Source organism: Microtus pennsylvanicus, chromosome 18 (genome assembly GCF_037038515.1).
Source record: "Microtus pennsylvanicus isolate mMicPen1 chromosome 18, mMicPen1.hap1, whole genome shotgun sequence".
Classification (NCBI taxonomy): domain Eukaryota; kingdom Metazoa; phylum Chordata; class Mammalia; order Rodentia; family Cricetidae; genus Microtus; species Microtus pennsylvanicus.
The window spans coordinates 5868713-6012891 of record NC_134596.1 but is presented as its reverse complement, the minus strand read 5'-3'; the positions used below and the strand labels follow the sequence as shown (position 1 = coordinate 6012891).

The following is a 144179-nucleotide window of genomic DNA, read 5'->3' as shown; positions in this document are numbered from 1 at the left end:
TCCCATGGTGGTCGCTGGTTCGGGCCTACTCCACTGGCATTTGCTCTCCTGGGCCTGCTCCAGCAGAGGTCGCTGACTCGGGCCTACTCCCACAGAGATCACTGGCTCAAGCCTGCTCCTGCGGAGGTCAGTGGCTTGTGCCTGGTCCCATGGAGGTTGCTGCCTTGGGTCTGCTCTTGCAGAGGTCATTGGCTTGGGTCTGCTCCTGCAGGTGTCCCAGACTCGGGCCTGTTCCCACAGAGGTTGCTGCTCTGGGCCTGGTCCCATGAAGGTCACTGGCTCTGGGCCTGGTCCCATGGAGGTGCTGGTTCTGGCCTGGTGCAGAGGAGGTTGCTGGTTTGAGTCTGATCTTGTCGAGATCACTGGCTCAGGCCTGTACTGGTGGAGATCACTGGCTCTGGCCTGCTCCCACGGAAGTCACTGGCTCAGGCCTGTTCCAGCAGAGGTTGCTGGCTCCTCTCTTTCTTTCTTTCTTTCTTTCTTTCTTTCTTTCTTTCTTTCTTTCTTTCTTTCTTTCTTTCTTTCTTTCTTTCTTCTTAAAAACTCTGGACTTATTAGTATATTAAATTAGCTCATTCTTCCCGTGAAAAATTGAGAATTTATAAGGGAACAAATAGGTTCGCTTTAATTCCTCCAGATTTAAGTAATTCATTATTAATATTTGATGTGTTTTTCTCTGTATCTAGTATTAGAAATAAAGATGCATGATACACATGATAAATCACATAAATATATATGTAGAACAAAAGTCCTAATTTATATCCAATACACAGTAAACATGTTACTGCCCCTATTTATTTACATGTTTACTTTTATTTTTCTGTATTAATATATGCTAATATTAGCAGAGCATATTTGTTTTTTTTTCCTACCCCTTTGTCTACTTTAGATACAAAATGTGACTTTTTTATGTTTTGTCTTCATGTACATATGTATAATACATGAGTACAGTACCCACTGAGGCCGGAAGAGGGCAGCTGGATCTCTTGGAATTGGAGTTATAGATGATTATGAGCTACCATTTAGATGCTGGAAACTGAACCCTGTGTTTCTGGAAATCAACCAGTGCTCTTAACCTCTGACCCATCTTGTCAGCACAGTTTCCAAATTTTGACATTACAAGTGACGTAATAAAATTACTTTTGTAGAAAAAGTATGGGTTTGCACCACCGTTTCTGTCTTCAATTTTGAGATCTTTAAATAAAATAAAATATCAGGACCTATTTTTTTTTAGTTCTATAGAATCCAACTTTAGAGTTCAGAAAGTAGGACCAGTTTTATTAGGTATTGCCAAGGATATTAAAACTCTCATTTGCTTTGCTCTAAAGCTCTAAGTTTTCAATGCCAAGGGAAATATATAAATCAAAAGAAAAAGACATGCAAATTTGTTAAGAATAAAATCTCCTTGGGAGTTGGAAAGATGGCACAGGAGTTAAGAGCACTGACTACTCTTCCACAGGACCCAGGTTCAATTCCCAGCAGCACTAGGAAATCTGACGCCCTCTTATGGCCTCAGTGAGCACTGCATGCATGTGGTATACATCCATAATGCAGGCATAACACCCATACATATAAAGTAATTAATTAAAAAAATCAAACTGTCTGGTGAGGTAGGTACTATCATTTATTAAAAATAGAAGAATATTTAAAACTCCTGAGTATCAAAATGTGGGTAGCTAACAAAAGCTGCCAAAAAATGTCAACCAAGAGCAAAATAGACCCCTGATAATACTAACTAACCTGAAAACCCAAGGACCATGACGATTCTAAATCACTCAGACTGTTTCTCCCTCCTTCAAAGCTCCTCAATGAAATACGTAGACTCTGCAGGTCAGGTTATCAACCATCATTGATTATTTCTGCTTTAGTGTAACCAGAACATATACTAATCAACAGAGCAAGCTGCGTGAAATGAATCATTTAGAAATGCTGGGGAAATAGGAAATCATGTTCAGCGGATCTGTGTGAGTTCTCCCAGTCCCTGGGATATTACCCTTGTAACAAGCCATGGCTTTGCTATGAAAATTCTCCTTTGTGTGCTTGAGAAGAGCTAGAACATATCAATAATTAGCATAAACACATGCCAAACATTCTCTTTCAACAGCTTGTCAAGAAACTTGCTATGAAAAAGCCCTCACAGAGCTTTCAATATACTCGGAAGTTTTATCAAAGGATAGAATTTATGGATTAATGTTCTATGGTAATTGCTTTTATTACAGTATTGAGGACTTTTCTCTGTCCTAAACTTTACCAAGTCCAAGAAAACTGGCAGAAAATACTCTTCTGGATTTGGAAAAATCTGATTTTGATGAAGGGAATCCCATCTCTGAGAAGGAGTATATAATATCTATCCTACATATTACAAGTAATTAAAAGTACATACCATAATACTGACTTAACTTTAAAAATAAAGAGTGCACCTTACTGAGATATGTTCTTCGAGTGTATCTAGTATTGAAGAAGGGCGCTCCCAAGATCAGTGTCTGGAAACCAAGACTGCCTATGCTTCTTCTAGCTCCATATGGCAAAGATAACATACCCACAACAAAGGAGTTATGATGCCCAAAATTCCTAATGCCTGAGAAACTTGGTTACAATGCTAACGATGGCCTAGAGTGGGTGAATTCTGTAAACATCACTGAAGCTCTTGTTTCTTCCCATAAGTTATTTCCCATCTTGGTAGTTATTTCCCATCTTTCCCAAGACAGTTGATTTTCGCTCGTTATGGTTCACTTATTGGGTCTGGAACAAATTTGATTTTGCTGGGGGAACAAAAATGACCATAATAATACTTGGAAGAGACACTGGCTAATGACAAATGACGTAGGTTTATGTTAATCTCACTGCACAAGAATAAGATTTTTGAGCCAAATTTGACACAACCTTTAATTAAATATTGGCCAGGATGTTGGACTCTGGCAACATCTATTCCCAGGTCCCCAGAAAATGAAAAGGAGTCACATTTTGCAGAGAGTTACAAAGACAACCCATAAGGCCACCGTATTTCCCATCAGGTCCAACCAGGGACAAGCATATCCTGATACACTTACTCTATACCATCCCCTAACACCCACACCCAATCAGGAATAAGCATACACCCTGATGTATTTTCTGCCCGCATACCTCCCTCAAAGATGTGATCAAGCCCATACAGTGCAGTTGGGTGAAACAAACTTATTTAGGGGAGTGAAAACAGGTCATCTGTTAGCTCCCATGAACAATAGCCTCCAGCATTTCAGGAAGTACTTGTCCTTGGGCAAGGTGCTTATAAGCTAGAGGAAATTTTGCTTTATGGATCTCTTAGGCACAGTAATTAAAGCATAATTTGGCTTTCACATTTATTACTGTATTGCTGTATTGTTAGTTATATAGGTATTTTTCCTATCATTTAAGGCATCATTTGAATATGAGTCAGAAGATATCTCAGTCAGAACCTCATGTTACCAACCACACCTCTTACACTTGTTTCATGAGGACAGATCCAGGAGGAATATAGCCAGTGCCCTTACAGAAAAAAAAAAAAAAAAAAAAAAAACGTAGCTTTCCTACCATCGGAGGACAAAGACGAAAGGTGATATCTGTGAATCAGAAGGTCAGCCCACCCCAGATACCAACTCTAGCAACCTGGCCTTCAATTTCCCAGGCTGTAGAACTGCAAGAATGTATTTTTTGTAAAAACACTCACTTTATGCTGATTTACCACAGTGGTCTGACTTCAGGTGTCTGACACTCAACACTGAGGCACAAGGACGAAGGAATTCCAATAAACTGATAAACCTGGGTACACTTGAAACAGAAATCGGGGAGTTTCTTCTGCTCATCTATAGAGTATGACACAGAAATTTGTACTTAAAGTCTGGCAAACCCTGTCATTTGTAATTGTGACACACTCTCTCATTCTATCTTCTGGAAACATGTAGAATAATCCAGATGTCTTCTGTACATGCAATTGCTCTAACATATTTTCATCCACTTTTCTTCTTTGGCAGGTACTAAAGGGTGAAGGATGTAGTCTGTCCTTCTTCTTTCCCTGAGAGCCAGGCTCTTAAAAGTGCCATTCTGAGAAAGCCTGGAGGGAATGTTGTTTGGAACTTTTCAAGGTCACTGAGTTCAGCTGTGGTGCTGAGGACTAGGAGGATGAGATCCTCCACCTTGTCATCTCCCAGACTCCATCTTACACACCGTAGTCTTGATGAGTCACCAAAAATCAGCATTCCACGCTGCCCTCATGTTTCAGAAGGTGAGAACTGCCAAGGTCCTTCTAAGACTAAGATTATCAAATTTAGATTTTTCTCCATGGAGCACAACACAGACTTTATCTCCCATTTATTTCATTTTCTTTCTGTCCATAAAAGTACTTCAAAGTGTGGGAGGCCGTTCAGAGCTTGGTGTGTAAAGTGTTAATCATGAGCTGGCTGCCAAGCTCTGGCTCGTGAGTTACGGACGTTTGTTCCCAGTGCTGTCAGAGATGAGCAGTGTGATCTTGGAGAGAAAGTTAATTAATTTTCCCAAGTGCGTTAGCTTAGCTGAGTATTGATATAAAAGAAAGAACGCTATCAAATGAATTTCTGTGGTTTTTGAAGGGACTTTATTGAAGAAATTTAGAAGTCTAAAGATCACAGCAAAATGGTTTCAGTTATTCCCAATTCACCGTGTCAATAATCCTCAGTCATTAAATCTAAGGGATCTTGAATTTCCCTTTTGTAATATAAATCCAATACACTGAATTTATAAGTCAGAGGTGAACGGTGGCTCAGTAGAATGCAGTGCACTGTCTTCTAAGCCCCAGGCTCGATGCTTTGTTCTCTGTCTGCATTTGCTCGTTGGGCCTTTCAGTCCCAATCTTGTACTTCATCTGCTTTGCCAAGCTCTCCCCTCCTGTGTCATCATCGTGCTGAATTAGGCAGGAACTGAGTAATTATTTAGTTTCCGCTATGTACTAAGAAACCTGCAGATGTTGTTCAAAGCCTTGCTACAGTGTCTGACATGTTTTAAATGTTCAGCGAACCTGTGCCAAATGAATGCTTTCGTGAGCGAGTTTCACGTGATTTCCCGGTGATTATTACGTCACCGACAGCACCAGCTGTTGCTGAGACGTTCTGCTAATTTGGAGCAACGAACAGGATTTTCTTGTGTGGAGGGGGTGGAGAATGGCCCTGCCACATGGGTGCAGTAGCCCCTGGAGGCCAGAAGAGGCCTGTAGATCCCCTGGAGATGGAGTTCCAGGCAGTCCTGAGCTTCCCAGAGTGGGTGCTGGGACACAAACATGAGTACTCTGGAAGACTATTAGTGCCCTTACCCACCACACCATCCCTACAGCACTAAGATCAGTTTCCTCCTAACTGTCTCTTATTTTCTTAGCTTGGAAACTGGTGAAAAACATTTGATAGGATGAGATCATCTTTTTAAAAAAAAATATGGTTTCAATTAAAGAAATTTGTATAGCTTTTTATATCCACCTCCAGCTGAGCATATAGCCCAAACACTATAAATTCTAGATATCTGAAAGAGACAAAATATAGAGAGGGGATCTGAGACAGGTAGGCTGCTCTTCAAGTCCTTCATACCTTGCCATTTTCATCGTGGTCATTATCACCACCACCACCACTACCACCCAGGCCCAGAATCACAACACTGCGCTCACAAAGGCAATACTTATGAGGTCTAAACAGCTAAAAGAAGCAGAACAGGACAGGTCACTCCCACGCCATATCCAGCCTCCCCAGCGAGTCAGATCTCCAATGCCTTTCTCTAGAATCTAGCCTCCTGATTCTCTGACCCTTCCCCTCCACACACCCTTCCAAATCTTCCATACCCAGTCTGGGTCTCACATCCAGTGTCCAGACCTAGTCTGGCTGCTCTGCATCTGTGCAGTAACCCACCTGCAGGAATCTGCCAGAACCCAGAGATCCCTTCCACACTGTATCCACCCTCTCCACCGAGTCAAACCTATACCCACACTCACACACACACAGGAAAGTGGGGGGAGGGGGCTCAAGGGGGAAGGGAAAAGGAATTCTAAAAAGCCTTTAAAAATAAATTGCTATGAATTGGCTTATTAGCAGCAAGAACTCATGTTCAGAGGGCTGTAAATATGAGAGCTCACTGCCAAGGCAGTCCTCAGTATCTAGGAGCTCCTTTTCCCTGCTGTGTGTGAAGAGCTTACTTGGTGGAAACAAAGATTTAGGGCTCTTTTTCTCTCTCCTAGAAGCACCCCTAGTACACTTGTGAGGGCTCTGTCTCGTAACTTCTTCCACACTTCTCTCTTAATACTGTCACAGGATGGTAAGAGTGCCAGAAAGTGCTCTAAAAATTGTGTGTTGATATGGAGGGCCCCAGGAAGGGAAAATATTTAAGATCTCCTAGGTGAACTGGAAGTAGGGGTAGAAGGGAGGGGATGGGAACATGAGGGTCCAGATGGCCAAGTTGGGCGAGTGACAAAGAGGCAAACAATGAAAGAGATATCTTGATAGAGGGAGTCAGTATGGGGTTAGGGAGAACCCTAGTGCTAGGGAAATGCCCAGGAAATCACAAGGATGACCCCAGCTAAGAATCTAAGCAATAGTGGACAGTGTTCTGGGACTGGCCTTCCTCTATATCAGATTAGTGACTACCCTAATTGTCATCATAGAATCTAGATCCAGAAACTGATGGAAGCAGATGCAGTGATCCACACCCAAGCATTGGGCTGAGCGCTTTGAGTTCAGTTGAAGAGAGGGAGGAGGGATCATATGAGCAAGAGCAGTCAGTTCATGACTGGGAAAACCACAGAGACAGCTGACCTGAGCTAGTGGAAGCTCACGAACTCTGGACTGACAGCTGGGGAACCTGCATGGGCCTGAACTAGGCACTCTGAATGTGGTGACAGTTATGTGGCTTCATCTGTTGGAGAGACCCCTAGTGGAACCAGGACTTGTCTGGGTGCACGAATTGGCTGTTTGGAGCCCATTCCCTATAGTGGGATACCTTTCTCAGTCTTGATACAGTGGGGAGGGGAATGGTCCTGCCTCAACTTAGTATACCAGACTTTGTTGACTCCCCAAGGGAGGCCTTACCCCCGCCCCCAGGAGTGGATAGGTGGTGGGATGGGGGCAGAGGTGAGGAGGTAGGAGAAGATTCTGGAGGAAGGGGGAACTGGCATTGGTATGTAAAATAGAAAAAATAAATAAATAAAAAGAGAATTGTGTGTTGCTTTGTTTTTGTTGTGGCTAAATCTTGAAAATCTATTCCTATAGTTGTGAGTCACGCAGTCTGTGGGTTCCCCCTGCTGGCTCATTGACTGTTAGAAGCTTGAACGGCTTACAACCATCTGCTAAATTTCAGTTCTAGAGAGAAAAAGGACACCAGAGGGGATCTTTAGCCTGGAAACCTCCAGTCCCTAAGGGAATGTGGAGGTGGGACAAGCAGTGAGGCATAGTCCCCTGGTCTGCATGCCACACACTTGGAGATTGGTTACTAATGTTTAATATTTCTGGTTTTATAGCAAAGGATGCTGAGAATGAACAGTTATCACTCCGTGGTCCAGCTGTGCTTGTCTGTCTCAGATGGCGCTCAGTCTCAGGAGGTACAATCACCAGTTTACCTGTTCAGCAGCCTCGTGCACCAGTTCTATAGTATACCTGCTTCACCTCTGGATTCCACTGGATGTTTGAGTCTTGGGTTTCTGTTTCAAATCACATTCTCCAAAGTCCACAATGGTTTATTCCGTATCTCATACTACATCTGGTTCCGAGTGCAGATGTATTGTTATTTTGGTGCAAAAGAGAAAATGTACCTGATGGCGGATGCCATGGAAACTCCCGTACAGGACTGCCTATAAAGACACATCTCATGTTGCTTAACGTTCAAATGTATAAAAGTACATTAAAGAAACTGCTTATAATAATAAGACTAATAAACGAAAGCACCTTGCAAGGCTGCTTCACTTTTGAATCCATGTCTGGAGCTGCATCAGGAGAGAACAGAGATTGGTATCTCATAGGGAAATGGCAGAACAAAAAAAGTGTACTGCCTGGGAATGGGATGAAAAGAATAGTTGGGGTCATTTAATCTCATTGAGACCTGACCACTGTAGGTTGGAGTGCAGGAACCCCAAACTTCCTTCACACCAAGATTCAGTGAAAAGCAAAGCCTCGTTCAGTGTGTTATTCGGTGCTATTGAGAAACCTGACGCTGCTGCCATCCGGCTCCTTGATAAGAGAGATCACAGGCACCTGGGAGCTCACAAAGTATTAGTTACGTTTATGCTGCTTGGATATTTGGCATGAAGCAAAGCTCCATTATGGGGATGGGAAATGTCTAAAAACGTAAAATAATAGTATCTGAGAACTCTGCATGATTTTCCTTTCCAAGTTCAGGTCCTTCCCTTCATCTGTCAATCCAGAAAAACCCTCTTTCCTCTATCTTATTGACCTGGCCCTTCTTCTGTGACAAGATTATATGGACTGGCACACTGTGAAGACCTCTGCCTGGTGAGGATTCCTGGGTCTAAACCATGATTCACACTGGGAGGTTGAGACAGAAGTATCAAGAGTTCAAAGCTAGTGTCTACTACATAAGGAGCTCCAGGTCAGTCCTCTTTGAAAAACAACAATAAGAATAAAAATAAATAATAAAAAAACAATGACAAGGCCCGGTACCTCCTCTCTCTTCCTATCCCATCCAGCTTACATCCAGATCCCCCCACCCTCTGTTTCTCTTCCCCCTCCCTTCCCTGGTGGCAGAGAGCCTCCCTGCTCTGCCTGCCTGGGCGCTGGGACTGAACCCGAAGGTGAGTGCAAAGGGGAAGGTGGTAGCTCCTTTGTCTCCATAACCTGCCTGCAGCAAGCAGGGTGGGCCTTTGTTTGGAAGCTAACCAAGCAGCAAGGAGATCGGAACTGGACTCCAGGAGAAACATCACGGGGGAGTGACATCACTTGGAAGGTACATCAGTTGGCAAGAAGACCTGATCCTGTAAAAGAAGATCCATAGGAGAATATTGGAAGGAAGAGATGGGGAGACGCCAATGCAAGAATTCACCCAACAATCTGAAGAACAACACGAAACCACCAGAAGCCAGCGACCTCACAACAGGAGGACATGAACACCTTAATCATGAAGAAGGAGAAAAAACTGACTTCATGACAGTGATTGACACCCTTAAACAGCATATAAAAAACGCCCTTATAGAAATGGATGAGAAGTATAACAGAAAGTTCGAGGAATTGAGTAAATCAGTGAATGATACCCTAGGAAAGCAAGGAAAAACAATCAAGCAGATAATGGAAACAGTTCATGATTTGAAAAATGAAATGGAGGCAAAGAAGAAAACACAAACAGAGGGCCGGCTGGACATGGAAAATCTAGGTAAACGAATAGAGACTACAGAAACAAGCATAACCAGCAGAATACAAGAGATAGAAGAAAGAATCTCAGAGTCTGAGGATAACATAGAGAAAATAAACGCACTGATCAAAGAAAACAGCAAGTCCAACAAACTCTCATCACAAAACATTCAGGAAATATGGGACACAATAAAAAGACCAAACCTAAGAATAATTGGAGTAGAAGAAGGAGAAGAAGTGCAGCTCAACGGTCCAGAAAATATACTTAACAAAATTATAGAAGAAAACTTTCCCAACCTGAAGAAGGATGTACCTATGAAGGTTCAAGAGGCATACAGAACCCCAAATAGGCTGGATCAAAAAAAAACATCCCCTCGCCATATAATAATCAAAACACAAAATATACAGAATAAAGAAAGAATATTAAGAGCCGCAAAGGAAAAAGGCCAACTTACTTATAAAGGTAAACCTATCAGACTTACACCTGACTTCTCTATGGAAACCATGAAAGCCAGAAGGTCCTGGATAGATGTACTGCAAAAACTAAGAGACCATGGATGCAAGCCCAGACTACTATATCCAGCCAAGCTTTCGTTCACCATAAATGGAGAAAACAAAATTTTCCAGGATAAAAACAAATTTAAGCAATACGTAGCCACAAATCCAGCCTTACAGAAAATAATAGAAGGAAAATCACTAACCAAGGAGTCCAACAAAGACCTCAATAACTCAGACATCTAGAGACCCTTCACCAGCGCAACTCAAAGAAGGGAAACACACAAACCCTACTACTTAAAAAGTGACCGGAGTTAACAACCACTGGTCATTAATATCACTTAATGTCAATGGACTCAACTCACCTATAAAAAGGCACAGGCTAAGAGACTGGATACGAAAACAGGATCCAACATTCTGCTGTCTACAAGAAACACACCTCAACCACAAAGACAGGCACCTACTCAGAGTAAAGGGCTGGGAAAAGGCTTATCAAGCAAATGGACCTAAGAAACAAGCAGGTGTGGCCATACTAATTTCTAACAAAGTTGACTTCAAACTTAAATCAATCAAAAGAGATGGAGAGGGACATTTTATACTCATAACAGGAAAAATTCATCAGGAAGAAATCTCAATCCTGAATATCTATGCCCCTAATATAAAAGCACCCACGTATGTAAAAGAAACATTGCTAAAATTCAAGGCAGCCATCAAACCGCACACATTAATAGTAGGAGACTTCAACACTCCTCTTTCACCAATGGACAGGTCAATCAGACAGAAACCTAACAGAGAAATTAGAGAATTAATGGAGGTAATGAAGCAAATGGACTTAACAGACATCTATAGAATATTCCACCCAAATAGGAAAGAATATACCTTTTTCTCTGCAGCTCATGGAACCTTCTCGAAAATTGACCACATACTTGGTAACAAAGCTAACTTACACAGCTACAAAAAAATATTACTAACCACCTGTGTCTTATCAGACCACCATGGATTAAAGTTAGAATTCAACAACAATGCTACCCCCAGAAAGCCTACAAACTCATGGAAACTGAACAGTCAACTACTGAACCATACCTGGATTAAGGAGGAAATAAAGAAAGAAATTAAAGTCTTCCTTGAATTCAATGAAAATAAAGAAACAACATACTCGAACTTATGGGACACTATGAAAGCAGTCCTGAGAGGAAAGTTCATAGCACTAAGTGCCCACTTAAAGAAAACAGAGAAAGCACATATTGGAGACTTAACAGCCCACCTGAAAGCTCTAGAAAAAAAAGAAGCAGACTCACCTAGGAGGAGTAGAAGACTGGAAATAATCAAACTGAGGGCTGAAATCAACAAAATAGAAACACAAAAAACAATCCAAAGAATCAATGAATCAAGAAGCTGGTTCCTGGAAAAAATCAACAAGATTGACAAACCCCTATCCAAACTAATCAAACGGCAGAGAGAAAATTTGCAAATTAATAAGATCAGAAATGAAAAGGGGGACATAACCACAAACACAGAGGAAATTCAGAGAGTCATTAGATCTTACTACAAAAGCTTGTATGCCACTAAACTGGAAAATGTAAAAGAAATGGACACTTTCTTAGATAAATACAATTTACCAAAATTAAATCAGGACCAGGTGAACAAGCTAAACAGACCTGTCAGTCGCGAAGAACTAGAAGCTGTTATCAAAAACCTCCCTACCAAAAAAAGCCCAGGGCCAGATGGTTTCAATGCGGAATTCTACCAGAACTTCCAAGAAGACCTAATACCTATACTCCTCAATGTATTCCACAATATAGAAACAGAAGGGTCATTACCAAATTCCTTTTATGAAGCTACAGTTACTCTGATACCAAAACCACACAAAGACTCAACCAGGAAAGAGAATTACAGGCCGATCTCACTCATGAATATCGACGCAAAAATCCTCAACAAAATACTGGCAAACCGAATCCAAGAACACATCCGAAAAATTATCCATTATGATCAAGTAGGCTTCATTCCTGAGATGCAGGGCTGGTTCAACATACGAAAATCTATCAATGTAATCCATCATATAAATAAACTGAAAGAAAAAAACCATATGATCATTTCATTAGATGCTGAAAAAGCATTTGACAAAATTCAACATCCATTTATGTTAAAAGTCTTGGAGAGATTAGGGATACAAGGGTCATACCTAAATATAATAAAAGCTATATACAGCAAGCCGACAGCTAACATCAAATTAAATGGAGAGAAACTCAAAGCCATCCCGCTTAACTCAGGAACGCGACAAGGCTGCCCACTTTCGCCATACCTCTTCAATATAGTGCTGGAAGTTCTAGCAATAGCAATAAGACAGCATAATGGGATCAAGGGGATTCGAATTGGAAATGAAGAAGTTAAACTTTCGTTATTCGCAGATGATATGATAGTGTACATAAGCGACCCCCAAAATTCCGCCAAAGAACTTTTACAGCTGATAAACAGCTTTAGTAATGTGGCAGGATACAAGATCAACTCCAAAAAATCAGTCGCCCTCCTATACTCAAAGGATATGGAAGCAGAGAGGGAAATCAGAGAAGCTTCTCCATTCACGATAGCCACAAACAGCATAAAATATCTTGGGGTAAATCTAACCAAGGAAGTGAAAGATCTATTTGACAAGAACTTTAAGGCATTGAAGAAAGAAATTGAAGAGGATACCAAAAAATGGATGGACATCCCTTGCTCTTGGATTGGGAGGATTAACATAGTAAAAATGGCAATTCTACCAAAGGCAATTTATAGATTCAATGCAATCCCCATCAAGATCCCATCAAAATTCTTCACAGATCTGGAGAGGACAATAATCAACTTTATATGGAAAAACAAAAAACCCAGGATAGCCAAAACAATCCTATACAATAAAGGATCTTCTGGAGGCATTACCATCCCTGACTTCAAACTCTATTACAGAGCTACAGTAATGAAAACAGGGTGGTACTGGCATAAAAACAGAGAAGTCGACCAATGGAATCGTATAGAAGACCCGGACTTTATCCCACAAACCTATGAACACCTCATTTTCGATAAAGGAGCTAAAAGTTTACATTGGAAGAAAGAAAGCATCTTCAACAAATGGTGCTGGCACAACTGGATGTCAACCTGTAGAAGAATGAAAATAGACCCATATCTATCACCGTGCACAAAACTCAAGTCCAAATGGATTAAAGACCTCAATATCAGCCCGAAAACACTGAACCTGATAGAAGAGAAAGTGGGCAATACCCTACAACAGATGGGCACAGGCGATCGCTTCTTAGGTATAACCCCAGAAGCACAGACATTAAGGGCAACATTGAATAAATGGGACCTACTAAAACTGAGAAGCTTCTGTAAAGCAAAGGACACTGTCACTAAGACACAAAGGCAACCTACTGACTGGGAGAAGATCTTCACCAACCCCGCAACAGACAAAGGTCTGATCTCCAAAATATATAGAGAACTCAAGAAACTAGACTTTAAAATGCTAATTAACCCAATTAAAAAATGGGGCGCTGAACTGAACAGAGAATTCTCAACAGAAGAAGTTCAAATGACCAAAAGACACTTAAGGTCATGCTCAACCTCCTTAGCGATCAGGGAAATGCAAATCAAAACAACTTTGAGATATCATCTTACACCTGTAAGATTGGCTAAAGTCAAAAACACCAAGGATAGCCTTTGCTGGAGAGGCTGTGGAGGAAGGGGTACCCTCATCCATTGCTGGTGGGAATGCAATCTTGTGCAACCACTGTGGAAGTCAGTGTTTCGGTTTCTCCGGAAATTCGGGATCAACCTACCCCTGGACCCAGCAATACCACTCTTGGGAATTTACCCAAGAGATGCTCTATCACATGTCAAAAGCATTTGTTCAACTATGTTCATAGCAGTATTATTTGTAATAGCCAGAACCTGGAAACAACCTAGATGCCCTTCAATGGAAGAATGGATGAAGAAAGTATGGAATATATACACACTAGAGTACTACGTTGCGGTAAAAAACAATGACTTCTCGAATTTTGCATGCAAATGGATGGAAATAGAAAACACTATCCTGAGTGAGGTATCCCAGGCCCAAAAAGACGAACATGGGATGTACTCACTCATAATTGGTTTCTAGCCATAAATAGGGTTCACGGAGTCTACAATAGGTGAATCTAAAGAAGCTAAGTAAGAAGGTGATCCCAAGGAAAAACATATAGTTATCCTCTTGGATAAGGGAAGTAGACAAAATTGCCGGGGGGAAAAGTGGGATCTTGGGGGTGGGGTGGGATGGGGGTTAGGGGAGATGGGGAGAGAAAAGGTAGAAGGGAAGGAGGGTGGACTTGGGGAAACAGGAGGATCGGGATAAAGGAAGGTTGGATAGGGGAGCACGGAACCACAATTCTTAGTTAAGGGACCCACTTTAGGGTGGGCAGGAGACTTGACCCTAGAGGGGCTCCCAGGTGCCCAAGCTGAGGTCCCCAGTTAGTTCCCTGGGCAGCTGAGGATAGGGAACCTGAAATGACCCTACCCTAGAGCAATACTGACGAATATATTGCATACCATCCTAGAACTTGCATCTGGCGATGGATGGAGATAGAGACAGAGACCCACACTGGAGCACTGGACTGAGCTCCCAAGGTCCCAATGAGGAGCAGAAGGAGTGAGAACATGAGCAAAGATGTCGGGACCACGAGGAGTGCACCCACCCACTGAGACAGTGGAGATGATCTACTGGGAGCTCACCAAGGCCAGCTGGACTGTTACCAGAAAAAGCATGGGATAAAACTGGACTCTCGGAACATGGCGAACAATGAGGGCTGATGAGACGCCAAGGACAATGGCACGCGGTTTTGATCCTATGCAATGTGCTGGCTTGGTGGGAGCCTAGCCAGTCTGGATGTTCACCTTCCTAGATATGGATGGAGGGGGGAGGACCTAGGACGTACCACAGGGCAGGGAACCCTGACAGCTCTTTGGACTGGAAAGGGAGGGGGAGAGGAGTGGGGAGAAGGGGAGAGGGGTGGGAGGAGGGGGAGAAGAGTGGGAGGAGGGGGAGGGAAATGGGAGGCTGGTGGGAGGAGGTGGAAATTTGTTTTTTTTTCTTTTCTTTATCCTCCTTTTATCAATAAAAAAATTAAAAAAAAAAAAAAAAAAAAAAAAACAATGACAAAAGCAAACTGTGACTCGGCCACTGAGGAGCTCTTGGGTTAGCTCCTAATGCTGGTAAAACATCATTTTGAAAAACATGAAAATGTGTTATTTCTCTTTGGTGACTACTATATCATAATATATTTATGCTTGTGCATGAAATCACTTGAGTGTGTTTTCCATGTACAATATTTTAAATGACAAACGAAAACCGTGGCAAGCCCGGCTCATGTACAAGTATTAAGTACAACTCAACTGTGAGCAAAGCTATGCTTCGAGATTTGCCTTTGCGTGAGGAGGATCTTGCACACTGACCTCCTGTTTTTTTGAAAAAGCCAGTGAACTAAAACCTAAAAGTTGAAACCATGCAATGAATAACCAACATCATAGGTTAGCTGGCTGGCCTGAGCCAATGACACAGACACCAGGCAGTTGGTGTCCGAGGGAAACAGCTGCTTAGGTCACATTTGCTTGAAAGACCACACAAGTCCCCAGGGCTCAACACACCATGTGTGTCCCACAGGATGAGTGTGCTCCAGGTGTGAAGGGATCATGAGTGTCTTCTTACATTGATATTCATGCCCTGGTCCTTTTGAACAATGCAGAATTCATCTAAGGATATTCTATAGGATGTTACGTGGCTCTTTAAAGAGAAACAAAGGAGATGGGGGAGGGTGCCCATAGTTATTTGGAGTCTATTGAATGAAATAAAAGTATGGCAAAAGCGATTCTTCCAAGGCTTTTACCCTCTTGATGTGCAATGTATTCTGTGAATTTACAAAAGATGGCAGCTGCGTTTGTACTTAATGAGATTTGGTGGCATGTACTAAGGTCATTCAGAACTGTATTAGGGCAATTTTGATTACTGTGGCACTGAGAACCTTCCTTTGCATTTCAAGGTCAGACACCATGAATGATAACTGCCTTCAAGTAGGTAGAGCAACCCCACCTAGCGAGAATGGCGGTCACTGCTAACAGCCTCTCCTTGGTATCAGAGCAGACCAACACTTCCCAGAGAGATGGGACTAGTGTGCGTTTGATGTAGACAGTAAGCTTGATCTAGAGAGACAGTTCAAAATTACAGATGATGCCTGGACTTTCAGAAGATCAGGGATTGGCTCTCAGAATTCACATTAGGCGACCCACAACCACCTGCAACTCCAGCTCCATGGGATCCATCAACTCTTCTGCCCTCCATGGGGACCAGCACTCATGTACAGATGCACACAAGTAAATACATGAAGAGAAAAAAATAGGTAAATCATAAAAGGAAAGCAAACTTGCACTAACCAGCACCCCTCCATGTGCGCATTTCTCTTTACCGGGAGCTCAGTGATGACTACATTATTCCAATATCTGTAATGAAGTTGGGGAAGTGGAAGAAATATACTCAGACTGAGTCAGATGACCACGTTCACCTTCATGGCTTAGAGCCATTTCCTCAAATACTAAAATAAACGTGTAATCAAAGTCCTATCTTAAAGGGCAAAGCCCTTGTGTGGCTTCTGTCCACCCACTGGGAGTGGAGCCCGGATTCTGACCAAGGAAGGAACATACAAGTACATAGAGACTGAAATAAACCTGAGTCTTCTACATGGCCACACAGACGGGGTGAGCCCTATCTGTCATCCCAGCTTTTGGAGGTAAAAGCAGGAGGATCCCTGGTTAACCATCATTTCTCTCTCTCTCTCTCTCTCTCTCTCTCTCTCTCTCTCTCTCTCTCTCTCTCTCTCTCTCTCTTCCAAAACAGGGTTTCCCTGATTGTGCTGAAACTCACTCTGTAGACAAGGCTGACCTTGAACTCACAGAGATCCATCTGGCTCGAATTGTTTGCAATTTAAAAAAAAAATTAAATCAAACTCAGAGGAGGCCTACCCCTTTCTGAACAGAACCAAAGGAGTAGAATGCAGAGGAATAAGGCGGGAAGGTGGGAGAAAGGGAGGGAGCCGGGGGAGCTGCTGCCAGGATGTAAAATAAATGAATCACATGGACAAAATGTAAAAAGATTAAATCAAAATATTAAAAATCAAAAACCCATCCAACTAGCTCTGCCATTATCTCTACCTCCATACTGTGAAGTCCACGCTCCACATTTTCACACAGGTTTTCTTATACTGTCAACGTCTCTGGCTTTCACCCATGTTTACTGCCTTGTATACAGGCCATGATCAGGACTTCATCGCTCAATACAGGAAAGGAGGGAAAGACAAGAGCGTTGAAGCCATATTCTGCAGACCTTTTCCCCCAGGAAGCGCTCCTGAACCCCTTACAAAGCCAGCTGAGTCACCTTGGGGGAAGCTGTTGGAGTCTCAGTCTCCTCTCTGAAATAGAACTCCTAAAAATACCTCCCTCATGGACTACAGATGACATGAGATCCGCTACTGCTGGCCCTGGCATATTACTCAGTGTTTGGTGGTGGTGGAAGCTTCTGTCCCCATTATTAATAGTAACCAGGGCAGGGATTCTGAACGTTACACCAAGACTCCAGAAAGAAAACTCCGTTAAATTAGCTCTACACTTGGCTTAGATTCAGAATGCAGGTCTACATCAAAAACAAGCCAATGAAATAAAGCAGGATAAAAATCAATAAACCAGCTTTAGACCCAATTACTGTTCCCCGAAAGGACAACCAAAAAATACAAAAAAATAAATAAAACCTTACCAGAGACCCAATGCTCCCTTCACCTTGGTATAGATAGGGAGAGTATCAGATTCCCATGGGCACTTGCTCTAAGCCATGCTTCTCACACCCCCTGAATCCTTAGACATAAAGATGCCAATATTGTTTCCTTCTCACCTTAACACAGCGAGGTCTGCAGAGGTTGTCTTATAGGTGTTTACCCACTTAGACAGCAGGAGAAAAAAGAATTCTGTCTCTTTACTGCCTACACACTGCCCAGCCCTTCTCTTGGGTTTGGTTGTTTCTTTTTTTTTTGTTTTTGTTTTTGTTTTTGTTTTTTCAAGACAGGGTTTCTCTGTGGCTTTGGAGCCTGTCCTGGAACTAGCTCTGTAGACCAGGCTGGTCTCGAACTCACAGAGATCCGCCTGCCTCTGCCTCCCGAGTGCTGGGATTAAAGGCATGCGCCACCATCGCCCTGTGGGTTTGGTTGTTTCTTAAGGCATTTTCAGAAGCCAGAGTTTAGATGCTTACAGTCCCAGGAGTCACACATCTCTTGCCATTATGCTGAGGAAAACCTGCCCCTGACTCTCACTGCCCACATCCACTCTGCTTGTCTCTAGGTAAGCTGAAGTCTTCCTTCTTATTTTCCTCTATGGATTTTTTTTTCTCATTACACCCAGAACCCAAGTGACTCCTCTCTCTGTCTCCTTGAGAGACAGAGGATTTCATCTTCAAAACTTTCCAGAATGTGAAGAGACACATAGAGATCCTGGAGGACATCAGGGAATAGCAAGCCAAGCAAGTGCTTACGCTTCTGTCAGCAGATTTTCTGACGTCCTTGTTCTACCACTGTTAAAAAGGTGAAAAGGGCAGTTAGGGAGGTGTTGGGCCCAGACAGAATCCTTCAGTTGTTAGTCTGAGGTGAACTGGAATCACCTGAGCCATGGTGGAGAATTATATCAGATTGACTTGGTTGAGAAGTACCACCCACTATGAAGAGATCATTCCCTGACTGGGATCCTAGATTGGATAAATAAAGAAGCATGCTGAACACTGGAGTCAACCTTTCTTTGCTTCTGGGTCATGGGCATTACGTAAACAACTGCTTCAGGCTTCTGCCATGTTGACTTCCCTGCCAGGATAGACTGTATCCTTGAACTATGAATCAAAATAAGACCTTTCTCCCTTATGTTTCCTTTGTTGGGGTGTTTTACTGGGGCAACAAAAACCAACACGAAGATACTCATTTTACTACAAATACATAACTCCCTGCTTTTAATCTCTGAATTCTTTGATAGGGTTTCTAGCTGATAAAGGTCTTCATGCTATCTCATCGTTAGCCTTGTTCTTGATGCATCCTTTTGAAGGCTTATCCATCCTAGATCCTCAAGACTTGTGAGAGGAATATGCGGTGATGTAACCAGTTTCTCAGCAAAGTCTAGGATGAAAACAATCACAAGTCACAATAAAACAGGAGCAGAGATAGGATCCAAACTCTAATGTCGTTATGAACATTAAATGAGAAGTCTGATGTTAATGTTAGCATTGTGCCTAAGGGTCCATAAGGGTTTACTCTCAGCATATGACAAAATCTTCTCTTGATAGTAACCATGCAGTTTCTCCCTCCAGTAATGAATTTGTTTGTCTGTTTGAGACATGGTTTCTCTGTAGAAAGGTCCCAACTATCCTGGAACTTGCTTCGTAGACCAGGCTGAGCTCAAACTCATAGAGATCTGACTGATTTTGCCACCCCAGTGCTGGAATTAAGGGTCTGTGCTACCACTGGTCAGTTTCCAATAAAGAATTTGAACCTCCCCAAAACATCCTTCTCCCCATGACAGTATGCACTAAAAGTTCTTAATAGAAAAATATATTAGTTTATCTGTCTACTTTGGTTCCAGTTGGTATGAATTTAAAATGAAATTAATACAGAGAAATTCCTATTAACTTAAAACTGTTTCTATTTAAGATTTATTTTATTAATTTTGCTTGTTTATCTGTGTGTGGATATGTGCACTTGAGTTCAGGTATCTGGATAGATCAGACGATGACATTGGATTGCCGGGAGCAAAGACCTGTACGTGGTTATTGCCATCTTAGTCACAAATTAAGTAAAATATTTACCTGTGTCACCTCTGTAAGGCAAGTTCCAGGCCTAGGGTACTACCCTTATCTCCCTGTGAATTAAGAGTGCTCCAGAAGTAATTAGCATTTCCCCCTGTAAATATTTACAGACCCTCGGCATCTCCTAATCTCTTCCTATCAGCCAGGGAGTCTCCAGACCTGACATTCCAGCATCCTACCATTCTCCCTGCCATTTTGCTATATAATGCTCCTGAGAAAAAAATAAAGTCAGCAGCTTGACCAGAACGCAGACTTGCTGTCCATTTCTCGTGTCTTTTGCCCCCTTTCATTCCTCTTCCTTCAAGGTTTGTGCTGTGCTCCCATCCATGGCCCACTGGTCAGGACAGAAAATGGAGATAAAGTCACTTTGTGCCACCCAACATGGGTGCTGGGAACTGATGGATATTCAGAAAGAGCATCAAGTGCTTTAAACTCTGAGCCATCTCTCTCTGGCTTCAAGGAGGGCTTCTTAGCCAAGTATTGCAATTTATTCTTTCTTTTGTCTTACTTGACTTGTGTATTCAAAATAAACAAAAGACCTCAAAAGGAAAGGGTGCTTACAAAGCTCTGCTTTCTGAGTGTCTGTTAGCCTGACTCAGGAAAAAAGTCAACACACTCAGACTTATATAGTTTCTGTTTCCGAAATGATCCTGTATAAATGGAATAATATTGAGCTGTACATATACAGTGGTTCTAAGAAACACGTTTTTACTAAAATTTAGACTCAGAAGACTATACTCTCCAGTACATTAAATCTAAGTAGGTAACTGACTGCTTGAGTGTCTTTGAATACACATATACCCTCACGGAGCTATAGATGTTCAACTGCTATTAAACTCCAAGTGAAACACTGCATAAAACTTAATGATATTATTAAATGGTTATTGTCAATACAATAATAATAACAAGACATTCCTTGGAACACTCAGTTGCTACTAAAAGCCATAGCAAGAAGCTCCAAAAGAACCACAAATTCAAGATGAAGTTCTGATTCCCTAAACATTATGAGCCAAAAATAAACAGGGCAACAGAAGGAACGAGTTAGAGCCTCTCACAGCACTCCAGTCATTCCTAATTCTGAGATGATTACAGGAAAGAAATGTTTTGAAAGTTGTCCTGGCCAAGACAGCAGGCAGAGGGCTGCATTTTGCCCTGTTTAAGACAGAGTCTCATTCTATTGTCCAGTACCAGACTCACTATGTAGCCTAGCCTGGCCTTAAACTCATAGGAATCTTCCTGCCTCAGCATCCTGAGTGCTTGGATGACAGCTATGAGCCAGCATGCTTGACTTAGAAGTTGGTTGTGTTCCACAACTAGTATCAGCAATAGAGCAGAGTGGGGGTAAGTCCTTCCACTCAGCTCCACTGAGACAGAGTACATTTGGTTTAAGGAGTGGGATGATAGCATCAAAGGCCTTCATGACTAATCCATATTGCTTAAAATAATTACTTATGCTTGATTCTTCTTACATGGGCTGGCTTTACAACTTAGAGAATAAAACAGCTACTGGAGTGTAACATTAAGGGTTCTGTAACATGAGGAGCCTGCTTGTTGGTGGGGTTTTTGTCCAGCCTGGTACCCCACAACTGTTTAGCCCCAAAGAAAATAACACATAGATCTCCATAAATTTTAAGCTGATTAGCCCATTAGCTCTAGCCTCTCATTGGCTAACTCTCACATCTTGATTAACCCATTTTTCTGATCTATTTAGCCACGTGGCTCAGTACCTTTTTCAGTGGGGCAGATCACATCCTGTTGCTTCGGTGGTCTGGGCAGGACTGGGAGGAATCAGCTTCCTCCTTCCCAGAACTCTCCTGTACTCATTGTATAATTTCTACTTCCTGTCTGCTTTTCTCGCCTATACTTCCTGCCTGGCCAATAGGCGTTTATTTAAAACATGACTGACAGAATACAGACAATTCTCCCGCACCACTAGAGTAAGACATCTACCCTCCTGCAAACACTGGCAGATGGAGTGGCATCTCACTTGGTACCATCCAGCAAAAGGGAAACTTCCCCATCTTGAGAGAGGTATTGTTTTGGTCACAAAAGCAGGAGGCAAATTTTTAGATTTACCTCCCAAAGGGATAGGAAATGATTTAGGATTGCAACTTTTCTAAAATAAATAATAGCAGCGAAGGGAAGTGGCAGTCTAGCATCAATCAAATTGAGCAGATTTGACGACTTTGATCACAAGACAATGGGCCATGCTAGTCAGAGTCTGTTCTTTGGCAACCCCCCCCCACACACACACACATAAAGACCTCGTAGGGATGATGTCAGAAAGCTACATCACAGAGACAACAATATCTGAGCATGCCCGAAGGATGACTAATGTCCCAGGAAAGCCTCAGACATGTCCTCACATCCTGCACTTAGGTTTAAGAAATGAACACACAGCCGGGCGGTGGTGGCGCACACCTTTAATCCCAGCACTCGGGAAGCAGAGGCAGGCAGATCTCTGTGAGTTCGAGACCAGCCTGGTCTACAGAGCTAGTTCCAGGACAGGCTCCAAAGCCACAGAGAAACCCTGTCTCGAAAAACCAAAAAAAAAAAAAAAAAGAAAAAAAAAGAAATGAACACACATTTTCAAGGATAAAAATTTTGACCTAATTTCACCTCAAAAATAAGTGCTTGGAGTCTGCTGCAGACTGGGAGGTTTATCTGGAGATCTTAGTTTTATTGTGTTACTTATATTTTACTGCATGGCTGAAAAGATTTTCTGTGAGTAAACATGCACTTGTTTGTAATATACAATGTACTTTTGTCTAAATGTATCTTTGGGATAGTAAATCAAGTTTAAGTATCTAAGGCATATTGACAATTTTTTTTGTTTGTTTTTAGAAACAGGGTTTCTCTGTAACTTTGGAGCCTGTCCTGGAACTAGCTCTTGTAGACCAGGCTGGCCTCGAACTCACAGAGATCCACCTGCCTCCGCCTCCCAATTGCTGGGATTAGCATGAACCACCTTGGTAGCATCAACTGTCAAGGCATTTAGCATGAATAACAAGTTTTCCAAATGCTTAGGCTCGGTAACCTGGTAAAAAGCTAGGCCCTGATCTGGACAGGCCCTATGTATACACGCGTGTGTGTACATATGTGTATGTGTTGTTATGCCCACATCACAAGTCACCCAAAGACCATTGAGAGTCTGAGTTCATATGCAAATACAAAGAGCCTTTACTGAATGCTCGAGCTGGGGCTCTCATCTGTTCTGACACAGCCGTTGAGAATTCTTGAGCTCAGCTATGGCAGGGTTTTTAAGGAGTAAAGGATGAGGGGGGCAGAGGAATTCTGGGTCCATATGGGGGTTGAACTCTTGATTGGGCAGGAGTGGGGCAACAGAAGTCTTGTCAAACAGGGATTGGTACTGGAATTGCTGCAAGGAAATTGGCAACCTATATACAAGTTATGTAAGCTATTTTTTAATGTTCTGGAGTATCTTGTTTGTCTCAATTTTGATTGGTCCCCCTACAGGGTGCAGTGTGTGATTTTTGCTGGATATTGTAAGGGTGAGGCCTAGTCCCACCATTGTTAATCTGCAATCTGTCATGGTTGCACTAATGTTCAGTTGGATCTCATTTTGTATGTGTGTAGGTGTTACAGCTGTTCTGGGTTGTCAATTTGACTACATTTGGGATGAACTAAAACGCAAATGTCTGGGTACACCTGTGAGTGGTTTTTCTTAATGAAAACATTTGCAATGGGAAGACCTATTTTTAATCTAGATCTTTTGAGGTACAAGAGCCACCTTTAAGCTGGGTCACATCTCTTGCTGGCAGCCTATATAAAGACATGGAAGAAAGAAGCATTTGTTCTTTTCCTGTTCACCATCACTCTCAGTGGTAACTCTATTCCTTCCCTGGCACCAGAGCCTAAATCTTTGGGATTCTAGCCTATACTGAAGACCAACTGAGACATCCAGCCTCATGGACTGAACAACTACTAGGTTCTTGGACCACACCTATAGTTGTGGCTCCTTCAACCACATTGACACATATAAATCTTTATATAGACTCATTTTGTCGATTCTATTCTTGTAGAGAACCCTATTACAGTGTTTGTATGTACATATGTATGCACATTTATGAATGCATGTACATATCTCTACACACGTGTATTTTCTACATGTGTTTCTGTATGTATATATGTGTGTATATGTATGTTTGTACATTTGTGAATGTATTTATAGTGTATATGTACATGTGCACTTTCCATATATGTATGTCTCTCTGTATGTACATATGTGTTTTGTTTGTTTGATGAGACAGGGTGTCACTTTGTAGGCCAGACTGGTTCCCAAATCACTTCTTAGTTCAAGTTGGTCCTTCCGTCTCTGCTCTCAGATGCTGGGATTGAGGAACAAGACACCACATTTAGCCTAAATTTCTTTTTTATTAAACTTTTTAATTTATTTGACATACCAACCACAATTTCCCCTCCCTCTTTTTTTCTCATTTCCCCCACCTCCCACCTATCTCCCCATCCACACTCCCTCCATTTAACAAGGTTACCCAAATTTCTCAATACTACTGCAGCAAATATACTGTAGAGCTAAAGTAGAGGAAACTCTAGTCATTTTTATATTTAAGCCATGTTTACTGATAAGGCCAGTGTCATTAATAGAATAGACTGCATATGTAAAGCAGAAGCAGCAAGGAATAGAGAAGATTACTTCACCACTTTTGCCATTTTCCTTCCCAGCTTTGGGACCCATGGTCTCACAGAGTAATGTAAAATCCTGTGTAGAGCTGTGTCTGTTCTGCCCTTCCTTCCTGTTATATGGGAGCATTTTCATTTTGTGTGCGCAGGTCTCAGAGAAAGACTGTGTGAGCATCTACCTCTTTCAACACCCCCCCCCCCACACACACACACACAACTCCAGGAAGGGCCAGTAGATCTCCAGATGTCACTGCCTCACTGCATTTCGTGGTTTCATAGCCTCTGATGTCCCTTTTTTGTCTTTTCTAAATACTTTCAAAGGTTCACCAATTAGATGACTGGCTATATTTGTGTTAGCGTACTCAATTATGTTAGGAATAGATCCAGGGAATTTCCAAATGCAATTAGTTACGGTGAGTCGGGCAGGAGGACATTGTGCTGACTATTTGGAACAAATGTAAAATATTATTTCCATGGTTGCCTTTTTTATTGTGATTTGGCTCAGCTACACTATATGTTGGGGGGAAAGCAAATAGAATTAGAGTGAGTTAGTCAAGGAAAACAGAAAGGTCACCCAATACGTTAGGTAACACACCGTGTACAGATGGGAAGACTGAAGCCCATGTTAGAACACGTGAAGTCATTCAAAGACTCTGTGATGGCAAACGCAGGTCTTTAGGATTAGAAGGAAGGATGAGAAGTCAGTAGGAGCAGGGAAATGCCCCGGAAGTAATACAGTACCCATGGAACTCCACACCTCTGCTACACCAGTAAGAGATGAGATTTGCAGGTGAAAGCAGGCGGGGTTCGTTTCCTGACTCTGTAAATGAAGGTCGTTCTCCAACCCTGTAACTGTGTCCAGGCAAATTTCATTCCTCATTTGAAAAATGGGAATTCCAGATAACTTTTAAATTCCTCCCCTGAATTCAGTGTCCTGCCGGTTCTTCAACTTTCTGTGACAAATTTGCCAATATTTGAGCCCAAGATAAAAATTTTATAGATAAAATTCACCTGCACCAAGAAATCCTAAGGTGAAAACAGCTCGGAACAAAACTCATTGTGATTGTCTCTTTGTAAACACCAGAGGGCACTAAATACTGAAGAAAATGGCAGAAATTTGGCAGATCTCTGGAGAGGTATTAAAGACAAAGAAAGTATAGAGACCTCAGAGGAACCCATCTGTATGCAGTATCTGTGCTGCTTCAACACGGAGCGCGAGCGGGGGTTGCAATGTGAAGAAACACGCTATTGCGCGAATGTGATGAGAATTAAACTGAGAACTGAGATCTTCTCTTAAAGGGACTGAGAAATCTGCATCTGGATTGTGAATAACCACCTCCTCCCCTCTCCTCCCCTTCCTGTCACTGAGCCTTTATCTCTGTCTCTGGCTATAGTTCATCCCCCCCCCCTCCCCCCCCCCCCGTCACCCTCACAGTCACCATAGCGAAGGGAGGAAACTGTAGGTGCTCCTAAACCACTAACACCCAGAATATGTGTTAAAAAAAAATTACTGCTATTACTAGAAGCCGTGCAATGCAGAGCCAGACAAATATAGATTTATAGCATTAAATGTATGTAACATTAGATCAGGTCCATAACAAAATGGAAATAAAAAAAAAAACAAAATGCATGGTGCTGGGGTGAAAAGATTTGCTTTAGAAAGAAAACTGGTCTCTGGGAGCTATCTTTAAAAAGGGAAGGAAAAGGGATGCCATAAAGTTAGAAGGGTGGGGTGGATCTGGGAGGATTTAAGGGGAAAAATGGGGGTTGAATATAAACAAAACATATGAATGTCTCAGAGGATAAAATATTAAAGTAGAAGAATTTCTCTTTATATCTGCATGTAATATACATGTAAAATGATTATAAAGATTTTCTTAAAACTTAATAAAACTAGCTGGTCACTTGACACAGAGGCAGACAGATTTCTGTGAGTTCAAGGCCAGCCTGGTCTACAAAACTAGTACAAAAATAGCCAGGGCTGTTGCATAGAGAAACACTATCAAGAGAAAGAGAGAGGGAGGGAGGAAGAAAAGAAGGAAGGGAGGGAGGGAAGGAGGGAGGGAAGAAAGAAGGGAGGGAGAAAGGGAAGAAAAAGAAAGCGCTATGTATAATTCTTCTATCTACTGACAGCTTGATTATATCAATAATAGCAAAAGAAAAAAGGAAAAAAACCCTTGTGTTCTCTTTCTCCCCTTTTAGTCTTTGTATACTAGTAACAGGATATGCCTCTGTATTCTTCTTCTAGTGGATAGATTGATGCCACTTCTTATTTTAAGCCTCTGTCCCCATTGTATTCTTGACATGCCCTGCTAGTTTTTAGTTTCCCTTTGGGCACATCCTTACACGACAGTACCTAAAATGTTCCACACTCATTTTGTATTCTTCCTCCTTCTGAGAAACTGGAACCTTCCAGGTCAACACTGCAGGGGTTCCCCTCGCTTTCCATTTCCTATGTGCCCAACCGCTATGCTGAAAGTGGAAACTCTGTTTTTTACACCATCAGCATCTTTCAGAATCCCACACACCAGCAGCTCAGGGGCCTTTCATTGTCCCTTCTGGCCTTAGAACATGGGGGATTGAAGAATAACGCCAGATTTTCTTTTATTTAAGCACATATATGTTTAAAATCATTAGAAAAAGCTAGTAGTTTGGTAAATACTTTTATTTTCTTCAAATTTTACTGAAAGTTTTTTGTACAAAAATAGTTATTTTTGATTCTAGTTGGCTTAATAGAAAAAGCTAAATTGAAGATCTTTATGTGCTTACTAGTGTATTTTAATGTGACTCCAAATTAGAAATGTTTTCTTTCCCTGCCTTGATCCTTTGCAATGCTTAAAATTTAAGAGCTTTTGTAATAGCATTTATTTGTTTATTTTGTATATATGTCTGTGTTTATAGAGGGGGAGGTGCACTTTCCTTTTACCATGTGGATCTGAGGCCTTGAACTCAGGCCATTGGCTAGACAGCAAGCACTTTTACTGGCTGAGCCATCTCGCTGGCCTTAATTTTTTGAAAACTGAAGAAAACCTGTAGTTCAATGTATAAAATAAATATCCATGGCTCACTGATACAAATGAAATATGGAATGAATGAATCAGAAGCAAGAGACAATTTTTTCCAGAAGAATTCTGAATAATTTATATAGTTCCTTAGGAGTGAGAAAGCCCTGGGTATCTGAGAATGCTTGTCAGGGCTCTGACAAGTATTCAAGAGAAGAAAAAAGATAAAAATGGTTTAAAAAAATTTAATTTTTTCTTCGTAATCCAGAAAAGTAGTTGACTGGAAAGAGCAAATGCCTGGCTGAGTAATTGCCAAGGGACATACTCTGACCTGTGTTCAGTTAAAAGCATCACCTCAGCCCCTAACATTCTTATCCAAAAGAAGTCTGGAATGTTTGGTTGGAAGCTTCACCCCAAGCCCTGACATTCATTTTGGAATGTTTGAGTGTAAAGTTCCATTTCAAGCCCCCTCCCCTGGGAGTTGCCTCAATCCAAATTCCACCTCTGAGAAAGCTGCCAAACAGTGACCCCTCCCCAGAGAGGGTCAAGACCACTCCCACAGGCTATTTAAACCCAAGAACCAGTCTTTCTGGTTTTTCTCCCCACCCCTCACCCCCTCTGTGGCCTGGAGGACGACCCAGGAGGGCTGGCGACCATTAAACTTGGGCTTTTCCTAATTCAGTCTGATTTGGTCTGACTTGGATTATTGCATCGGTGGAGAGGCTGATCTGGCCGGGAAAACTTTACAACAGGAATCATCAGTTTTTCGCTCTTGGTCATGTACCCAGGCTGAGATGGATCTGCCAGCAGTGTCTGTCTTCAGTGAAGCGGAGAGCAATGACTTAACAGTAGAAGCCCTGATTGTAAAAACTCGCTCTTCGTTGTCTTTGGACATGACTTTCTTAAGACAGGGCTGGGTTAGAGTCCTGCCCTCTCCACGTCAAATGAATAAATAATTAAGCAGGGTGGGCTCCTGTTCTCTGGGAGAGACCATTCCAGCAAAGAAGAATTTGCTTACAGAAACTAAATCAAAAATTTCATTAGCAACTGTCTCCTTAAAGCGTGAAATTACAAAACACAGCACACTTAAAGTTTGCCCAACATTTGGAGAAATCAAATGCATTCCTGCCACTTGAGATGCCCCTGGTAAACGCTGTGTTACCACTGGCTGGAGCACAAACATGATTTATTTAGGGTAGATAAATCCCAGACATGACCACCGGGTCACCGAAACTCTTTAACTTCACTCGATATCATTTACTGAAATTGCACATAAATTATAAACCTTGATGATGGGATGTTTTTATTTAGACATATTTCATAAATATTCTGATCAATTTCCTTATACATAAAATATGTTTCCATTAGCTTGAAGCTCTTACATTTTATTCAAATTTGTTTTTGAAACTCAAGTTTCAAAAGCAGCTTTAGGATTTTAATAGCAAGTATATTTGGGGGAGCCTGAGTTGTCTGACAGCTTATTTGAATCCTTGCTTGAGGTCATCCTTTGATGGGTGTCTACTGTTTCTTGACTACATTGCCACAGCACTAACATCCACTTGAATACTGAGTTAAACACTCTGATCAACATGAGAGTTTATCGGATATTAAGAATAGGTTCCAATATTATAAACAATGTTTGTATTGTCATTTTTATGTGTCATGTACATAATTTTTAAGTTTGGAAACCGTTGCATTTGTACCATGGATTGTAGAAGTATGACATGCTAATAAAATCAATCTCCTTGCAAAAAATTACAGGTTTAGTAGTAACATGTTACAGCATCTCCTGAGTAATAACAAGTACAACGGAGTGAAGACACTCTACGTTTTATTTATTTTTTAAGGTTTTTCAAAATCTTATACGTATGCAAGTATGTGTATGTACACATGTGTGCAGGGTGCCTCAAAAGACCAAGATGGGGCTCTAGACCTCTGGGAACTGGAGGTACAGATGGTTGTGAGCCACCTGCCATGAATGATGGGGCCTGAACTCAGTTCCTCTTCATGACTGGCAAGAGCTCCTAACCACCCACTGGACTGTCTATCCGCCCAGATAAGTAAAGAACAGTGAAATGACCTTGTGCGGGATGAATTGTTTTATGTTGTGGATAACAGAGGTGCCACTAAGAAAGGTTAAGAGCCGCAAAGGCATACAGCTAAAACGTGAATGGGCTAGTGTTTGTAAGTGGCTCCATTGAGCCAACCAGTGATTAAACCCCCATTAGAAAGCTCTGCTTGGGACAAAGAAAATCAACTAGCAGGGATAGGACAGCATCGTGGAAGCAGGGTGAATCTGGGGTGGTTCCCAAATTCTTCATTGAGGCCCCAAACTAGATTAAATCATGTCCAATAAATCATGGAGTGGGGCATTTTAAGAGAAATAACAAAAATGCAGTCTAGATATAACTTAAAAATACTCCACAGAATCAGAACTGGCTGCCTTGTTTCGACTTTGAGGAGTGATGTGGAGAAGGCCTGTACCTTCAGGCTCTCCAGGATCTTGTTCTGCATAGTTATTTTTTCTCTTTTCAGAATCAGATTCCTAAATGTTTTTAGACGATGCACTGGCCACTTTAGCCTGGATTTCTCCAGTCATGGAGCCTGCAATGAGAAACACTACAAGAAGACTGCTCAGGGAAATGAGAGTCGGGAAGAGCCAGACAGAAGCAGAGAGGGAGCTGATGGGAGAGCATGCTGTCTGCCCACAAAGTCGCTGGCTGTTCTGGACCTCCCAGGGGTCTCCAGTGCTGTTGATTGTGCCAAGCTCCCTTTGTTCCCACACTGCAGGCGCAGCCTGTAACTCCTATCACAGCTACCAAGAAGTTGTTCTTGGTTACACCACGTTCAGTTTCCTGTCTTAAGATGATGGGGATCTCTTTCCTGAAATACATTTTTTTTAGGGGCTGGGGTTTGGAGCCAATGCAATGGCTAGTCATTATTAGAGAGAAATTTTCCATTGCATTCTAAAATGTTAACACGGAGGCTCAGTGGGCCAGCTGATGGGGGCACTGGTGTATAATGAGTTCCACAGTGTGGGGGTCACTGAGTCTCGCCTTTGTGCAGCCAAATGACAGCTGTCCTCTTCACCAACCCAGCCCATTGTTCTTCAGTTGTTGGTGATGGATGGGACTAAAGGAGGATCTTCCTTGGTGCCCGAAGCTGCCTTTGGAGGTCACATCGTGTATGGATCCAGTCCCTCCCTCCTTTGTTGCTATCATGACCTCCTTTCCAGCCCTATATCCTAATCTTCATTGTTAAGTTTATATCCTGGTTAATGGAAATCCACCTCTGCTGATTCAATAAGGCCATAAAATTGAGTTAATAAATCCAGGTTGATTCTGAGCACAGCATTCCTGGGTAGTCCCAGAGGAAGTTGAGGAAACCACCAGGGGAAACCACAAGGTGGAGGCTTTTACTGCCCTCTGGAGTGGAACTGCCTATGGTGGCCTTGTTCAGGATGAAGTCTAGACTGAGACAACTCTGAAGGAGAGGGCTTGGGGTGGGTGGAGCCTCCTCCTGAATGTTCTAAACTCTTTGGATACATGGATTCCAGGGGCTGAGGTGAGGCTTCCACCTAAACATTCCAGACTCTTTGGATATATAGATGTGAGGGGTTGGGGTGAAGCTTTCACCTAAACATCCCAGACTCTGCGTACATGGGCATCTGTTCGTGTCTGACTGTTTCCTGCAGTCATAGGATGATGTGGGGAGTGGGAGAGTTGGAAGTCAGTGGGCTCATGCTCAGCGCAATGTTGGGTGGAGGAGCATCAGCTTAACTGCCATCCTGGAGACCTTAGACATCTGTTTCTTGAGAGAGCTGAGAATGCAGGTTGCTAGGAGAAAAAAAAATAGGTTGCTATCATTAGCCCTATGAACAGGGCTAGCCATGGGAAGGGTGACTCACTGCCAGAAAGAACAGGACAGAGACGTGCCCTGGTTGTACAGACAAGGTAAGGGTGAATGAACAGGACATGAGAGCAGATGTGCCTTTTAAAACCGGATTCCTGAGATTCCATCTTACACCTGTAAGAATGTCCAAGATCAAAAACACTGATAACAACTTATGCTGGAGAGGTTGTGGAGTAAAGGGAACACTCCTACATTGCTGCAAAGAATGCAAGCTGGTATAGCCCCTTTGGATGTCAGTGTGGCAATCTCTCAGAAAATTAGGAAACAACCTTCCTCAAGACCCAGTAATACCACTTTTGGGTATATATCCAAAGGATACTCAATCATGCCACAAGTACATGTGCTCAACTATGTTTGTAGCAGGATTGTTTGTCATAGCCAGAACCTGGAAACAACCTAAAGGCCCCTTTACCGAAGAATGGATAAGGAAAATGTGGTACATTTACACAATGGAGTACTACACAGTAGAAAAAAATATGACATCTTGAATTTTGCAGGAAAATGGATGGAGCTAAAAAACATCATTCTGAGTAAGGTAACCCAGACCCAGAAAGACAATTATCACAGGTACTCAGTAATAAGTAGTTTTAAAATATAAAACAAAGAAAATCTGCCAACAAATCACAATCCAAGAGAACCTAGACAACAATGAATACCCTAAGAGAGACATACATAGCTTTTAATCTACATGGAAAATAGAAAAAGACAAGATTCCCTGAGTTAATTGGAAGCATGGGAACCTTGGAATATGGTTGAAAAGGAGGGGAGAGGCAGGGAGGGGAGCAGAGAAAAATGTAGAGCTCAATAAAAATCAATTTAAAAAAGATAGTTGTATGCAAAAAATATTTTTTAAAAACAAATTCCAATTGCTAGGTAGGTGCCCATTTGAGTCTGGAGAGGTGGTACCAATGGTGAAGTCCCAGGAGATGGTGCAGGTACTGGCATATCCGGGAAATCCTTTGCTGTTTTTCCTTGGCTTTGACCACACGTGTGACCTGTAAGATAAGCTCAAAAATGGGCAGAGTCAAAATAGGCCCTGGAGACTTAGTTTTCACCAGACCAGATTTCTTGATACAGCAGCAGAACTTCTCCCAGGAATCTGCAGGTGTCTGTAAGAAACCTGGAACAGATTTGCATTTGTTTGGCATCAAAGCAAAAGGCTATGGCATCAGATTAAAAGCTATGAATGTTTTAGGAGACAATTAAGGAAATTTTAAAACTCTGAACGTCTGAAGTTACATCTGAAACCTGGCTGTCCTGGACTATGAAGCCTATGAAAGAGGCACACCTGTCTGTAGTTTTAGCAGGAAACTTAACTAATAAACCAATGAGCTACCAGTATCTGAAGTCATTAAATGCCATCAGAGAGATCTGGAAGGAATAAGTAAATGAGAGGAAGTGAGACAGTTTTCAGCCACCCAGGTAATCCCAAGTCTCTCCATGGTCTTTGGCCAACACCAGTCTTTGAAGCCTTTAGCTGCTAAGCCCAGGAGGTCTGACGCTCATCAGTAGGAATACCACCTCCAGAAAGTCATGGGGCAGGTGGCAACCAGGCCTTTAGGGCTTGCTCCACCAGAATTCCCACTGAACAAATAACCTTAACACCGTCTCACTGGGGACAAGCTGGTGGAACTTTCCAAGAAGCTGTCTTTACTTGGTTTCAATTGGGATGTGACAAGCTGGTTCAAGTTCCAGCTATGTATCCTTTGCTATGATGACAAATACCTGTAGGTTCAAAGAAAGCCTTTCTCCTCTAAGTTACTTTATGTCAGGATATTTTATCTGAAATGAAACTAGGATTAATGACAGCTTCATAGTGTAAAGGTTAATCCTGAGTGACATGTCTGGATTTAGAACCACCTAGGAGACACATCTTTGGGCTCTTTGATAGCATTGTTGCCAAAAAAAGATAAATGTGCTGTCTAAGGGGAGGTCAATGAGTCAGAACCACACAGTTCTGTCATAATTATGATTACAGGATGTTATGTTTCAAACCCTGGACAAATGGCTGAGGTGGCTATTTAACACATCAAAGCAGACCAGCATCCCTCAGTCCCCACCTGTTACAGGGTATGACTCTCATATCCCACCCTAGACCCTGAACTCTCTGGCCCAGGGCCTGGGCTGCCCTTCCACCAGAGATTCTTCCCTATATAATCCAGATATTTTGGTTATACGACTCCTGGCTGCTGCACCTGACTCCCATCTTCTCCTTTATCTCCCTTCCTCCTCTCCCTGAATGGCCCAGCCCAGTCCTCTTGTGTCCTCTCTGGATTCTCCCAGATGTCCCTATCTGAACCTACACTGTCCCTTTTATCTATAATAAACTTCCTCCTCCGCCATACCAAGGAGCAATCATGTCCTTTCTTTTTCTTTGTATTTACTTTATTATTTTTCATTCATAGGCAAGCACATCTTTTGCTCACTTATACACATCCACTCCTCAAATACAACTGCTAAATACATAAAGGACAGAATTGTTCAAAGCCTTGAATCTCTTGGTCATGCATGACATCTTCTGTGAAGCTCAGCGGGAGAAAATCTGAACCGTGTACAGAAGCCGAGAGCACAGCCCTGCAGCAAAATCCTAGCCATCTCGGAATCTCTAAAAGGTGATTCTCCATTTCAGAACATCCCTAGAACAGAGGAACACACAGCAACCATGTGACCAAGCCACACAAAGTTTTCTTTGGTCCATTGTTTCCTTTTTTTTTTTTTTTTGGTCCATTGTTTCTTAATTCTTAAATCACCCCAATCTATCCCTAGATGTTGTTATGTCCGCTGCTCGGGTGTCTGACCACGTCACCCGACAACAGTAATTCTTATCTCCTAGTTACTGCGGGGCTGCCAGGCCCAATTCAGAGCAATTTGTTCCCTGGGAATTCCCCTGCTTCATTTTCAGTAAGAGGCAGGTAAACATTCTTCCCAGAGTGCTCAGTGAAGTGCTCCCCGCATCATCTAGACTGTGAAAGATGTTCCCATATTTCCATTTCCCCCATCACACGCATCGTGAGTGCACAGTTGGCTTACAGTTAGTGCTAGTTAGCTTATACCTGTTCAACTCTGAAGGAAGAGACGGACTCAAACTTAGCCCCTGTGTCTGACCTTCTCCCGACTGTAAAAATGCCCTTGGCTCAGCTTGAAGGAAGTGTCCGTTAAAGAATCAATGTCCAAGTTGCAGTAGATACCTAGCCAAGAGTCTTCTGGAACGTTGGAGAAGACGTCACAAAAGGAGTGAGCTGCTTTAAGGGAAGTGATTCTTTTTCTCTCCCGACAGAAAATAAGCCCCGATTGTGAAGAACATTTTGCGGTAGCCTGTCTCCAGGGGAACCAGGGCTACGAGTAGGCCAGGCTGAGGCCGCCCACCAGAGAGGCTGTGAGAAGAGTTGGAGATGGTGAACTGTGGGTACCTGCCCTGAGTGGGTGGACCGACTAAAACAGGAAACTCTACGCCCGTATGGAGGAAGGACAGGAGCCAGAAGACTCCCAGGAGCCCGCCAGGGCTGGGGTATCCAGGGAAGCTGGTAGGGTAGAGGGGCGAGGAGTCCCAGAAGATGTAGATGTTGTGAGGGCTCCTGAGGAGGCAAGACAGGTGGAGGTGCCTGAAACCGCCACGAATTTAAACTTGTTGAGGGTCCCTCAGAGGGCAAGAAGGGTGGGAAGTCCTGGAGTCTCCAGGGATGTAAGCATGGTGAGGGGCTCAGATAAGGACCAGGTGGAAATCTTGGAGGAGGGAGGAATAAGGATGGAGATGCTGAGAGTCCAGGAGACAGAAACTGGGGAGGAATCTGGACTGTCCGGAGAGATCAGCGAATTGGTGGTCTCTAAAAGCAAGGTGCCAGGAAGGTCCAAAGGGAAGAGGAGGAGTCGCCAGCATGAACTGGAGGAGCAAGTGGATGGGCAACAGAATCAAGAAAGCCATTTAGGCCAGACTAGCCAGGATCGGGAGGACTTCTTAGATCCCAACTTGGAAGGGACAGTGCCTTGCTATGGCTCCCGGACAATAAAACACAAGGGCTTAGCTGACAGTCTGATGGGTCGCCGCCACCGCAAGAGTCTGGCCAAGTACCGCCTGGAGAGGAAGCCCAGTGTGAGGAGCGGCTCTGGATCTTTGGCTCAGGGCCGCTTGTCCCTGGCACCTCGATCGTTCCTGGCTCCTGGATCGTCCCTGACTCCTGGATCGTCCCTGACTCCTGGATCGTCCCTGACTCCTGGATCGTCCCTGTCTGCTGGATTGTCCCTGGCTCCTGGATCGTCCCTGGCTCCCAGATCGTCCCTGGCTCCCAGGGTGCCCCCGGTTCCCAGGGTGTCCCTAGTGCCTCGGGTGTCTCTGGCGCCCCGGGTGTCCCTGGGTCTGGACTCAAATCGTTCTAGCTCCTTGAGGAGAGAGAGCTCCACTTGGTATCAAGAGCCACAGCTGGAATACCGGCGGCCCACCATTCGCTTCAGCCTCCGCCCCAAGACATCTCGCCGCCTGTCGCAGCGGTCAGCCACCGCCTGCGTCTCGCTCATCAGTGCCTTCAACGAGCTGGCAAAGATGGGTGACCCGGACCTGTTGGAGATGGTGGAGGAGGAAGGTAGGACCGCAGGCTAGTGCTGAACAGGCGTGTGAAATTTCTCCGCGAGCGGTTTCTGGGGAACGTTCGCAGCGTGGTAAGCCCTGCCCTGTGCCTTTCCTGCCAGGTGGAGGGTGACATTCTGTGCCCCGCGATGGACCCGAATCCACCTGTGCACCTGGCACCTGCAACCTGTGACTCCCTAGGATATCCGGGCATCTGTCTAGGACCCCTCTGACATCGAGTGATTGGCGTGTTGTAGTGTCCTGGGCCAGGGTTTTCCAAGAATATAGTTTGCACAGTCGGTGACGCTTCTGTAACGAACTTGCCCTGATGTTTTCCTGTCAGCTCTCTGCAGACCCTTCAGACAGGTTTTGAGACAGTGATTACAGGATGGACTTACCTAAGGTTCTAACAGCTCTTGGGAACACTATGGTGTGTGTGTGTGTGTGTGTGTGTGTGTGTGTGTGTGTGTGTGTGTGTTACACCGCTTTAAATGAAGCCTTATTTATGTTGAAAACACTAGCTTACACTGGCCTATATTTTGTCGATTTATAGTCTAGTTACATTTTTCCTAAACATAGTTTTCCTTCTGGAACAACTAAGTCTCGGTTCTCTTAGTAATTCGGGAGCTTTTATTTTTATTGTCTTCTTTTTTCCAGTATTTTGGACATACAAGGTGTTCTGGTATTGGAAGAGGAGAAGATAAAATCTCTCACTCTGTAGCCAAGGCAGACTTCGAACTCATGGCAGAACTCCAGTTGCAGACTGAGTGCTGAGGCAGGAGCTCCTGGCTCTATTAAAATAAAATGATTAGAAGATACACGTGTAGTCTTCCTATTTGGTCTTAGCAAGACCAAGAATATGGCTGTTGTCTCTCCCATACCTGTTATTTTTCTTTTTGAAACAGAGTCTCACTGTGTAGACTAGGCTAGCCTCAAACACACAGAGATCTGCCTGCCTCTGCCTCCCGAGAACTGGGATTCAAGGCATGGAGCACCATTGCCTGCCTTATATCTTGGTGTGTTTCTAAAGTTCAGTCACATAGTACACCGTTCCTTGTATTTGGCAAGCGGTATTCCATTGTGAAGGAATGCCACACCCATTCCTTCATCAAATCCTGGGCAGAAAGTTAATTTCCCTCTTTATGCTACGGTGAACATACAGCGATGAACATTCGTTTCTAAGTTATTGTTCAAACATTATTTCTCATTTTTCTTGCATCTATCTCAGAAGGTCCATGGAACATGCAGTCACTCTCTATTGACTAACTTAAGCCATGGCCACAGTTTTTTAAGGGTCTACATAGTTTTTTTTTAAATCCCACCAGTGGCTTCTATTTCTTTTTTGAATGAAAAAATATGAAACAAAAAGTATATACACTGTGATAGTTTCTGGGCAATAAAGAAAAATATTACCTTGCAGTCACATGGAGATGAACTATTTCATTTTTCAGTCGTGTGCAGGTCCATGTGATTTAGTCTTAGGGTAAGCCTACTTACCAGAAGCTGTGGGGCTAGCAACCCTTTGTCATGAGAACAAATGTAGCTTCTGTCTCTCCAAGGAGTTTCAGAACATTCCTGAGGCTCATCTCTTTTCATTGCAAATGGCGTGGTGGAGTATCTTTCCTTATATAATCTCAGCTATCTCTCTTATTTGAGTGAACATGGGAGAAAATTATATTAATGGGAAGCTTGGCATCTGAATCCTGACCATATGTCTGGACCTGGCAGCAAGACACTCAAGAGAGCAGGGTCTTGGCAGCCCAGTTCCTCAGACAACTCCTGTTTTTTTCAGGTGTAAAATGAGAAAGTCCCATGCTTTGCTTTATTGGTCTGGAAGCCCATTTGTTATAGTTGCTTCTCTGTTGCTGTGAAGGGACGTCACGACTAAGGCAATTTATAAAAGAAAATGTTTATTGGGAATCACAGTTCCAGATGGTTAGAGTCCATGACCATCATGGCAGAGAACATGACAGCAAACACGACATTGGAGTACTGGTCCACAGGCATAATGCAGAGAGAGGGAGGGAGGGGGGAGAATGAAATGGAAGTGATGTGATCTTTTGAAACCTCAGCGTTCACCCCTAATGACATACTGCCTCCAACAAGGCACACCTCCCTATCCCTCCCAAACAGGTCCATGTGCAGAACTCAAATATGTCAGCCTACAGGGGTCATTCTTATTCAAACTACCAGACTTTTTTGTATGCTTTGGTGACTGCTATTGACAAGTTATAACTGGAAAAAGTAGATTGAAGTTTAGCATTGAAAATGAAAGTTTAAAAGCTGGATGTAAAGTCATATCATTATAGCTATATTAAGCAGTGTATCTAATAAAACCACCTACCCCTTAGCTATGAGGTTATTTAAGTTCCCTTGCAGTTGTTAGTTGTTCTCAATAGGAACACACTAAGAAATCTGCTGTGAAGTGATTTCAAAAGCCTGAGTGGTAGAGCTTCTTCTTGCACATCAGGACACAGTATGAGCTTGGGAACACTAACCCATCTGTGGTCTGATATTTACCAAAACACTGCTCATGGTGCCACGTGGTTATACTTTATTTTGTGCTGCTGGTAAGCACGTAACATGAGATGATCTCTTGGCAAACACATGGGCTATTTTGAGCTCTGCTTTTGCAAGAGAATGTGTTCATGGTAAGGTGCCTTCCATGGAAACCGGTCATCCAGTCTGTGCTGGGTTTTCTCTGTAGTGTATAAATGCTGACTCTCCTCAGTGGTCAGTACCACCCTTCACAACTCTGCTTTCTTGCCTACATACAGCAAGTTTCCAGGGCTGGAGGGATCTCAAAGTGCTCACGTAGAACTGGCTCCAAATTTGACCTCCTCAGGACCCTTGGTTTTTAACATTCAAAAAAAAAATTACTTTTAAGTGTTTTAAATTTTGTTTATTTTATTTTATATGTATGAGAGTTTTACCTGTGTGTATGTGTACTACATGGATACATGGTGCCCTCAGAAACAGGAAGAGGGCATTATATCCCCTGGGACTGGAGTTACAGATGGTTGTGAACAGCCATGCAAATGCTGGGAAGGGAAACTGATCCTCTCTACAAGAGCAATATGTGTTCTAAACTGCTGAGTCATCTCCTCAGCCCTTATTTTTTATCTTTGTGTGTCTCTGTGTCTGCTGTGTGATGCTGGTGCCTGTAGAAGCCAGAAGAGAGCCTTGGGTTCCTTGGAGCTAGAATAACAGACATTTATGAGCTGCAAGATATAGGTGCTGGGAGCAGAGCCTTGGTCCTCTGGAAGAACTCTGCTTATTCTGGACCTCTGAGCTCTCATTTCAGCCCTAGGCCTCATGCTTGGTATGTGTGTCTGAGTCATGAATATTTGTACGTGGGATAGCAAGCGATCTGTGTGTGTCTGTCTGTCTAATATAGGAGGAAAAAGAATCTAACCTCCTCAAATACTGCTGCTCAGTAGATTCAACACACAGAAAAAAGAATTCATGAAGTGGTTTGGGGCAAGGCTAGGGAGGAGAATGTCTGAGCTGCCACAGTGTGAAGTATCAGCTGGGCAGAGCCAGTGCAGAGAGTTTACTCCAGGGAAGGGAAGCAGGGGATTAAAGGGTACAGAGTGTGGGGAGGGTAGCAGGGACCTTGGAAGACTTAGAGCAACCCTTGTCAGAATCTTCAAATCCATCTTGTCCAGTTCAGATGAGAGTTTGAAAGTGAAAGTGTCTCTCCTGCCTAATTTTATGTCAAACAGAGCAAAGGAGGCAGGTAAAGGAGGGTTTTCTGTTTAGAATCTTCAGCTTTTCCTTCATAAAAATGGAGCCATAAAGTGCTCTGTGCACCTTGGTTAAGGACTGCTTTGTGATAACTCTGTGATGCGATCCTATTTGGGGATTGCATTGCTCCTTGGTGTAATTGTGATAGCTTGTCTTCCACCTCTGTGAGTTGGTGTCCCCTCCTACCATAACTTGAGATATAAATACATATCTCTGAGAGTCTTGATCCTAACTTCTTTGTCATAGGCCTGTTAATTAATTTTTGTTGCTTTAATGAAGTGTCTGACAATGATGGTATGTCAGGAGCAGAGTAGTATTTAGTTCACGCATTTAGAGCTGAGCGATTGACATATGTAGAGCTTGAGGGATTTCTGGCTATGCCTCATATCACAATGACTGATACTGCAGGAGCAAATGCAAGAGAACAATTTACAGTGTGACTAGGCTCTTGATGGCTCAGCAGGTAAGAGCATTGCCTGCTCTTCCAAAGGTCCCGAGTTCAATTCCCAGCAACCACATGGTAACTCACTACTATCTGTAATGAGATCTGGTGTCTTCTTGAGGAAGAGACTTGGTCAGTTGTCCTCATAAATTAGGACCATGAAACCCAAATATGGACAAATTTAACAGAACCACCATATATAGGCTGCCCATGCATGCTTTGCCAGGGTACAAATTTTCTTTTTCTATTTCAGGTTCTTGCCTTCCCTTCTCAATATTGTCACACTGGAAGCCAGACCTCTGGCATGTGAAACTCTGGGGGACACACTCAAACCATATCCAAAGGCATGTAAGAGTGATCAGTCTTCCCTTCGCTCACAAGTAAACTGAGAACTGTTTGGGGCATTATTGAATCCCAAGCTATATATTGAGGCATATTCACTGGGAAAGCCCTTGATGTTTGGGTTTTATGTTATATACTTTTCAAAGGATGTTTTATTTCTGTTTTTCTCTTTCACAAGAAAAAGTCCACACTCAGTGGTGCAGTCATTTTTGCTTAAGGTTCATGTTGTGCTTTTAAGTGTTAACACCTTTCTGTTTGTTTTTTTTATTGTTTTTACTGAGCTATATATTTTTCCCACTCCCCTTCCTTCCTCCCCTTTTCCTCTTGGCCTCCCACTCCCACCATGCTCCCACTTAAGAGAAAAAAGGCAAGATCTGATGAGTTATTGGACGTATTAACATCTTAAGAATGCCTCCTGCAACACAAAGATATGAATATAAAAATAATTACAAGAACTTTATTCTGAAACCTAAGCCAAATAATGTACAGAACTCCAGAAAAATGAATTTGGAATATAACATATCCTAATAATTGCAACAATATCAACAAGGATCTTCTATACACCAAGCACACACATCAGGTCACACACCTTACAAGGTGGAAGTCATTGTGACATTGATGTGTCGGCTGAAAGGGAAGCTATGGATGCTGTGTTGTTTGCCATGATGCATTGTACCCACCTGTGTAGGGAACATAGCCTGAGGAACAAACGGGAGCCTGGAAGCGCAGCTAATACTGAACCCTGTTATCTTTCTATATTGCCCATGCTTTAGTGCGGCATGATTAATAAAAACTCACAGACAGATATTGGGGTTCAACCCAAAGACCAGAAAAGCAAAGCAGCCAGCCACTGGCTCTTCCCTTGATCTCAGTCTGAAAGGGGTGACCCTTCCTTCAGGAAACTTCAAAGTGAGACTAGGATTGAGAGTTGTTTCCCCATATTTTATAACCCTCTCTAGTTATGGGTTTAAAGGCATGCGCCACTAACACCTGGTATCTATGGTAAGCTAATGAGGCAACTGGGATTAAAGGTGTGTGGCTGTTTTACTTTTCTGATCTTCAGGCAAGCATTAGTTATTAAAATACAAATGAAATGCCATGCCACTACATTTCCCCTCTTTGTCTAAAATAAAATAGAAGGCTATAACTAAGGAAAACCATATACAATAAGTACAATAACTATATACAATATATACAGGCCATAAATGCATCAATAATGTCTAGTCCATTTGCATTTGACAAATTCAGAGAAAATGCTCCATATCTATCCTATCTTGGTGAGTCCAAAGTCTTGTACCATAACTTGCTTTCTGCATCCGGTAAATAAAAAAAAAACATAGCTATCTAGTCTTAACTCCCTCAGAGACTCAAGAAGGAAATAATATTAATTGAGTATGCAGGAAGTGCAAGCAAGTGACTTCCAAAAAATGTGAGTAAAAACAGAAACAGTAGTCTTCCTATACAGTCACCCAAAGTTCGTCTGTAATGTTGAGACACCCATCCTCAGTCTACAAGCCTAGCATGTCTGACAGCATGTCTGTGAAGCATGATATTCTGAAGGGCTGTCCTGCTTTGTCTTGACAAATGTTTGGCAGTCACTTTCTTTTATGTCCTGCTTCACTAATAGGACAGCATAGTGTTAATAGTCAAAGCAGTGCATTTTCTTGCCCAGTGGCTTACTTTTGCCATAAAAATAATAAATTCTATGTGGAGTTTCTTTTTTAATATTTATTTATTTATTATGTATACAATATTCTATCTGTGTGTATGCCTGCTGGCCAGAAGAGGGCACCAGACCTCATTACAGATGGTTGTGAGCCACCATGTGGTTGCTGGGAACTGAACTCATGACCTTTGGAAGAGCAGGCAATGCTCTTAACCACTGAGCCATCTCTCCAGCCCCATGTGGAGTTTCTTTGATGCCCATTGTATTCTGTGAAGTAGATTGGTGCTTCCAGAAATGGACATGTCTCATTGTCATGAAAAAGAGCCTATGCTATTGAAACATCTTAAATACCTTATTCTGTAGATCTTTAAAGTGTTTGAATATGACTACAGAGTTGGTAATAATAATTTTCAAGGACTAGAAATTTGCCTTACATTGTTAAATGAGCTGTATCCTTGAACAAGATTAGAAATGAATGTACCATATGTTTTAACAAAATTAATATCAAATTTGTATCAATATTCAAAATTTGTATATAATATACAAAAGTCCAATTCAATGTAAAACATTTAAAATTAGTAGTTGCTTTTTAAAATTACATTCAATAATCTACCTTTTTATTTTATCATATCTGTATGCTCTCTTTTTCTTTTCAGAGTAGATTCAATAATCTATCCTTTTATCCTATCATATCTATAATATCTATAAACCATTGAATGATCAAAAACCATCCACCCTACCTCTTGTGAATATGGGCATTGTATTCTTAAATTTACTTCCTGCTGACTGGGGGCAACAGTATCTTTAGGAGATCTTGAAAGAAAAATTTGGGTTAATTGTCAAGACCTGGGAGTGGTGCCTATATCATTTTTTGTCCAGTCTATGTGTAATGGAAAACTTCAGGACTTGTCCCATGTCCTGGCTAGAGTAGTATTTGAAACTAAATCAACTCTTCTAGCCACCTCAAAATTGTTCTGAATTGTTCATAGTCCAAAACTAATCTTTAAGTGGTGTTATCACCTGAATGGCATCGTATGAACCACGTAGAATCCTTGCTGTGTGGCACCATCTTCTTTCCAGAGACTTCAAAGATTAGTGTAAAAAATTTTATTATTCACTGTAAAAAAGTTAAACATTATACATATAAAAACAGAAAGTTTAAATTTAAGTAGACATTGAAAGAAAGGTACCATAGAGAAGAAAGTAGGTATAGAAAGAAATCGAATTTTGGAAAACTGTTTTGATAATAACCTTAGTCCCAAAATTTTTATTTTTCTTTGGTTCCACACCAGATGACTCTCCTGATATGAGACAGAAACTCTGAGTTTTTTTATTTAACAACATGCTTTGATTTATAGAAGTACTGAGCCGCAGACCAACTCCAAAACCAGCTTTGATTTTTAAGTCAGTTGGGGCTACTATTATATTGAAAAGTAAGGAGATATTTATGTTTGGGAGTGAGATTTTACCCTGCGGAGAAGATTGGTATCATAAACCAAATTTTTCTTTATTTGGTGATTCTTTATGGATAGCTATCTTTTTTTCTTTAGGCATCTATATGTCTCAGGTCTCTTGACCTCTCAAAGATGGATATTTTCTATTTTCCTGAAAGACAAGAACAGAATCCTGCCCCAACCATTGTGAGGTTTCCTTACAACTTGTAGAATTGTCATCTCAGTGAGTGACCTGTCATTTCTCTGTATCAAGAGGTTTGTCCTTTTCAAATTGAATATTGATAATTTTGATGGTATTTATAGCTTCTCTTCTCCTGTAGAAAAAGGAGTGAAATCCTTTCTTCAACATAGTACATCTAGTTTCCTTCTGAGGTCAAAACATCCTTAAAGTACACCAGCTATTTAATACAGAAGTTTTTTCTATTGTCCAGTGTCTCTGCAGTTGTTGTTCCTTTTTCTCATTGACATTAAAAAAATTCAAAGTTGCAACCAATTTCTAGGGGTGTTTATCATCCCTTTGTGTTTGTTCAACATATCCTTTGTAGTTCAATTTAATCTTTCTATAACTGCCTTACCTGTAGGATTGTGTGGTATACCTGTATATGTTTTATATAGTAATATAATGTCTTAGAGACATATGCTGAAACATTGTCTTCTTCATTTGTCATTCTTACCCATGATTGCCATAACTTCTAATAAATGTATGATTACCAAATCAGCCTTTTCTGAATGCAAGGCAGTTGTCCATTAAAAACCTGAATAGGCATCAATGGTGTTATATACATATTTTAGTGTTTTAAATTCTACAAAATGGAACATACCCATCTGCCAGATTTCATTCCTTTGCATACCCTTTGCACCCATATTCCTGCAGGTAGTGGTGTTTGGTTGTACAATGAAAAAGTAGAAGATTTTCTAATGTTCTCCTTGGCTTGTTGTATGTATTTTAAAAGTCCTTTTAAAACATTTGCTATTGACATGATGTTTTTTATGAAATCCTGAGGGTTTCATCACATTTCCTGTCAATAATTGGTTTTTATATTACCTTATGCTAGAGGATCTGGCAGACTCATATGAGATGTGTGTTATGTACCTGAATAAGCAATAAAGTCAATTCTGTATCATTGGGTATAAATTCAGTGGTTTCAATATGCAAAACAACTCATTCTGCATATTGTGAATCAGTAACTATGTTGAGAGGGTCTTTAAAATCCCTTAGTACCTTGAAAATAGCATATAATTCTGACTTTTGGATAGAATCATAAGGACTATTTTCCACTTCACTTAAATTTTCCGATTTGCGACCTACCTTTCCTGATTTATTTGTATCAGTATAGATGTGAAGTCTCCAGTTATTGGTGTTTCCCATACAATGTGAGGCAAGATCCAATTAGTTCTCTTTATAAATCTAGTTCTCTCACTTTTGGAGCAGTTGTTGAGCTTTCCAAGAAAATTACTATAAGCTCTTTGCCAGTGTCCACTGACTTCCAATAATTTGTTAATTTCATCACTCGTAAAAGATACTAAAAATTTATGCTGTGTCTATACCTACTAATTTACAACATAATTTGTCTTTCTTTTTCTTATCTTTTCTAGGTTTAAGAGCCAAAGAAATAGACTATGTTTTCCAAAGGAGTGAGGTAAGTCAGTGTATTAACTTTATTATATGCAAAATACAAAGATTATGTCAAGGTTAGCACCTCAGATGTATAACTGCTTTGGACCCCACTTATCCTCACCTATAATTCTCTGACTTGATCATCTTTTAATGTGAGGCAGATCTCACACCTCATTCACTATTTAAACTTAACATTAGGTTGGTGTTCTCACTTAAGAAAACCAACCATTTGCAAATAGTTTCACTGTCAGAAAGTTGCTTGATTTAAGAGTCACACAAGTTCTAGAATTCATTTTAAAACTCAATTTTTAAATGGAGCGGAGCAAGATATTTTTGTATTGGAAAAGTCTCATTTGAATTCATATTGAGGTTTCCTGTGCAATAAGTTCAGATGTGCTGGGGTTTGATCTGCAAGACAATAACTTTAAACAAAACACTATAGGGACGTGTAATGCTGGTTTTTGTGTGACCATCGTTGTTGGGATGGAACATATTCTTACTGAGGGCTATCTGGTTCAAGTGACTCAAGAGTTAAGAAAACACTTTTATCTAAAACAATAAAATCAAATACAGTTGCTCTCTGTATCTGCAAGTCCCAGCCTTGCGTAGTCAATCAACTAAGCCTTGAAGGGAGGAAAAGTTAGATTGTCCCGTGACAGCATGTTGTGTACCCGAAACACACATGATGGAGTAATGAGGCGATTTGTGAGTCCTCTGAATGAATAAGACCACATTTGTTACTTGTAAAAGTATGTGACATCCATCAACTTAACAGTGCTCTTCTATTTTGTACCAGTTTACTTAATTGGTTAGTGGCTGGGCACTGGGAAGGAGGGCACATGACAATGAAAGCTGTGCCACTGTTGAGGAACCGTAGGCTTGACCATAGTAAGGATTCTTCTTAGACATAACAAATCCAGGTTACAGGAGCCAATGAAATACACAGCCAAGAGGTTAAAAATGAAGGAAGGAACTCTACCAGTTTATGTTTCAAGTTGGAGACATAATTGCCAGTTTGGGGTCAAATCTGAAAAAAACTGACCTTTATTCTAAGGTGTGAGATAGTCAAGTTCCTGTGAGGACATTACCAGGACCATGTGGTTTGCTTCAGCCATTTCATATGTAAAACAACTGCTTTTTCTGTATGTTCATAGAATGCAGATGTTTTAAGGTTCTGGGGTCAAACAAGGACAAACTAAGTTCCTTTACTGTCTTCATAGTGTAAATGTAGTTCTACCATTTATTTATATTTATTTTTCTGTTTTTTAAGTTTCTGTTGTGTGTGTGGGTTTGTGATACACACATGTATTCAGGTGTCCCTGGAAGGCCAGAAGATGTAGGAGTTACATGTGTTGCTAAGAACCAAATCCAGGCACTCCAAAAGAGTAGCAATTACTCTTAACTTCTGAGACATCACTCTGTCTCTTTGTGGTTAGTTTGTAGAGACTGCCATTTCAGAACTGTTTGATGTGTTAGTTTTATTTGTTATTTTGTTACAGTTTTGCAGTCACCAGTATGATTTGTGTTGGCTGAAGTAGTTTGAATATACCTATGCTCAACCTGTCTTCCTCTTAGCTAAGAAGACAGAGAGACTATTGTTCCTTGCAATCTACTGTGTAAATTCTACAACGCGCAGTATATTCCCGAAAGCTCCTGAAGTGCCCTTAATCCGCATTCACTGTTTTTCAAAACTGATTTGCCCAGAACCAAGCAGTTGGATGTGATGCTGGAGAGAGAGAGAGAGAGAGAGAGAGAGAGAGAGAGAGAGAGAGAGAGAGAGAGAGAGAGAGAGACAGGAGAGAGAGAAGAGAGAGAAAACTGAATATCCAATGTGAATATGGACTTATGGTCTTATGGTCTTCAGGTCACCTCTGGTAACTGGGGCCACTTCTGATCCTATCCCTGAAAATTCAGAAGTGGACAGGTGAGACCTCAGGAGCCAAATCTGTGGTGTGTGCACCACTGAGTAACAGGTGAATTGGAAAGCCATGTCCAAGAAAGCAGACACACTTCGGTTGCATGTGGCTTGAGTGTATCATATATGCACAGGGATTTGTCTTGCATTGTACACTGTTTTAAAGCATGATGTGTCCTCTTCAAAGCTACAAATTTTCAATAACTTCAAACCAATGACAAGAAACATGAAACATCCAGTCGGTGATGCATGTTCCCTGTTGGTCCTGCTCAGAATCCTAAAAATTCCACAGCTTCTGGTTATTTTACTGTGGGGTAGAAGGTTTTAAGCCTTTCACCTGTTGCAAATTGTCTCAGGACTTAGTAGAGCTTCCTCTACAATGTTTCTCTTCCTTCCTCCGTTCTTTCCATCTTTTTTTCTTTCCAAACTTACACAGATATGTGTACAGATACATACACACACGGACATGTACGCACACATACTTGCAACTTCATATACCGTTTCAGATGGAGAAATTGAGTTCAGGTTTCAGGGTGTGGTATTTCTGCAGAGAGAACCTCACTGTTCTTGCTTTGGAAACTTAAATGTTACAGTTTTTTACTCAGGCCATTCTTAACAACTCTGTATCTCCCTCTCTCCCCCTCCCTCCCTCCCTCTCTCACTTTTTGCTATTAACAGAGCCTGGCCTCCAGGGATACCAGCTTCCTCATCAGTGATGAGCCACAGCCATTGGTAAGCAACGGCCCGTGGTTCCTTTCTTGGGTGGGCAGACATAGATGTCCTTCTGTGTCCTGACCTGGGCATACTAGCATGCCAATCTCAGGTCCTTATGTGTGGTGTCTGAGAATGTATGACTTTCAGAAAATTATTTTTTAAGAAAAAGATTATAGCGGACATGGTAAGAAGAGCGGCACATAGGGAACATTAGTTTACACTTTTAATAAGTTTGGCTGTTGCAGAAACTTTGTGAAAACCACTCTGTGTTTATGGGGCAGGTCTTGGAATTGAACCCCCAGCCTTCTTACTCCACTACAGTATGCTTAGCTATAAATTAATGCCTAAGAATAATCATAATTTAAACTTCAAAAATTAAACTTAGATCCAACTCAGAAGTTATTGAACTTAAAATTTGATTAAGTTTGCTGAGTAAATAAGGATGCTCTTTGGGAAGACGGGAAATGGAGTTCAGGTGTCCTCGGTTTTCCCTGGCATTGTCTTTGAGGGTCCTTGCTTGTGCTTAGTAGCTCTGTCTCCTCTGCACCTTCTGGTTGAGACAACTTTAAGTGCTTCCTTGCACCTAGTAACCTCCACAGTTGATGCTGTCCTTTGACTTTGTAGAGCGCACCTCAGCTGGAGCATTCCTAATGTGTTTCTCATGATTCAAACTGGAGGTGGAGAAAGTAAAAAGTCTCATCAGCTTTGCATCACGTCCTGGGCACACTGGGACATTTTAGCCTTGATTATTTGGCTTAAAGTGGGTTTGCTCAGGTTTCTCCACTCCCATGTTTCTGTATGTTTCTCTTCTTATGTACCACACTAGTCTCTGTGTCAGTATGCACATGAGTGCTAAGGGTTGTGCTTTATCTTAAAAGTATTTGATAGTAATAACTGTTTGGTTGGTTTTTCTTTTGCTGTCACTAACAGTGCCAAAACTTGAACCCAGGACCATCTAGACAAACATTCTACCATTAAATCACATTTCCTTTCCCTGGACTTCTTCTGTGGCCTTTCCTTCCCCCCTCCTTCCTCCATCAGCATCACATCATAGATATTTATTTTATATCTTGTGTTATAAGCTCAATAATATTTTATTTCATTGCATTAGAGAGCATTTTAGTGAAATTGGTATAACTTGGACACACTCCATGATTGTGTTCTGTTTTATTCTTTGTGTTTTCTTCATTTTTGATACTACAAGATATGCAGGTTCATCTTGTACATTTCTAGCCTTAATCTGAGAATGAATCGCTGCTCCAGGGAACTTTTGTTCTCTTTACAACCAGTCAGTACGAAGTGCATCTGTCAGCCAAGATCTTCTTAGACGTGTTCAAAGTAGGATGCTTTGAGGAGCAGTTGTATAGATTGTCGTAGTTCAGGAGATTACCAACATACACAGGTATAGCAACCACGGACCCAGTGCAGCCCACGGGACCAGGGAACAGAGAGAAATGGACTGTTTCCGGAACCCAGAAGGGGAAAATCAAGTAATAAGACACTCTTGAATTCAAATATAGGACAGTGAGGAGAAAAGAAGCCTGGCTTGTGGCTGGAGTATCATTGGGCTATTTTTCTAAAATGAATGTATTTTTTTTAATTTATGTTTCTCTTCTTTTTTCATTAATGACCTGTACCTTTAGTGTTCTCTTTAAGAAATAGGGGTAGGGCTGGCAGTTCTGTGATGTGTATGATGCTTAAGGGGAGGAAGGATACAGCCGAACAGTCACCACCAGAAATGGAGAGTTTACCAGCTTCCCTGTAGCACAGCAATGGTGGGCAAGATGCGAGAGAAACTCATGAACACAGGCTCTCTGAGGGGCAGCGTCTATGCAGGCGTTAGGAGTGTTTTGGTGTCATGATGATTTGGAATAACTAATTCTGGGCTTGTTGTAGTTACCCATGCCTGGTGTCAAGGCAGAGCAGGTCTCGCTAAGCCAGAACCATCTCAACAACAACACCTGCTCCAGCCTGACACCCATACTGTGAAGCCAGGGTTAGCTATGATAAACTCTTTCCACGTAGGTGGTGGCTGTACTTTCAGGAAGTAAACCCTTCATCTTAGGGAACAGCAGTCTTGCTCCAGGGCTGGAATGTCTCGCCATAGCTGCTCACCACAGAGCACAGCTTTATTGATGGGTGCCTGTGTGTTGAAGCCCAAAAGGATTTGTGCTGACTCTCCAATGGTTGCTCCACAGCCTCAGAAGCGATTCAATTTGTTCCTGAGGAGGCGTCTGATGGTAAAACAGTGCTGGCTGCTGATGCCTGTACCTGAGTGTCTGCAGTAACAGCCTGGATGCTTTCTGAATACTGAGTTAAATTCCATGAATGCTGTACACACGGGGGGGGGGGGGACTTGATCACTGATTCCCAGTTATCAAGCAGTTGGCATTTAATCATGGTAATCCTCAAGTCTTTTCTGTTTGATGAGCCCACTTCCTAAAAGCATACATGCAAACACACTTACACACACACTGTAAATAACTTCAAAGGCTCAGGAGTCATCAGGATTATAAATGATAGGAAGCTAGATCCTAACTGTGTATTGCTTTGTAGTAACTGGGCATCTTTAAGGACAAGTATACACACAAATATATACACTAAAGTGTGTTCTTCATGTCCTGTTTTCAGTAAAATAAAAGCATGATGTATTTTAATGACATAGACTTGTCTGTAAAAAAAAAAATTGAGTGGACTTTTTTTCTGCTCCATTTAGCTCTTAATCAGTTTTTTTAAGAATCTTAAGACTTAGGGCTGGAGAAATGACTCCGTGTTTACGAGAACTGGCTGCTTTTGCAGAAGTCCAGGGTTGAACCTCAGCAACCATCATGGCTCCCAATCATCTGTAACTCCAGACCTACGGGAATCCTATGGCTAGCCTTCTGAGAACTATAAACTCTTCTAAAAACAAGAATGATTTCCCCAAGGTTCTACTGTGCAAATCCTGGTTGCCACAAAACAAAAGATGGATGTTATTTTGCTTTCTGAGTTTGTCTTTGATTATATGTGGACTAAACTATGCTTCTCTTGGCTTCCACACATTTTGGCGAACTTTATCAAATATGTTCATTTTGCAGTGATATGCAACAATGGCAGTGAGTGTTTCATTTACTTTCTCCTTTTTAAAACTCACTTGAGGTAGAGGAACTTTTTTTTTCCCCTCAGGTTTTCCTTTCCTTTATGAAAGGGGAGGGGCTCTGGGTCTTCTTCTAGAGACAGGCAGATAAGTCAAGCCTTTGAATTAAATTTTTTCTGACACTTGGTCTGTTCTCCTTAGATGTTTTTGTGTGTTTGTTCCACCACTCTTATCCTCATATGCCTTAAGTGCCTCTTCCTCCTCCACCACAGGCACCAGTGACCCATAGGCAAATAGAATTACTGTGTTCACAGACCTCAGATCAAGCCCAAGACTTCTGCCCCTTTTATGAGAAATCTCAGCTGAGCTGAAAAGTGTGGACCAGCACAAGGCCTGTAGAAAGGTGCTCAGGAGTTAGCAGATGTACCTGCTAAAAAAAAAAAAATCAAGGGATCTAGCTCTCATTTACCAGTTCCAGGAAGCAACTGGGAGACCTCCCACCAACCTTTGCATGATGCTGAGCCTCTCACAAGGGACTGTGGCTCTAAAGTACATAGTATTGAACCTTTCCCATGAATGGTGAGGAAGAAAATCAAATGTGAAATCTTTTTTTTGCCCCTGAAATGCTCAGTGCTGTTTTTGTTTGTTGTTTTCTTTTGCTATCACAAAAGGGAAGGAATTCATGAGCTGCACGTCATATAAAAGGTGAACATGTAATTTTGATTATTTGAGAAAATTCATGAAATCCTAAAGAAAGACAGGTTGTGGCTCACTTTAAGACACTGATGACAGACATCTGTAGGACTTAGCCATGATGATGCTGCTTGCCCACTCCCTGCTTCTGATTCTTAACTGCACCTTGGTTTTTGACTGCGCCCTGAAAGAAATGTGTAATAATGCCAGACTTAGTAGACTAGTTGGTGTGGTGTTCAATTAAAACCACACATTTCTGTCTGAGTATGTATTTTGCTGTCTGTGTATGAGTATATTCATCTTATATTTTGGTCAACTTGCAGCATTTTTGTGAAAGCATGTGGTTAATGTGCTTTGCATGAACTTAAAACATTTCAGCCTTTCCTGAGTATGTATCATCTAAGCCTCTCTGTGAAATTTTATGTTATAAAAGGAACCTAATTTCTGTCATGTTTTGGTTTGCTTGCTGTGTTGAGTATGGAAAAAAAAAGTGGTGGCCAAGTTGCAATGATTTTTCTTCATGTTTTTGCCTTCTGAAAATACACAATAATGTAAAATCATGTTAATTATGTCTTCTACAGTTTCAAAGAAGCGAACAAAGCAAAGATTCAATCTTCTTCAATGATGGAGTTAGGCAGATCGACTTTGTCCTTTCTTATGTGGAAGATGCGAAGAAAGATGCAGAGCTTAAGGCAGTAAGTGCTTATCTGGGAGAAGCAGAAAAGAAAGATGAATATTCTAAGACAGAACTGACTGAGAATCTACTGAGGATACAGCGTTTATCAGTTAACATTTACTTCCTGAATATTTTGGACTTGATAACTGAGTTAACTTCTTTCTTCTCCCCCGTCTTCTTCTTTCTTCTTCTCTTCCCCTCCCTTATTCTCCCACTTCTCTTTCTATGTGACTGACATCAATTTCATGCACCTTGCTTTAGATATTAAGTGTGACCCCACAAATAGAGGTTTTATCTCTGAATCTGTACAGTGGTTCTCAACCTTCCTAATGCTGCAATCCTTTAATAAAGTCCCTCATGTTGTGGTGATCCCCAACCATAAAATTATTACATTGCTGCTTCATAACTGATATTTGCTACTGTTATGAATCATAATGTAATTATCTGATACACAGGATAGCTGATATGTGACTCCCAAAAAGTTAGAAACCATAGGTTAAGAACCACTGATCTACATACTCATAAGCACACACACATACACACACACACACACACACACACATAGGTATACACACACATATATTAATCAGGTTCTAGTGTTAATCAGGTTCTAGTCCTCTTGTGAGTTTTCTATTCATAACTATTAGCCTAATAATGTCATCTATCTGCTTTTGGTTTCAGGGAAGTAACATAATTTTCCTAGAGAAGCTGGCTCTTCTCTAGCTGTAGAACTAATGCCTTACAGGGTGAACTGTTGACAGAGGTTTCTGTCCTGCTCAATTCCACAGCCAGTCTGGCTTCCTCTGTCATGACTGCTGATGGACTCTTTCCTCTTCCCAGGATTCTCCTGTTCTCATTGCTCCATCTAAACTTCCTGCCTGGTCACCCCCCCCCTATACTTTCTGCCTAGCTACTGGCCAATCAGCATTTTATTAAATTACTACAAGTGACAAGTCTTTACATAGTACAAGACCGTAGTATAAGTCCCACAGCGGTGAACCTCTTGCATAGTTTAGACTTGCATCTCACATGATGACTGTACATTTGAGAAATGGTTAAAACTGCTTCTGTTTTTCACTTCATAATTTTGGACTAACTATTTATCTTCCATATTATTTGATTTTTTTCAACTTTAAAATGATAAGTCTAGTCTCTCACTATTTAGAGTAAATTAAATAGTACATTAAAAAAACTGAACATAAGAACATATTGAGGGCTATTTCCTCGATGGTAGCAGGAAATATTCCCTGAAGTTCAATTTTCATTATTGCTATCTACTTCAGAACCAATAATCTTATGTTAAGGAAGAACAAAAAGAATAAATGGTTGATTATGTTTAATAAATCAAATCATTTGATGTATCCAAAGGATCTTATACTTGTGATACAATTGTGGTAATTTCCTTGGTATAAAGATTGTTTTTACTGTCTTTTAGTGATTCTGCTAATGTCCAGTGAAATGTCTTTCTGGTTCTTGATTAAATTTTAATGATTCATTCAGGGAAATAAAAGTCAGAATCAGTAAATAAATTTAAAAAAGAACCATTGATCTACTATCTTCTTCTAATATTCAGTTTTCATCTTCAAAGTGTGTATATATTTGATATAATAAAAAGATAGCTTTTGTGTTGAGCTCTAACCCTGGTTCTACCACTATTGCTTCCTGAGTTTATTATTTTTGCTTTAATGCCTCTAAGACAGCAAGGTAGGTTCACAACACCAAGTATGTTGTCTTATTCCTTGTCCCATCCCCTATGTGCTCAAAATGCTGTTAGGGTTTGATGAGTGCTCCATAATTGAAATGATGAATAAGAGACTTGATGTCCATGTATAAGGATTTATATGTGTGGACATATTATAGACATAGATGTGCAGGTATTTATTTAAATGCTGAAACATTACACAGGTAATAACTTGAAAATGGAGTGGCATCCCCAGAACCTGAATTTACTTAGCTTTGCATCTTTCTACCCTGTCTGAGGAACCGTCTACTAATGCCTCTGAGATCCATAGACAACAGCCATCTTTGTATCTTTTTATATTTTCTATGGATGATCCCTTCACACCTGACAACTTTCTTGAGAATCTCTGTTTCTCATGGTCATCTTCTTTTCCAATAGGGACAGTACAGGCTGAGAGCCTTGTTGACTTTCTTCTTCCTCTTTTCTTCCTAAAATTTCCAAGTTTTGAATCTCAGAAAATTGACTTTATTTCCTGTTGCCAGGGAGTGGGCCCACTTGTTTGTCCCAGCCGCCTGCCTTGCATAGCCCCCAAAATAACCACACAGAAACTGTATTAATTAAATTACTGTTTGGCCCATTAGTTCTAGCCTCTTATTGGCTAACTCTCACATCTTGATTTAACCCAATTCTATTAATTTGTATTTTGCCATTTGGCTGTGGTTTACCAGCAAGATTCTAACTGGCGTCTGTCTCAGGCAGAGAATCCATGGCTTCTCTGACTCTGCTTTCTTCCTCCCAGAATTCAGTTCCATTTTTTCCACCTACCTAAGTTCTGCCCCTATCAGGCCAAGGCAGTTTCTTAATTCATTAACCAATACAAGCAGCATATAGAAAGAAGGACTTCCTATAATATTTCCCCTTTTCTGTTTAAACAAAAAGGAAGGCTTTAACTTTAATATAGTAAAATTACATATAACAAAACAGGTAGCAAATAAGAATTATAGTTACAATATTTATATCTACTTTATCTTTTACCATAACTAAGTAAAGCTATATTATTACTATTTATTTTTCAGTTCCATCAAAGACTCTAGAAGGATATAATATTACCTAAGTAAACAGGAAGTACATTTTAAGTACTCCTAAAATTCTAGAATTGACAGAGACATCTCGCTGCCTGGACAGTCACCCAAAGTTCTTCTGTACCATTGGGACATCCATCTTTAGCCCACAGGCCCATAATATCCAGCAGACCTTTTCATGAAGCAGGAAAATTCAAAGACAGTTCAGTCACTTCTGTATCCTGCAGAATGTCTCACAGAGTCTTTCATTAGGTGAAGGATCATCTCACCTTTAGGCAAGTTCAGCAGTCATTTCTCTGCATGTCGTGCATGTCCAATGAAGCAGTCCAGGCAAGAGCAGTTTCTTGCCCAAATGGCTAAGAAGCCTCTTCAATGCCCATGTTCCTCTCAAAGTAGCTTGGTGCTTCCAGGAGCAGATGCTTCTCACTGTCATGAAAAGTTCTAAGTTCTTAAAGGTTTTAAATGCCATATTCCGAAGATCTCTGAAAGGTTTGAAGAATACCTAACTGAAATATATGTCTATACATCTAGAAAATATAACTAACATATTACAAGCTTGACTATTATAGATGAATATCCATTAGCCTATATTTCTCAATTATACATTACATTTTTTAAGTGAACTACACAATTACAACACCTCAATCAAGAGCAGAAATATACATATAATAAGATTGACCATAAATTTGTATCAATAAACCAAGATCTATACCAATGCAAATTATTTATATCTATATCATATCCCCTTTAAATGCAAAAGAACATTTATAAACAATATTTGGGAATATGGGCATAGTTTTTTCTCTCCAAACTGCTTCTTGCTGTATGGGTGCACTGTTAATCTGGACTTTCGTGGTGTATCCTGTGTGCCAGGTTCATCTCAGTCAGCAATTGGGTGAAGAAATTTTTTGAGGGTGTTTATGACAACCTTTCAGGAGGCCTTGGTCTATGAAACCATATTTGCCTGTAGGCAATCTACAGTTTTTCATCCTCTGTGAAAACAAAAGAAGAACCTCTTTTCCCAAGCAACATGTTCTTAGACCTAAATTCTGAAGTCAAGATACCTTTATAATATACATGCTGGTTTAGCTAAGCAGCCCATACAATGAAATATCTCTGTACTTAGTTCCTTCACAGTTGAAATATTCAAAGATAACAAAATATACATAATCCAGATTCTCTGTGAATTTTCCATTTTTATGTGGCATATATTTTTTACTTCTTTTAATCTATGAATGTCTATAATCTGTCCCTTTAAAGACTTTACTCCCTTTTTTAACATTACTTTATGACTCTCTATACTCTTTTTCTTCTTTCTCCCAAGGCTGTGTACATTTATCGAATACTGTGACCCATTTAAAGGTCTTTTATGTCTAAATCAGTCCTATTGTGAATCTGTAATTCTTTACTGTCCAGGGGCACTTCTTAAAATGCTAAGTGCTTCTTAAAAACTTAAGTTGCGCCATTAGTAGGGGTAATATGGTACTACAGCAAAAACCTGTGTCTAACTCATTTTTTTGCTTTTGTTTTGTTGTTGTTGTTGTTGTTTTTCTAGAATTCCTTTTTAAGCTTTCTCAGGTTTTATGTGGATATAGTTGACCACGTTGGAGTTCCAATTGTAAGGAGAATGAATACAGATTCTGTGTGATTATTTCATGTGTAAGCTAGCCAGGCGGCCGGGAGAGGCAAGTGGGCCCTCTCCCTTACAACATTTTCCTTATCCACCCCAGGCTCCTGGCTATTTCTGCCACTGTTTTCTCTGCCTCACTGCCATTCTCTCATCCAACACTCCTTTCTAATGACCCATGAATATAACACATGCATGAATGTGTATTTTGTCATTTGTCATTTCTGTTATTAAATGTCTTTTACCAACACTCTTAGCTTTTATTTAACCACCATTCTCCAAAATTATATCACTGTAAGTGATTGTAACTCTGTAAGTTTGTTCCATTTGCTTTTTTTTAAAACCCACCTCCCAATTATTCATGCTCATAAACTTTTTCATCACTATTATATTGCCGTGGTTTTCTTCCTTCCTCCTTTGAAACACAATAAATAAAAAATAAGGGTCAGAATTTGGGATTCAACCTGAAGATCTGAAAAGCAAAACAACCATCCACTAGCTCTCACCTTGACCTTAAATAGCAATCTTGCCACCAGGAATCTCAGAATAAGACTGTATGTTAAGAACTGTTTTCTCCCATTTTATAAGCTTTTCTAGGGCTTGGATTAAAGGCATGCACCACTGGGATTAAAAGCATGCATCAGCGAATTACTATGACAACTATGTGGCTACTGGGATTAAAGGTGTGCATGTCATTGTGGCTACTAGGATTAAAGTTATGTGTTACCATAACCTGGTCTGTAAGGCTATCCAGTAGGACTGTTTTACTCTCAGATCTTTAAGCAGTCTTTATTTATTAAAATACAACTGAAATACCAGTACATTTCCCCTTTTTGTCTAAAATAAAAAAGAAGAATATAACTAATATCAGAAAACTATATACAATAAGTACCATGACTATGTACTATATATAGACAATAAATACATCAACAATATCTAGTCCATTTGCATTTGACAAATTCAGAGAAAATATTTTGTATCTATTCTATCTTGGTAAGTCCAAAGTCTTATACCTAATTTACTTTCTATCATAACTTGCTTTCTGTGTCTGGTAAGCTATAACTATAGCTGTCTAATCTTTAACTCCCTTAAAGACCCAAGAAGGAACTAATATTAACTCAGTAAGCGACCTGGTGATCCTCTGTATTTCCTCCATGTCTGCTGTTATATCCCCCTTTTCATTTATGATTCTGTTAATTTGGATATTCTCTTGCTGCCTTTTGGTTAGTTTGGATAAAGGTTTGTCTATTTTGTTGATTTTCTTGAAAAACCAACTCTTTGTCTCATTGATTCTTTGTATTGTTTTCTTTGTTTCTATTTTGTTGATTTCAGCTCTCAATTTGATTATTTCCTGCCATCTAGGTCTCTTAGGCATGTCTGCTTCTTTTTGTTCTAAAGTTTTTAAATGTTTTATTAATTCACTAGTGTGGGATTTTTCCAGCTTCTTTATGTAGGCGTTTAGTGCTATGAACTTTCCTCTTAACACTGCTTTCATAGTGTCTCATAAATTTGGTTATGTTGTATGGTCATTTTCATTGAATTTTAGGAAGCCTTATTTTCCCCCTTTATTTCTTCCTTGATCCATTGATGATTCAGGTGAGTATTGTTTAATTTCCACATATTTGTAGGTTTTCTGGAATTATTATTGTTGTTGACTTCTGGTTTTTGTCCATGGTGATCTGATAAGATACATTAGGTTATTTTAATTTTTTTGGATTTATTGAGGTTTGTTTTGTTATTGTATATGTGGTTGATTATTGAGAAGATTCTATGAGGTGCTAAGAAAAAGGTATGTTCTTTTCTGTTTGGATGAAATATTTTATATATGTCTGTTAAGTCCATTTGAGTCATAACATTTGTTAGTTCTCTTATTTCTCTGTTCATTTTTCGTCTGATTGACCTGTCCAGTGGTAAGAGGGGAGTGTTGAAGTCTCCCACTATTAGTGTGGGGGGGTTAAAGTATGATTTAAGCTTTAGAAGTGTTTCTTTTACATACATGTGTGCCCTTTTATTTCGAGCATAGATGTTCAGTATTGAAATTTTGTCTTGATAAATTTTTCCTGTGACTGATATGAAATGATCTTCTTTGTCTCTTTTGACTGATTTTAGCTTGAAGTCTATTTTGTTAGATATCAAGATAGCTACACCCACTTGTTTCTTAGGTCCATTTGATTGGTACAGTTTTTTCCAACCCTTTACTCGAGATGATGTCTGTCCTTGATGTTTAGATGTGTTTCTTGTATGCAGGACAAGGATGGATTCTGTGCATTTCTAAGGTAAATTCAGTCTATTTACATTAAGGGATATTAATGACCAGTGATTGCTACCTCCTGTTAATTTAGTTTTCATTGTCGGTGATGTTAATTTGTGTGTTTTTGTTTTCTTTGGGATTTTCTGCTTTGTGACCATCAGTTGTCTGTGTTTTTGTTGGTGTAGCCATCTTCCTTGGGTTGGAGTTTTCCTTCTAGTATTTTGTGTAGGGCTGGGTTTGTGACTAAGTATTGGTGAAACCTAGATTTGTCATGGAATATCTTGTTTTGTTTTTCTATGGTGATTAACAGTTTTGCTGGGTATAGTAGTCTGGGCTGGTGTTGGTGGTCTCAATGTCTGCATAATGCTTGACCATGACATTCTGACTTTTATTGTCTCCAAAGAGAAGCCAAGTGTAATTCTGATAGGTCTACCTTTATATGTTACTTGGAATTTTTCCTTTGCAGCTCTTAATATTCTTTCTTTACTCTGTATGTTTTGTGTTTTGATTATTATGGGCAAGAGAACTTTTTTTTTTTTTGATCCAGTCTATTTGGTGTTCTGTAAGCTCTCTTGTATCTTCATAGGCATATCTTTCTTTAGGTTGGGAAAGTTTTCTTCTATGATTTCATTAAATATATTTTCTGTGCTTTTGAGTTGAAATTTTTTTCTATACGTATTATTCTTAGATTTGGCCTTTTTATAGTATCCCATATTTTCTGAATATTTTGGTTTGAGCTTTTCTTAGATTTAATGTTTTCTTTAACTGATGAGTCTGTTTCCTCTATTGTATCTTCTGTGCTTCAGATTCTCTCTTCCATCTCTTATATTCTGCTGTTCATACTTTTGTTTGTGGTTCCTGATCATTTTTTCATGATTTCTGTTTCTTTTATTCCTTCGGCTTGTGTTTTCTTTATTGTCTCTATTTCAGTTTTCAAGTCTTGAATAGTTTCTTTCATATGTTTGATTTATTTTTCTTGGTTTTCTTTAAGTGGTTTGCTGCTGTCTTCCAATTTTTTGTTTGTCTTTTCCTCCATTTCTTTAAGGAAATTTTTCACTTCCTCTTTAAGAGTTTCAATCATTCTCTTGAAGTTATTTTTTAGGTCCTTTTCTTCTGCTTCATCTATATTTGGTTGTTCATTTCTTTCTGTTTTAGGGTCTTTAGGTTTTACTGGTGTTGTTTTGCTCTTTGTGGTGTTACATGTGTTCTTACCTTTTCTACTCATCTTTTCCTCTAATAGGTGTGGTTGGAGCTTTCTGAGATTCTGTTGAATAATATTCTAGGTGCCAGTGGTTACTTCCCTGTACCTGTTCTAGTGGAGATCACTGACTCTGGATCAGGTCATTGGCTAAATCCTGGTCTGCCAGTGTCCCAGGACTCCTAAGTTGGCATTTTCAAAAGCCAGAAATTCAATAAGAACTCCTCTATCTTCCTATTCTATAGCCTTAGTTAATCTTTGTAAAAAGTCACTAAAGGGTTCTCTTTGGCCTTCTTTAACCCTAGTATATATTCAATTCTTTTTCTTAGTTCTTGAATACTGCCCCAAGAATTTACCTCTTTGACATAGATAAAGGATGTGCTCATCATAAAGAGCTTGATCCTGCAAATAAGCATAAGTGCTCTTATCAAGAATTTGATCTTGGGAAGCCTCAAATCCTTTGTTCTTCTCTGGTGTTCTAAAATTTTTGCCTTTTCTCTCCATTAGCGTCTCCACAGCAGTTGTGGCCCATCTTCTAGGATTGCTGATACCAATCATGTGTGATAGCCTTATTGCTGGAAACCCACATTTTCACCGTCTCCATAACAAATGGTGAATGCAAGTCATAAGATACTAGTGCTTGTTTAATTTCCTTTAGATCATTCATACCTATAGGTTTCCATTCACATTCTCTGAATGCTTTAGGGTATTTAATGCTGGATGGTTTTTTAGAGGTGATTACAGGATAAGTAGCTAAAACCCTTGGTATGTCATCTCTGACTCTGACAGGTAATAGTGATGTTAAATCCTGCCCTTTTACCTCCACCTCCCTTTATCAGTTCTGATAATTTCCTCAATCGTTTCAAATCTTTTTACCACTGATTTGTAAAGCATTAATCTCTTGACCTGTGAATATATCTAATGATTTAAATGACTCACATAATCTCTGGGCCTCATTCTACATGTATGATTTCAAAATATAAAATTTTTCCAATAATGATAACTTCTCATCCTTGGATAGTACTTGGATGGTGTGCAGAATACCTTCCTGAAGAGATACTCTATCTGCTAACTTAACATAACTTTTTAACAGATTTTGATTGTCAAATTCAAAACTATGAATTCTTTCAGATAATTTTTCAGCACTCTTTATCATGGCTTGAACTTTTCTGGAAAATTATTAATATCCTTTTCAATGGTATTAATTTTTTAGCTAACTTTTGATTTTTGATGGTATACATACTGTCAGCTAGCTGGTTATTATTAGTCCATAAAGACTGTATCATTTTCAAAAGTACTTCATTCTTGGCTTTGTTATGATAAAATTTTTAAAGGATATAATATGAAAAACAAAGGTAAGTCACATTATTAAGTAAATGGATGCATCAGAAAAACAATATAAGCCCTGCAGAATATCATCTATGATATAATGGAAACATTATTAAATTCCTTGATGGTAATATTTTCTACAATTATATAACTTCCAGATTTATTTATTGATTGATTTATTAATAAAATGAACCTATGTTTGTTAGGAGATCTCAGTAAATTGTTTTCTGGGAATATAAACCAGAAGCTGTTCAAGTCACAGCATAGCGGGGGGCGGGGGAGTGTGCAAGATCCTAGGAAATTGCCAAGTCACTATGCAGCAGGTCTCCCAAAGGGGTAGCTCTGCTCTGGCAGGGTTTTGGCAGAAAAAATACTTATTAGGTAAAATCATCCCAAGTGGATAGGGATGGGAAACCTTTGGACATGACCCTTTTGAGCCAGTTTTAGTAGGCATGGAGTTGGAATCCACATGAGTTCCAAATGAAGCACAATTAATAAAAGCTCAGGGTCAGAAACTGGAGTTCAACCTGAAGATCTGAAAAGCAAAACAGCCAGCCACTGGCTCTTACCTCAAACTCTGTCTTAAATGGCTATCCTGCCTCTCAGAATCTCAGAATGAGACTGTGTGTTGAGAGCTGTCTCTTCCCATTTTATAATCTTTTCTAGGGCAGGGATTAAAGGCATGCACCACAGGGAATAAAGCCATACACCACCAGATTTCTATGACAACTAGTGTGGCTACTGGGATTAAGGTGTGTGCTATTGTGGCTACTGGAATTAAAGGTGCATGTTATTGTGGCTACTAGGATTAAAGGTGTGTGTTACTATAACCTGGTCTGTAAGGCTGACCAGTGGGACTGTTTTACTGTCAGATCTTCAAGCAGTCTTTATTTATTAAAATATAATTGAAATGCCATTTCCTCTTCCTGCATCCACCCATCCACTTGTCCATCCATCCCTCTCTTACTTCCTTCTTTCCTTTTGTAAACCTTCTTTAGCAATTGTTGGTTATGGGATGTGTGACATTCTCGTATTTGCCTATAACATGTTTTGATCATGCTCACCCATCTGTTTCTTTCTCCCTCTTCCACATCTTTATGTCCCCCTTTCACTCTCACACCCTCTTCACACCATGACAATACTTGTTTGGTTAGTCCAGCCTTCTTCCCTTAACACCATAATCTCCAGTTTCTGATGTATTCATGACACAATTTCCTTCTTCTCCATTATGTATATATCATTTGTCCTGGTCCACTCACTCCTCTGTTGTTGTAGTCAGTGTTGTGTTGCTGTGAAAAGACACCACGACCACAACAACTCCTATACAGGAAAGCTTTTAATTGGGGCTTTCTTACAGTTTCAGAGGTTTAGTCCATTATCATCATAGCAGGGAGCGTGGTAGCATGCAGGCTGAATGGTGCTGAAGGAGTAGCTGAGAGTTCTACATCTGGATCCACAGGCACGAAGAAGAGAGAGAGAGGGAGAGCTACTGGGCCTGGCTTAGGCTCTCAAAGTCATAAAAGCCTCAGGAAGTGACACATACCCTTTAAGAAGGCCACCTAATTCTTCTAAATAGTGCTACACCCTGATGACTAAGCACTCATATGAGTCTGTGGAGGCCATTATTATTCAAAGCAACACATCTGTTGATGAGCACCCAGGCTGGCTCACTCCATAATTTAGCTTATGTGATACAGCTGCAGTAGATGAGGTTCTGAAAGCATCTTTATAGTAACTGCTCCTTACCCCTCTTATCTTCATCCAGCTTAAGTCTGATAGTCAAAAATTGTTATCATTCTCATATACATGTCTCTATATCCCTTCCTTACATATTATTACTTATTTGCCAAAAAAATCTGTAAATAAAACCTTTAGTGTAGTACATGCAAAGGTCCATGTACCCCAACCTCAAAGTCCATCTCCACATGTAAAGCAATAGCCAAATCTCAGTTCTTGTCTTGCTTAACTAGTGTATTACTAAACATTTTCTAGAGTAGCAGAACTGATAGAATGAGTCTCTCTCTCTCTCTCTCTATATATATATATATATATATATATATATATATATATATATATATATGAATGATAGAGTTGGATCAGTAGTTAAGAGCATGTACTGCCCTTGCAAAGGACATGACTTCAGTTCCCAGCACACATGTGGGTCAGCTCACAAGTGCCTATCACTCCAGTCCCAGGACATTGATGCCCTCTTCAGGCCTCCACAGCCATGGTACTTACATGTACAAATACATACACAGAAACACAACATAATTTTTTAAAGATATAATGTTATTTTATAAATTAACTCCAGAATATGTATATAAAAATTGAATTACATAAAAATTAGACACATGCTTTCATCCATTGTTTTTTTAAGATCTATAAGAAGAAACCTCTCACAGTTAAAATTTTTCCTCACCTAAAATTTTCATTTTATTTTTCACACATTTTTTCTTATGTAAATTGCTGCCCTTGTGCATCTTCTATTTCTCATCAAATCATTATTTTGTAACAATAAACATAATTAGATTGGTTGACATATTTTTCTCCTTGGCCATAATATTCTAAGATATAATTTTACGTTGAGTATTGATTAACATTACAGCTATGTGTATTTATGATTAAATGAGCACATATTTGATAGAACATCACTGATATTATACAAAATATAATCAGAAAAATTTTAATGTAAGTAGCATGGATAACATAAATGCATTGATTGACGAGGTATAGGGACTAATTGTTTTCTTCATTTATGCATGAATAAGATCATTCCTAGAATCACAGAGTTCCGGTCCAATTATGTTCTTTGTTCTTATACATCTTGGTGCAAAGTAAGGTGATTTGGATCAATAGAATGGAATTGCTGAATTATAGATTTCTCAAAACCCCTGAGTTTTGTGCAAGTAATTTTAAAAGGTGGATTGAGAGGTAGCTCAGTAGTTAAGGGCATTAGAAGCTCTTGTAGAAACATGTATGTGTGGTTCCCAGCATATACTTGGAGGCTCAGTACTGTCCATATCACCAGTCCTAGGAGCCCATATGTCCCCCTTTGTCCTCTGTGGGCACTCCACAAATATGGTGCACAGGCATAGATGCAGGCAAGATACACATATCAAGGTTTATGTTGGGGTTAAGTCCCACTAAAACTCTCACGATTCAAAAAGATTTGCTCAGTCAGGCAAAAACCTGACTAATTAGGACTGAGCATAAACAAATTAAGTAACATAAATCTATTCATCATATCCCGTGTCTTCTTTCTATGTTCTCTCTAATCACACTGTTTCTTGTTCCTTGCTGCTGCTGTTGTTCTTGCTGTTCTTGCTGCTCTTCCCCCTCACTTGAGGTTTCCAGTTTATATGACCCACACAGGCATTAAGGATGGTATCAACATGCACTTTAGAATCATAAATAAAAAAATAGATAGAACCTGAAAAAGAAGCACTCCAAAAAAAAATGACACCGTTCAGGAAGAGCCAGCATCCAAGGGGAAATACCTGACATTCCAAACCATTAGACAAGATCGGTAGACATTTCTGAACCTTGGACTCCTCTCCCCTCACCCCAATCTCTATTGGGATAACCAGCTTTGGTAACATCCAGACCTGTTTGTCAGTAAGAGCTGGAAGGCTGTCTTCCTATCATTTAAAAATCCCTGTGTGGTTTATTAGCAAAGGTAATTGTGGGGGACTGACTTTAAGTAGATTTGACTATTAGACCCAAGAGTGGATGTTATCACTCTAAGGCCCCACGGGACAGTCATTCCCTTGCCCATAGAGGAGGGAACTACATTGCTGAGGTATTTTGGGAATGAATTCCATTTTGAAGGGGAGAAGATGCATAGCTTCACAAGGTTTCTGTAAAATTGACAGTGACTATCCAAAAAACAAGTGTTCCTGAAGTTCTACAAGTCAGGTCCCCCACAAGTTGTACACTGTGGGTCTGTCTAAGAATCTGTCAGCTGGACACATACTGTATAGCACCTCTTGCTCCAACATATACACATAAAATAAAAATTAAGAGAATTTTTAAGAAATTTAGAACTATTTCATTAATTACAAAGCAGTAAAATGTAAAATAATGTTTAATGACCTGGAACTCACTCTTATTTCTGCCATCCATTCTGTTGAACTCTTAGGGTAGGTGACTGTCTAAGTTACAAAAGCCATTGTCTTTGCAACTGGAGATATAGTCACTCTGTTAGTGCTGAATGCAGCATTTTAAATTATTCTCCATTCCTACTGGATTTTTTAATTATGTTATATATTGAAGAAATATATTTAAGTCAAGATAGTTGAGCGGGGATGGTTTCTAGACTTAGGCCCCTTCACATTAACACTGGAAGCAGAAAGGAAGCAGAGATTCTTTATTGTGTCTGCCAGAACTTCAATGTAAAGGAACCTACTGATCATAAATGACTCAATACATCCTAGTGAAGCCTTTCAAAGTTCAGTTTTCTGAACTGTTCACAATGAAGGCTGGAAGAGGATTTGTTCAGCAAGGCTTTGTCTAAATCTTACAGTAATTATTTACAAGCCATGATTTGTGGTGAATCTTAACCTTTTTTCTCTAAGTGAAAGTCCTCTTGCTAGTCACGATCAAAAACCACGATGAGATTATGGCCTGCTGTGTCATGTAGAGGGATGCTATAAAATAGTCCCACACTACCTCAGAATTGAGTATAATAAAGGGTCCTTTATTTAGGGGCAGATTCACAGATTCACAGATCCCTGCATGAGCAGGGAACAGGAACTGAATCCAGAAGTTGAGAAAGGGAGGCCTCACAAGCTTTACATTTATATTTATAGTAAAAAGAGGCCATGCCCAAGTAGACTGGTATCTTAAAGGCTATTGACTGAAGGAGTTCTCACAGCACCCCCCCTTTTGTCTAAATAAGAGAGTTCTAAGCCTAATACAAAATTATATACAATAAAAACAAGTATCAAGCATAAAATTAGAATTACAACCAGCATAAACAATAGCAAGCAAGAAACATATTCTTAATGTTTCAATAATTGTCCTATCCTAAGGAGTCTAAGTCTTGTATTAGAAATGGCTTGACTAAGTCATGAGAGAAAATAACTACAAGTATCTAGTCTTCAACCCCATTGAAGACCTGAGAAGGGAAATAATATTACTTGAGTAAACAGGAAGTTAATCAAGCACCTTCCAAAATATGCAATAAATGACAGAGACAACTGACTACCTGGGCAATCACCCACACTCTCATTTGCAATGTTGGAGCAACCAACTTTGGTTAAGGCCTAGAGTAACTGACTGACCATTTTCAGAGGCAGGAAAGTTTTCAAAACCATCTTCCCCTGTCTTGGCAAGGTTTGGTATTCTTTTTTCTTGTATCTTGCTTGTTCTGCACAGACATTGTGCATTTTGTCAGAGGTCAAGGCATGGGCAGTTCTTTGCCCAAAGGCCAATTTTGCCAAGAAGAAAACAAGCTCAAAGTGGAGTGTCTTCAGTGCTCAACATTCTCTCAGGAATAGATGGGTGCTGCCAGGAGCAATTGTGTCTGGCTCCAGATGTAGATGGATGCTATAAAGTATTCCTAGCTGAGAATTGATATAATAAAGGTTTCTTTATTTAAGGGTAGATACACAGATCACAGTTCTCTGCACAAGAGGGTAAGAGGAACCAAATCCAGTAGCCAAGAGAGAGGCTGTGCAAGCTTTACTTCTATATTTATAGTACAAGAGACCACGCCCAAGTAGGCTGATATCTTAAAGGCTATTGGCTGAAAGAGTTACCACAGCAGTGGCATTAGAATTATTTGTTTGAAGATCACTGATCTTTGTAATGTTGAGCCTGTACCAGCTAGGAGCCTGTGTGTCTCTGTCTCCAAGTTTCTCATACTGTCAAATCACTCAGTGAAAGTTTGTGTGTATCATCAAATGTGAATCTGTGAACCTTAGAGATTGTTCCTATTTTGTATTTCCAGAGTTTTGTCAATCATGCTATAGGTCAAAATCAGCCCATGACCTGAAGTCAGGAATGCTTTGTAGTGTATTTTTACATACAACCATGGAAGGTTCTAGAACCCTCTGGAAGCACAGCCTTGAGTCTGCCTAGCCCTTAATAAGATGTCACCAAGGTTAGCTAGGCATGTCAGCTAGCATAGAGTGCTAGCCTGTCCCTGAGCACTAACACAGAGAGTTGCCCTAGGACTGCCAACAAACACAAAGGGTTGGCCTGGCATTGTCAGCTCCCACAGAGCATCAGGCTGGCACTGTCCACTAAGGCAGAGTATCTGCAGCACCGTTTCATTTATTTCTGCCATAGGAAAGAAGACGCGAGTTTGAACTAAATCTCAGGAAAACGGGTCTTGAGTTGGAAATTGAAGATAAAATGGTAACTATATTTGATAAATTATCCAAGGATTTTATTTTAAGTGGGTTTTTCTCCTATTCATGTATTTGGCTAGATAGAGAGTGGGTTTGGAGCAATACATAAATCTTTTGGCTACAGAAATATGCATGGAGACAAGACATCCTGCATTTTCACAGGTCTGTAGTCAGTAAGGTGACGTTTCAGTGAAGCTTCTTAAAATGTGCAGGAGCATAGGAAGTCGAAGAAAGGCCAATCTGTAAAGTGCTTGCCATAAAATTTCACCCAGAAACCATATAAAACTCTGGATATGATAATATGTTCTTATAATGCCAACTGTGGTAAACAAGTGGGCCCCTGGGACATAGTGTTCATCGAGTCTACCCTCATTGGTGAGCCCCAGTCCCAGTGAAAGACCATCTCAGAGCAAACAAGCAAACAAGGTGGATGACTCCTATGGAGGTACACACAAGACTGACTCCAGTCACACACATCCACACACTACATATGCAATATCAGACACGCGTGCATGCACGCGCACGTGCACACACACATACACACGTGTCTTCCACTAAGGGTATAGAAAGATGAAGCACTTTGTTTACATAGCTGTTTTACCTTGATGCTGCCTGTCACATTGCACACTGGGCCTGGCTGTCTTGCAGGATAGCCACTATTTAACCCATGGTACTCTGTTCATGAATAGGTAACATTATTTCATTCTGTAACTGTATTCATGTTTATTATCGCTTCTCTACAATTACCTTTAAAGTTGTGTTTAAGCCCTACTTAAGATCACATTCTCTCTGTGACTCTTCTGAAATCCTCCAACTTTGTTTTCATTTTCTAACTATTATTTCTCATCAGTTTTTACTGATACAATCAATGAATGTGTGTAGTACAACACAATATATAACTTACTTTCCTTTGTAGTGGACCTTCAGGTCGGGTCTATGAAGGAACTATGGAAGAAGAGTGGGAATATCTAACAGCATGCATATAATATAATGTAATGTAGTACAATGTAATATAATATAATATAATAAATTCTAATAACCTCACTGATTATCGAAACAAAATCCTGAGATGACGCTCATCAAAAACCATTATAGTGTCTAGAATTATATATATGTATATATCACTGTGAATCAGTCTAGTGCTGAGTGAACTAGACACACTAAAGTATATTATAGATGATATTGAGTATATTTATGCTAGTATAGCCATAAACCTGAAGTATATTTCAAACAAAATTCTCTCTCAGTCTCCATGTGTCTTTGTAGCACCCCTCCTTGTGGCATGCATATATACACATGTATATAATGTATGTGTGTTAATTTCTATGTTAGTACATGTCTTAGTTTCTTTTCTTTCACTATGATAAGATACCATGGCCAAGGAAACTTATAAAACAAAGTTTTTGGGGGAGCAATGATTTCAGAGGTTTAGAATATGTGATGGAGAAGCACTTTGTAGAGGCAGGAACAGTTGAGAGATTCCATCTTGATCCATGACAGGAGGAAGAGAATAAGACACTGGACCTGAAGTATGCATTTGAAACTTCAAGGTTCTCTTTCAGTGACACACTTCCTCCAACAAATCCACACCTTCTCATCCTTCTCAAATAATTCCACTAGCTAGGGACAAAGCACTCAAACGTATGAACCTATGGAAGCTATAGGTTCCATATAGGTTCAAACCACCATAGTACGCACACACACATAAACATCTTAGAGGAATCTCATTTCTTAAAAGTTTTGCTTAAAAATTGATTAAATTGAAAATTTATTTTATCATTGAGAATTTGAGATTTGCTTTCTTTTATCTTTAAATTTCTTTCACTCTGTCTCTTTTTTATGCAGAACTCTGAAGATGGAAAAACCTATTTTGTGAAGATCCACGCCCCATGGGAGGTCCTAGTCACTTATGCTGAAGTGCTGGGAATCAAGATGCCTATTAAGTTGAGTGACATCCCACGACCAAAGTACACACCTCTGAGGTACATGCTTGGGCCTGTGAAGCTCCCAGCCACTGTGAAGTACCCTCACCCTGAGTATTTCACTGCCCAGTTCAGCAGACATCGCCAGGAGCTCTTCCTCATTGAAGACGAGGCCACTTTCTTTCCATCTTCAGCGAGAAACAGAATTGTAAGTGGTGAAGGCTTTGGACACCTCTCTCCATGTGTGCTGTGTAAGACTCTGTTCTTACAGGATTGTGCAGGCTCAAAGCTAAGCACTCAGAGTTTTACTAGGCATGGCAAATATAACCATCTCATAGGATTATGCAGGGATGGAGTCTGTTAGATCCAGTTTTAACTTGTTAAAATCCCTATTCCTCAAATATTATTTAAGAGCAGGTGATTGATAGTAGATACAATAGTATAGGAGGAATAACATAACTCCAGAACAGCCTATCACTGAGAGCCCAAGGGTTTGTGCATTATATCATCATTGTAAATTGATTCCGTGATCTTAAATTGGATTTTATAAATTTAACATCAGAATATCGATCAGTTTAATTCAGTTTAAATATTTTAATTTCTTTATATATAGAAAGGCTTCAAGGAGCCTCGGACATTTTCCCCCCAATTAAATCATTTTCAGGCTTGTCAACAATATTTCTTCTCCGTCCGTAGTCCTAGGTCTTGTACATTGCTGACTGGAAGCCCCAGACACCACTGTTTCCTTGTGTTGGGTTGAGATCATACATTTCTTATGTTACCCTGAAACTTAAGTGAATTCATCTGCAAACAGCTTTGAACAACACTTAACAGACAGCAACTGCTCAGTGGGAAAGAGCTCTCATTCTCATTAGACATCTGATTTCAGAAGAACAAAGACCATGTTGGTCTTGCCTTTGTATTTTGTGTGTGTGTGTCTGTGTGTGTATGTGCGTGTGCACACATGTGTGTGATTTAATTATACCATCTGATTCCCAGCCACTACAGACCTATTTGCCCTTGAGACCCACACATTCTCTGCTTATAAGTAGAAGATATGGCACATTCAATTTTCTTACTAGTTTTTTTTAAAAAAAAATATTTATTTACTATGTGTACAATATTCTGTCTGTGTGTATGTCTTCAGGCCAGAAGGGGGCACCAGACCTCATTACAGATGGTTGTGAGCCACCATGTGGTTGCTGGGAATTGAACTCAGGACCTTTGGAAGAGCAGGCAATGCTCTTAACCACTAAGCCATCTCTCCAGCCCTCTTACTAGTTCTTAACCCATTATTTTTATTTAAATTTACAGAGATATCAAACAGATGTAGCTACTAAAATTTTGGTACGATGCAAACTGAATATGAATTGGGAAAGAATATTTTTATTTTCCCAGCAGAATTAAAATATACAAAGGCCTACACGTCAAACCATCACCTTTCAGGGAATAGGGAGGCGCTGCTGTTGTATCAGAAAACTTCTTTTCAAGCCGTAATGTTGCTGTTTCCTAAATAAGTAACTTCTCTGGAAGCAGAGGTTCTGTGCTGGAATGAAAATGTAGTCAGTAACTTGTTCTCTATTGTTCTAATTATAGTCTGATAATGACTGAGGATGCTACTAATTGCTGAGTGCCAGCCTAATGTATACAAAGTGCTAGATTTAGGCTTTATCCCACCTTCCACAAAGATGGACCAGGAGACTGTTCAGCGCAGGAAGGTTGCTGCTATTCCTTCACCTTATCCTTTGCTACTCATTGTCGCTTGTAAACCTTGCCAGCGAGTTTTGTAAGTGGGAGTATAGGCTCCCTTCCTTCTATAGCACAGAAACACCATGCTCACGGTTTAAAAGGCTGATGTAGAAAGAGTCCCTTCCTTCCTGTCCCACTCAGCTTTTTAATCTGTGTATGGACACAATGAATAAATCTCTGGAGCATCGTATTAGGACAGACCCTCATATTTGAAAGCATCTTCCCAAACACCACAGTAAGAAATTATATATGCATGCATATGACACACATATGTAATGTTAAATTGAGAGTCCCCATGACGCATATGTGTGTGCACACCATCGTAATAGAAAAAGTATGGAATTTTTGATATAGATTTAGCCACTTGTATAGGTGGGAAAGCTTACACAGTTAACATGAGTTCTGAATTGAATCTCTGCCTAATGCATCTGCATTGAAAGAGAAACCGATAAGAAATTTTCTGTCACTTTGGTCATAAGGACAGACCTGACTTTCAGAGCACACTAAAGGGAGGGCACCAGCTTCCTGTCCATCTGTGGTGGACACATTCCATTGCTATAGTACATGCATGTGCCACTTGGCTGAGATTCAGTGACACCATGTTTTCTGAATATTGGTGGAACCCTGCCTTGAGATGCTCTAGAAACAACACTTCCCCAACTGGACATAACACTTTTATTTCTCCATGTGTCTATGTGACTGTTAGAATCCTTCCTGAATATCACAAATAGACCATTGTGGAGTGGACTTGCTGGGCCTGGTATTTCACACCTGGAATACAGGCCCTTCAAAGGCTGAAGCAGGAAGACCACCATTAAGTGTGGGACCAGCCTGGACTATGCAGTGAGCTCCAGCCAGTTCTGAGAAATAAAGTTAAGACCCTATCTCAAAACAAATAAGCAAATAAATAAATCCATGAAGATAATAATCATGCACACATACAAAAGCTGAAGAGGTAGATAATGTTGGATATATTTTGACTATTCCCTTAACCAGCATTCCCCTTCATCTCTCTGGCACTCCCTACGATCCCTTCTCCCTGAGACAAAACACCATGAAAATTGGTCCAGGCATACAATGTCACATTGACCTCTGTGTGATCAAGTTAAAGTTCCTTAGTTTGAATCAAAAGCCAGGAGTGAGAAAACTTCATAAGACAGATTTGTGAAATGCTGAGGACGGCCAGCTGCTCGGCCACCTGTGCCAGTCAGTCAAATCTTGGACACCAAGGAGACATTCCTGAAGGAAATTGAAAGTGTATTGCAGTTGACAGACATCCAGTAAGACAGCTTTTTCAGCCTTGTGGCTGAACCTTTTGGGGTGTGGATAGATCAAACCTTTAAGCCAACATTACCTTACATCAAACCTAATGTGGGTTTAGACCCTACCCTCAGTCTGTGAAGCCAGGGCGATGTGAAGAAACTGCTGCAGAAGACCTTGACAACTGTGAAGATGGTTTCTGGGGGTTTACACGAAGACTCTATCTCCTGCGCACCTGGGTGCACAGCAGAAGTCACAAAGAAGGGGCTACAGCTTGCCGTCTACAAGATCTGGGTCAGGGAACTGGTGACAGGGGCTGTGCCCTTAGCAGATTCTCAGTGCAGATGCAGAAGTGTCCTGTCAGACCCGCGGGGTCCTCTTTCCCCCAGGCCTGTTGGCCACCATGTGGAGAGGGGAAAGAAGCAGATTGAGCAGCAGAAATCTTTGGTGGCCCTTGAGCACGAATAGAGACATTCCTCTGGGAGACATATTTCTGTGTATCAGCTCAACTTTATTCCAGATTTAAGGAATATATAGGACTGGGGAGCCTGGGAACAAACTTACTTTGCATTAAGTGGCATCTCCTAACACAGGCTTTGCATGTGACTGTAGGGTCCTATAGCGAGCTCCTAGTGCAAGTCTTCTTAGTCGGGGTCTGTGCCCAGTGTCAAGATAAGGATGACTCAGGCATCTGACTTAGAGACAGCTTTAAGTTAAGGTCAGTCTTTCAGGCCCACATACATTTTCCAGATAAGGCTGGGTGGAGAACAGGAAGCTTTACTGGAGAGAAAGAGTTCCGTGCTATGGAGCTGATGAGTAATCTGCCAGGCCACAGGGAGGCTGTGACCTCAACCAGCCAGCAGTGTCCTATAACACCAGAAGATGCCCTCTAGGACTTCCCTGTAGGAGTGGAGAGGCTCACTTCAGAGCCTCAAAGGGCAGGATGATGCTTTTGCTAGGGGTCCAGGCAGTGGATAACTTTAAATTGAAACCCATGCTCACATGGCATTGTGAAAATTCTAGTGCATATTAGAATTAGAGCATCTATCTCCCTCTGTATCCTATAACAGGACAACGAAGCCCAGGGGGCAGCACATCTGCCTAAACTGAACATGCTAACCCACAGATGGAGTGCACTTTGCAGGAAGCAACTTCTATTGTTACTTCAGGAAGCACACAGCTCCCTGGCACTCAAACTAAAAAGCATAATGGCTTCTCTCCATGCTGCAAATATGACCTCCACTCTCCAGCCCATGGATCACTGGTTTCGGGTCCTTTGATGCAGCAAATGTGTTCGTGTTTTGTACGGCTCTGACTGAGAGAGATAGTGACCGTTATGATGAAATGAAAATCTTCTAGAAATGATTCACGATCCTAGATGTCATTAAAATATTCACAACTCATTGGAGGAGATCAAATATGAAAACTATGAAGAGCTTGCAAGGAGTTGATTTCAATATGAATGAAGGGCACAAGATTTCAGGGGCAAAAGAAGCTGCAGATGTAAGCTGCAGGTGAGCCAGAACTAGGTGGAGCTTGAAGACAGGTCTAATAAGGTCACCAGGAGTTTTAGGGTAAAAGCCCCACCATCTAGGCTCTAGGTGTCTCAAGGACTGAGCTTGACCGACAGTCCCATTATGATAAACAACATAACATCTGGCAAAGGCGCCATCTATATCATCAGAGTGATAGGCTGAAGAAATACTGAAACCAACCTGGCCACGTCTCAATTTAGTCCCCTATTTCTCCAAGTGAACTATTAATAATGGCACTTGAAACACCGATTCTAGTAAAAACTTATGGCATGGGAGTGTCTCAGAGGTATTTGATACAAGAGAAGAAAATTAAATGATGATTCATGCACCCTTGGCCCCAAACAAGGCAATGGGGTATTGTCAGAACCCAGGAATAAAACTCCTGCCAATGGGCTGGAGAGATGGCTCAGTGGTTAAGAGCATCGCCTGCTTTTCCAAAGGTCCGGAGTTCAATTCCCAGCAACCACATGGTGGCTCATAACCATCTGTAATGAGGTCTGGTGCCCTCTTCTGGCCTTCAGGCATACACACAGAAAGAATATTGTATACATAATAAATAAATAAATATTTAAAAAAAAAAACTCCTGCCCATTCCATCTAGCGCCTCAATCTATGGCCTCTCACAGTCCGTGAAGAAAAGCATTTTTCTGTAGTCAGGGCCTGTGTCCATTCAGAGTAGACACTGAGCACTTGCGATTGTCAAAGTGTGAAAAGTTTGAAGTTCCGCAAGGTGCTGAAGTGTCTTCACATTTAACTTAGGTTTACTGTCTTAGTCCCTGCATTTTTACCTCAAATATTCAACCTATTGAAGTCCCTGCATACTTGTGTGCTGTAGGTGAAATTCATCTACTGACTTCTTCTGGTACCTACCTGGCAGGTTTACTATATTCTGTCACGATGCCCTTTTGGAGTTGAAGAGGGGAAGAAAAAGATTGGAATTGAAAGATTACTAAACTCCAGCACTTACTTATCTGCCTACCCACTCCACGATGTGAGTATCAGCCACCTTCACAATTCAGAGCCCATTTCCTATCTCAGTCACAGCCTGCCTTCCCGAGGGATCGAACAATAGTCCAACATTTTTCCTTTTTTTTTCTTTCTTTCTTTTTTTTTTTTTTTACAAACTCCTAGGCAAAGGGAAAACACCCAGACTCCCTGCTTCCAACCTGAGGAGTGTACTCGCGGGGCTAAAGTGCATTCAATGCCTTATTACGCTGGCATTTCTAATGAAAAGTACTTTTAATGATTATTTGTATTTGCACACAGTATTTTCTTTAGAATCCATTCTTGAATTCTTATATATTTGGGTGACACATTACTCAGAAAGTTCTATCCTGTCTTTACTCATAGATTTTGAATATTTTAATGAGTAAATGCACCCATGTTTATCCATCCAATAGAGAAGTGGATTCAATCACAGGGAAAGTATTTTGCTGGCTATTATTTTCACACCACCATGAATCCAAGTTCAGAGGTCAGGACCGCCTAGAAAAGAAGCAGATGTTTAGTGCATTCCTAGGAATTCCTCTAGTGCCAGGTTTTTTGCTAGACCCACAGTGGCTCCCTCAATCAAAACATCTCCAAGATCCTCTCTACCTCTCCTCCCACCCAAATCCACACTCTCTCTCTCTCTCTCTCTCTCTCTCTCTCTCTCTCTCTCTCTCTCTCTCTCTCTCATTAGGAGTGATTTTTGAAGGCCTGCAGCCAAACTTTTCCACATGACTTAAACTGCAACCAGTCGTTCAACAGTATGAAACATGACTTTAAATTGGTTCTGCAAGGATGACTGTGATCTGATTCCTGTAGACTGCAGCAGCAATTTCATAGAAGCATTTTCCCCTTTTAACACACCTATGGTCCTTTAACATAAAGGAGGGAAACTGTCCGCCCTCCTATTATGCCTCCCACCCCAAGATGTCCATAGTCTTCCAGAGAAAAACAGTGTGGGGGTTCCAGTCAAGAGACCAATATGTGCTATACTTAGGAAGATCTGTGCTATACTTAGAAAGATATATGCTATACTTAGGAAGATCCTGTTAGAGTAGTGCACATATTGCCAGGCATTTTTGATAATGTTTACTTACAAAGGCGATTATGCTTTGAAGACTTTGAGGATTTTATTTACCTGTAGGACATTGATTTTTTTTTTTTAGCCCATTGCCCTGTTATAAATCCAGTACCTGCTGTGGTCCCAGGATATTTTAAGCTGTGCGTCCAGCCTTTCAGCACAGCTTCCCTTGCTCATTGGAAATCAGTGGCACTGAGCTGTCTTTAGGAGGAGCTGGACTTCACCATCTTTGACATCTGTCAACTTTGAAGTGCTGGGCTTTCTCTCGTGTGCTTTTTAGAGAGGTGATTTACACCAGCCCCAAACACCACCTTTGGGACACCGTCTTCAAGTTTCACTTGCTAAAAGTCAGTGGTATTACCTACAGAACAACAAAGTTCTTGAATTTGTAGGGTATAAAATGTCACTTTTTTTCTCTTAGCTTTTTTTTCCCATTTATTTATTTATTAAAGATTTCTGTCTCTTCCCGGCCACTTCCTCCCATTTCCCTCCCCCTCCCCCAATCAAGTTCCCCTCCCTTGTCAGCCCATAGAGCTATCAGGGTTCCCTGCCCTGTGGGAAGTCCAAGAAACCCCCACCACCATCCAGGTCTAGTAAGGTGAACATCCAAACTGCCTAGGCTCCCCCAAAGCCAGTACATGCAGTAGGATCAAAAACCCATTGCGATTGTTCTTGAGTTCTCAGTACTCCTCACTACTACCCAGCTTCAAGTTTAACACAAGTGAAGGTTGATGATAAAAAGTGACATATGAGGACTACTGAGAACTCAAAATGTCACTTTTTGTCATCAACCTTCACTTGTGTTAAACTTGAAGCTGGGTACTCATGCACACTCTGCTCAGTCATTCTCTTCTCCGCAGTTCTCATGTCCACGTGATGCTCTAACAGTGTATCAGCTGTTGTGTAAATGGCACTTCATTTCCTGGGCCAGATTAATAAATAAATCACCCTGACTGTGGTTTCTTAGGAAAATGTTAGCAAATGACTCTATACGACTGGAGTAAGAATTAGAAGTCAATCAGCAAAAGATGCTGTCAGTTTTGTCCACCTGTCCAGAGAGGCTCCCTCCCCACCAGCTGGGTCTCTCATGTTCTCCTCTTACACTCTCCTTGACTGTGCACAGGGCCAGTACTGGAAGCCATCCAGGACTCCTCACATCAATGAGAGGTACACCCTTCACCAGAACTGGGCTCGGTTTTCCTACTTTTACAAGGAGCAGCCTTTAGATTTGATTCGGTAAGTCATTGTGCGTCATGACCACAGGAGACCTTGCTCAGTGCCCTTGCTACCCACTGTGTTTCCCAGCCCCTCTCTTTACTATTGATTGTTCATTTGGAAGAAGATACTTGTTGCCACCATCTAGGAAGGATTCAGCATGACTATTAAGGGTCAGGACCTACCTAGCTTTTAGCTAAGCTGTAATCAGTCTAGTTCCTGCCTTGTACAAGCAGCTCCCACTTGGTCGTGGTACTGAAATGCTGTGTGGTGCATCTTGTAATGTGGCAATGATGCTTTATTTTCCTTTGAAAATGTAATATGATATGTCTACATTTTAGTTTAAGTATATATACAAAGTTCGTTTTCTTCCCTCGTAGAAGAACTTAGAATACAGGAGAAACTGGTTTGTGAGTTTGGATGTGTTCATCTCAGAGATCTGTAAAGATATTGGTTCTATAATCTCAATCTTTTTGACATGGTTGCAATCAATGCAAATAGGTGACAGAATCAAAGGATATATGTGGATTTTTTTTAATTATTTTTTATTTTTTCTGTGTATCTGGAATTGTTTCCAAACAGGAACGATAATAAAAATGAAAGCTCATGAATAGACTTACGTATGATAACGATTTGATTTTCAGCAAAGGGAACTAAGAAGTCCAATGTGAGAAGAGGCAGTGTAAGAGTAAATGACCCTGGTGCAGGTGATGAACACACAAGATGACAACAAAAATGCACCCATGAATGTGGGCAGGGGCTGTAAAATTGGGATGGAAATCAGAAAGGAAAGTTAATGGTACACATATGAGATTGCCAAAGAACGAACAAACAAAATGGATGAAAAGTAAGATGAGGAACATGGTTGCAGCCTAGTGTTAAAACGCTTGCTTAGTATGAAAATTACACATGCTCAAAGGTTTAGTTGTTAGCCTGTGTTTTTAAATTTATTAATCAAGTGCACAGTTTAGTAAAAAACCGCTTTTTATGCATCTTCATTTTATAAACAATAAATTCTCATTCGATCCCATTTAGGAAATAACTCAACAATTTCCTACATTGAGACTATTTTAATAAAAAGTATAGGTCTACAGGCCTTTTAGGAGTTTAATATCAAGAAATAGTATTCTTGAAATTTGAAAGGGAGATGAAAGTGGTCATTTTAAATTAGTCACAAAGGTCAACAAAGTAACTAACCATGACCTGATTTGAATAAAGTCCCACTCAGTGAGAGGGACCCCATGCTCAACACTATCTAAATGGCCAAGAGCCTGAGATTAGGTAGGCTGGGAACCTAGGGGAAAACTAACTACTACTACTGTTCTGCTAAAGGAACACAGCAATAAAAATGACTCCTAATGGCATCTGCTGAACTCATAGACCAGTGTCTTACTTGGCCATCATCAGGGAAGCTCCCTCCTGCAACAGACGGGAACAAATTCAGAGACTCACAACTGCACAATGTGAGAAACCTTGAAACACTCAGTCCAAAATAGAGTGTCTCCCTCAAATCCCTCCCCTCAGGACTCAAGGAACTCTGAAGAGGCAAAGAGATTGTAGAAACCAGAGTGGGTAGTGAACACCAAGAAAACATGGTCTTCTAAACACAAAAGAACACGTATGAATTCAGAGACTATGGCAACCTACAGAAGGCCTGCACAGGGCTGCCCCAGATAAGGTGCAAGAGTTGACATGGGACACAAGTCCCCATCCCTAACCTAGAACTTATATCCAATTGTATCAATTATATCACAAAAAATAGTTTCTTTTAAAAGAATTTCACTGGGTTTACAAACCATACTTAAGGGAAGGCCCCAGGCTTGGCAGTAAGTGGCCAACACAGAAAAAAAAATCATCTCTACAGTGTTTTGCGAGGGTTTCGGTCGTGCAATGTTTTGACAATGTTTTACTGTTAGATTATTTATTTTTACTGTACAGGTCTTTTGTTGATAAGTTATGGTTTCTGAATTTGTTTTTATGAATATTCTGTATGTGCGTCAATGTCTACAGGTGTCTCTTATGCTTTTCCTTTGGCTTTTTTTTTTCCTGTCTGTTTTTTGCTATTCTGGATTGTTTTTACTTTATCTTATTATTATTTAGATACCTGTTTGTATTCTGAGAGAGAGAGAGAGAGAGAGAGAGAGAGAGAGAGAGAGAGAGAGAGAGAACACGGAAAGGTGTGTATTTGGGTCTGTAGGTAGCTAAGGAAGATCTGGAAGGAGTTGGGAGAAGAGAACCATAATCAAAATATACTATATGGAAAAAATTCTATTTCCAATAAAGAAAAAAAGAGATTCCATAAAAGAAAAATAAGACAAAATCCAGGTTTTCAAGATATCCAGTTTCTTCATAAATTCCTAAGAATTCTTGTGTTTGTAGCAACTGTATCTCCTAAGATGGATTCTGTGAAGTTTAGGGAAAAAATATAAAAATATAGGTACCAAAAATTAGAATGTAGAAAGAAAGACATATAAAGTTGTAATCCTAAAAACAAGAACAAACTACCAACAGCCTTCTCAGCAGATTAAGGATCAATTATCAGCAAAGGATTATTTCATTTTATAACTGGCTGTTTTGTTTACAAGAAAAAAGCATCCCATGTCTCCAGCTGTGGTCTCAGCTAGCTGACAAGCTTTGGTGCCCCACAGAGTCTTTATACTTTTCTTTTTTCTGGAATGAAGCTTCCTGGTTTACTAGACTTTGGTGGTCTGTCCCCATCTATGCATGACCCCGTGGACCCAGCATTCTGCAAACATTAATAATGTGAAAGCAAAGCAAATAGAATATATTCAAAAATAAAACACTTAGGAGTGAACCTGGTTCCTTCGAGGGAATAGGTAGGAACCAGAAATCTCAGTTGGGCCAGGCATGAGTCTATAGTATACCATTACATGGACGACATTTTGTTATCCGATTCAAACATGGATACCTTGAACAGACTGTTTGAAGAAATAAAGATACTTTTACCTAAATGGGGATTGCAAATCACTCCTGAAAAGATTCAGAAGGGAGGTTCTGTTAATTGTTTAGGTTATAAAATAGGTTTGCAAAAAATTAAGACACAAAAGGCACAAATTAGGAGAGATCGCCTACGGACTCTTAATGACTTTCAAAGACTGTTAGGAGACATTTCCAGTCTACGACCAGCTATTGGGATAACACCTGATCTAATAATTCATTTGAACAAAACCTTGGATGGTGATAAAGATTTAAACAGTCCCAAAGAATTAACAGCTGAAGCAGAAAAGGAACTGACAATGATTGAGGAAAAATTACAACAGGCACATGTGGACAGGGTGAATCCAAGTATTCTTGTCATACACCATCAAAATTTTCTCCTACAGGAATTTTAATGCAGAGAGATGATATTATTTTGGAATGGACCTTTTTACCACATAAACCAAGTAAGAAACTGGAAACTTATGTGGAAAAAGTCTCTGAGTTAATTATAAAATCCTTAGTCATTAGAGAAATGCAAATCAAAACAACTCCATCTTATACCTGTAAGAATGGCCAAGATCAAAAACACTGATGAAAACTTATGCTGGAGAGGTTGTAGGGAAAAGGGAACACTTCTGCATTGTTGGTGGGAATGTAAGCTGGTACAACCCCTTTGGATGTCAGTGTGGAAATTTCTCAGAGAATTAGGAAACAACCTTCCTCAAGACCCAGTAATACCACTTTTGGGTATATATCCAAAGGATGCTAAATTGTGCCACAGAGACATGTGCTCAACTATGTTTATAGCAGTTTGTTTGTCATAGCCAGAACCTGGAAACAACCTAAATGCCCCTCAACAAAGAATGGATAAGGAAAATGTGGTATGTTTATACAATGGAGTACTACACAGCAGAAAAATAATAACAGCTTGAATTTTTCAGGAAAATAGATAGAGCTAGAAAATATTATTTAGAGCGAGGTAACCCAGACACAGAAAGACAATTATCAGATGTACTCACTCATGGGTGGTTTTTAAACATAAAGCAAAGAAAGCCAACCTACAAACCACAATCCCAAAGAACTTAGACAGCAATGCAGACACTAAGAAAGACACTAAGTAGAAAGTAGAAAAAGACAAGATCTCCTAAGTAAATTGGGAGCATGAAGATCTTGGGGGAAGATTGAAAGGGGGAGGGAAGAGGCAGGGAAGGGATCAGAAAAAAAGTGTAGAACTCAATAAATATCAATAAAAAAAACTTAGTACTTAAATATAATGCAGGCATTTATTGTAATCCCGGCATGGAGGAGACCGAAGCAGGAGAATTGGTTAGAGTTCAAGGCTAGTCTAGGCTACAGAGTGAAACTGCCTCAAAAAGGAAAGACAGGAAAAAAAAGAGAAAAGAATATTAGTGTCTTTTTGGTGATCTTGATGTTGTGTAGTATTATAGAAATTGCTTTATTCTTTAATAAAATCTCAGAGAGATGCAGCAGGGTCATTGACATTTACTGTGGGGAAGTGTCAACTGCTGATAGCCTAGGGACTGACACAGACAGCATTGTGGAGAAAATAAAATCAAACTGTAAAATGTTTATCAGCACTGAAAAGAAAACACAATACACACAGAAACACCTATTTAATTAGAAAGGTTTCAAAGCTGAAGAATTAATGTGCGGCATGAGAAATCTATTTAGAATCTGCTTAAATGGTCTCCATGGGAGGTAAGAGCTATGTCCCTCTTGTTTGCTCACTATTGCCTCCTCCCAGGGCAAACTTGGAAGCTGCAGGTCACCATTGTAGTTCTCAAAGTATTAAGTAGCAAGCTTTCAGACCCTAAGGGCAGTGAAACCTGTGAGAGGTCGCAGCCTCTCACAGTTCTCTAGGAGGAGAGGGCTGTCCGCAGGTCTCTGAGGGTGTGCTCAGCTAAACCTGGCCCTGAGTACAAGCAGGTGTCGGAACAACACTGCCAACCTCTCCACTCTGCTGCAGTCGTGCCTGAGTGCCATCAGAACACCCGCTTCCACTGTGGAAAGAAGCGGGGCAATCGGGCAGACGATGTCTGTCTCTTTAATTTGTCAATTGCTACAGGATGCATTTCCTTATTAATAACTTAGTATGTATTTGTTCACTATTTAATACTGTACTTTAAACACATGGAAGTTTTAAGATGCATGAGTTCTCAATATGATATTATTTAAAATTTAGATTCTATCATGATGGCTTCCTTCTTCCATGGGCTATTTCTTTTCCATTTTTACTACTGTAAACTTGCCTGCCAGCGTGGAGCAGGGCACCTGGCCCACAATTGTTTTTTTTTTCCAGCCTCTGATTCTGTCTCTCGTTCACAGGAATTATTATGGAGAAAAGATCGGTATCTATTTTGTGTTTCTCGGGTATTACACAGAAATGCTGTTGATTGCGGCTCTGGTTGGCTTGGCCTGCTTCATCTACGGTTTGTTATCAATGGAAAATAACCAAACTAGGTGAGCACAAGAGACTAACACACTTAGAGACTGCCCCGGCCTAAGCTTCTGCAGCCTCCTTATTTCCCCACATTTACCTCAATGTTTCCTGTGGCCGCAGGCACTATTTTCAAAGCAGACTCCTGTGTAATGCTTCAACGCGCCGAGGGCTTTATGGAAACTGCCTTTTGCTGTTGTCTTGGCTTTAATTTCATCTATTTTAACTTCATTTATTCTTTTCATTGTTGGAGAATTTCATAATGCATACAAAGTGTTTTTGATCAAACCCACTTCCGCCTGCTCAGTTCCTCCTCAGTGTTCCACCATTTTCCTTCCCAAGTTTCATGTGTTTATTTTAAAACGCAAGTCTGCTTGGTGTTGACCTCACGTGCATGCATGGAGGACGATGTTCTGGGGCATGTGGCCTCACTCCCATTCCCCAGCACCAGCCATCGATTGTCCATAGCTCTTCCGCTAGTGTGAGACCACATGACTCCTCATTCCGCATCCATCTTAACGTTGTCTGACTCAATCCTGTTTGGGTCTTCAACGTCAGGCTGCATTTAAAAATGTACCCTAAGGAGTCTGTTTCCTATACTATGACTTCCACCAATATAGAAACCTTTGCTTTGTTCCCACTTTTGTCGTGAGTGGACGCTCACTGAACACTCCGTCTGGTGAGAACTGCTTGGATGTTTCACTCCAAACTGCATTGCTTTTTATCTGACTTCTCTGGGCAGCACTGAAATCTGTGACCCTAACATCGGAGGTCAAATGATCATGTGTCCACTTTGTGATGGAGTCTGTGATTACTGGAGACTCAACACCACGTGCCTGCATTCGAAGGTAAGTGTGCCGTGGGTCGGGACAGAGACTGGCACTTCCTTCCTGTGCTGACGTCTTTCGTATTAAGAGGGTTTTTTGATGGTATTGCCTTTACAGTTCTCCCATCTGTTTGATAATGAGTCAACTGTGTTCTTTGCCCTCTTCATGGGGATCTGGGGTGAGTACAAAGTCTCCTCCAATTTTGTTTTTATTTTTGGTTTGTTTTTTTTGTATTATGACCATTCATGAATTTATCGCATTTTGTCTAATCTGTTGTGTAATTTGTACAACTGCCTGTTCGTTTACTTGTTTTCCTTTTACCACCTGAAATAGCTCTGGAATAATATTTTCTTTTTTGAGACAAGATCTCATAAAGTGCTGAATTCTCTGTGTAGCTGAGGATGGCCTTTATCTCCTGCCTTTTCCTTCTAAATTCTGGGATTAGTAGTGTGTACTGTGGCACAGAATATAGATGTTGCTGGGGATGGAACCCTGGAACGGTTTCTAGGCCAGCACTCTACCCACCTAGTAAAACAAGTATCTTTACATATTTATATAACAACCTTATAAGAATAAAACTTAGCATGTGAATTTGCCGAAAAAATTTGTATATACAACTTAAAAGCTTTACTACATTCTTATATGACACACACACACACACACACACACACACACACACACACACACACATATATATATATATATAACTTTTAAACACATTCTGATTTTAGCTTTTAACACTGGAGATGCCGTTTGATGGGTTGGATGTCTTCCCATTATAGTTTTCATTTGCAGTTGTTTGATCACAAGTGTTTTTAGTATTTGATATTGGGCCAACAAACATGATCTCAGCATTTCCAACTGACAACATGCCAAGCGCTTTGCAAACGAAATGATTGAAAGCAGACATGAACATTTCTTTTTGAAGATTTATTCTTATTGGTTTCAACTGTATGTGCCCCCATCACGAGCATGCGCACGCCGTATGTGCACATCTGGTGCCCAATGAGGAAAAAGGTCATTGGATCTCCTTGACCTGGAGTAAAGGTGGTTGTGACCCCCCAGAATGGATGCTGGGTACGGAACTCAGATCCTCTGCTCGAGCAGCAGATCCACTCCATTGCAAGGCGCCCCTCCTGGCCCTAGGGTTGCTGCCTTGCAACTTCTATTTGTCAAACAAACTTTTGCTTGACTGTCTATTGATGGCTCCACCCTGATGCTTCCTTCTGCTGCAGTCACACTGTTTCTGGAGTTTTGGAAACAGCGACAAGCCAGGCTTGAGTATGAGTGGGATCTGGTGGACTTTGAAGAAGAGCAGCAGCAGCTCCAGCTGCGGCCCGAGTTTGAAGCCATGTGTAAACGGAAGAAGTTGAATCCTGTGACGAAGGTACAGTAGCTATGGAGTGGGAGCTTGCTTCAGGGGACCCTCTGCTATCGGCTGCCCTGGAATAGTCATGTTCCGTCTATGTGCAAGTTAATTCACAAAATTTCTATTTTTTTCTGATTTATGCATAGTCATATATCTGAAAAAGTTCAAACCTATTTACAAATAGAAAGTAGTTGGAACTTCTACTCAGCCTTGCATTTTCACCCCAGAGACGGGATGTTCTCACATATATCCTTACGTCTGCTCTCACTGGATTATTTCTAAAGCAAATGCAATGCATCACAGTATGAAATGTGAGATTTTTTGCTACTAGGTGAGAAAAGATGAAATAGAAGCCAGTGTGTGTGTGTGGAAATGAGTTAATGGGTTAAAAGGTATCTGTGTTAAGACAGTGGATTTATGAGCGAGAATTTTATTTGAACGAATTTCTCTTCCCGTGATACTTTTGCACTGATTGCCTGGGAAACACACTGCATTGGAAGTGAGACGTGTCTAAATTTTCAAATCTTTAACCATCAATCTGTCTGTTCTTGACTAAGGCATCTTGTAACATCCATATACTCATTTGAAAGTGAAATATGCTTTATTAGCTTCATAGGCTTGGAGCCACTATGTGCTATGTGGAAGGCAGTGTGTTCTGCCTCAAGTGCCCTGTCTTCTGCAGAATCCCATCCTTCCTTGAAGGCACCCCAGCAGTAGAACTCTCAAGATTCTTGTCACAACTTAGGGATGAGCCAAATATCTCTTAATTGTGACTGAAATGTCATGCCAATGTGCAGCATTTGGGTTCTGGTGGCCTTCTCTTAAAGAAGGAATTACCTTCCATGGGCTATATAATGAGAAACCCTTTGTGAGGTCTCTACCTTTAGCATGTGCCTTGATTTTTCTACTGTTATTTGGAGTCCCAACTGTGAGGCCAAAGTGTGACTTTGTTATTTCTCCAATGTTGCAGGAGATGGAGCCACACATGCCCCCGTGCCATCGCATCCCATGGTACTTTGTGTCAGGGACCACAGTGATCTTCGGGGTAAGCACCATTTAGGAAACTTTGACCGTTTCTTTAGGACACAATTCCTTATGAACTACAGTATCTCCTAAACCCTGTCTGCATCAGCTCTTGGATCATTCCTGCAATGCCCCATTCTTGCTATATTGCATATTTCTCTTATACAAACATGATAGAATTTATATATATATTTTTCCCCAAGACTGAAGTTTGTAGATAGATGTGTGGGAGAGTCCTGACTTCCCAGCTTGTTCCCGTTTGTATCACTGACTGACACCTGGCACCAAGCAGAATGTCACGTTCATCATTGCAGTCTTTGGTTAATGTTGTCAGCATCACTCATTCCCTTATAGTATCTGTGCATATGACACCATGAACTATTACCACTTTCTCCTTGTTGAGACACAGATTCAAATCTGAGGAAGACAGATCTATGGGGGGAGACGTTCCTCTCCGTATCTATAGCTAATATATTTATCCACCACTGTGACTGTTTGTCCTTTCCTTTCTAAATCGGTGTACTGGTCACAGTTGGATTTTATTTTTTTTTAAAGATTTATTTATTTATTATGTATACAATGTGCTGCTGGCATGTATGCCCACACACCAGAAGAGGGCACCAGATCTCATTACAAATGTTTGTGAGCCACCGTGTGGTTGCTGGGAATTGAACTCAGGTCCTCTGGAAGAGCAGACAGTACTCTGAACCTCTGAGCCATCTCTCCAGTCCTACAGTTAGATTTTAATTTTGGGAAGAGGGATGGGGGTGTTGGCTTCTGAGAGAATGTGATATTGAGGTGTAAACAAATTAACTATTTTAGAGAGTGGTTTAACTCTCTCCAATGTGTGTGCCTGTGTATGTGCATGTGTGTGTGTCTATGTGTGTTTCTGTGTGCCTGTGTGTGTATGCATGTGTCTGTGTATGTGCATGTGTCTATGCGTTTGTGCATGAGTCTATGTGTGTGTGTCTGTCTCTGTGTGTGTGTGAATGTGTTTCTGTGTGTCCGTGTGTGTGTGTGTGCATGTGTCTGTGTCTGTATATGTGCGTGTGCCTGTATTGTGTCTGTGTGTGTATATATTGTGATTTTTAACAGCTCTTATTAAAATATTTCTTATATCTTGAAAGAATTAGTTGGGGTGTATTTTCTTACCTTGCATGACAACTTGTAGAAGAAAAAATGAATAAAAGGGAGACAAATAGGTACCGTGGGATCAATTCTGAGAAAGGAGCTTGGAAGCACGGTCTCAGAATGGCTTTTCTGTTTTCAATTTCTTATCACTTAGCACTCAATTTGATTTGCTTCCTCAAATTTAGAATCAAGTTTTCCAGTCATTGAATCGATATAGAGCCACAGTACTTTACAATATACAATGTATACAAAACTGATGTGGAAACTACACAATGTTTGGTCAAATTTTTCCTGAAGGGGGATTCATTTGTGGTTACATAGTCTCTGGTTCAGGCTTATATTTTATTTTCTTTATAATATTAAAAATGAATCTATATTGATAGCTATATTCTAGATAGATAGATGAAAGATAAATAGATAGATTTATAGATCAAAGATAAATAGATTGATAGATAGATCAAAGATAGATAGATAGATAGATAGATAGATAGATAGATAGATAGAGAAGATGAAGGGTCAGTAGATAATAGACAGACAAACAATCAGGTAGATAGACAGACAGAGGATAAATGATAGATGATAAACTTATCTCAAGAGCCACACCAAAGCATACCAAGCCAGGGGTAGGATTCAGAAATATGACTGTCGTTTGTAAACACTGAGAAAATGAATTTAAAAGTTGAATGTAATAGTCATATTGCTAGAATGAAATAACTGTCAAGAATCAATTGAAAAGAGTTAATTGGTTCAGAGCTCAAAGACATAGCCCATCGTGGCGAAGAATGTGTGGCAATGGGAGCTTGAGGCAGCTGGCTACATTGATTGAGAATCACAAAGCAGAGACAGAGAGAGAAATGCCAGTCCTCAACTCAATTTCCCCTTTCATCCTATCCAGATCCCAGGCACAGGGAGTGGCCTCGCTCCCAGTTAAGATGGATCTCCATCGCAATTAACCTAATCTAGATAACTCACTCACAGATGGATCTCCTGTTAAGTTGACAGTGTTTTCCATCCCAGGTGATAATAGTTTTCTCTAGTTCGTGTTTAACTCATAGCAATCAAATGATTTTTTTTTTCCAGTTTTTTTACCTTGCGGTATCTTATCTGATGCTTCTGTAGTAAGAGTAGATGCTGTGCTTAAGCAGCTGCTGAGCAGCATAACAAAATGGGAAAATAGCGCATCCCATGGTTCTCGCTTTCCCCCTCAGATGGCTCTCCTCCTCAGCAGCATGGTGTCTGTCCTTGTGTATCGCCTGTCAGTCTTTGCCACTTTTGCCAGCTTCATGGAGAGTGAAGCCACCCTGCAGAATGTGAAGAGCTTCCTCACCCCCCAGCTGGCCACCTCTCTCTCTGGATCATGCCTGAACTGCATTGTCATCTTGATCTTGAATTTTTTCTATGAGAAGATATCTGCCTGGATTACAAAAATGGGTAAGCTGGCCAAATTCCAAGAGTGATTTAAACACAGGTTTTAGCCAACACTGCACATCCATCTTTGGACCCCCTCTCAGGAACTGGCAACTGAAGAGCACAATTTTCAGGCTGTTTTGTTCTCTGAGTAGATCCGCACTTGGTTTTTAATTCCTTAAGATCCATATTCAGTCACTTCACAATGGAAGCAAGAAAAACTGTAAGGCTAAGGACACCTTGGGCCATTTTGAGGGTCCTTATCTTAACATTCCCTGGGCGGAGCTAGCTGAATCCTGATCAAAATCCACACCTTACTAGAAACATGGGATAATCTGGTTTTACATATTTTCTTCATGGGGGATATTTGCTTCTAGAAATCATTCTGAAATAGAAAAAAAATAACAAAACAAAAACGAACAGAGCAGCAGTTCCTCATGCATAGCCCTAGAATATGGTGCCTTTCTGTCTATGTAGCATCTGTTACAACCCAGATTATTTTCTTGGTAAAGTTTTTAAATTTCTCCTGAAGTGAGAAGTGCTGGGGTCCAGGGTAAAGGACTTGAGCAAGGAATACTGCAAAGAACACGTGTGCTTCTGCTCCCACCTTGAACAAGTTAGAGAGAGACAAAGCTAGCCATTTATCTAGCAGTAAGGGGCATCCCTTCTCAAGGCTCCACACAAAGGCAAGCACCAGGCAAGCATTGCCTGGAAGCAGCCCTTGCATCATCTTCAGATTTTGAGTTCTCAGCCAAGTTTACTTTTTCTCTGGGTAAAGTGTTTAAAAAGACATCAAGAATTATGGCTCTATTCAGTGAAAATTGTTCCAAACCTCCTACCTGAGATGTTTTTAATAAATTCAAGTGAGCTTCAGCAAAATGGAAGTTATCTGTGTCTTAGAATATTTTGTTCTCCTGAAAGTGTCATGGGAGTGTCTGCTCTATGGAGAAATTACAGACTCCTGATAAGAAGTGTATTCCCTTACTCTTAGCACTCCCCAAAATGATCTAGGCGTTGGGGAGAAATTAATTTTTTTTATCTTTAGAATTTGTTACATTGGAAACCATGACTGCATTTTAATTAAGGAGAAAGAAGGCATATATTATCTCTGTCAGCATTTGTAGGCAGAGTTTAGTGCATGAGAAGAAAGTAGAATGTAGTTAAAAACCATCTCAGCTCTGGACATAGTTCTTGACATAAGCTTCCTGGTTTACACCAGCTTGACCATTATGAGAGGAGGCAGGAGCATGATGGGATTTTTGTTAGTGTTTAGCAGTGATGGCAAGGAGCACTGCCCATTTTGGAGAAACCCCACTTTCAGACTGTCTTATACCGAGAGCAACCCCACCCTAGAAAAGGAGTAAGTGCTTCCGAGACTCTGTCAGCCATGGGATCAACACAACATGAGCAACAGGAAGCCAGCACAAAAGCCCAGCTCTTCAGCATTGGTCAGCTGAGGTCAGCTAGAGGAGCATGTTTACACACTTTGGAATGGCATGCCTAGATGTCCACTTCTAAGTACAGCATTCAGGAAAAGTCCATTGATTCCTGGTGGTTTCTCTTGGCAGAAATTCCTCGAACTTACCAGGAGTATGAGAGCAGTCTCACTCTGAAGATATTTCTCTTCCAGTTCGTGAATTATTACTCAGCTTGCTTTTACGTGGCCTTCTTTAAAGGGAAGCTCGTGGGCTATCCTGGAAAGTACACATACATGTTTAACTTATGGAGAAGCGAAGAGGTAAGGCCTCTCTTTCAGCTCAGATTTATGGTTTCAGATAGTTAAGACTTGCCTTTCTCCCTAGTACTAACTCAGTCATTGTCAAGCTGTAGAAGTCTAACTGATCATCAGTCTTATCGTCTGTTAGATGTTTCATTCCCTTTGAGCAAGAACTTATATGGCACCAGTCTTGCTTGGTTTTCTGTTGCTATGATCAAATACCCTGGCAAATGGAACTCGTGGGAGAAAGGACTTATTTCCTCACTTCAAGAGTGTAGCTCGTCATGGCAGGAAAGTCAAAGCAGCTGGACACATGGCATCCAAAGTCAGGAATCAAAGAGCAATGAAGGCCTTTGGCTGCTCGGCTCCCTTTCTCCACTTACACAGTCCAGGGTCCCATCAAGAGAATGATGCCACCCACAGTGGGGAGGTTTTCCCACTTCAATTACTGTAATAGAAATGACCCTGCATAGGCATGTCCAGATGCTCATTGCCCAAATGATTCTATTACATTCTAACAGGGTAACAGTTGACAGTAACCATCCAACAGTCTATGATCTGTTCATAAGACATAGAACTTTTTTTCTTGAAAGCATCCTGCAAAAGGTCAAGAGTCAAGAAAGGGCTTTTCATGAGACATGAATGATAGTTTTCAAACTGATCACATGAAAATTATAGCACCTTTTGATCCTAGCACAGACATAAGTATTCAGAATTTTTTTTAAACTCAGAGTCTGTATTTCCATCACAGTCCACAAATGGGTGTGCTGCAGCTACCCTGGTAGTAGTCCCACATGATTTGTGGACTGAATGGCTCTGGAATATCCTCATTGCCTCTCCTGACCATATTAAAACCTCTTACCATACCTTCTTGAGTTTCTGGCATTCCAGGTGTTGCAAAATTCTGTTTCTCCTCTTTCTCTGTTTCCTCCTCCCTTGTTTCTGAACAGTGTGATCCTGCAGGCTGTCTGATAGAGCTGACAACCCAGCTAACCATCATCATGATTGCAAAACAGATTTATACTAACGTCTATGAAGCCTGTCAACCGTATGTATAGATGGGAATTTTTTTTTCAGTCATGGTATCTTTGTCAGATAATGTCTAAGCAAACAGGAACAATTTGTGTTTAGTCCAGAGTGCAGAATGCCTCTGGTAATAGAGATTATGTAGTATTTATTTAATTGCATGGCCATTGAGGATTTTCTTCCAGGTCAGGAGGTGGTGCATGCCTTTAATCCTAACACATGGGAGTCAGAGACAGGCAGATCTCTGAGTTCAAGGGCAAGCTGAACTACACAGTTTCAGGATAGCCCCACTACACAGAAAAATCTCTGTCTCAAAACTAAAAAACAGGAAAGTTTTTCTTCTTTAGTTCTGCCCTTTAGTTTCATTTTTGATTGACAAATAACTCTTATGTTTCCTCACTTGCATGTACATATTTACTGATTGCAATGCAATGTTTCCATGAAGGCTTTTTTGTGTGTTTTTGAGAAGGTCTTACCAAATGGTATGGGCTGGCCTGGAACTAATAACTCACGGAGATCCAACAGCCTCTGCTTCCTATAGTGTTTGGGATTAAAGGCATGAACCTTAAAACCTGTGGCACGTTTAAGTGAATATTTCTGTTGTTGAGTGAAGCTATAAAGATTTAACTGAGAATCAATACAGTAGATCCCTAGTAGAATATTCTGCAGACTGCATATTATACTTTTGTAACTTAAAATTTTTAATATAAAATGTGTGTATTTCTTTGAGAATTTCATGCGTGCATACACTGCACTTTAATTCTATGCAGTCCACTCTTCCCTAACCCCTCCTCCATCCACTGCTCTCCATCTCCCCAGCCACTTCCCACTTCCTAGTCTTTCTTTCGCTTTTCTTTGGCTGTGGTCCACGGAGGTCAGTTTATACTATGTATGATCTCATGCATGTGTGGTCATCCACTGGAGGGTGGTCAGCCTACCAGGGGCCTCAGCTTTCAAGAAAACTTATACTTCCTCTCCCAGAAGCCATCGGCTTCAATAGCTACTCATCCATTGGTGGGGGTTCATCACCCCCAGAAACACACTCACCATGCACTTCATGCTGGAAGGTTGAGTGCCTCAGTCTTGTGTGCAATGGGCACAGCTGTGAGTTCCTGAGTGCAACAGTCCCATCATCTACAGAAGACTCTGCTTATCCCTCACATAGTCTTGCTGACCTCTGGGGTTTACTGTCTTTCTTCCCTCTCCTTGGCAATACTGCCTGTGCTTTGGGCTGCTATGTATATTTGTTACTATTAGTAAAAGTTGAACCTTTGATTTTTGTTTTATAATTCTTGCATTATGTTGTGTAGTCATAGAAATACTAAAGAACTTGGGTCATTTGATGAGGGAGGAGTTGCTCCCTCATCCAAAAGCACAAAAATCATGAATGGATTGTATATATTTAGTTAGTGTATAAATACACTAACTAAAATACCAGCTCATATTACACATCAAAGGAGCATTTCTTCCAAGGAAAAGAGAAAGGATAAAAATGGTCTCAGTTTGTGTTGGGGATTTTCACTGTGTAAGAAGCAGTTTGAAGTCGGGTTGGTTTTATTTCCTATTTAATACATAAAATAGAAAACACATTAATGGCGATAAATGGTGTTTTCTGGGTTGGAAGTCACAACATAGAAAAACTATCCATTATCCCTATACTGACACATGCACATAGTTTATTTCAGTGGAAACATCAGCATTGTTGGCTGTATAGATGAGCAGATTCTAAATGTTAGCTGGGAGGTCAAGAAACTAGAAAATTAAAATAGAGGAATTGCTCCATTTAATTTTAAAACTAACTATAAAACTTTATTAATGACAAGAATATGAAACTGGAAACAAGCTGGTTCTATAAGTAATGGGGAAATGCAGATGTCAAAATCTGTGATCTGTGCAAACATGACTAGATTATTTTAGCCTGGTTGCAAAAGTATTAAAAAAAATAAAACCAGTAAACATTCATGTTAGAAACTGTTGAAAAAATCAAATATCCATACCAAAATATAAAACTGGGGACAAACCTCAGTTATTCAAAAATAGCTCCAAGTATATCTTAGGTACCAAAACTGATTTCAAGGAGCAGAAATAGAGGCAGCCAGCCAGTAGACCTTTGAAAAGCTGCTCAAAGAAGACAGGCTCCACCTCTCCCCTCTCTGTGGATCCTCCCATCCTTAAAAAGTTTTATTTTGTTTTCTTTGTATTTCAATTTGGATGTGCACTATATATAAATATTCATTTCAGTACACAATGGATGCAGCTGTCTGTGATAACGCTATTTATCTGTTGATCCATTTGCTTGTATGAACTCCACCTCTTTGGGGTCTCATTTGCCTAATTAATTAGCATGAAGGGACAGCTCTCCGTCTGGGTGTGATTCCTTTGCAGGGGTGCGTGCGCTTGTTCCTGCTGTTTGATGCCTCTCCCACCTGACCGCTTCTCTGTTTATTTGCACTAATGCTTCACAAGCTTTAGCTCCAAATTCTCCTTTGTTTTCTTCCTTTCTGAGAATATGTGTGGAAAATATTTTGTCTTATCATAGTTTTAAATAATCTCATGAGATTGCTCAAACTTGGATTCAACTGAGGCATCTCCATGTTTCTATTTGCAAGGCTGTATTCTTGAAGTCACCACGAGGTGGAGCAAGGCCACCACCCCTACATTGTGACAACCAAACCTCCCTGCAAAATTACTCTGACTGGGAGGCACTGCTTTAAATGCTTAAAAGGGGAGAGTTTGAAAGTCAGGTTGAGCATCCTGGTATTATTTGGTCTCCTATCTTTGGTAGATTTTTTCTTTTTCTTTTTAGAAACCTACGAATGTGTTTGTTTGGTTTTTTTTTTCTTCCATTTCCAGAACGTAGCGGGTGAAGCGGTGATACTCTCTGTTTCATAACCTCAGTGATTGTTTTATTTCATTTATTTGTTTTTATTCATGCTATTCTCATGAATGTGGTCTTGTACATTTTCACTTCAGTTTTTATTCCAAATGTCTTTACAGCAACAAGGAATCTCTATCTTGCGGGATGCTTGCTCACAATGTGCCATCTTGATTTCATGAATGTATTTGATACTAAGCGCTATTGGGTTTGCATTAAATCTGCCAGCATGTCTATTGTGTTGGTTATTTCTAGTTAAACAACAAACTTTTACTTTGGCTCAATTCTACACTATCATAATCTCCTTGTATGGTTTGGACCTTGGCCCGAGGTTTGTAGTACTGTTGATTGACTCAGATAAGCCTCTGCTCTTCTTTCATGTACCGTCTCTGTTATGTCCGATGTCTCACTTCTGCAAGTGTTTTCTGAGCTTTGCAGTGGTGCAGAGATTGTCCATTGCCCCGGCCCTGCCCACCTTCTTCACATGCTCTGTCACCTGGCCTGCCTCTGAGTGAGTGCTCTTCTTGTCAGCAGGGAGAGGCAGAGCCACTTGCCTTCTCCTCACCTCCCTCTGTGGCAAAAGCAACACCATGTCTTCCTTTGGACTTCATCTCCTCTTGTGCTAGTTTAAGAAACTCAGCCTCTCTGACCGTTTCCAGACTTGACATACTGGCTCTCTTACTTCTTTCTTCAAGTATCAACTTCTATCATTTCTAACAGCTGGGTTTTTAATTGGTGGAGACGCCGAAGAGCCAGGACCAACTCTGAGAAGCTATACAGTCGCTGGGAGCAAGATCATGACCTTCAACCTTTTGGACAACTTGGGCTGTTCTATGAGTACTTGGAAACAGGTAATTTCCAAATATGATTCTCAGGCAGCAATAACACTGATAAAATGAATAGCTTTTATCTCTTGCAATTTCCTTTTCTCTTATGTATCATAGATGTTTAAATTATTGAATAAAAAGATAGATGAATGGATGGATAGATGATGGCTATATGGATAGATGGCAGGTGGATGGATGAATTCACACATGAATAGTGGCAAATGGATTGATGGATGGAAAGGTGAGTTGTATATATCTAGGTGAATAGTGGGTAGGTAGATGAATGGATGTGAGTATAGATTAATAGATGACAGATGTACACACACAAATATTGAGGGAGGAAAGATGGATGGATGTATTGATTGTGGAGAGATGTATAGACAGCAGGTAAATATATATACAGATGGCAGGAATATGATATATGGATAGCAGATGGATGAGAGAAGATTCATGGCTATCTATGGAAGATAGGTGAATGGATAGATAAATGGTGATTGGATAGATGGGTAGATAGAGAAAATGATTCAGTTTTCCTTCGTCCCAGTGATTGAACAGAGATGAAACACTGAGGTGAGATCTTAGAGATCTCAGGTTGTTTGTGTGGTCTACCAAGGGGATTTCTGCTCATCAATATCCCATAATATGCTTTGGTAGAACTATAACGGGCACTTTATGTACTTATTATTAAGACCCTGGTGCAAAGAGAGAGATTATCTGAACACCATTAAGTGATGAATATTTTAGATATGCTATATATTTTATCTTAAAATCTGTGAGTGTAACAGAAAACATTTTTATGCTTCATGACAAACCAATGTTACTATAGTTTACTTTATGTTGTGTGGTATTAGTTGGGTAATACTATGCACATTGTTGGGTAAAGAGATGGGAATTCTTTCATGCAGCTCACTATGCAATTAGGTAGTTCTTGCTTTATAGGATGATAAAACACTGTATTTTCTCACTGTGGAGGATCTGAATAAATGTGTATTCACAGGCAGGGGAGCTTAGTACTGACAGAGATGTAAAATATCATTTATAACAAAATTAGCTTCAGTATCTTGAGAGCCAACCAAGACTTGGTTTATACTGAAAACTCTCACACATTCTTCTAGTCATGAAATAACTATACAGTGAAATGATTGCCTGACTTTTTTTACTCTTGGTTTTAAAGATACTGAAATCAAATACATCAGTTTTCTAGGAAAGATCTGAGACTAACACCTTGAAACACATGCTACTTCTTCCTCAGAATAGTTGTAGTTCCTTAAGAAAAGAGAGGAATGGACTAATGTAATTGGAGACTGCTCATTTGTTTCCCAGTGGCTCAGACCCAAATAATCCCACAGAAACTGTATTAATTACAACACTGTTTGGCCAATGACTCAGGAATATTTCTAGGTAGTTCTTACATCTTAAATTAACACATTTCTATTTATCTTTGTAATACCATTAGGCTGTGTCTTACCATTAAGTTTCCAGCATCATCCTTTGGCAGCTACATGGATTAACTCTGCCTATTCTCTCATTATATTTCTGTTCAGATTTTCCATCTGGCTATATTCTTCCATGCCACAGGCAAACAAGCTTCTTTATTAACCAATGGTAATAAAACATACAGGATAAAGAGAAGAATCCCACATCATCTCCCCTTTTCTGTCTAAATACAAAGGAAGGTTTTAACTTTAACATAGTAAAATTACGCAAAATAAAACAGTTACCAAGAAAGAATTATAGTCACACTATTTCTTTTTGACTCAAAAGTTTCAGTATCTAATTTATCTTTTATCATAACTAAGGAAAACTATAACTATCTAGCTTTCAACTTCATCAAAGACCCCAGAAGGATATAATATTACCTAAGTAAACAGAAGGTGCATTGGAAGCGCTTTTAAAACTCTGAAATTGACAGAGATGTCTTGTTGCCTGGATAGTGTTCTGAAGTTCTTCTTTAACATTGGGGCATCCATCTTCAGCCTACAGTCCCATACTATCCAACAGACATTTTCATGAGGCAGGAAATTTGAAATATGGTTCTGTTTATGTTGGCAGTTTGTCAGTCACTTTCTTTTGTATCCTGAAGAATCTCTAGCAGACTCTTTCATGAAGCAGAACCCCTGAAAGACTGTGTCATCTTATTTAGGCAAGTTCAGCAGTCATTTTTCCATGGGTCCTGCATGTCCAGTTCATACAGCATACCATCAGGCAGTTAAGGTAAGAGCAGTTTCTTGCCCAAATGGCTAGCCTTGTCACATTAAAGGCAAATTCCATAACAAGTTTTTTAATGCTCATCAACCTCTCTGAAGTAATTGGTGGTTCCAGAAGCAGATATGTCTTACTGTCAAAAAAGTCTAAGTTCTTACAACATTTTAAATGCCATATTCTGTAGGCCTTTGATAGGTTTTAAGTATACTTATCCACCTGAAGTATATTTCTGTACATCTAGATAACCTAACTAACATGACTACAGTTTGACTCTTATAGATGACTATTTATTAATCCATAATTTTTAATTATACATTACATTTTAAATGAGCTGTATAAACATAATACCGTAAACAAGAGTAGGCATTTACATATAACAAAATTGACCTTAAACTTGTATCAATAAACCAAAGTCCATACAAATGTAAAAATTTTATTTCTATATGATATCTCCCCCCTTTTTATAGAAGGTGATTGACTGTGACTATTTAACCATTTATACCCTTCACCTTTTAAATAAAAACAAACATTTATAAAAAATCATTTTTGGAAATTGGGCATAGTTTTCTCCAAACTGCTTCCTGCTGTTTGTTGGGCAAAGTATTTTTAGGATTAGTGGAGACCTTCTGGGGGTCTTATTCAATCAAACCACATTAGCTTGGAAAGAATCCACTGGTTCTCATCTTCTATTAAAACAAAAGCAGAACCTCTTTTCCAAAGTAACACACCCTTAGACTCAAATTTTGAAGTCAAGATACCTTTAAAATATATACATTGGTTTAGCATAGAATCCTGTACAATTATATGTCTCTCTGTATTTAGCTCATTCATGGTCAAAAAATTTAAAGAAAACACAATATATATAATTCAAACTCTGTGTATTTTCACTCTTTACGTGGCTTTTTTTACTCTACTTTTAATATTTATTTTATTATCATTACTTCTTTACTTTCACTGTCTCCTTAAAGACTTTGTTTTTCTAAAACTATTGCTTTTTATAACTGTCTATATACTTTTCCCCTCTCTCCTAAGCTTATGTACATTTTTTAAACACACTGTATCATATTGAGAGATCTTTCATATCTGAATCTGTCCTATTGTATATCTATGATCATTTTCTGACCAGGAACACCTTTTTTTAAAAAAATGCTAAGCAGACAAGGCCAGGACCAATGCCGCCACCCTGCCTGTTTGTGCCACCCATTTCAACATGGTGGAGGAATATTCAATGCCTCTGTGAGCCATGCTTTCCAGCCAACCTTCAGGGACACAGTGGGTCTATGTTATGATTAAGCAATTTGTAACACATTCACAGACCCCATTTAAATACTCCATAATAGGACCAGCACAAGCCAGGAAACCAGCTCTTAAAGGAGTTGCACAGTTTTGCTGCTAATGCTGAGTGAGGAAACCTTCTCTTAAAGGAATTGCACATCTACTTGCCTCTAGCAGAACCCACCTGAGAAAATACTACTATCTAGAAACCATACTTAACTCTGTTTTTTGTGTCTAGAACTCCTTCCCAAGCTCTCTCAGGATTTATGTGGATGTAGTTGCTCCACATTGGAACCATTTGTAATAGGAGACTGCTTATTCATTTCCCAGATTCTCAAACTCAAATAATCACACAGAAACTATATTGATTACAAAACTGCTTGGGCAATGGCTCAAAGATATTTCTAGAAAATTCTTTCATATTAAATTGTCCCATTTCTATTAATCTATGTATCACCATAAGACTGTGGACTACTAGTAAGTTTTCAGCATCCTTCTCCTTCAGCAGCTACATGGCATCTCCTTGACTCTGCCTATTGTCTCTCTCTCTATATATGTCTTTGGATTTTCTACCTGGCTATATTCTGTCCTGCCATAAACCAAAGCAGCCTCTTTATTAACCAATGGCAATAAAACACATTCACAACATATAGAAAGGAATCCTGCATATAATTGTATAATTGTAAATGTCATAACAAGACAGGTGAAAAGAGAGAGAGTGAGGTTGCAAGTGGCAGGGCTAGGCTGAATGGCCCTTTATCTCTTTGGTAATGATGGGTGACCTGTGTTCTTTCAGTTATCCAGTTTGGGTTTGTCACGCTGTTCGTGGCCTCCTTTCCCCTGGCCCCCTTGTTTGCTCTCATAAACAACATTATGGAGATCCGAGTGGATGCCTGGAAGCTGACGACTCAGTACAGGAGACCTGTGGCTGCAAAAGCTCACTCCATAGGTGTCTGGCAGGACATTCTCTATGGAATGGCCATCATTTCCATTGCAACTAACGTAAGTGCCTCTTTCCAAGGGATGACGTTGCTCTTCTTTTTGCTTCTGTTGGGGTGGAGGATTGTGAATGATACCGGACTCAATCCTCATGGGCACCAATTTCATCACAGAGTTGATTTCTAAGGACAAGCCACCTGAAACTTTACTTTCTGAGCAAGAACAATGACAAGAAAATAGTATTTTCTAATTGAAATTTCATGATGTTGTTTTACAGACTTGCTAATCTAGGTAGAAAATCAGTGACAGTGTAACATGTATGAACAATGGAGTGAAAAATTGATTATACACAAATATGTAAAATATAAAGAATACATATTGGGGGCTGGAGAGATTGCTCAGAGGCTAAGAGCACTGGCTATTCTTCCAAAGGTTCTGAATTCAATTCCCAGCAACCACATGGTGGTTCACAACCATCTGTAATGGGGTCTGGTGCCCTCTTCTGGCCTGCAGGCATACACACAGACCGAATATTGTATACATAATAAATAAATAAATAGAATACATGTTTACTTACCTTTACTTACAAAATGATTTTTGAAAACTAAATCTCACAAACACTACTTTTATATCCCTTATATCCATCTAAAATTGTTTTATCAATTAAAGGTTTTTTGAGATAATCAAAAGGAAATTTGACACCTGAATATTTGTGGTTTATTTTAGAAAACTTTATGAAAGGAAACATGGCTGAAATTGTGGAGCTTAAATATGGTGGGTATATAAAGAGATGTGGAGCACAGTTACAGAAAAATCCATGGCTGGAAATGCTTTTTTAAAACTAAGACAGGAAAACCTAACCGAAGTATGTGACTTCAGTCACTAAAGGAAAACATAACTAAAAGCAGTAAAAAAAAAAATAAAATTATTCATAGATAGTCAACTTAGAAGATAAAAGCGTAATTAACACAAATACTGAGTTAGTTTGTTATAAAGACATAAAACAAAAAAAATGCCAGGTGGTGGTGGCACATGCCTTTAATCCTAGCACTCAGGAGGCAGAGGCAGGTGGACCTCTCAGTTAAAGGCCAGCCTGGTCTACAGAGTGAATTTCAGGACAGCCAGGACCACACAGAGAAATTCTGTCTTGAAAAAAAACATACAAACAAAACAAATAGACAATAAATAAGAACAAACAAAACACCGAAACCCGTGAAAACAATAGACTTCTTTTTAGCAGATTGTAAAATTTTGCTTGAAATGACCAATTACTAGATATTTAAATGTTAGATTATTAAAGAATCAATGGAAATGCCAAATATATTCATTGACATAGAAGTAACAGAAAAGTTTTTTTTTTAAAAAAAAATATACCACAAACTACACAGGTGCCAGAGTTAGACAGATGGTTTTAAATGCACTCATGTGGGCTAGAATAAACAAATTATTTTTGTGATCATTGGGCTTAAAAAGAACCATAACACCCCCATATAATGAAGTTCTGAAATTAATTGTTCTAAGCTACAAGAAAAATGTCAAACCACACTCTTTCCTTTTATTCATCAGCCTATTATTGACACAATACACATACACAAAACACAGACTCACACAGGTGCACAGAAAGACACAGTCATAAATACACACTGGTACATTCATACATCATTATACATCATTCATACATACATATACATATGGTCACACATAAGCATGTGCACACAGATTTTACAGATGTATACAGATGCTCACAAATACAAACAAAAACACACATATAGATGTGAAAATACACAGAGATACAGACATATGAATTCCCCTATTTCCCCACCTGTCTCTCTCCCAGCCCACACAAGGGAATTTAAGAACAATGAATGTGCCAATCAAAAACATGAGTCATAGCAAGGTCAAGGAGAGAGAGCATGTTTTGGGGCAGCAAATACACATAGGTTCAATTCTTAACTTAGCCATTCTGTAGCTATGAAATTTTGAAAATCAGTTCCAGACTACCTATGTGCCTTCAAAAGTTTTAGAGTGGTGTTTGAGTTACCTCATGTTCATGTGGCTCATGGAAGTGGGCTTGTATACAAGTCAGACTTTGTGCACTGAACTGGGCTCATTGTTGTTCTTTCCCTTTGTCCATCAGGCCTTCATTGTTGCCTTCACATCTGACATCATCCCACGGTTAGTTTACTTCTATGCCTACTCAAGCAATTCCACAGAGCCCTTGAGTGGATATGTCAATAACAGCCTGTCAGTGTTCCTGATAGCTGACTTCCCCAACGACACAGCGCCCATGGAGAAAAAAGACTTCACCACTTGCAGGTCTCCTTCTGTCTAGGCTTTAGTTCTGTACTTTTAATGTTTCTCTTAAATTATCTTTTTCCTGATGTTTGTCTTGTGGTGTAAAAGGTTTACTTGATACAAGGCATTTCCTGGGTTAATATCATATATCATTTCTGGAATTCATACATTGTATGACCTGACAGACTATACAAAAGGAAATAATATTATGGGCCAAGGTCATGTTGTTCTTAAATAGTTTCTTAGTTTTGAATTATTTTTGAAAATGATGCTCGCTAACTAGGATAGGCTCCCTGGACTTGAGCTATAACATCTATCACTCAGTTTGGTTAATTAAGTGAATTTTACCATTTATCCTCAGAGAAAGAAATAGAGAAATAACAATGTAATAATGGGACCAGTACACCAGCCATCATTCCACTTAAAGATTTTCTTTAGTGTAGAATGTGTGAGTGATATTTGTGAATTGTTACCACACCCAGTTTATCATGTTCTGTGGGGATCTTTATACCATAGACTATTAAAACAATAGTCAGTAAGTAGGTGGTTAGATAATAGAGATATTATAGATTATAGATCACTGATGGAGATATGCAGGTAGTTGGGTAGATAGATAGATAGATAGATAGATAGATAGATAGATAGATAGATAGGCAGATGAAAGAGGTAGATGATGAAGATAGATTAATAGATATACATGTAGAGAGAGAGTTGATCGATTGTAGACATACATGATAAAGGTAAATGATGCATATATATGAGATAAAGATTGATGGGTAGAAGATAGCGATAAATAGGTAGATTGTATTGATATATGCATGGATAGATTGATAGGTAGAAATAATTTATGACAGATTGATGATACAGGTAGATAGTAGATCATAAATAAATAGTAGATAGATAACAGACAGACCGATAGACACGTGCACACATATGTACACAAAAAATCTTGAAAATTGACTTCATCCTCATATTAACTTCTCACTTTGGGATTCCAACAACGAGAAAGGAAGCCATTTCGGAACAATAGGACAAAAACACTGATCTGTGGCACATTTGGATAGGAAGGAATCATGGCACAGTGTTCAAGACTGGGATCTCCGTTGTCTGATCTCTGGGTTTCAACCACTTTCTAAAAACTAGAGTGAGTGATTGAAGAACATCAAGTCTAGTGAAGGGAATCATCCGAAAGTCTGAGCATGACATGAAGAACACAGAAAGAGAACACTGCCTTGTCAATACATCTGAAAGGAAAAGGCTTGTCCAGGAAACAGAAGTGGTCCACATAGCATAGCGAGGTGGTTGGGTCAGATAGGAGGAGGATTTCTACAAAATGCTGTCATAGCTTGGTCTCTCATGGAAGAAACTGAACTAGACCAAGGAAGTTTTCCTGGTTTATGTCCCCTTAGGTAGGTAATATGGGTAAGTAGCACAAGCCTGGAGCTGGAGAACAGAAAAAAGGTTTAACACTGTTGCTTTGCTGTGACCTGAGTTTGTACTCAACTTCAATCTAAGAGAAATGGTAAAAGTTTATTTATTCCAGGTCTGTTCATGAAACTTGCCACAAATGTCATCTGTCATTCTGTCTACCTGTCATATATATTATCTATCTAAATATCACAGATTATCGATCTCTCCATCTAGCTCCATGTCTATCTGCATATCTACCTATCATCTATAAACTATTTATCATATGTATCTATCACAGACTATCTCTCTGTCCATCTATTTACCTGTCTACTATCTATCACATCTATGTGGCATAAATCATCTCTCTATATACGTTTCCCTATCCATGTTCATTTTTGGTCTTCTCTGTTTTGTAGGTACAGAGATTACAGGAACCCTCCTGATCATGAGAACAAGTATGTCCATAGCATGCAGTTCTGGCATGTCCTTGCCGCCAAGATGGCCTTCATCATAGTGATGGAAGTAAGCTGAACTGACTCTCCCACGTCTCTTTCATCTCACCCAGCTCTTTTGCCACTCCCCGAAGCAACTGTTTCTAAACACACCTGTTACCAGGAAAATAGCGCCCTCTTCTTTCGTTTGAAGGAATCACTTGTTGTCATAAGTTGCAACTCCACTATGGGAGCTTGATATTCACTTACAATTGGTAAAGGTCCCTTGGCAAGAGAAAAAGAAAGGAGATGCCTGAAAAGGTCAGGAAAAGGGTGATTTGTAGAGCACCTGTTCCAAAGGCTCTGTTTTAGCTATTCTCATCATCTAGCCTTCCTTTGTTTTTACCTGTGACAGATGAACCTGATATTCATCAAAATATGTCATTGGCTTAAGGTTAATTAGCTACTATCAGAGCTGGGATTTGGAGGCAGGTAGATCTCTGTTAGTTCATCAAGACCAATCTTGTCTACAAGAGCTAGTTCCAGGACAGGCTTCAAAGCTACAGAGAAACCCTGTCTCAAAAAAAAAAAAAAAAAAAACAGACAAGCAATTTTCTTTCCTTTTGATACATGAGATTAGAGGGTGCTCTGAAGGAGGTACTTTAGATGGGATCATAATAGTTATAATATGATGAGGGGAAAACAGAAACCACTAGCATTGTCAAGAGTTTGCTGGTGAGACTCCTAAGTGGAAGTTCATGCCTGAGAAGGAAGAGAAGGCTTTAGTGTTGATAATTGTTCTGGGACTCTGTTCTCAGCTGGCCTGGGGGTTCAGCCAGCTTCCTGGGTAAGAATTTCTTCCCCTCCCTGTGTCCCTAGGTTTCGCTCTATCTTTCCTGCCCGTGCTCAGTATTCTGAATTTCACTGTTTAGAAAGTGTGCTTTTAATATGTGTCTACCTCCACTCTACACCACAGCCTCTGCCCTTTCTGTTATAAAGATAAAAAGCGTTCACTGTTGAAATGACCTGGCGCAAGTGAGAAGGAAACATGGAACATTCAACAAACCCACTTAGGAGTTTATTAGCGGGTGTGTGTACAGGCCTGGGGAAAGTCAGTGTGCAGAGAGAGAGAGAGAGAGAGAGAGAGAGGAAGAGGGCACGTCCAGCTTTAAAAGCTGCCTAGCACATGCGCACAGGGGGTTGATGTGACTATATCATACACAGGTGACGGGGCTCATGCAGGCACGCAAGGGCTTAGCTGAGTCAAATGTGGATGATGCAACCATGCTTGTGTGGGTCACATGGGGCCCCAGAGCCATTAGGCACTTCTTCCTGAGGGTTTCTCTGCACATGCATGGCCCTAAATCCCAAAAATGTCAGCCTCATTGTGTCTGAAATCGTAACATTCCACCCTTTTATTATAAAAATTTGGGGAGTTTGGGATCTTTAATGTGTGGGAATGGGGTATTGTAAGGTCTCTCATGACTGCTTCCTGCTGATTTTGTGGGCCTCAGAGAGTTGAAATGCTTGACCACATTCTGGGGTGGCTGATTACTGTTGGGTTTTTTTTTTTTTTTTCGAGCTCTGTAAAACTGGCTGGCTGGCAGCTTGGACCTTGCAAAAATGCTGGAAAGGCAGAAAATTATGTCTGGAAAAAATTTAGATCCCGGTGATTAGGGAGGAAAGTCCCAAGATGGAAGATAGAGGGTTTGGGGGGGGGAGGTGGCCTGAAGGAGGGAATTTCCCAGTGGTTCCCGAGACCAGGAATGATAAGGGAAGAATTAAATGATACTTATTCTGGGTGAGTCTGGTCTGCTTAGATATGTCCAATTGGCTCCCTGGAGCTCATGAAAAGAATGTTTGAAAAGAAATAGGTCTTAGACATATTAAAAGCTTATAATTACTATGGAATAGTGTTGGAATAGAAGATGGTGGGGAGGAGTGAGGAAAAGAAGGGGGAATTATTAGAAAGGGAGATTATTAGACCCCTCAGTGTTTTATCTGGAGCAAATCTTAAGGCACTTGCTCTCCTTTAGCATCACGGTATTACCTTAACATCCAGGAGACACTGCTGCAGTCAGTGATAAACCTGCTATGTTAAAGTAATCGTTTGTGAGGTTTTGGAGTCTGGGGCTGTGAATGTCCCAAATTTGTTTTTGTTTCTTACCACCTGGACTTTTGGCAATCCTTGTACCTCCGGCTCTATGTTTAATGATGGTCCCTGTAATAACAACTGAGTGGTTAACTGAAAATTTAAGCATGACATTGGAGATATAGAGATGTTGGTAGAGCAGATAGAAGAAAGAGGAAGAAGAAGAGTATATGGTTTTGGCACAGGAGAGTTGAGTGTGGTGATGAGACTTTTATTTTTCTGAAACCAGAGAAAGAGTGGCTGATCTTGGTGGCCTCTGTTCCCTTATCTTGAGCTCGAAGAGTCAAAGTTTTAAGGTGAGATAGTGAAAGTAGATCAGAAGCTAATGCCTGAACATATAGGTGTGGGCTGTCCTGGAATCCCTGGGAAAGGACAGTCCAGGTGAGCTGTGTGGAGAGGTGAGTTTCAGGGTCAGTCCAGGTGAAGGCAAAGATTTGAGATTGAGAGCTGAGAGGAATAGAGAAAAAAGCCTCCTTAAGGTCTAGAACTGAGAAATGGGAGGTTCCTGGGGAGATAGTGGAAAGAAGTGTGTAAGGATTAGGTACTACAGGATGAAGAGGAACCACTGCAGAGTTAATGAGTCAGAGGTCTTGAATCAGGTAACAGGTTTCATTAGGTTTTTTAACAGCAACTATAGAGGTGTTAAAGGGAGAAGAGGTGGGGCGATGTAGCTTTTTTCTTAGAAGGTCCGAGATAATAGGCTTAAGTCCCCTGAGGCTCTGAAGAGGGGGGGGCACTGAACTTGGGTAATGTACTTAGTAGGGTCTTGGAGTTGGATAAGGATGGGGGAACGGTGTTTAGCAACACAGGGGTTTTGGGTGTCCCAGACTTGGAGGTTTACCTGAGAGGCTGGTAGAGGAAAAGACACATTGGGGCTGGGAGATTGTGAGGATAGAAGGAGGAGGAGGAGAGCTGTTGGTGAGTCCAAGGTAAGGTAAATGGAAGGAACAAATGAAATGGAAGCTTCTACTTTTGCTAAAAAAAAATCTCTTCCCATAAGAGGTACTGAGCAAGTAGGCATGACTAAAAATAAATGAATGGATAAATATCCCTAAAAAACAGAGTTAAGTGGTGGGGACTGGTGAGGTAGATAAGGCTGTCCCTTTAGCCTGACAATAAGGAAACTAGAAGGAGAGGTAGGTCCCCAGAATTCTGTCAGTACTGAGTAGGTGGCTCCAGTGTCCAAGAGAAAGGAGACGGGCCATCTTGTTACTGTGATGTTTACCCATGGCTCCCTGTTACAGATAACGGTAGTGGTCAGGTCAAAGGGCAGCCTCACGCACTCATGACCAGATGTAGAAGGTCAACTTGGGAATTTTCTGGGTTTTATGTCTCCATGCCACAATGTACATGAGGACAATCGACTGTCTAATGTTCTTCCCTATGGCATCTTGGACAAGGTCTTATGGGACCAAGATGAGAGGATTAGGGCATGCTTGGGCCCAGTGACCAGCTCTACCACATTTGAAACACAGGCCTGGTGGGAGGGCAAGGGAGCAACACAGATAACACGGATCAGGTGGTCTGTCACCTCGGCCAGTAGAAGGGCTGTTGCTAGCATGTGACAGTGATGATTGCAGGTTTTGTCATTCCTCTCATGGTACACCTTAAAAGCCAACTCTAAGACTTCTGCTTGTGGGGTCAAGGGGCCTTTCTCCAAACATCTAAGCTTAGCCTTAATGTCAGGATAGCACTGAAAAAGAATGAGCCATGAGTAGCTGTCTGCCTTCCGTGGTTTCTGGATCTAAGTTAGTATATTGTAACACGGCTTTAGTGAGGCAATTCCAAAAATGCAAAAGGATTTTTCTTCGTATCTTGAATGACCTCTGAGAGCTTATTATAGTTTACTGGCTTGAAGGCAGCCTTACATGACCTGCCAGGACGCGAGTCAAAAACTGGTCCCTAGCTAAAATTTCACCTGGGGTGTTATAGTCCCAGTGTGGTTCCTGCTTGGGGACCGCCTCCGCTCCCAGAGGGTGTGTTGCTTGTGCTTGGTGAACCTCCTCTGTATGTAGTCTGGCCTGCTCCCAAACTTGCTTGTGCTCTTTAGAAAGAAGGTTGTTAGATAGGATCATATAGATAACATGAAAGATTATGAGACTGGGACTTAGAGCTTAGATAGTAAATGAGTTGTATATAAGGAAACTCCTTCCATCTGCCTGTGCACTGACAGTAGTTAGAAAGCTCCACAGAAAATGAGGATCAAAGATGCTGTTAGCCAGCCACTTTAAATTGTTATCTAAATTATAAGGAGGTCATTTTTTGAACAAAGATGGACAAGTGTGGAAATATGTAGGTAAGGCATTAAGGCCTGGGTTTTCAGGGCCTCTAAAAGGCATCCCAAGGGAGAGGCTGGATTGATTGTCTTGGATGGCCTGCTACCCATAGCTGTAACTGTAAAAACCCACAAAAAAACAGTGATACCACAAGGCTTATAGGGAGACATCTCCCCTTTATAGGTGGGATGTAAAATGACGGGAAAACCACAGGGCTTGTAGGAGAGCATCCTCTACCTACAGGTGGGGTGTTAAAGCCTGACTGACTCTAGCCGGGGTGACTTGGAAGCCAGAGAGGCCCTGACAGGGACCTCTGACAAGTGGTCCAGAAAAAAAAAGAAAAACAAAGAGAAAGAAAAATTTGAGGGAACCTGAGCCCCCAGTCATGGGAATATTGACCCCAGGTTATCCAAATACGATTTTAGCTAAGGGAAGCAATCCAGAGATGAATGTCAGTGAAGGACTCAACCATAGCCTCAAAGACCATGGTTGGGGGCTGTACCCCCATTTCTAGGAACATCGGAAGATTGCCTGGAGCTCAACGGTCAATTCCTCAGGTTCAGAGAAACTGTTAAGATGACCAGAATAGGAGAAACTCACCAACTGAAGCCACTGGTGGTGTGCATAGAAAGAAGGGTGGGCGAGCCTATCGAGTCCGATGGCACCAATGAAATTATGTGACGTGAGTGAGAAGGAAACATGGAACATGCAAAAAAACCTGCTTAGTAGTTTATTAGAGGGAGCGTGTACAGGCCTGGGGATGTCAGTGTGTAGAGAGAAAGAGGAAGATGGTGTGTCCAGATTTTAAAAGCTACCTAGTGCATGCGCACAGGGGGTTGATGTGACTAAGTCATACACAGGTGACAGGGCTCACGCATGCACACAAGGGCTTAGCTGAGTCATATGTGGATAATGCAACCACGCATGCACATGGGTCACGCAGGGCCCCAGGGCCATTAGGCATTTCTGCCTGAGAGCTTGTCTGCATATGCATGACCCTAGAACCCAGAAGTGTCAGCCTTATTGTGGCTGAAATCCTAACAACTGTTATGCCCAGATCGATGAAGTTCCCCAAAAACCAACAAGGAGAATGAGTCCCATATGCAAGCAAAGAACCTTTATTTTATTTAAGTTTGCAAACTCAGTCTCTCTGTGTGTCCAGTATAGTAGAATAATCTGATAGCCCCAAGCTCAGTTGGGGTTGGGTTTTTATAGCAGTAAAGCTGAGGGTGAAGGATTTCTAAGGTTCAGGACCTCTGATTGACTGACATTTGTTTAGGGTTGTCCTCGTGAATGTGTGCTGGAAAGTGGTCCTATCTACAATGGTTAGAACATTAGGAATTTCTGTTCCTGGGTAGTGCCTGGGTAATCTCAGTTTGTGGTCCTTCCTGTAACCAGGTATTGCCTCAGGGTAAACTACTGAGTTCCAGGCCTCCAATTAAGCTAATCATGGCAAGATCCTACACTGGCAGGTGATAATGGCTGGAAGTTAAGAACTTCCTTTGGGTTGGTCTATTCCAATTAAGCTTATCATGGTTGGCTGAGTTCTACATTCACATAATTCCTAGACATTCTACTGCTTCTCAAAGAAACCCAAACTGATGCACTTGTTTTCAGTTCTACCCTGCACTCACTGTCCTCAGAAGGCCTGACTGCCTTCGTTCCTGAAAACTCTCTAAGAATCTAAAACAGAGTGACCACTATTCTTTAAGTTTCATCTTCACACTAAATCATAAAGTGCATGGTTGAGTGTGAGCTGTGCTATCTAAAGAAAACTAGGACTGTTTTAGAGATGCTTCCTTAGGTTCTTAGGACGGGGCACAGATAAAGGGCAGGCATTTTAATAGCCATATTCTGTTCCTCTAGTTGCTTATTTAAATATACATATATATATATATATTAAGATTTATTTATTATGTATACAACATTCGCCTCCATGAATGCTGTCACACCAGAAGAGGGCACCAGATCTCTTTACAGATGGTTGTGACCCACCATGTGGTTGCTGGGAATTGAACTCACGACCTGTGGAAGAACAGCCAGTCCTCTTAACCACTGAGCCATCTCTCCAGCCCCCTAAATATATATTATTTAATTCAATTGTATGTGTGAAAATTATAGGGTACACACACGCACACTCACACATGCACAGGCATGTGCATATGTATGTGTCTGTAGGATTCAACTTTGTGCTTCTTGTGTCCAACACAGTTTATCAAAGTTCAGGGGGACCTTTGACGACTCCTTGATGACTTCTTGATGATTCTAACAGTATCTCTGTTCTTCCTTTATCACCCCTTTAGCACATCGTGCTTCTGTTCAAATTTTTATTAGCATGGATGATACCAGATGTTCCAAAGGATGTCACAGAGAAAATCAAACGAGAAAAGTTAATGACTGTCAAAATTATCCATGACTTCGAGCTCAACAAGTTGAAAGAAAATTTGAATTTTGAGTACAGTAACATCATTAGGGATGACACAGAGGAAGACAACAGATCACTGGGGAGCAAATCCTCTGTCTAATCCACATGCAAGGTGGGAAGCTCTGCACCCTTCTCTGTTCACTATTGCCTCTGGATTTCTGGCTGGATGTTGGAATTTATATATCTATTTGTTTTACTTTCTTCCTTTTATTTTTAACTCAGAGACTTCATGCCCTTTGCTAGAGGCTGACATCGGAAGAGAACACAGGCAGGCACTATCCACTGGGCTCTCCCAGGGGGTAACTCGTGGAGTCCTGAAGACAGTTGCAGGTGGTGCCACTGGACACAGAGTCTGGGAAATCATGAAGTATTGCTACTTAGAGTGAAATCCTGGCCTTGGGGATGCTTGGTCACTTCCCAGAGCAACTGCGCATCTCTGCTCTCTCCTGTTGAGTGTTTTGTCTCCCTCCCAACAAGAAAAGGGTCACATTGAAGAGTGAGCTAGCAACGAGATCTGCCATCTCATAGAACAGTTGCCTTTGTAAAATGCATACATTAAAAACTCAAATCAGATGTCTTGAGAAATCTCACTTATTGACAAATGTTGGGTAAAAATTATAGCAAGACTGTACTCTTGACCATGTCAGGTGCAAGTTAGCTTCTGTTGGAATCCCAGATAGCCTTTCCTGGTAAAGGTAGAATCAATTTTCACAAAAGACTCTCAGAGGGCTTTTAAAGGTAATGTCTCCATTTTGTTGACTAACTTCCACACCATGGAGTCAGGTGACTACAGGCTTCCAAGTGAAGTAACTATGCAAAGCCCAAGTGTCTTCTTAGGAGATAAAGAATGCAAGACAGTGTGCTCTCTTCAGCAGCACATATGCTAACATTGGAACAATACAGAGAAGAATAGCATGGCCCCTATTAAAGAAAAAAAAAAGAATGCAAGACAGTACATGGACATTAACTTATTCAATGATAAAGTGAAACTCTTCCATTTTTCCGAGATGCTGATTTTTGCATCATGAAGACTTTTTTGAGATCTAACCATTTGTATAAATTGGGCCCAAACTATTTACAAATTGTGATCTCTTCACTCTGAAGAAATTCCAGACCTTGTAATAAGTTTACAGTCTTTTCATGGGCGACCTTGCCCCCACAATGTCCAGTGCCTTTGACACATAAGACATGGTCTAGGTGACTGTTAATTTGACATGATAGACTATTTTAGGTGTCAACCCGTCTTAGAGAAACTGTCAGTGTTGTGAGCCCAGAGTTTATCACCAAACGATAACCAACCACATGAGAAGATGATAATCAGGTGGACAAAAGTATATTTGAGAAGTACCCCTTCCATATTTATCCTATGTGGATATACACAATCTTTGCCATTGCTTCAGTTAATGCAATATCACATTCGTGCCTGCCTGTACCTTACTGCTAGACTGAGAGATAGGGTTCAGCCCTAGAGTACTCAGATCTTTAGGTTTAAATTAGAATTCAGCTACAAAGGAGTATTTTTTTAAACCAACTACGTACAAAAAAAAAAAAAAAACCTGATCACACGATTTCTAAAAGTAGTGTTCCCTTAACCATAATGCAATCTTACAACATAGCTGATGTTACCATAGTAACTAACTGCAGATAGATATTAAGTATCTAAAACCAGGGATTATGGATTTTATAAAAATGACAAAAGAGCTAGTACATCACATTACTGATTTGTTATATAGTCGATAGACTACATGTTTGGGTTCCTTGAAATGATTCCAAAATTAAAAACTAATTTCGTGTATGGAGATGGTTAACTTAAGAAAGGCAGCCCTTTTGAGCATGACCAAGCCACAGCTGAGGTTGGCCGTCAAATTACAGGGTCACTGCAACGCTCTTCATACACTGTTCACATTGCCTTCTTCATGGGTGCTACTGTTAGAAAAAAGGGTGGATTATAGGTTTTTGGAAATGCACTTTAATTTTGTGACTTCAAAGTATCATGGAGACAGACTCCAAGCTAAGGACAAATCTGACTTGTAAAGCTGCCCATTGCAGGTTCAAAACCAACTCAAGCACCAAGTGTCTAAAGTCATGGTAGACAGTAACAAAACTGGAATTTATTCTATTACAAGTGCTTCTTAGGACTTATCTGTGTTTTCACTTCACATTTGCCTTGGAATTTTCCACTGAGCACTTTCTTCCTGCCTCGTATTTTACCCTGAGATACTAGAATAACTTTCTAGAAAGTCTTCTAACTAAAATCAGACGGAGTTTGCCCAGGTGGATTTGCCCCATTTCACCAAAACACTGGTTGGTGTGAGATCAATGGAACTATCATGTTACTGTTCTTCCTGCAATTTTAGTCTACTTTTCTGTGTAGTAATTAAAATATGTCAATTATTTCAGAATTATATAAAAATGAATGGCAATGTTTAAAACATAACATATAGTATGGTGTAATTTGTGTAAGATACAACTGTCCATCCCTCTAAATACGTCATTGGATACAAGATGTAGCTCTTCTGCTATCAGGTGTTGTATCCTGAGGTCATCTCAGAGAATACAAACTTGCTTTTCTCTCCATTTCTCCCTCCTTCTGTCCCTCCCTTCCATTTTCCCTTCCCCCCTTCTTCTTCCCCCCCTTACCTTTCTCCCTCATTCCTTCCTTTGCTCTTTGCTCCCTTATTTCCTTCTCTTCTTTCTTAAAGGGAGTACACAGGTATTTAGGGGAAATTGTCTTTATTTATGCATGCAAACCTGAAAAACCAAATCACAAGTACAAGTAGGTGTACAGTGATTTGGATATATTATTTTCAACTCTTTGTATTTGAAGACTGTCAAATAAAAGTTGGTTAGAAAAGTTTTTAAGTATCCCACCTATTCAACATGTTTATTTATACATAGAACAAAAAGGAACACTAGAAGAGCTAGATGATGGTGGCATACACCATTTTAATCAGCACTTGGGAGGCAGAGGAAGGGGGCTGTCGGTGAGTTCAAGGCCAACCTCCTCTAGAGATTGAATTCCAATACAGTGGGGACTACACAGATAAACTCCATTGGAAAACAAAATGAAAAGAAAAAAGAAAAACAAAATAAACAAAAACAACAAAACACTAGAAGAAAGTCTATCAAGTCTATAAATAGAAAAGAGAACTTGTGTTTGTATCTATATCTACAAATTCACTAAAAGCATGGGTGTCTGAGGATCATGTTAAAGGAGACAAAATCACCAATGTTCAGAATGTAAGATCTCCACTGGGCTAACATCTGGTTTTCCTTTGCAAATGAACTGGCGGCAAAAAGAGATGAAGGAGAATCCTCCAGTTAGAGCAGCTGAGGAGACAACACTCACTTGTGCCTTCTCTGTGGACTCTGATTTCACCCATCCATGAAAATCAAATCAACAGATAACCAGAGTAGGCTGGGAGCCAGCGAACCCGTACTCTGAATCACGGACCATGTCTAATGTTTTCCCCCAAATACAATAGTTTTATTAACTATTTAGGAATTTCATACATCATATCCCAATCATACTCATTTCCCATTGCTCCCAGGTCTGCCCTCCCACACTTTCACCCTTTAAAAAAAGACTCATATCATAGACAGTCTTCCCTAAAAGTGTCTAATTTCTATCGCATGTTTTATGTGTGGCATTACTTGGATTTTTGAGAGTATGTTTATTTCAGAGGTACTTTCTGAAAAGGCATGTTGCCTGAGATCTCCTTCATATAATCCTGGATGAGAAAGGTAAGGGAATCCTGTCTGTTTTGAAAGTTTTTGCTTCAAATTCCATAGTAAGCATACTCCCAACACATAGATGCACACAAGCATGCACACACGCATGCACACAAGCATGCACACACGCATGCACACAGAGAAGAAAATCTGTTGAGTTGCTAAAAAGGCACGCTATAGTGGGGCCAGCTACTCATGTGAGCAGAACCTGAGGACATCACTCAGTCTCTGGGAACTGAGCAGCAATTCTCATAATTTTCTGAGTTCAGTACCTCCTCTTCTTCATGACTATGCTTTATCTCTCCCCTGATGGGAATCTTCTCTAAGTATCACCAGCCCTCTTTGTACAACTCCCTGGCCATGGGGGCTGTCTTCATTTTCTAGGTTTGAATTTCTTTTTACATATTAGGACAGACAAGGGTGCTTTGCCTCCTAAAATGTTTCCTGTACACCTTTTCAATGAATTTTTCATCATGTCTAATTTTATCCATAATTATTTCTAATGACATTCATGTGCATCTGCCATGTGACTTGTGAGATCTTTCAAGGAATGTTTCCAGGCCTGGTGTGATTCTAGGTTCTCAACAAATATTTTCAGAATGAGTAAATCAATATTAGCTCTTATTTCAATTCAGACACTCAGAATATTTCTGGGGAAAAGAGGAAGGACTAGGTAGTATTTCTCTATGGCAAAGAATACAATTATTTACTCTAGAAGCAATGTCTTCATGCCAGAGGACTATTTCTTGGAGTATGTATCCAATCCACCCAAATCCATGTTGGGTTTGGGTGGATTCACCTCTAGTCACCTGGGATGGACCTTGAAAAGGGTGCATAGGGGAATCACTTTTGCACCATCATCCCAGCTTCACAGATATTTAATATCATTTCCATCTTCACATAAACTTCCACAATGAACATATTATGGATATTCCTAAATAAATGTATTTCAGTGAGTTTAGTCACTAAATATTTGTATAGCTGTATTTTAAAAGATGACTGTGTAAAACAAGTCCCGAGGGCACGCGATTTTGTTTGTGAAGAGACAATTTGATAAGAGGTTTTCTCTTAATACCGAATCTCCTATGGAAGTACATAGTGTTCATTGAGTGGCCTTCCAGGGATACTTTTTTGAAGATGACTTCATAGTTATTAAAATATATATTTAATATAATATATTCCTGTGATGCATATGTACTGAAATAATGGAAATGTGCTACTAGAATCCTTTCTCAACCATACTGCCTAGTTAAATATAATTTTACCAGCATTGGACTTAACAATTGCAAAGGTGTTTTAGGTCTTTGTGGATGTTTTTATCTCTACCTTTGGGAAACACATTTTCCCCACATCATTTGAAATAGTCAAGTTTGTTTGTTCTTATGTGATTCTGCATGTAGAGTTATACCTCTGGGATGCAATCCAAAAGTTCCTATAGAAAATCCACTCTCCCTATTGGTTCAAATAGCATCCAAAGTTTGACCTCAGGGATGTAGCTCAAGGCCATTCTGTTTAATAAACACTTGCCTGAATTGCATCTAAGAAAGTTATAACCCATGTGGATGACATTAATAATTCATATTATCTGGAGGCATCACAATCCCTGACTTCAAACTCTACTACAGAGCTAAAGTACTGAAAACAGCCTAGGTGGCATAAGAACAGACAGGAGGACCAATGAAACAAAATATAAGACCCAGATATCAGTCTACACATCTTTGAACAGCTGATCTTTGAAAAGGAAGCCAAAAATATCAAATGGAAAAAAGAAATCATATTTCAAAAGTGGTGCTGGCATAACTGGATATCAGCATGTAGAAGAATGAAAATAGACCCATATCTATCACCATGCACAAAACTCAAGTCCAAATGGATCAAAGACCTCAACATAAAGCCAGCCACACTGAACATTATAGAAGAGAAAGTGGGAAGTACACTTGAACACATTGGCATAGGGGACCACTTCCTAAACATAACCCCAGCAGCACAGACACTGAGAGAAACAATTAATAAATGGTACCTCCTGAAACTGAAAATCTTCTGTAAAGCAAAAGACATGCTCAACAAGACAAAATGACAGCCTACAGATCTTCACTAACCCCACATTAGACAGGGGTCTGCTCTCCAAAATATACAAAGAATTCAAGAATTTGAACACCAAAAAAACAAATAATCCAATAAGAAATGGGGTAAAGACCTAAACCAAGAACTCTCATCAGAGGAATTTAAAATGGCTGAAAGACACTAAGAAAATGTTCAAAATCTTTAGTCATCAGAGAAATGCAAATCAAAACAACTCTGAGATTCCATCTTACACCTATAAGAATGGCCAAGATAAAAAACACTGATGACAACTTATGTTGGAGAGGTTGTAGGGTAAAGAAATACTCCTGCATTTTAGGTGGGAATGCAAGCTGGTATTTGGATGTCAGTGTGGAAATTTCTCAGAAAATTAGGAAACAACATTCCTGAAGACCAAGTAATACCACTTTTGGGTATATATCCAAAGGATGCTCAATCGTGCCACAAGGACATGTGCTCAACTATGCTCATAGCAGCTTTGTTTGTCATAGCTGGAACCTGGAAACAACCTAAATGATCCTCGACTGATGAATGGATAAGGAAATTGTGGTACATTTACACAATGGAGTACTACACAGCAGAAAAAAATAACGACATCTTGAATTTTGCAGGAAAATGGATGGAACTAGAAAACATTATTTCGAGTGAGGTAACCCAGACACAGAAAGACAATTATCACATGTACTCACTCATAGGTGGTTTTTAAACATAAAGCAAAGAAACTAGCCTATAAACCACAATCCCAGAAAACTTAGACAACAATGAGGACACTAAGAGAGACTTACATAGATCTAATCAACATGGGAAGTAGAAAGTAGAAAAGACAAGGTCTCCTGAGTAAATTGGAAGCATGGGGACCTTGGGGGAGGTTCAAGGGGGGAAGGGAGAGGCGGGGAGGAAGCAGAGAGAAATGTAGAGCTCAATAAATATCAAAACAAAAACAAAAAATAATTCACATTAATTCAGCACTATTTAATTGTTTTGCTTAATGAAATAAGCTCACTCATTTTATACATATGCATCCAAAATGGAAAGTCTTGTGTGATTGTCTCTCAAAACAAACAAACAACAGCAGCAAAAATAACTTCCCCCTTGGGAGAAGGTATCATAAAGGAGGGAAAGATAAAATTTCAATGGAATGTAAGTATTTTGAAATAAAATGCTAAAGCATTAATATTATTTGCTGACAAATATAAGTATAGGCATAAATTTTACCTGTATGGAGATAATTCAGCAGTGTGCTGTGTATTAGGTCATTTAAAACAGCTTCGGATTCCGAAGAGTTCATATCAAACTGCCTGTCGTTTACTTAACAGAGTGCTCTAAGGCTACAGCTGTCGTTTTCCTTCTGTGTATCCTCCTTCTGCCTCCTGCCTTCTTTGTCTCCCTCCATTTCTTTCTCTCTACTTCCTTTGTTGTTCGTCTTAGGGGTTGAATCAAACACAACAATATTATTATGCATCCCATAAACATTTGCTTTATATACAAGGGATACAAGGTGTTCCCAGGACACCACACACCTAAACAGAAGCTTCTGCAGTGTTGCTTCCCCGCCATGCTGTCAGAGCTGGCATGGCCAAGCTGGCCAAACAGAGTAACTTGTCAGTGCTTAATAAAGCCCTCCTCCCTTGCAGAGCCAAATGCAGCCTTCCTCCTGAGAACTCTGCAGACGATGACATCTCCCCACTTGGTATCCATAGCATCCATTCCTGAAGAGCCCTAGAAAGGCCCTTGGTCAGGGCTATGCTCCCAGCTCCCCTAGGAAGTTGGCAAGCTGGCTAGCCAAAAGCAGCATTCTGGGTTCCTGAACTTCCTCTGTCCGTGGTGCTGAAATACTTAGCTGCGACTGGCGCACACTGAAGGGCGCGGTCAGCTTTTTTGGAAAGGCTCCCCTGAGGCTGCCTAAATCACAGCTGTGTGTCTGTTACTCACTCACGTTCGCAAAAAGCAGCTAACCTCAGTCTTAATTCGACTCTGCCACTCTGCCGCAGAGCACACTTACGCCGGCGCGATGGGAGGAGACCACGCTAAGGCAGGAAGCTAACAGCAGCCTAGCTCACCTGAGGCCTGGGAAGCTCCCAAGGGTTCTGAGAGCTATGAGCTCTGATTAGCAAAGTCACCATTTTAGACAGTAGGGGTTCTTCTGCCTTTTCCCTAACACAGAGTTCCTTAGCGTTTCTGATCCCTCTGATTAAAAGCCAGAGGATGTATTGCAATAAGCCTTCAAAACCGGGAATTTGCATTGTTTTTCTGTGAGCTGACTTCCAGAGCAAGCACTTCTCAGCAGCACCAGCCCAAATATTGCGGCACATTGAGAACCTGTTTATGAGTGCAGGGATGTTGCATTAAATGCACCTGTCGTTGTGTGTGTGTGTGTGTGTGTGTATGCGTGTGTAATTTTGTATGATTACCTGGGGATTGTCACATCTTCCAACCCAACCCTTAAGCCTGAAATGTCCATTCAGCACCTATTCAGAAAGCCTGCTGTTTTTCTTTTAAATTCCCCAAATTTAAATTCCTTTGATCCAGACAAGTGAATAACAAAAGCCAAATCCCTTTCAAGAATAAATATCAAAAACTAATGATAAAAAGAAATTTAATCTGCAAAAAAATAATGAAGAATCTCTCATGGGAAATTCTTTATTGAATGAAATTGGATCAAAAAATATCAATAGTTGATCATTGATGTTTCTCTCCTGAACCTAAAAGGCCATATATGTACTCTTATTTGTTTGCTACGTAACAAATAATTATGTTATTAGACAGTTAGGAATCTTTCTCTTGTGTGGGAAAAGTCACAGTAATTTTAGAACAAACAGAACCATAAACTGAAAAATTATTTTGAAAGTAATAGAAAAATGTTTAAATCCTATGCTTTGCATAATCACTACACTAAGCACACTGTAGTTTGTATAATCCAAGTCCTGCTAGATGTGTTATATCTTCTAGGAATACTATTTTTCGTTAGTGATATAAGCAAAATAAATGAGACAGCAGAGAGAGAGTAGGAAAATGGATTTTGAAAAGCATTCATTTTTACATGTGGAAAATGAAGCCTTGGCTTCAGTGAGAGTTGTAACCCAGATGACCAAAGCACATCTCTATTTTCCATGTGGCTTGGTTCGGGTGGGCTTCCGCAGGCACCATCACGCACCTCTGCGGCAGTAGATGCTGCAAGCACCCTGCAGTCTTGCAGCTGTTCAGAAACCTGTGAAGTCAGAAATTCGGGTTCAGAGTTCAACTTTGTAAATGTTGGTATACAAAGCCAAGGCAAAAATAATCAAACCCATTAAATTCCTTCCTTGCAGAAAGAAAGGCCTTGTTTCTGGTACTTGCTTCCCGTATCTGTGATATACAACCATGAAGTCTAGTCTTAATGACCTGTTCTGTAGTGAAATTTGATAGAATTTGAAGAGAGCTTCGAGTTTCTTGGAAACCGTAGTCCAAGATATATATGTCAGGAATTGATGTTAAAATTCCACAGACTTCGTGTGTGTGTGTGTGTGTGTGTGTGTGAGATCAATGGTGCACCATTTAATCGTGGATATAGGAATAAAAGTACCTACAAGAGAGACTGGGAAAATGTTGGCCAATTGTAAGTGAAGACACTGTCTCATTGAGAGAAAGCTATTAATTTTTAGCCTGTTCTCTTATTTAAAAAATAGAAACTTATAGATGTGGTAGATACGAGAACAACATCCTCTTTTCTCAAGGCCATTTTAACATCCAATTCTCTTTTCCTTTCCGAGTCCTACAAGGATCAGATTGAGAAGAGTCAAGTCCTGTGAAATAAAATGAGATTTCCTCTTAGTGGTACAGAAAGTGGTGTGGGTGCCCCTTGGTAAATCCGGAAATCTCATTTTCTGCATCTGGAAATGGGCCTGCGATATTTTTCTGTATGTTGTAGCTGAGATAGTAGTGATGCAAGATTGTAACTGATTAATTACTCACGTTGTTGGAAGGAAGCTGAAGTATCAGACATTCTAACAGGAGTAAAGAGGAGAGAGAGACAGAGAGACGGAGACAGACAGAAAGACAGAGAGAAGGAGGGAGAGAGACAGAGAGAGGAAGGGAGAGAGAGACAGAGAGACAGAGAGAGGCAGGGAGGGAGAGTGGGTGGGGGAGGGGGGAAGAGAGAGAAGGGGAGGAAGTGATGAAGCAGTTCACCAAGGTAAAGGATTGAGAAGTGTTTGACAGGGAGGCCACCAGATAGAAAAGGCTACCCCTTGGGTCCAGTGAGGACTAGGAACAAGGAAGAAGGTGGTCCTTAAGGAGCTGCATCTGGATAGAGTTAGAGTTGAGCCTGGTTCTGTCAGGCCCTTCTCAAGCCCCGGAGTTGATGGAAAAGACCCATAGTAGCTAAGATTAAAGCACCTATGAGCCAGGGAGGGCATCCATTAGGGGACATTCTTTTCCCAACCCTCTTCCTTTCACGCTGGTACCTCAAAAGTTAGGGCCAAAGGGCCTGTATGTGAATGGAGACCAGAAAGATGATAGAATTGGGGTTCCCTCAGTTAAGCCCAAGGGTATTAAAGGGTAGGTGCTGCTGCCCAGGGAGAAGGGCTTAGAATTTCACAGAATTTAAGAGCAGGCAGACTCTCTATTGCAGGCATTTTAACCAGGCAGCAAGAAAGAGGTCAGAGACCAACTCCCCAGCTCCTGAGGGTTGAGGAAACTGAATGCTGGCTGAACTTAGGGCATCTTTGTCCCCTAAACTCTCTGGGGGATGTGCCTGCTTCTTAATCTGATGTTCAGGGTCCTGGAGGAGAAGCAAGACACCCGAGAGACCATTGAGCTGACAGAGGATGGCAAGCCACTAGAAGTGCCTGAAAAGAAGGCCCTACTGTGTGACTGCACCTGCTTTGGCCTGCCCCGCCGCTACATCATAGCCATCATGAGCGGCCTTGGCTTCTGCATCTTCTTTGGCATCCGCTGCAACCTGGGTGTGGCCATTGTAGACATGGTCAACAACAGCACCATCCACCGCGGAGGCAAAGTTATCAAGGAGGTGGGCATTGGCAAAGCCCTAGAGGGGACTTCCTCCGCTAGCCACTCACCTGTGGCTAGCTTGTTTTCCCCACTGGAACCGAAAGGTTTGCCTGTTGTCTAAACCTTCCCTTGGTCCAACTATTCTGGAAAGGACCACTAGAGTGCTATTATCTCCCTTTTCCGCTAGGTTCCCGGCCTTTCCGTCCTCCTTTGCGAGGTGTAAAATAGTGTCTAGCTCACTACATTTGTATAAAGAAGTACCAGCTAGGAGCTAACAATATCTGTTAAATCTAAAAGAAAGCATTTTTCTTTAACTGGAAAGTGTAACATTATAAAGTTCCCCTGGCTCCCTTCAGATCACACCCGCCCAGGAAAACAAAGTTAAAAACAGAAAACTTGTTTTGTTATCTAACTCAAACAAGCAACATATCCTGAAGTCAAATTACCATATGTATAACTGGTTTCACCAGCAGCTCTTTAGGCAAGAACAGAACTCCAGCTGGGAGAGAAGTACCCAGCTGGGTAGGAAAATCCGCAGTTCGCGAAAGTGGTACCAGCTGTGAGGTGGGGTGGGGAGGGAGAGGGCGAGCTGACGGTCACAGAGACCTTTCCGGGGAAAGTAGTAAAGCTGCTTCATTTGGTGGCGGAAACTGAGAACACTCTGAGGAGCCAAACTAGAGTCCCTGGGCCCTCTGGAACCCAGGATACTCAGGACATTCTAATTGCAAGAGAAATAATGGCAGTCCCAATTACCCGGGCAAGGTAAAAGCTTAGACCTTTACAGTAATTGAGTAACGTGCAGATATTTAGCTCCAGTTTTATGAGAGGCGCATCTTGTGCTGTGGACCAGTGTGGTCTGGGCGCAGTCAAGGCTTGACATTCACACAGCTATGAAACAGAACCTTAGCCGCTGCCTCTCCCCGCCACCACACAACCTTCTCCAAACTCTCTGCTAGACTGTCCCCAAACTCTTTTGATCCTGCCCACCCATATTTAGAAGAGACACCCGTTCCGATCCCTTCAAGCCTTCACCCCGCCCTGCGTGCCTCCTGAGGGTTACATTTCATTCTGGGGGTCACCCCACTACTGTATTTTTACTGGCTGGCAACAGCCAAAAAAACCTTAACCAATATTCTTTTCGGAGAATCCAAATGTCTTAGTCCAATTAAGGAGGTCCCAGGTTCACTGACCACAGTCCAGTCCGCGAGGAAGCTTGGCAGCCCGTATTTCACTGGGAATCACAACACCTTTCTTTTAAAAGGAGTCCCTCTTGTCAGCAGCTATTTTGTTACAAAACGAAAATTAGGCCCCTGACCTCGGTATTGCAGAAAATGTCCTGCGTGTTTAAAGGTTCAGGGCACACAAACCTCCGAAAGGGAATTAGGAGCGCTGACTCTGCTTTGCCACCAGTGACTAGTTGTTTCTTTGTAGTTTTCCTCTGTTCTTATAGAAATCCAAATTCAATTGGGACCCTGAAACTGTTGGGGTGATTCATGGCTCCTTCTTCTGGGGCTACATCATCACCCAGATTCCGGGTGGATATATCGCATCGCGGCTGGCTGCCATCAGGTAAAGCTATTGAAGTCTGTGCTTGAGACTCTCTGCTCGTTTTTTCTTTCGTGCAGTTCTAGACAGCCCCGGGAAGTTTGGAAACTCCCTGATGGAGTCTCCTTGTAGCTGGACAGGCCTTCCAGGCGGCAGAGCTCCAGTGGCGCCCTGCAAGATGGAAAGGCTTAGGTTTCTCAAGACCTTCTTTGTACAGGAGTAGACCAAGCTAGGTCCCTCTGAGCAGTCTTGGTAGAGAAGCGGCCCCAGTGCCCTAGAATAGGGTGCGCCCGCGCGTGTGCGTGCTGGGAGTTTCTGTGTTGGATGCTGCAAAAACGGGGCAGTGGTGTAAAGTGCAGAAGTGGGAGAGAAGGGGCGTGCCCAGACAGGCGCTAGGGTGATGCGGAACTTCAGCAGGGCGCGTCTAAGGCTGGCCCCTAACCTAGCCTAGCGGGTGTTGTGAGCCTGAAGAATTTGTTTCTACTGTGCCAGGAGGGCTCTAGGGCTCTCTCACTTGTTAATGAGCTCCGTGCTTAGGGGCGGGAGTGAGCTGAGCAGCTCACCAGAGTCCCTGTTTCTTTGGCTTTCAGTCCTGTAGTGGTGGAGGGAGCCAAGGTCCTAACGCCAGCTTTCAGGGGCACCCCTCCTCCAAGATTCATCTACAGATACACCGGCAGCATAAAGGCTAGTGGGTGGCGATACCAAGGAGCTGGGAATGACTGCCGGAGGACTACAGATATTTCTGTTTGCTTCACTGAGTGTATTTTAATGACAAACCAACAAAGCTAAATGTCCCTCTTTGGGTATGAACCCAGGCCGAGCATTGTTGCCCTCCGGGATCTTAGGCTTACTGAAGCCAAATAAAGATCTTCAGACCTCTGGCAGGTAACACCTCCCGGCTCCCACCACACCAGCAATAGCACTAGAAGGCGACCCTAATCTGCAGGTCAACTCCTAGACTTCTGCTCAAACTTTCTCCTGGCTCCATCCCCAGGCAATCCAGACCGAAGAGTCTGATGGTTCTCCAGACCACCAGCAGAATTCTTGGAATTTTAATTTAGTCATTTAAATCGTACAGTGGTGATGTTAGGGCTACTGATCAAAATGTCAAACGGAGAGAGAATAGTATCTTTTGAGTATGATTTACAAAGGGTGAGGGCGCCCAGCACTCGAACCCAAAAGGTTGCTCCCTGCCCCGTAAAACGCAGCAAAATTAAAAGAGTAGCTACATAAAATGCCCACCATTATCGACTCGATAAGGAAAAATTTAGGAGGAATAAATTTTTAAAGAAAACATTCACTTCGTTGATGCTTAGTGATTAAGAATACATAGCAACATTCTACGTTTTGCAAGTCTGTAATAAAAGGTTTTTTAATTTTTCCCCAAAATTATTGCTTCAAAAGTATATTTTCCAACTGTTGTTCTAGATAGATAGATAGATAGATAGATAGATAGATAGATAGATAGATAGATAGATAGATAGATCGATCGATCCTCCTTACTAGGTAGGTAGCTGGGAGACTTTCTTCAAAGGAAAAACTTGAAAGCTTTAGAATTCTAATTTGGATCCAGTTGCTGTTATCTTTAAACAGACTGGCTTTATGGGAGCCTAACCTGTTTGGATGCTCACCTCCTAGACCTGGATGGGGGGGGGGGGGGACCTTGGACTTCCCACAGTATGGGCAACCCTGACTGCTCTTCAGACTGGAGAAGGAGGGGGAGGGGAGTAGGGGTGGGGAATGGGGGGGGGAAGGGAGGCAGGGAGGAGGCGGAAATTTTTAGTAATAATAAAAAAAAAAACAGACTCCATACCTCCAAACATGATATTTTAACCCCTACCAGCCTGAGGAAGTTCACAATGTAGCAAAGTGTCAAGAAGACACAGATTTAGAGAGACACACTTCCCAGAGCTTTGACATATTCGCTTCAGTTTTATAATTCAGCAAACCTTCTGAGCACGAAAATAGGTCAAATGGCATGGACATTTTCTTTTCTACTGACAAGAGCCTTACTTGATCAATAAGAAAAAGCAAAACCGATCTGAAGGGAAGATGATCAAAAACATAAATAATGCAGCCAACCAGATGTGTCTGTTTTTAAATATGCTTTGAATGTTCATCTTGCGTTAGAAACTGTACGTAAGATTTTGTCCCAGAAACCTCTCTACACATGGACACATGACACTCTTGTAGGATTGATTGGGGAAAAATATGTCTATTTTCTGTTATTTTCTTTTTCCACAAATAGCAAAACAGCATGGGGCAGGTCTCAGCGCCTTGAAACCTGCCAGCCTGTTCATTCCTGCAGCTGTTCCTCCTCCTAGAAGACAGAGATTCCCCTGGGCACCCGAGGCTCCTTGGAAAGTGTTTGCCCTAGCTGTTAGTGAGGAAGGAGCTGTGTGGAGACAGTTGGAGGAGCAGGGGTGGGGGAAGCTCCTAACTATGCTTTCTGCTCATTTCTCAACTAGAAATAAACAGCACATTGGACTTTTTCCATTTTTTAAAAAAAAATCCGACTCTGGTCATTTTATTGATCAAATGCTAAGTCTTTCTCTTTCCTGTTCATTAAGAGGAGCTGATGAGGGAGTCAGGAGGGAAGACATTCAGTTCAATGGAGCACTTCTTACACTCCCCTCCCTTTGTTTCTCCTTGAGTCACTGCACTCAGTGGGAGAAGATTTCAGTCAACCTGCAGGGAGGGCCTTAAGCTGAGCTTTCAAAGGGAGACTCCTTTTAAAATCCCTAATGCTTTAAGATGAGGACATATTTAAAACAGTGATGAAAATGTTGGGGCAAATCAGTACAGGGCACCTGAGATGGTGGGTTAGATGCTGACAATGTAGAGCCACCCAGGCATATATTTGTCCTACATTTAGGCTATTGTAAGGGGCTGTGGCAAGTGTTTAGTTACAGGACCATAACAGATTTTCTTTTTGGAGGCATAACTAAAGAAGGCCAAGGACATTTGGTGGAAACATTTTCAGTGTATAACAATGTAACTGTCCTTGCCAGTATTACTTAAACCCTTAGTAGATATTCCCCCACCTGATCCTATCCTGTCTACCTCTCACTGAGCTATGGGCACCAGCAAGATCACAAGGCTATCTTGTTCTTCCCTTGGTCCAATGCCTTCTTCCTTCCAATTTGGAGTCTTATCTGTGCTTCATTTTTGTTTGAATTTTTATGGTGCTATCTCTGCCATGTTGAAGATTATCTGAACATGATGCATATTTATTAAGGAAACCAAATGAGATTTAGTGTCCAAAGCCAAACCTTGTAGCTTCAAGATCCTGAATATGTTACTTAATAACTTCCGGGCTCATGAGTCTTCCTTCTTTCATGTTCTTGTCAAAACCAAAGTGCCTACTTCATTTTGCTGTCCTGACAGCTAAAGGAGAGGGTACATATGGATGTGGGGAGGTATTCAGAACTATGTAATTGATGACTGCTTGTTGCTGATACAAAACTAAATTTTAAAAAAATGAAAGAGATACTGTATGATCATTAATCTTAAAATTCAGTTTTTCTATCAATAAAGTAGATGAACTATTTCCACTGTGACAGTAACGTTCATGTTCATGTATTACATTTCTGTTTTAAGAATCAATTCTTACAAACTGATTATTTAGAATTAGATTATTGTTCACTATAATTATACAAGGCTCACCTGAAAGCTTGAAAATGGCTCTTTTTAAAAGAGAAGTTTGAGTCAAATCTGCAGAGAGTGCAGGGAATTCTGTGCATTTTATCTTTGAGTTCCAGTCTGGGGTAAGCACATCTAGGGAAATTCATTGAAGTTAGGGGTTAGACTTCTGCTTTGAAGGCTGCGGTCATTTCTCTCTTCTCCTGTCCTCTAAGGAAGATAATCCACAGTGCATTGTTTTGTCTTTATACCTTGGCTTTTGCTAAAGAAAACAAAAAGTTTCAACTTTTAAAATTAAAATTCTTGTTGTATCCCACTAGGAGTAAGGCTGAAAGGAAGAGAGCCTCCAGTGATTGTTGCTTCTGACTTCTAAGCGTTTCCTCTGCCACCCTCTGAGATTGCTTTTCAAAACTAACTTCCTTCTGGGACCCTTAACTTTCTTTAATATGTATTGGATAACTTTAGGGTAGAGGGGATAACAACAGACACTTTCTCCACTTGCAAACTGCTTTATAGCTTTACAAATTATCTTTAATGCCCCCCCACTCACCAGAACAAATGCCATAAGAAAACAAGCCCCCTGAAACAGATCGAAGGACGCTATCTTCCTCCAAAAGAATTTGAAACACAGTATAAGTAATACAATGTGGATCTGAGAATGTGGCATTGGCCTTACAAACATGAGGACATGTGTTTGGAGCCCCCAGAGCCCACCTGAGAACCTATGTGTGGCAGCAGCATGCACCTGTAATCCCAGTGGTGGTGAGAGTAGAGATGGAGGCATATTTCAGGAAGCCTCCTTTCCAGCCAGTCTACTCACCTGGCAAGGAGCTGGGCCAATGAGAGACCCTAAATCATAAAAAAGGAAGAGTTTGAGGAGCTACACTTGGAGTTGTCCTCTGATCTCATTGCACACAGATAGAGACATGTGCATCTCTCTTCACACACATGCACACCCCACATCCCCATTTTTTTCAAGAAAAAGAGAGGTCATATCATGTAGAATTATTGTATTTTGTTCAACAAAATCTAGCACAAGTAACTAGGGATGTAGCTCAGAGACAGAGGTTTTACCTAATATGCACAAAACTCTAGGTGACAGAAGCTTTACCTGTCAGGCACAAGGCTCTGGGTTCAGTCCCCAGTACTATATAAAAATAAAAAATAAAAAAACTAAATCAAAATTGCCCTAACAGCACCATAAGAAATACACACATATATAAGAAGACCCTTTCGATCCCTTACAGTGGAGCCTCCTACCCCTACAAATTGCTTCAACTTTCTCATGGCCTTGAGTGAAAGCAACCCTTCATCTTCTCATCCCTATAGCACTTTAGTTCCTTTGAGATGCCCTTGTTTTCAGAAGGGAGGAGAGTGACTAACAGAGGCAGACAGTGCATCTATAGGTAGGGTCAGAAACAATAGAAGCCTCCAAAAAAGAAGACCCTGAAGGAGTCTGGGAGTCTGGCAGGGCCACCAGGCTGTTCACTGGTCATATGGTTGGATAGGACATTTTGAAAATGCCTTGATCTCTGTGTCTAAAGGATAAAACAGGTAAAGCACTTGAAATCATGTTTACTATACAAAGAGAGTAGACCACAAATTCAATTGCTGTGCTTAGGATGTGTTTAATATCTGCTCTATGTCAGTCTTTGCTTGATGTGCTGTGGAAATAGCTTTGAAAAAATAAACAAAAACCAGCCATCTCAAATGCACATCCGAATAGAAAAAAGGACCAAAATTAAAAGAACAAAGTATAAGAAACAGGTAAGTCAATAGAGAGGATGAGGTCAAGATGGGATTGCAACTTAGAGAGGGAATATTGGTACAGTAACACAGAAGGGAGGCAGAGTTCTGCAGGTTCTTGCTTCCAAGGGTCTGGCTGCAAGACCATTTAGCACACAGTTTTGGAGAACCTTCTAGTCTATGCCATTGTGCCAAGTCTTGTATACAAAATATCTAATGAAACAAACTCTTGGTGGGGACTCAGCATATGCTGGCACCATACTGAGAATACAAACTTCAGTATCTCACCTAACCTTTTAAAAATGATCGCATGGGGGTAGTGTAAGCATTAAGTATCTTGATTGCTATTACTGACAGCAATTTGAGAGCTTAAACTTGGGGCTGAGACACCAGTGTAATTACCAGAGTCTCATATTTACTAAGAAAAAGGAAATCCTACCCTCTCAACAAGGTATTATTTTTTACTTGACAGCACTTGGCATTGAACTTATGGTCAATTCACACAAAGATTTTTCTCAGCTCACAGTTATACTGTATTGAACAATAGAGAACAAAGCTGGTAGAACTTCTCTCAGCCATCACTAATCTGAAGCATTAGTAAGAGCATCAAAGTACCTGGGAAGTTCTCAGTTCGTGCCCTCTCAATCTGACATAAAGATTTATTTTTATCTTAGTGATACATATACATCTACTTGTGAGTATGTGCACAAGAGTACAGGCGACCATGGAAGCCAGAAGAAAACTTCGGATCCCCTGGAGTTAATGTCACAGAAGGTTTTGAGCTGCCTGACATGAGTGCTGGGAACCAAACTTGGGTCCTCTGCAAAACCAGCAAGGAGTTTTAACCATTGAGCCAACTCTCCATCCCCAAGGTGCCATTTTAACCATCAGTTTTTTTTTTTTTTTGGTACTTCATGTGTTGCAATTTGCACTTTACTTTTCTCAGTGTTCAGAGAAACAGCTAATAAAGGAAATTTGGTGATACCAAATGGCTGTAGTTGTTCTGAATCACAAGACAAATGTCGGGGTTTGGAAAGTGTCCTGTCGTCTGCGGGTGTCTATCCCCGATGTCTGTGGTTTTGCTAGTTCAGTACTCTCAGCACTGTAGTTGATTTTTGGAACACTGTGAATAAGTTACCACCAAGAATACTAAAGGAATTCCTTGCTCGTGCTCTCTCTCCTTCTGCTCCTGATTTGGACCTTGAGATTTCTGTGCGGTGCTCCAGTGTGGGTCCTTTCATCGCCTGATGAAGGTTAATATTCAGGAGGATGCCTATATGTATTTCTTTGGGTTCTCCTTCTTATTTAGCTTCTCTAGGATCACTAATTATAGGCTCAATGTCCTTTGTTTATGGCTAGAAACCAAATATGAGTGAGTACATCCCATGTTCCTCTTTTTGGGTCTGGCTTACCTCACTCAGGATAGTGTTTTCTATTTCCATCCATTTGCATGCGAGAGCATGAGCAAGGAACTCAGGACCGCGAGGGATGCACCCACACACTGAGACAATGGGATGTTCTATTGGGAACTCACCAAGGCCAGCTGGCCTGGATCTGAAAAAGCCTGGGATAAAACCGGACTCGCTGAACATAGAGGACAATGAGGACTACCAAGAACTCAAGAACAATGGCAATGGGTTTTCGATCCTACTGCGCGTATTGGCTTTGTGGGAGCCTAGGCAGTTTAGATGCTCACCTTACTAGACCTGGATGGAGGTGGGTGGTCCTTGGACTTCCCACAGGGCAGGGAACCCTGATTGCTCTTTGGGCTGATGAGGGAGGGGGACCTGTTTGGGGGAGGGGGAGAGAAATGGGAGGCGGTGGTGGGGAAGAGACAGAAATCTTTAATAAATAAATAAATTATAAAAAAATACTAAAGGAAGTATCTATTTCATGATTTTAAAGGGCATGTGTGTGCACATCCCTGTAGAGACCAGAAGTCAATAAAAGGGTTCTTTCTTAATCACTATCTTAAGACCAGTTCCGTAGGAAGCAGGGTATTGACGTTTTACATGGTTCTTTGAAAGTCTTCCTGGGTCTAGTATCCAATCGTCATCTTCTGCATGTCAACAATTCTCACCTATTCATTTATTTTAAGTTGATCCGATTCTTGAGGACTGGCTGGCACCAATCAAACTTACTAGAGATTGATTAGAAAGCCTTAATCTAATTTCTTCACATATAATGAGAAACATTACTGCTTAATGGTCCAAAATTCTCCCATCAATTGGATAGCATATTCTGCTTCTTATGGAAAACTGTTCTTGGGAACTGAATTAATATGTGAAAGTTGCTGGATAAGAAAAGAGATGAAGAAAATGCAATCACCTTAATGAACTTATAATAAATTGCTTTTTCTTCTGTTGGCTATAGCATTGGATTTATTTGTTCATTCCACGTGTCCTCAGCATCTACTCTGTGCCCATAGTACTGCTGAGGTGCATAAAAATGTGTGAAAACCAATGCAGAAAATACATACAGAACAGCATTGGTCAAGATGCCCCTGTGCGCCAAACCTCTTGGTTTTATAATCATACAACACTGAATTTTCATAGCAAATTCTATGAGGAATTTATATTTTATTTTGCCCCTTTGGAGATGGTAATTATTTTAAGGAGATGCAGTTTAAAAAAAACTTTGATCATATGGTTTAGGTGATCATGATTATGTATTTCTCTAACTCATTTCATTTATAGAAAATAACTCAATATAGATTTCTAATTACATGGGAAATGTAAAGTTTATGAATAAAAAGTGTGCAAAATTTATGCCATCAGTCCCTAGTCTACAAGCAGGAAAGGGGAGTGTTAAAACACCTGCACTGTGTCAAGCTAACTGCAAAGAGTCCCCATGAGGCATATTGACCAGAGATCTCTTCCTTACATATTCCTACATGATTATCTCTAAGGGTTATGTATAATTTCTGCGATTTTAGATAAGTTCTGGTGCCCAGTTATTTGATAACACATTATTGGGTGTCAGGAACGTTTGTCCCAAAGATGATAGCAGGGATCATTGTCCTAAGAATGTTTGCAGAAAACCCCACTACCTTGAGAGCTGTTTGCTAACGGAACCTGCCTCACATCCCAACTATCTTGATAGCAAGGACCATTGTCCTAAGAATATTTGGAGGGAGCCCCCATATTCCAATCACCTTGAGAGCTGTTTGACCAGGTGTGCTTACTAGAGACCTTTGCTACCCGGGCAAAACCCCCCACCCCAAGTCAAATTCCTCATTCATGGGCTATATAAGCCGCTTCCACTACACCAATAAACTGAGGCCTTGACAAGAGACTTTTGCGTGGTCTCCATTTCTCTCTCTCGCCCATGTTCTTTCAGGTAGCACCTCTTCAGGACTCTGGAATAACTGGACCTGCTGGGTGGGTACAATTGGGATCAGCAGAGTCTGAGTAAGGTAGCCCTATGAAATATGGGTGTCTCTCATTCTATTGGATTAAAATCCCAGTATAAAGAGTTTTCCACAGAAGGTTGACTTGTCATTTGCAATGGAGAAATTCAATACTTTTAGTTCTCAAAGTCATGGTTGCTTTATATTGAATCTCCTATCATTTGCCCCTGCAGACTCACAAAGTTTGGCCAGACGTGCAGGATCATCAAGCCAATTTTCAATCTTTCTCACCCTCTCCCCATCTCTCTCCCTCTACCTGCTTCTCCCCCCACCTTCTCCCTTCCACTGTCCCTCTGTCTTCTACTCCTATTATTTCTATTTCTCTAGTAAACTCTAACTTATGAAGATTTTAGTACTGTCTCCATCTACAAGCACAGAGAAATCTTTATGCTATTAGGACAACAGAATTCTGAAGTACTAGGAACCAGACAGAAGCACAGATTGTGAGAGGCAAGATGACGAGCCTTGCTATAATACACATCAGAAATAAACAGGAACAAGAATAACTTGCCTCATATGGGCATACAGTACTGTCCAGTTTATCCTGGTACCTCAGGAGGGAAATGCATAAGTAATCCATTAAATTCTTACTTGAACTCTATGTGAAATAGAAGGAAGTGAAAGATCTATTTGACAAGAACTTTAAAGCTTTGAAGAAAAAAATTGAAGAGGATATCAGAAAATGGAAGGATCTCCTAAGCTCTTGGATTAGTAGGATCAACATAGTAAAAAATGGCACTTCTACCAAAGGCAATCTATAGATGCAACGCAATCCCCATCAAAACCCCAAGAAAATTCTTCACAGACCCTGAGAGAACAATGATCAACTTTATATGGAAAAACAAAAAATTCAGGAGAGTCAAAACAATCCTATACAATAAAGGAACTTCTGGAGGCATTACCATCCCTGACATCAAACTCTATTACAGAGCTATAGTAATGAAAGCAGCTTGTTATTGGCATAAAAACAGAGACATCGACCAATGGAATAGAATTGAAGACCTGGATATTAATCCACAAACCTGTGACCACCTGATTTTTGACAAAGGAGATAAAGTTATACAATGGAAGAAAGAAAGCATCTTTAACAAATGGTGCTGGCATAACTGGATGTCAACCTGTAGAAGAATGAAAATAGATCCATATCTATCACCATGCACAAAACTCAAGTACAAATGGATTAAAGACCCCGATATATATCAGACCACACTGAACCTGATAGAAGAGAAAGTGGGAAGTAGCTTGCAATTCATGGGCACAGAAGACTACTTCCTACGTATAACCCCAGTAGCACAGACAGTAAGAGCAACAATGAATAAATGGGACCTCCTGAAACTGAGAAGCTTCTGCAAAGCAACAGACACAGTCATTAATACAAAAAGGCAACCTACTGAATGGGAAAAGATCTTCACTAACCCCACATCAGACAAAGATCTGATCTCCAAAATATATGAAGAACTCAAGAAACTAGACATTAAAATTCTAAATAACTAAATTAAAAAATGGGGTACTCAACTGAACAGATAATTCTCAACAGAAGAATTTCAAATGGCCAAAAGATACTTAAGGACATGTTCAACTTGCTTAGCAAATGCAAATCAAAACAACTTTTTGATACCATCTTACACCTGTCAGAATGGCTAAAATCAAAAACACCAATGATAGCCAGTGCTGGAAAGGATGTGGAGTAAGGGGAACACTCATCCATTGCTGGTGGGAATGCAAACTTGTGCAACCACTTTGGAAATCAGTGTGGCAGTTTCTCAAAAAATTGGGAGTCAACCTACTTCAGGATTCAGGAGTACCACCCTTGGGAATATACCCAAAAGATGCCCAATCATACTACAAAAGCATTTGTTCAACTATGTTCATAGCAGCATTATTTGTAATAGCCAGAACCTGGAAACAACCTAGATGCCCCTCAACGGAAGAATGGATAAAGAAAATGTGGCACATCTACACATTAGAGTACTACTTAGTGGTAAAAAACAATGACATCTTGAATTTTGCATGCAAATGGATAGAAGTAGAAAACACTAACTTGAGTGAGATAACCCAGACCCAAAAATATGAATATGGTATATACTTACTTGTGGATTCTAGGCATAAGCAAAGGACACTGAGCCTATAGTTCGTGATCCTAGAGAAGCTAATAAGGTGAACCCAAAGAAAAGCATATATAGATCCCCCTGGAAATTGGAAGCAGACAAGATCGCCTGGCAAAAGTTGGGAGCATGGTGGTGTTGGGGGGAGAAGGGGAAAGGGTAAAAGAGAAGGGAGAAGGGGAGGGTTGGGGAGAACTTGGGAGAGTGGGATGGTTGAGATGGGGGTAGGATGGATATGGGAGCAGAAAATGAGATATCTTTACTGAGGGAGCCATTTGGGGGTTGGCACCCCTGGGCAGTGGAGGAGAGGGTGCCTGAACTGGCCTTGTCCCATAGTCAGACTGATGACTATCTTGAATAGCACCATAAAATCTTTGTCTGGCGACAGATGGAGACAGAGACCCAAATGGGAGCACTGAACTGAGCTCCCAAGGTCAAGTTGAAGAGCAGAAGGAGAGAGAATATGAGCAAGGAAGTCAGGAACACAAGGGGTTGGTCCACCCACTGAGACAGTGTGCCTGAGCTAATGGGAGCTCACCAATTCCAGCTGGACTGGTACTGAATGAGCATGGGATCAAACTGGACCCTCTGAATGTGGCTGACAATTGGGGCAGACTGAGGGGACAATGATAATGGCACTGAGATTTGTCTCTACTGCATGTACTGGCTTTTTGGGATCCTGTTCTCTTTGGATGCATACCATCCTAAGCCTGAATGTAGCAGGGGGAGCCTTGTACTTCCAACAGGGCAGGGTACCTTGCCCTCTCTTAGGACTGGAGGGGATGGTGGAAGGGTGTGTGAGGAAGTGGGAGGGAAGCGCGAGGAGGAAAGGAAGTGGAAATTTTTATTAATATTATTTATAAAGTAATAAAAAAGAAAGAAAATGGAAAAATAAAAGTACCCTAAACTTTTTTCAGAAAACTCTCAATAACCCAGTATTGTAGATAGGTACAACTAAAAAATCAATTGCATAAAACAGATTAAGTGTAATTATGAGGCTTAGGTTACTTTGAATGAACATAATTTTGCCCTGTAGGCAGACTGGTGATTATCTTAAATGTCACCATAGAACCTTCATCTAACAACTGATAAAAACAAAGGCAGAGACCCACAGTGGAGTGCTGGGCTGATCTCCCAAAATCCAATTGAAGAGTGGGAGGAGTGAGAATATGAGCAAAGAGGTCAAACCATGATGGGGACACCCACTGAAACAGCTTACCTGAGCTAACGGGAGCTCACCAGCTCCAGCCAAAAAGGGAAGGAACCAGCAAAGGACCAAACTGGACCCTCAGACAGAAAGCTAATGGGAGATCATGCTGTCTGCAGGCAAAGTCACCAACAGTGCTGGACCTCACAGGGGTCTCAAGTGCTGTTGATTGTGCCAAGCTCCCTTTGTTCCCACACTCCAGGGTCAGCCTGTAACTCCTATCACAGCTACCGAGAAGTTGTTCTTGGTTACCTCACATATAGTTTTAAGATGATGGAGATCTCTTTCCTGAAATAGGTGGAGCTTTTTATTATTATTATTATTATTATTTTAGGGGTGGGGATTGCAGCCAACACAATGGCTAGTCATTATTCGAGAGAATTTTTCAATCACATTCTAAAAAGTAAACACAGAGGCTCAGTGGGCCAGCTGGTGGGGCACCAGTGTATGAGTTCCACAGTTTGGGTGTCAACAGGTCTCGCCTTTGTACAGTCAAATTCCAGCCCTATATCCCGTCCTTTATTGTTAAGTTTAAATCCTGTTTAATGAGAACCTGCTGCAGCTGATGTAATAAGCCCATCAAAGCGAATTAATAAATCCAGGTTTATTCTGAGCACAGCATTCCTGGGTGGACCCAGGGGAAGTTGAAGAGACCACAAGAGGAAACCACACTGTGGAGGCTTTTAATACCCTCAGGAGGAAGCCTCTGATGGCAGGCTTTCTGGGGGCGGAGTCTGGACTGAGGCAACTCCTGGCAAGCAGACTTTGGCGGCTTCTCCCAAACATTCCAGACTCTTTGGATATATGGATTCCAGGGGCTGAGGTGAAGCTTCCACCCGAACATCCCAGACTCTGGGTACAAGGGCGCAGGTTCATGTCTGACTGCTTCCTGCTGGCATGGGACGATGTGGGGATGGGGAGAGTTGGGAGTCATTGGACTCACACTCAGCGGGAGATTGGGTGGTGGGGCATCAGTTTAAAGGCCATTCTGGAGACCTTTGGCATCTGTTTCTTGAGAGAGCTGAGAAGGCCGGTTGCTAGGAGCAAAAACAGACTATTATCATCAGTCCTACGAATGGGGCTAGCCCTGGGAAGGGTGATTAACTGCCAGAAAGAACAGGACAGAGAAATGCCCTGGTTGTAGGGGAGAGGCAAGATTGTACAGAATGAGCAGGACATGAAAGCAGATATGCCTCTTAGAACCAAATTCCAGTTGCTGGGTAGGTGCCCATTTGAGTCTGAGAACAGGTACCAATGGTGAAGTCCCAGGAGACCGTGCAGGCCCTGGCATATCTGAAGAACCCTCTGCAGTTTATCCTTGGTTTTGACAGCATGCATGACCTGTAAAATATGCTCAAAAATTGATGGGGTAAAAAATAGGCCCTGGAGACTTAGTTTTCACCAGAACAGATTTCTTGATACAGCAGCAAAACTTCTCCCGGGAACCTGCAGGTGTGTTAAAGAAACTTGAAACAGATTTACAACTTGGCATCAAAGCAAAAGGCTATGGCATTAGATTAAAAGGCATGAATGTTTTAGAAGACAAAGGAAATTTTAAACCTTCTGAACCTCTGAAGTTACATCTGAAACCTGGCTGTTCTGGACTATGAAGCCTATGAAAGAGGCACACCTGTCTGCATTTTTAGCAGGAAACTTAACTAATAAACTAATGAGCTACCAGTATCTTAAGCCATCAAATGCCATCAGAGAGATCTGGAAGGAATAAGTAAATGAAAGGAAGTTGAGACTGCTTTTTTCAGCTACCTAGGCAATCCCATGTCTCCACAGTCTTTGGCCAACACCAGTCTTTGAAGCCTTTAGCTGCTAAGCCAGGAGGCCTGACACTCATTAGTAGGAATACCACCTCCCGAAGTCATGGGGCAGGTGACAACCAGGCCCTTAAAGCTTGCTCCACCAGAATCCCCACTGAACAAATAACCTTAACACCATCTCACTGGGGACAAGCTGGTGGAACTTTCCAAGTGTGTTTTAAATTTTGTTTATTTTATTTTATATGTATGAGAGTTTTACCTGTGTATATGTGTACTACATGGATACATGGTGTCCTCAGAAACCAAAGAGGTCATTATATCCCCTGGGACTGGAGTTACAGATGGTTGTGAACAGCCATGTGAGTGCTGGAAAGGGAAACTGATCCTCTCTACAAGAACAATATGTGTTCTAAACTGCTGAGTCATCTCCCAACCTCTTACTTTTATTTTATTTATGTGTCTCGAATCAAGGGAGGATTCAATTAGTTTACTTTATAAGTCAAATTCTCTCAGTTTTGCAGTGGTTGCTATTAATCTCTCCCAAAAATTACTACAAGCTCTTTGCCAGGGTTCATTGCCTTCCATAATTCGTTAATTTCATCATTAGTAAAAGGTACTATAATTTCTTCTGGGTCTATTCCTCCTAATTTATGAAGTCTCAATTTTCCTTTTATAATTAAGTCAGAGACCCTTTTCCACATAAATTTTTATTTTTTTACTCAGTTTTATATGGTAAAAGATCCATTCTATGATAATATCTTTCTTCTGCATTAAAATTCCTTTAGGGGAATGTCTGGAAGGCAGTATGACCAGAATGTAGTTAAGATTCAGTTCAATAAGATCCACATGTGCCTCATGCAATTTCTTTTCAATCAATTTTAGTTTTGTTTAGCTTCAGCTGATAATTCTCTGAGGCCAATTAAGTCCTTGTCACCATCTAAAGTTTTTTTTTTTTTAAATTAATCGGTTGGTCAGGTTTTATCCCAATAGTAGGCCATAGATTGGAAATAGCTTTTACTGAACCAATAAATGTGTGTAATACAACAAAATCTGTAACTTCCTTTCCTTTGTAGTGGACCTTCAGATGGGGGTCTATGCAGGAACTGTGTAAGAAGCATGAGAATATCTAACAGCATGCATATAATGTAATTTAATATATATTAGTAAAGTTAAATAATTAGCTAAAGAAAATCCTGAACTCAAACTCATTAAAAGCTATTATAGAATCCAGAATTATATATATCACCGTGAATCAATCTAGTGCTGAGTGAACCAGTCACACTGAAGTATATTTTAGATGATATTGAGTATATTTGTAATAGCCATAGACCTGAAGTACATTTCAAACAAAATTTAGAGTCCCAACTGTGAGGCCAAAGTGTGACTTTGTTATTTCTCCAATATTGCAGGAGATGGAGCCACACATGCCCCGGTGCCATTGCATCCCATGGTACTTTGTGTCAAGGACCACAGTGATCTTCGGGGTAAGCACCATTTTTGAAACTTTGACCATTTCTTTAGGACACTTTTTTTTTATGAAACACAGTATCTCCTTAACGCTGTCTGCATCAACTCCTGTATGATTCCTGCAATGCCCCATTCTTGCTATATTGTCTACACCTCTTATACCTACATGACAGAATTTGCACAGATTTTTTTCCCAAGGTTTTCTTCTTTACTTCTGTCCTTTAGTTTTATTTTTGATTGACAAATAACTCTTATGTTTCATCACTTGCGTGTACATATTTATTGATTGCAATGTGATGTTTCAATAAATATTATTTTGTGTGTTTTTGAGAAAGAGTCTCACCACGTGGCCTTGGCTGGTTCTCACAGAGATCCAACACCTTCTTCTTCCTGTAGTGTTGTGATTAAAGGCATGAACCATAAATTCTGGGGCACTTCTTTTTTATTGATTTTTGTTGAACTCTGCTTCCCTTCCTGCCTTTCCCCATCCCCTTTACCCTTCTCCCAAGATCCCCACACTTCCAGTTTACTCAGGAGAGCTTGTCTTTTTCTACTTACCATGTAGATTAGATCCATGTATGTCGCTCTTAGGGTCCTCATTGTTGTCTAGGTTCTCTGGAATTGTGATTTGTGGGCTGGTTTTTTTTTTGCTTTATGTTTAAAAATCATTTATGAGTGAGTACATGTGATAATTGTCTCTCTAGATCTGAATTACCTCACTCAAAATGATGTTTTCTAGCTCTATCCATTTGACTGCAAAATTCAAGATGTCGTTATTTTTTCTGCTGTGTAGTACTCCATTGGGTAAATGTACCACATTTCCTTATCCATTCTTCGGTCAAAGGGCATTTAGGTTGATTCCAGGTTCTGGTTATGACAAACAAAGGTGCTATGAGCATATTTGAGCACATGTCCTTGTGGCATGATTGAGCATCCTTTGGATATATACCCAAAAGTGGTATTTCTGGGTCTTAAAGAAGGTTGTTTCCTAATTTTCTGAGAAATCATCATACTGATATCCAAAGGGGCTGTACCAGCTTGCACTCCCACCAGCAATGCAGAAGTGTTTCCTTTACCCCACAAGATCTCTAACATAAGTTGTCATTAGTGTTTTTTATCTTGGCCATTCTTATAGGTGTAAGATGGAATCTCAGAGTTGTTTTGATTTGCATTTCTCTGATGACTAAGGATGTTGAACATTTCCTTAATGTCTTTCAGACAGAGGTCTCATCTCCAAAATGTACAAAGAACTCAAGAAATTGGTCATCAAAATAACAAATAATCCAATAAAATAATGGAGTACCGATCTAAACAGAGAGCTCTCAACAGAGGAATTTAAAATCCCTGTGGCACTTCTAAGTGAATATTTCTGCTGTTGAGTAAAGCTATAAATATTTGACTGAGAATCAATATAGTAGATCCCTAGTAGGACATTCTGCACACTACACATTATACTTGAATAATTTAAAAGTAATCTAAAATGTGTGTATTTCTTTGAGAATTTCATGCGTGCATACACTGCACTTTAATTCTATGCAGTCCACTCTTCCCTAACTCCTCCTCCATCCACTGCTCTCTGTCTCCCCAGCCACTTCCAACTTCCCAGTCTTTCTTTCGCTTTTCTTTGGCTGTGGTCCACAGAGGTCAGTTTATACTATGTATGATCTCATGCATGTGTGGTCATCCACTGGAGGGTGGTCAGCCTATCAGGGGCCTCAGCTTTCAAGAAAACTTATACTTCCTCTCCCAGAAGCCATCAGCTATCAATAGCTACTCATCCATTGGTGGGGGTTCATCACCAACCCAAAAACACACACAACACACTTCTGCATGCTGGAAGGTTGAGTGCCTCAATCTTGTGTGCAAACACTCCCATCATCTTCAGAAGACACTGTTTCTCCCTCACACAGTCCTGCTGACCTCTGGGGTTTACTGTCTTTCTTATCTCTCTTTGGAGATGGTGCCTGTGCTTTGGGCTGCTACATATAATTGTTACTATGACTAAAAGTTGAACCTTTGCTTTTTGTTTTATAATTCTTGCATTATGTTGTGTAGTCATAGAAATGCTAAAGAACTTAGGTCATTTGATGAGGGAGGAGTTGCTTCCTCATACAAAAGCATAAAAATCATGAATGTATTGTATATAACACACACACACACACACACACACATATACTAACTAAAATACTAGCTGATATTACACAACAAAGGAACATTTCTGCCAAGGAAAAGAGAAAGGATAAAAGTGGTCTCAGTTTGTATCGGGAATTGTCACTGTGTAAGAAGCAGTCTGAAGTCGGGTTGGTTTTATTTCCTATTTAATACATAAAGTTGAAAATACATTAATGGCGATAAATACTGTTCTCTGGATTGGAAGTCACAACACAGAAAAACTATCCATTATCCCTATACTGACACATGCACATAGTTTATTTCAGTGGAAACATCAGCATTGTTGGCTGTATAGTTGAGAAGATTCTAAATATTAGCTGGGAGGTCAAGAAACTAGAAAATTAAAATAGAGAAATTGCTCCACTTAATTTTAAAACTAACTATAAGACTTTATTAATGACAAGAATATGAAATTGCAAACAAGCTGGTTCTATAGGTAATGGGGAAATGAAGATGTCAAAATCTGTGATCTGTGCAAACATGACAGGATTATTTTGGCCTGGTTGCAAAAGTATTTTAAAAAAAAAAACCTGTTAGCTTTCATGTTAGGAAATGTTGAAAAAATCAAACATCCATACCAAAATATAAAAATTTTACTCTTTGTGTTTCAACTTGGATGTGTGCTACATGTAAATAATTATTCTTTTCAGTCCACAAAGGCTGCAGCTGTCCGAATGATAATGTAATTTATCTGTTGATCCATTTGCTTGTATGAACTCCACCTCTTTGGGGTCTTATTTTTCATTTGCCTAATTAATTAGCATGAAGGGACAGCTCTCTGTCTGGGTGTGATTCCTTTGCAGGGGTGCTTGTGCTTGTTCCTGCTGTTTGATGCCTCTCCCACCTGACCGCTTCTCTTTGTTCATTTGCACTAATGCTTCACAAGCTTTAGCTCCCAACTCTCCTTTGCTTTTTTCCTTTTTGAGAATACGTCTAGCAAATATTTTGTCCTACCATAGTCTTATATTTTTGTTTTTTTAATAATCTCATGAGGTTGCTCAAACTTTGATTTAGTTGAGGCATCTCCATGTTTCCATTTGCAGGGCTGTATTCTTGAAGTCACCACGAGGTGGAGCAAGGCCACCACCTCTACATTGTGACAACCAAACCTCCCTGCAAAATCACTCTGACTGGAAGGTACTGTTTTGAATGTTTAAAAAAGGCAGAGTTTGAAAGTCAGGTTGAGCATCCTGGTATTATTTGGTCTCCTATCTTTGGTAGTTTCTGGCTTGTTTTCTTTTCAGAAGCCTTTAAATGTATTTTTGTTTTTCCTTCCACTCCCAGAATTTAGCGGGTGAAGCGGGGACACTCTCTGTTTCATAACCTCAGTGACTGTTTTATTTCATTCATTTAGTTTTATTCATGCTATTCCCTTGAATGTGGTCTTGCATATTCTCACTTCAGTTTTTATTCCAAATGTTTTTACACCAATGATGAGTCTGCCTCTATCTTGTTGGATGCTTTGCCCACACTGAGCCATTTTGATTGTATGGCTGATTTCCTCTTAGAAGTAGACTTCAGAATGTATTTGGTACCAAGTGCTATCATGTTTGGCATTAAATATGCCAGAATGTCTATTGTGTTGGTTAATTTGCTAGTTAAACAACACACTTTTACCTCGGTTCAATCCTACACTACCATAATCACCTTGTATGGTTTGGACCTTGGCCCGAGGTTTGTAGTACTGTTGATTGACTCAGATAAGCCTCTGCTCTTCTTTCATGTACCGTCTCTGCTATGTCCAATGTCTCACTTCTGCAAGTGTTTTCTGAGCTTTGCAGTGGTGTGGAGATTGGCCATTGCCCCGGCCCTGCCCACCTTCTTCACATGCTTTGTCACCTGGACTGCCTCTGAGTGAGTGCTCTTCCTGTCAGCAGGGAGAGGCAGAGCCACTTGCCTTCTCCTCACCTCCCTGTGTGGCAGAAGCAACACCATGTCTTCCTTTGGACTTCATCTCCTATTGTGCTAGCTTAAGAAACTCTGCCTCTCTGACCGTTTCCAGACTTGACATACTGGCTCTCTTACTTCTTTCTTCAAGTGTCAACTTCTATCATTTCTAACAGCTTGGTTTTTAATTAGTGGAGACGCCAAAGAGCCAGGACCAACTCTAAGAAGCTATACAGTCGCTGAAGGGCAAGGTCATGACCTTCAGGCTTGTGGACATCTTGGGCTGTTCGATGAGTACTTGGAAACAGGTAATTTCCAATCATGGTTCTCAGGCAGCAATAACACTGATAAAATGAATAGTTTTTATCTCTTGCAATTTCCTTCTGTCTTATGTATCATAGATGTTTAAATTACTGAATAAAAAGATAAATAAATGGATGGATAGATGATGGCTATATGGATAGATGGCAGGTGGATGGATGATGATAGATACATGAATAGTGGCAGAAGAATTGATGGGTGGAAAGTTGAGTTGTATATATGTAGATGAATGGTCAGTATTTAGATGGATGTGTGTGAGTATAGATTAATCGATGACAGATGTACACACTTGCATATTGAGGGAGGAAAGATGGATGGATGTATTGATTGTGGAGAGATGTATAGACAGCAGGTAAATATATATACAGATGGCAGGAATATGATATATGGATAGCAGGTGGATGGGAGAAGATTCATGGCTATCTACGGAAGATAGGTGAATGGATAGATAAATGGTGATTGGATAGATAGATAGATGGGTAGATAGAGAAAATGATTCAGTTTTCCTTCATCCCAGTGATTGAACAGAGATGAAACACTGAGGTGAGATCTTAGAGATCTCAGGTTGTTTGTGTGGTCTACCAAGGGCATTTCTGCTCATCAATATCCCATGATATGCTTTGGTGGAACTATAACGGGCACTTTATGTACTTATTATTAAAACCCTGGTGCAGCAAAAGAGATGATCTGAAAACTGTTAAGTCATTAATATTTGTTATTTATTAGATATGCTACATATTTTTATTTTAAGATCTATCAGTGTGACAGAAAACATTTTTATGCTTCAAGATAAACCAAAGTCACTTTAATATACTTTATATTGTATCGCTTTAGTTGGGTAATATTGTGTACATTGTTGTATAAAATGATGGGAATTCTTTTTTCATGAAGCTCGGTATGCAATAGGTAGTTATTGTTTTATAGGGTGATGAAAAACTCTATTTTATCACCATGGAAGTTCTGAATGAATATGTATATACATGTGGGGAGGTTAGCACTGACAGAGATGCAAAATATCATTTATATCAAAATTAGTTTCGGTGTCTTAAGAGTCAACCAAGGCTTAGTTTATACTTAAAACTCTCACACATTCTTCTAGTCATGAGACATTTGTGCTGTGAACTCACTGGCTGACTGTATTTGCTTTTGGTTTTGAAGATACTGAAATTAAATAGGTTAGTTTTCTAGGTAAAAATCTAAGACCAGGGAGCTGGGGAGATGGCTCAGGGGTTAAGAGCATTGGTTGTTCTTCCAGAGGACCTGAGTTCAATTCCCAGCAACCACATGGTGGCTCACAACTATCTGTAATGAGACCTGGCGCCTTCTTCTGGTGTGCAGGTGTATGTGCAGATGGAACACTATATTCATAATAAATAAATAAGTCTTAAAATCTGAGACCAACACCTTGAAACCTATGCTATTACTCCCTCAGAGTAATGATAGTTTCCTTAAGAAGAGAGAGGAATGGACTAGTGCAATCAGATACTGCTCGTTTATTTCTCAACTTCTCAGACCTCAATAATCAAGTGGAAATTGTATTAATTATAACAATATTATAATAACACAGAAATGATATTAATTACAACAATATTACAATCACACAGAAATGATATGAACTATAACACTGGTTGACCAATGGCT

General features: G+C 40.6%; 1 protein-coding gene and 1 non-coding gene across 4 annotated transcripts; both read left to right on the top strand.

The window, feature by feature from the left end:
- The first annotated feature begins 35281 nt into the window (after positions 1-35281).
- Positions 35282-112019, top strand: Ano5 (anoctamin 5). Of its 3 annotated transcripts, none has more exons than XM_075952717.1 (23): positions 35282-35857; positions 45089-45132; positions 47704-47757; positions 49938-49979; positions 52090-52203; positions 67644-67712; positions 69551-69835; positions 75049-75162; positions 77363-77475; positions 82741-82875; positions 83595-83700; positions 83797-83857; positions 84915-85066; positions 86019-86093; positions 88411-88633; positions 90178-90347; positions 91277-91374; positions 94948-95078; positions 99331-99536; positions 101611-101648; positions 103595-103700; positions 110341-110574; positions 110685-112019. In XM_075952717.1, the coding sequence occupies exons 1-22, from the start codon at positions 35314-35316 to the stop codon at positions 110560-110562; spliced, it is 3102 nt and encodes a 1033-aa protein (XP_075808832.1). In that variant the 5' UTR covers positions 35282-35313; the 3' UTR covers positions 110563-110574; positions 110685-112019. The 3 variants fall into 3 exon arrangements, with proteins under 3 accessions (XP_075808832.1, XP_075808829.1, XP_075808831.1); XM_075952714.1 differs by having other exon boundaries at positions 101611-101789; XM_075952716.1 differs by lacking the exon at positions 67644-67712 and having other exon boundaries at positions 101611-101789.
- On the top strand, positions 111322-111428 carry LOC142838026 (U6 spliceosomal RNA). The gene has a single exon (XR_012908473.1). It is a non-coding gene; the product is annotated as a U6 spliceosomal RNA (small nuclear RNA).
- Positions 112020-144179: the final 32160 nt, after the last annotated feature.

Coding starts and splice junctions, on each gene's coding strand:
- Ano5 (XM_075952714.1), top strand. CDS start 35,314: ATGGGTCGCCGCCACCGCAAGAGTCTGGCCAAGTACCGCCTGGAGAGG. Junction 82,876..83,594: donor ATGGAAAATAACCAAACTAG/GTGAGCACAAGA, acceptor TTCTCTGGGCAG/CACTGAAATCTGTGACCCTA. Junction 83,858..84,914: donor CCTCTTCATGGGGATCTGGG/GTGAGTACAAAG, acceptor CTTCTGCTGCAG/TCACACTGTTTCTGGAGTTT.